General features: G+C 43.9%; 6 protein-coding genes and 10 non-coding genes across 17 annotated transcripts in view; 10 read left to right on the top strand and 6 right to left on the bottom strand.

Moving 5' to 3' along the window:
- Nucleotides 1-18348: 18348 nt before the first annotated feature.
- Nucleotides 18349-18421, top strand: TRNAV-AAC (transfer RNA valine (anticodon AAC)). Its single transcript has one exon. It is a non-coding gene; the product is annotated as a tRNA-Val (tRNA).
- A 1233-nt stretch (nucleotides 18422-19654) lies between these two features.
- Nucleotides 19655-19736, top strand: TRNAL-AAG (transfer RNA leucine (anticodon AAG)). The gene has a single exon. It is a non-coding gene; the product is annotated as a tRNA-Leu (tRNA).
- Nucleotides 19737-22134: 2398 nt separating this feature from the next.
- Nucleotides 22135-22206, bottom strand: TRNAG-UCC (transfer RNA glycine (anticodon UCC)). The gene has a single exon. It is a non-coding gene; the product is annotated as a tRNA-Gly (tRNA).
- Nucleotides 22207-23322: 1116 nt separating this feature from the next.
- TRNAE-UUC (transfer RNA glutamic acid (anticodon UUC)) lies at nucleotides 23323-23394 on the bottom strand. Its single transcript has one exon. It is a non-coding gene; the product is annotated as a tRNA-Glu (tRNA).
- A 485-nt stretch (nucleotides 23395-23879) lies between these two features.
- Nucleotides 23880-23965, bottom strand: TRNAY-GUA (transfer RNA tyrosine (anticodon GUA)). The gene is given in 2 exon segments: nucleotides 23880-23915; nucleotides 23929-23965. It is a non-coding gene; the product is annotated as a tRNA-Tyr (tRNA).
- Nucleotides 23966-24124: 159 nt separating this feature from the next.
- Nucleotides 24125-24196, bottom strand: TRNAG-UCC (transfer RNA glycine (anticodon UCC)). The gene has a single exon. It is a non-coding gene; the product is annotated as a tRNA-Gly (tRNA).
- A 1186-nt stretch (nucleotides 24197-25382) lies between these two features.
- On the top strand, nucleotides 25383-25464 carry TRNAL-UAG (transfer RNA leucine (anticodon UAG)). The gene has a single exon. It is a non-coding gene; the product is annotated as a tRNA-Leu (tRNA).
- Nucleotides 25465-28367: 2903 nt separating this feature from the next.
- On the top strand, nucleotides 28368-31491 carry LOC128484646 (whey acidic protein-like). 2 transcript variants are annotated; one of them, XM_053461116.1, is made up of 4 exons: nucleotides 28368-28478; nucleotides 29200-29373; nucleotides 30125-30275; nucleotides 31223-31491. In XM_053461116.1, exons 1-4 carry the CDS (start codon nucleotides 28403-28405, stop codon nucleotides 31242-31244), a joined length of 423 nt encoding a protein of 140 aa, XP_053317091.1. In that variant the 5' UTR covers nucleotides 28368-28402; the 3' UTR covers nucleotides 31245-31491. The 2 variants fall into 2 exon arrangements, with proteins under 2 accessions (XP_053317091.1, XP_053317092.1); XM_053461117.1 differs by lacking the exon at nucleotides 31223-31491 and adding an exon at nucleotides 30906-30941.
- A 6461-nt stretch (nucleotides 31492-37952) lies between these two features.
- LOC128484647 (extracellular calcium-sensing receptor-like) lies at nucleotides 37953-43702 on the top strand. The gene is made up of 6 exons (XM_053461118.1): nucleotides 37953-38177; nucleotides 38690-38981; nucleotides 39421-40257; nucleotides 40454-40678; nucleotides 41583-41706; nucleotides 42742-43702. Exons 1-6 carry the CDS (start codon nucleotides 37972-37974, stop codon nucleotides 43659-43661), a joined length of 2604 nt encoding a protein of 867 aa, XP_053317093.1. The 5' UTR covers nucleotides 37953-37971; the 3' UTR covers nucleotides 43662-43702.
- Nucleotides 43703-46482: 2780 nt separating this feature from the next.
- On the bottom strand, nucleotides 46483-46554 carry TRNAI-UAU (transfer RNA isoleucine (anticodon UAU)). Its single transcript has one exon. It is a non-coding gene; the product is annotated as a tRNA-Ile (tRNA).
- Nucleotides 46555-47048: 494 nt separating this feature from the next.
- On the top strand, nucleotides 47049-47122 carry TRNAN-GUU (transfer RNA asparagine (anticodon GUU)). Its single transcript has one exon. It is a non-coding gene; the product is annotated as a tRNA-Asn (tRNA).
- A 4634-nt stretch (nucleotides 47123-51756) lies between these two features.
- On the top strand, nucleotides 51757-69945 carry GCKR (glucokinase regulator). The gene is made up of 20 exons (XM_053461110.1): nucleotides 51757-51787; nucleotides 52303-52379; nucleotides 52922-53077; nucleotides 53392-53460; nucleotides 55055-55123; nucleotides 59827-59900; nucleotides 60181-60247; nucleotides 60485-60538; nucleotides 60655-60749; nucleotides 60829-60934; nucleotides 61278-61393; nucleotides 61676-61774; nucleotides 62306-62403; nucleotides 63108-63184; nucleotides 63653-63749; nucleotides 64271-64368; nucleotides 64647-64730; nucleotides 66620-66769; nucleotides 68288-68422; nucleotides 69354-69945. The coding sequence occupies exons 2-20, from the start codon at nucleotides 52320-52322 to the stop codon at nucleotides 69519-69521; spliced, it is 1872 nt and encodes a 623-aa protein (XP_053317085.1). The 5' UTR covers nucleotides 51757-51787; nucleotides 52303-52319; the 3' UTR covers nucleotides 69522-69945.
- Nucleotides 69946-75360: 5415 nt separating this feature from the next.
- LOC128484212 (tyrosine-protein kinase SRK3-like) lies at nucleotides 75361-89085 on the top strand. The gene is made up of 9 exons (XM_053460533.1): nucleotides 75361-75824; nucleotides 81304-81422; nucleotides 84263-84423; nucleotides 84907-85072; nucleotides 85596-85760; nucleotides 86776-86831; nucleotides 87612-87765; nucleotides 87949-88080; nucleotides 88471-89085. Exons 1-9 carry the CDS (start codon nucleotides 75361-75363, stop codon nucleotides 88668-88670), a joined length of 1617 nt encoding a protein of 538 aa, XP_053316508.1. The 3' UTR covers nucleotides 88671-89085.
- Nucleotides 89086-103582: 14497 nt separating this feature from the next.
- On the top strand, nucleotides 103583-118453 carry LOC128484211 (uncharacterized). Its single transcript, XM_053460531.1, has 8 exons — nucleotides 103583-103706; nucleotides 104388-104492; nucleotides 104851-104940; nucleotides 106335-106442; nucleotides 109429-109527; nucleotides 113182-113268; nucleotides 116255-116749; nucleotides 117775-118453. Exons 1-8 carry the CDS (start codon nucleotides 103583-103585, stop codon nucleotides 118419-118421), a joined length of 1755 nt encoding a protein of 584 aa, XP_053316506.1. The 3' UTR covers nucleotides 118422-118453.
- Nucleotides 106764-106845, bottom strand: TRNAL-AAG (transfer RNA leucine (anticodon AAG)). The gene has a single exon. It is a non-coding gene; the product is annotated as a tRNA-Leu (tRNA).
- Nucleotides 118454-119098: 645 nt separating the features above from the next.
- Nucleotides 119099-119925, top strand: part of LOC128484210 (zinc finger protein 583-like) — a 1363-nt gene continuing 536 nt past the window's right edge. Inside the window, exons 1-3 of the mRNA XM_053460530.1 lie at nucleotides 119099-119108; nucleotides 119375-119467; nucleotides 119924-119925. The exon at nucleotides 119924-119925 is cut by the window's right edge and continues 536 nt beyond it. Coding sequence (XP_053316505.1) covers nucleotides 119099-119108; nucleotides 119375-119467; nucleotides 119924-119925 — 105 coding nt within the window. The remainder of the gene's footprint in view (nucleotides 119109-119374; nucleotides 119468-119923) is intronic.

Raw genomic sequence — 119925 nt, 5'->3', positions numbered from 1 at the left:
TATAGTTTTGGGGTGCAAGGAAGAGAAGGATAAAGTTGATGAGTCAGCCCTGGCATGGTAAGTCAAACCAAGCCAGATGATGGTCTTGGCTCTTTAACCTGCACATGAGCAGAGTTGGACCTACCTGATAAAGGAAATGCAAAGTACAGTGTGGGAAATCACCATGTGCTAGGAGAGACCCTCACCATGTGCTAGGAGAGACCCTCACAACACATTCGATCCAAACAAGGTACATTTCTTCGCCACAAAGTGTCTTGTTTCGGGGCAAATCAAGCACAAGATTTGTTGCACCAAAGAAAAATGTCCTTTTGTTCAAAATCTGGACAACCTGGAGCTTCACTCGATTGGAATGGAACTGAATATTTTGGATGGGCTCTGAAAGATGCAGATGAAACGCTCAATCTTTCTAAAAGAGACAGCAACGGTGAAACTTTGCTTGGACATCTCCAATAAGATGTGGAATCTGATGCTAACTTTTTGGACGCTTGTGCTTCTGTTCTCTGAACCCCTAGCAAATGGTTCTTTTCCAGCTGAAGATGACATTTTAGGCTCAGCTCGGTCGGCTCATCCACCTCTCATTCTTCCTGTAAGACAGACCTTTGGCTCACTGATCTGTACAGATAAAATATCTCTATCTTACATACTGTATAAATATTAAGGTAAAATCACAAATCATTTTAGTAAATTGCCCCAAGAACAGCTTACCTTTTTCCTTTAGAAAATACATTTTTGGTTAAATCCAAATGACAGTGACAGTGATTTAACAGCACAAAGCAGGAATGTAAATGTTAATACACAATATGACAGACTCTGGAATATTTATATAAAGTCTTCTGAACGCCATTCACTTGAGGCTAATTCATAATTGGTGACCTCCCGAGATTAATTATCTTTGTAATGTCAGAGAAAGGCGTTTTGATCAGAACTTTTCTCTTTTACATTTTGTATTAAGTCGAATGGCCACGTAATGTAAAATGTCACCCACCACCCTAGAATTTACCTTAAATAACTACCCCCAATAAAAAAAAAAGCAAAAGGGGATATAGGTCCATCACCCCTTGAGAAAACAGAAAAAATGGTAGAAAGATGGAGTCTGCAGAGCTGTCATCATGGGAAGAGGCAGGGGGGCCTTGTCTTATTGGTTGCTAAGATTTCTGGTGGTGGCCCTGCTCTTACTGCTTCTCTAAGTGTTAGAGTGTAGCCCCACCCATGTCTGCAGCTATCCCCGCCCACATACATGGCTAGTTCCTCTCCCTCATTTGGAAAATCCTGACCATTGCTAAGCCACTCCCCCTGAGGAGGAAGAGCTCTGCTTAGCTGGAGCCTGGAAGTACCACCATCTTGACGTGCCAGCATCTTGTCACCTGACATCATTTTAGTTTATAACCTTCAAACCTACAACTTCCACAGTGCCCAGGGCGACCTACAACGTAAATGTACCCCTACCGGATGGTAATTTGCGATAATATGAAGTACTTTTTCTCACAGAATAATGATGAATCATGGAAGGCCAGTTTAGGGATTCTTTCACAGAGACCAAACGTTCCAAGAACCACATTTCTCAAAATCGAGACTAGCGGGAAATACCGTTTCAAAAGAAATACGAAACCTTAATGTAGTGACCACAACCCACAAGATTCTCACATTTTACCGAAAGCTACGACCATGTGCCGATTCATTCACGGGACGGACATTAAGGTGTCTCCCATCATAAAAGTTGAGAAAAAGGATGAAAACCGTTCAGTGCAGGAATGTATAAGAGTCTATCTGAGCCCGGATAGAGAAGTGATCGAATTATTCATTTAAGAATCCTGTTGTATTAAATTCACACATGTAAAGGCCTTAAAGGATCTGTCATTCCGCCTGCCATGGACAGAGGACAAGAAGTTGTGACATGAGAATAAAAGGTCTTCAATACGTCTCTTTTTGGTTCTCAAGGACTCAGATGCTGCCGGTACTCACGGCCGGCGCTACCTATAGGCAAAGTAGGCGCCCGCGACCCTCCGGCTCGTGGTCACTTGATGGGAGGCAGCCGCGCAGGCAGTGCAGGCTGCAGCCGCGAGCCACTATGGGGAGGAGTGGGAGCGAGTCAGCCAGTTAGGAGTGGATGGGTGTGACAAAATGGGAGGGGTTTGTTGGGGTGGAGTCATGGGGCGGCAAAATTATGTTTTGCCTAGGGCGGCAAAAATCCTTGCACCGTACTTAGTGGTTTTACCTGCTAACAGGCGTTTTAGAGATATTATATTTATTATGATTTACACAGAGCCGGTGTACTAAATAAAATAGAGATGGAAATACATTTGTGATGCTAAATATTGCGTTCCTTTACATCTAACTATATTTAAGAGTTAACTCCTTTATGACAAAGGCATTTTCACACTTGAGGACAACAGCATTTTGAACATTCGCGTGATTACACTCTTACCTGTTGAATTGAATTTGTCTTAGTGAGTTTGAGATATATAGCGACAAATAAGTCAGTCTTCAAGTTATAGAATGGGTCACAGAATGCTTTTGTTTCTTGAGGAACCATAATCGATAGTGCTGCACGTGGAGGAGATAGCCCAAAGAAGTGATAGCTTTCAGTGGAGCAATGTTTGTAAGACGTAGACTCCAGAGGTCACTTCTTCAGACGTTTAAAGTTAAAGAAGGAAACTAATATAACAGTATTGCTTTTTATTGGGAGAACTAGATCTAGATTTGGAAGGGAATGTACATTTTTATGTCCACATGCATATCTCCATTGATTTTTAATCTGCAATAAAGTAAGTTGATTTATGGTGGACACTAGTTATTAAACTAAGCTAAACAGTTATCATTGAACAGATAATTGTCAAAGCACTTAATACAGTTATTATTGTCACACCTATACAGGGGTATCTGATCACCGATTGACTTCAGCCGACCTACAGGACAACAATTTTTGATGGGTTTTTCTGAGTAGACTTTGGTGTAAACGAAGGCCCTGTTGTTATATCTGCTAAAGACATTTAGCCTCTTGGCAATATTAAAAGGTCCACCAGGCTTGGTACAGAATGCATTACATGGTGAGTAATACGTGTAGAATAAGACACATCCGGCGGCGGGTGGCTTGTTCAGTAGGTCTTCCACTGGTGAGACGTTAGACCCTTCAGGTGGATAAAGAAGACGATGTTCTGCGTGTTCTCGTTTGTTATCACCCAGGTCTCTGTACTTGGCCATTACCATCTGTGTCCCGCTGTATATAGTCTGGCTATTCATGGCATTCTGAACGGCGTTGATGTCTTCACCATTCAGAGCCGTGGATATATCTTCGTCAGTGAGCTGGGCGCATTGGGTTGACGTGAACTTGATCACATAGGCGTGCTGTCCACGAGTTCTGTATGTTGAGATAGAATTATGTAAAAAAAAAAAAAAAAAGTGGAAAAAAATAAAAAAGTTGAGCACAAAAATTCATCAAATGGTCTCCTATAACGTTGGTGAGCCAGAAATGAGGGAAAAAATCAACTATTTAATAAAAACACACAACACAACTCAGAATTATTCAAGCAGCAGCCATTACATACAAAGCAAAACTTTTAGTTCGAGCTAGAATATTCCTTGTTGTTCATAATACCAAATTGTTAGAATTAAAAAAGTGATGCCAACCATAAAATGTTTTGAAAGTTATGTCCAAATAATATGAAAGCAAAAATTAAATGAAATGTTTTTTGTTCATTCTTTTTGCTTTTATATTGTTTGTTGTAGCCCCAACTGTCTTTTTATATCTCTCTATAGACAATTTGATATGTGAAAATATGATAATGATAATTGTGACGGGAATCCGGCGCTCCGATTAGTCTCTGGCCGTTGTAGAGACTGGTCAGAGTAGCCTCTACAGTCCAAACCAGGAATCTTATAGGGGGATCTGAATCAAAAGTGAGTTTTTAGACTATCCACAGGCAGTTTCATGGGACTTACTTTTATTAGGGATAAAATAAGGTCTTTTAAATACAGAGAGATAATTAAACAATGGAAAGCGATTTAAAGTAGGGCTTGGAACACTTTAACCAGTAAACAAGGGAAGTTATACAAAGAACAACCAAAAAGAACAACCTTGGAGTGGGGATGAGGTGGCTCATGGGAGAATTTCATCCCCTCTCCAGGGAAGAGGGCGACCAATAGGAGAGGCACATATTATTCTATGGGGAATGGTGACCAATGGGAGAAGTGCCTACCTTAACTGTGTTATACAATGGAGATCAGAACAGGAAGCCTGGTTGAACCATTATTGAATGTGGCCACCCTGAGGGACCTCTTGCTCTGCTGAGCACACCACATCCACCAAGGCTCCTCTCCACGTCACAATAACATATTAAACAGCTGATCGAGGTCCAAACATAGGCCTTTACCAACCAAACCAGAACAAGTTATTCTTTGCCAGACCCCCGCCTATGGATAAACAACCATTATCAGAAATATGAATCATTGGGGTGAACACTGATAATGAGAGCTGAGAGGACAACTTTCAAGCTCATCATTGCCTCCGTGGAAACAGGAAAAGGTCTGCTTTTGATGATTGTTTTAAGTATGTTGCTTAGCTCTACTGGTAATGTACCCTTACCGAAATATTGTTTGGACTTGGTTGGTTGCCCTTTGTAGTTGGTTTGTTGTAAAGCCCGATACTGTCAGAGGGCCACAGATCAACAGCAAAAAGATGACTACCTTCTGCCCCTGTAATGACAAGATGTTTCATTTACGCAGTACTCAGAAAAGAACAAATCCACCAAAACACAATATTGTCCTTTCTTTTAGAAGTTTTCTAATAATATGTGTTTCAAATTTCTTTACCTAGAGGAAGGGTAAGAAAAGGCAAAGAGGTGAAACAGTGGTGAAAGGGTTGACAGCTTTGATGGCTACCTAGTGTCTTGGATTGTCCTTGAGAGGCCCGACCAGGCATGGAACCCTCGCAACTTTTAAAAAGTCTAGCAGGGTCTAATGCAAGGCTTCTCTCCCAATATATTAATGTCTTTTTCGGAAATGATCTCCACCTGCCAGCCTTATTCCTCCTCATTCTACTGCTTCCTTCCACCTACACAACCTTATTTAATCTTTGAGACCATTCCACTCATTGCTTTTTATAATTTGCTCCATAATATATTTGTGCTGCAAATGTCTTCTTGGAAAAAAAATCTTATTCAAGAAAGCAACATCGTTTATATATAAGAAGCTAATATCAGCTATGAATCCTAAACAAAAGATTCAGCATGCTGCGAGCATAAAGCAATAGACAAATTAATAAATACATTTTTATGGAAACTCACCTGAAACATCATAATGAATTTATCTGCAGTCTCTTCTCAAACCAGTGTGTGAAGAAGGTCCTAATCTCGGCAGTGGTATTTAAAGTGTGTTGCCCACAGCATTCCCGATAATATTGCTTGCACACTCCTCCATGTGATATGGACTTCCCCAGTGACTCAGAAGACAACTGACCCATCATCCTACGCAGATGCTGCATAATATTCCAGGAATTTTATTCTGAGGGTTAAACTTTGGCCATTCTACACGGATGAGTGCTCCATAAATTAATATATAGTTCATATATGTGTATATTTATTCCTGTTGGTTAGGCTACCTATGTTCTGTTGGCTGGCAGGCCCAACCAGTGTAGGCTTTCCATGCATTTCGGGTCAGGACTGCCCTAATGTGTCTGATCTGCTAATAGAGAGGTTTCCTCTGTAATTGTTCAAGTGAGAAAAACCCAGGGATGCCCCTCCTGGGGTATCTTCCTATAGGGCAGGCTATTTCAGCGCTGTCCGTTCTCGTTTGAGATGAGGCTCCTATGTTGTTTTTCTCGCCATACTGGGCAATACTCATTTTGGATCTCATGTACCAGAAAGATTAGACCATATGAATCTTATTACTCCAGTTAAAGTACGGGCCCTCTGTTTAGCTGATAAAGCAGTGAAGGATTGTGATGCGTTGACATGTTTTATGTGTTAGATGTCGTGGACATTTTTCAGATATTTACAAAACAGCCGCTGCAAACTCACATTTCTTTTACCAACTTATGTGTATTCACATTTTAAGGTGTCCCTGTTCCTAAAGGGATACAGCAGCCATCATATGCACTTTAATGTATGTGAAAGCTGAGAAGTCATTTTACATTTTCATGGTGTCACCCTGGCAAACCCATGGGGGGGGGACCTCATTGCCATGCAGGAGATGTGTTCTGCCAGAGCTGCAGATTCTACCTCAAGTAAGTCTTTATTTATTTAAAGTACAAATACTTTTGTGGCTTACAGCTCTCATCATCATTGTCATTCTAGCTGAGGGTTATGGGGTACAGAGTATTCCAAAAAAAGTAATTCCTTTGTTTTTTTTTTATAAAAATAAAAAATAATATTGTGTTGTAGCAGGAATCAGGCTTTTTAACAGCATGTTGGCAGCATGCTGGCACTTTAGCCCACCTGCCCAACACTGGTTACTATGGTAGCACACAGCCATGTTTGAAGCCCATGGAACAGCGCAGCTTAGGTGGAGTGGGCCTTGACAGAGCTAGGTGGTGTGCAAAAGGAGTGATTTAATTTAATTGGTTCAAAGTTGTTATGGGTGGGGTTATTATCAAGGTATATAAGTGGCAACCATTTTGTAAACGGTCACTTAACTGCTTTTCTAAATCCTGGTTGTCCCACCCTCCCTCCCTTAAACGGTGGGTTGTGGGGGTGACTACCCCGTTTGGTCACAGCGGCGGGGATAGTTGGGGATTATTGCCTAGTACGGTGGTTTTTTATGTTTTGGTTTAATAATTTGACTTGGTTCAAGTTATTGGTGTAGGTTTCGAGCTGGCCTGTGGCTCAGAACCTGGGGTGGTGTAGGGGTGTCTCGGTATGCCCCTGCATTGGTGGTTTGGTTAAATTGGTGGTGTAGGGGTGTCTCGGTATGCCCCTACATGGTTTATAATTTGGTTAAACGGTCTGGTAGGGGTGTCTTGGTATACCCCTATTGTGGTCGATCTGTTAATGGGTTAATGTGGAGGCACCTGGTATGTGTTGGTGCCATTGTTATACGGTTAATGTATTTGTTATGGGAGGTCATTGTCAGTGTTAATAAAAGGAAAACTGTTATTTATGTTCTAACCGGGGTGGCTTGGTTGACAATGACCTCTAAATATTGTATATATGTTAATAAAGCTGTGGAAAATATATTTTGCACCCAAATAAAGTGTCTGTGTCATTATTTGGGTATGGGGTACGGTCTTCCTGGGCACAATCTCAACTATGCGCTTGTCAAGGCTGCCTGCTCCATGGACTGATCGGTGAAAAGAACCATTTTGTTGTTTTTATATTTAGAGAAGCTGCAGATTGGTCTATCTTCTATTCAGAGGAAGCCAGCCTCTATGATGGAAGTCCTTAGCATGACTTCTATTGGAAGTCAAGGAGAAGTTGGCTGTCTCCCCTATACCACAGAAAGTGTTTCTTCGCAATTGCTTGCATATGTAGTTGGCTCCTGGAGACTGCTTTGCCCATAAAATGGGGTACCGTTGTTTGTTGAACATTGAATTTCATGTCATTGCTAAAATATCTGATGACCAATGCTGGACAGACACGTGTCCTACAGGGAGAACTGTTTTTAAGATTCTTTCTGCTCCTGAACCGGGTGACATTCTTTATAGAAACCTCAGTGTTATGGTTTCCCATAAATTCTTATCTAACCAGAAATTATCAGTCTTGAAGCGTATTTATAACCGTAAATGCTCAAAATACCGATTACTAACAGCTGGGAAGCACCACGAGTGAGATTAGCTCGGTAAATGTTCTTTGTTTCCAGTTATAGATATGATACAAATGCTTTTAACAGGCATGTGGTGGGGAACATTTTTTCTAAAAAGAATTTTTTGGTATAAAGTTCGAAAACAGGTCTTATCACCTTAGCAACCAATGGTATGTTTATGAATTTTTAAAAGTTTTCTGGCATAAGTTACTAAGGACACAATGTGTACCCATGTACATAACGTTACATATGGATACAGCAGAGATACAGCAGAGACATTACGCAAAATATACAATACTATTAACACAGACTATTACGGAGGGGGAAGAAGACCCTGTGCCAGGAAGCTTACAATCTATTAGTAGATTAAAGAGAATATATGCTGACTGAACACGGTAACCAATTGTGCTGAAGGGGAACTTTACATGTGATGCACCTGTGCTCCAGAGAGATTCATTTTTGTATGAACTTTATTTTTAAAGAAAGTTGCCTGTTTCGTGCATTCATAAAAATCAACGAAAATGAGGGTGATCTCCGACGAAACTGACGAAAACAAACTGCAAAAGTTCAGAAAATTTGTCAGGATTCGTCTGTTTGTAGCCACGTGTAGCTGCCATTACAAGCCGTTTTGGCGCTCGTTAATGAGGTAAAGTGGGAGGGGCTGCGTGTGGGAGGGTACATATCAATGACTGATAGGGAGACATAGCCAAAAAAAAATTGGGGATCTCATTGATTGTTATGGCTGTGATTGATGGGTCCAACAACCATTGGGGGGTTTTCCTTTCTTTCACTCTGACCAATCAGCATTTACAAGGGGCGGGGACAAGTATTAGATATATAAGTGAGTGAGACAGAGACTACTGTAGTGTATTGCAGGGACTGCAGCAGACATTTTCCCCTCTGTTCCTGAGTAGAATTTAGTTGATTAACGCAGTTGCCCATTTATGCTGCCAGCTTTCTATTATACCATTGATTATTCTTCATTGATAAATATTTGAATTTTGCATCCCTGTTCACTATAGACTACGTCTTGAAGATAAAAAATTGTACCACACTGGGCACCCAGTAACTAAGGCTCCTAGGATCATGTAGGTGAGCGTCAGCAGTAAGGTAGCCTACACAGAAAGTGTGAGCCGCAGTGAAGATAGTGTACAATGTGATGGGAGGTCAGGGAGAGCTGGCAAGTAGCCTTGATGATAGTGAGAATGTGTGTTTGTGTGTGTGTATGTATGTATGCATGTGACTTTTAAAACCTTGGCGAAGAAACTTGTCATGGGTCTGATGTAAAGCAGAGTTTGGGGCATATTTTGACTAAATAGCTCATTTTTGTGTCACAGCTTTACACGGTTCCATCTTAGCAGCACTTTCTCATACAGGGTATTGCCGTGCAACCGGCAGCACACACGCAGCGTTTAGTTTCTGTAGTGTAGCGGTCATCACATTTGCCTAACACGCAAAAGGTTTCTGCTTCGATACCATGCAGATACAATGTCTTGCGCAGGATTATCTTTCCCGTCCATGCTTCCATTGGCGGACTTGATTTCAGACAGAACCATTTCCTTGCGAGAGAATCCAGCCATGTCAGAAAGAAAACAACATGGAGTTCTAATCAGGTGTTGTGTGTTGGAAATCTGCGCTCCACAGGGCTAGTAGACAAGCAGTGACCTTTACCAGATATAGGGCTGTGTTTTATTTACCTGCTGAGCACAGGGAAGACCCTTTGATTGTGTAAAATCCGTTTTCCTGTCTTAACTCAAAGATGACTACTTCTTAGCGAGATTCTAAAACCTCAGCACTAGAGGACACAGATACTGACGCAGCTCCCTTGCGAGAGGTGAATTTGTCTGAAAGTGTAAAGGCTTGGCGTGGTTTTATGCTCCAGGAGAGATTGGTACATCTCTGGGCTACACATCACACTCTCTGTGAAACCGTTTTGACCTCTTAAGTCTTGCCGAATTTAAAACGTGAGGCGGTTGAGGGTTTCCAGCACCTTCACATGGAAGATACTGTACGACAGCTTGTGGATTGTGCACCTCAGTGGGACAATGGTTATGATGGCAGATTTCCACGCAAATATTTCCTGTTTGAAATTGGGGCTGAAACAGGTTTTTTCTTTCAAATTCTAAACTACACCCCCAATTCAATGAGAAAGTCCCATCAATTGGATCAATACATGTGCCTTGTGAGAGGATCCAGTCACCTTATGATTTAAAAAGGGGAAAAATAGTCTAATTATGCCTAAATTGTGAGATATTCTTGCTGTCATTCATTTGTAAAAAAAACTTTAATTTTCCAAGTTCCGAGTCTCATGGAAGGCCTGACAAGGCAGAGTTTTAGTTTCAGTTTGATTAGACAGCTCTTTTTTTTGTCATAACTTTATACAGTTCACTCACAGAGACACAGTGAACGTGAACCTTCAGCACATTGAGGTTATTGGTGGAGAACTGAGAGTCCAGCTGCAGCATGGCTTTTCTGAAGTGTAGATGATCAGCTCTTTGAATCAGCACAACCATGTTTTTATAGAGGGGGAAGGAACATATTAATGAGACAGAACTATGGATGAGAGATAGCCTCACAGAACAGGCAAAACTTGGAAGTGGAATACTATTTGGGTCAGAGAAGGATTTCTAGAGCATAGGAATTATTTGGGTGCCAGGAAGAGGATCATATGCGTACCTGGGAACCCTCTGGGTCACTGCAGAGAATCTCCGGGTCGCATGAGCGGTGTTGAGGCACACCCCACTCCTCGACTCTTGCCCTCTTACCATATACAATATTTATGCATTTGGGGCTAGCCCCATGCACGTGAATGGCGCTGCTGACTGATGCCAGCAGACCTGCCTCTGATGTCAGTAGACCTGCCGCCGATGTCAGTACACCTGCCAACTTGTATCCCGAAAAGGGAGGGCTCCTGGTAGCCGAAGCCTTGATGCTCCCCAGTTAGGATGATATGTGACAGAGAGAGATGAGTGGAAGCAGACCATGTGGAATTGAGTGCTGGAATGAGAAGAAGGAGAGAAAGAGGAGGAAGGAGGGAGGACTATGCTGGACAAAGACAGAAGTACGGGCCATGCTGGGAAAGGAATTATGACCACATAATAATTAAATATTCCTATCCACCCATTAACAATGTTCTCTGGAAGGCTACTTTTAACCCCTGGGATGCCAGCGACATCAATGGCTTTCCTATTTACTATGCACTCATAATGCTGTGCAGAACTTAGCAGCACTCTGAGGGTTCCAGCTATTTTCAGCTTTGTTCTTAAATATGAGGATATCAGGAAGGTTGACCATGATTTAGGAAATAAAGAGTTAAAAAAGTAAAGGCAGATAGGTCAAAAAGAAGAAAGTCAAAAGAGTAGGGGCAACGCGACAGACAGTAGGTTTAAAGGAGAAAGCAGAACGGGTTAAAATAAGAGTAGGTTTACTCCTTAGAGTCCATATGCTGATTAACAATGTTGGAACATCCTTTCAGTGCTTTTCCCACTAATGAATTTGGTGCCACCCCATCCATGGAATCAGGAATTGTCCGTCTTCTTTTTGTATGTAGCACCCTGTGTCCCCTCTCCCAAAACACAATTCATGAAGAATTAGTATTATTTAAGGATACACTTAATCTGGACACCTGCATTCAAGCAGAGATAGCAACCATAACATACTGATGGCAAAAGCTCCAATCATCACCGCACTGTAGAATATGAAGGAGTCAGTTCCAGACTCTGTGACCCCGAGAATCACGCCGTGCTTGGTGATTGCTTCAGTTCACTACACCTACGCAATGGAGGATAAACTACGTCCTATTGTCAAGACTGTCCCGACCAAAGAGGTAAAGTAGACAGATATAGGTTTGCTGATTTATACATTTGCAATTTCTTTAATAGTATATAATCATTATAGGACTTATGGCTCTCTGTCTTAAAGAAATGTTAATATATATCGAAGAACAAAACCTCACTGGCCTTGTCTTCTAAATTGCGTTTTCTCAGGATATTTAAAGCAGGTTTATAGAGTATTAAGAGTACCACAACACAACAGAAGACCTCTAACAGCAAGATTATCTCACTCACTAAAATATTGCATAGCTATGGAGGATAATAATTTATCTGAAAATCATATCCCACGTCTTTCCTTACAATTATTCTAATTATTGGTGATTTGTGTTTACAAACAGTGATTTCTTTCAGCTGTTATGGGATCAACGAACAGGCTTTTTTGGAGATTTCCATGGCTAATCGTTGCTTCTTAGGCTCAGGTTCACCATTAATCAGTAACCTGGAGAAGAAGAAAAAATATTATGTTATCTTGCAGTAGGGGGCCGAACATGTAAAGCAACATAACCTGAAACAATAGATACCAGTGCACCCCCTAGTGTTCAGGATGGGTAACACAAAGTGCGTCCAGGCCTGTTATGTTACTACGAAAAGGAGAGAGACGCCTTAGCCCAAGAGAAAATAAAGTTTTCAGTTGAAGTCGATACCTTTTATTGGGCTAAGAAAGGAAAATTACAAACCTCTGAGCTCCCAAAAGATGAAGAAGTTTTTTGGGGGTGGGGCAAAAAGAAAGACTTCTAGATTGTAAGCTCAATTGAGCAGGGCCCTCCTAACCTCGTTTCCTTAACTTGAATTATGTTTTTTCTACTTGTTATGTAGTGTTTACTAGACTTGGGCGCTGGCCAACTCTTTGTGTTCGTCTTCGTGGGGGAAAAAATCTTCTTATTCCGCGAATATTCACCCGTTCCTGTCTTTTGTTCGGGCGAATATTCGTGTGCATTCTACGTGTTTTTTTTAGAAGGGGTTAATACGGGGTTAACGCGGTACGGACTAAGCAGCAGCTTTGGCGCCAGGAGTTTAAATGTCCGTAGGTGCAACTCTATTGGTCGCCTGCAGGGGCCTCCTCTGCCATCAACCAATGAAGTACACCTGTACCAATAGAGTCCCTCGTACAGACTTTTAATATCCTGGCCAAGCAACTTGGCCGGCAGAGACCACTGGTCTCCCTGCTACAACCAATAGAGTCGCTTGTTCAGACCTTTAACTGTTATAGCAGGGAGACCAGCGGTCACTGCCGGCCAAGTTAACCCCTGATGGCGAGTCTATGGATTTCTGATCCCATTATCTCCGCAGCATCGCAGGGGTTAACGGGAGCAGAAATCCATAGGTTCGCCGTCAGGAGTTAAAAAGGCTGTGCGAGTGAGCCTATCGGTCGCCTGCAGGGTCCTCCTCTGGCATCAACCAATTGGTTGATGCCAGAGGAGGACCCTGCAGGCGACCAATAGAGTCGTTTGCACGAACCTACGGCGAACCTACGGATTTCCTCTTCTGTCAACCCCTGCGATGCTGCGGAGATAAGGTAGGCTAGATGGGGAAGGGACCGGGGAGATTAGTAGATGAAGATGCCGCTATCTTCGCTTCTTCATTTCTTCAGGACGAACATAAAAACGCACTCTTCGTCTTCGTTTTCATGTTCGCCCGAAGACAAATGCACAAGTCTAGTGTTTACCCATTATACAGTGCCGCAGAATATGACGGTGCCACCTAAAATAAATACGAATAATAATTGATTGAGAATCCGCTATAGCTTTACACCGTAAGTGTTTGAATGTCTTTTTGTTCTAATGCGTGATTATTAGAGAGGCAAAATATTGGCTCCACCCCCTTTTGTTTAGGTCCCACCCACGTTTCATAGTAATCGAGTGGATACGGCTGCAGTCCAATTTGAAATCCGTCGTTATTGCTAATGATCGCTCAAACATATAAAGCAGCTACAATTCCGAGCACCGGTCCTGGTTCACTTACTGCGTCGACGCACTTTCTTTCGCAGCCATAGTTGCAGCATTTTTGTTTCCCTTTGCAATCAGCGTCAGTGCTGCATTGAGGGGGAAGCCTCTGGGTACAGCCACCAAGTGTCAAAGCTATGGGGCAATTGGCATCTGCGCATGAAGAAACCCCAGTGTTAGCGGAATTGCGATCAACACGTGCTGTGTGCATATCGAGCCTAAATGTAGCTAATATCTGCTAATTTAGCAGAACCCAGTGGGGTTCTTGGGGGTCGTAGGTTTAAGGTGGTTATAGAAACTGCAACACTGCAATCATTTGATTTTCAGACCTCACCTCGAGAATTGGGGACAGCTCTGGAAACCTCATCTCCAGGTGGAGGGCAACTAAAATGGGCACTGGTTTGCAGAATAAAAATGATCAGGAAAGACTGGGGGAGAGAAGAGAGAAAGGGGATTGGAGAGAAAAGAGAGAGCGATGGGGAGAGAAGAGAGAGATGGGGGTGGGAAAAGAGAGAGGGGATGGGAGAGAAGAGAGGGAATGGGAGTGGAGAGAGGGAATGGGAGAGAAGAGAGAGAGGGGGGGAGAAGAAGGAGAGAGGATGGGAAAGAGAGAAAGATGGGGGGAGAAGAGAGAGAGAGAGAGAGAGAGGATGGGAGAGAGACATTTAAATACATAAAGGGGTTTAACAATGGGCAGGAGGGAATTTATTTCAAAGGAAGAGAAAAGTTACCAAAAGAGACCAGAATCTAACACTAAAGGGGTCAGAGACTGAGATGAAGTTGATAGAAGTTTCCGGCCCATCTAGTCGCCCGTTGGACAGTTGGTCATTTATATTAGATTGAGGAGCCCAACGCCTATCCCATGCATGTTCCCTTATTACATTTTAACACTTCTGCTGGGACGCTGTTCCATTTATCTACCGCCCACTAAGTAAAAGTGAAAAATATAATTTATGACAGTTTCCATATTATTATTTTTCGTAATTATAATCTGTATTCCACATCGCAGAATATTCATTCCCTGCATCGAATAATGTAGTTAGCGCATGCGATAAAGGCAGAGTTAGCACACACATGTGTATACTGATCATTTCTTTCTACCTGGATCATTTGGTTTGTTGTCGCCGGCCCCAAATCTCCAAGCACACACAGCAATCCCCAGAAGGAGAAGGCTTCTTGCGGCAGCCATTGGAATCCTTCAGATCGCGGGCGAGTGTCAGCGAGTGCCCCACACGCCGGACCTTATAACGCCAGCTGAAGGAGCGCCGGGGCGGAACGCTTCGTGCGTTATTCATATTAATCTCTCATATGCATGACACTGAAACAATGTCCCGACTCGTGACATCCGTTTAACCCCGTATGGAGCGGTGATCTGTGAATCACTGCCAATCCTTGCCCTTGCAAATAATGCCGGGAATTGATATGAAAGGAAGGGGTCAGACCGGTGTTAGGGGGGATTAAGCGTTATTTCTAGGCCTGGAAATAGATATTTTCTGTGAGTTGTAAAGCTGCACTTTAATGCATATGAAAGCTGTAAGGTCCCTTTAAACTTTCGTGGAGTCCCCCTTGCAAATGCATGGGGTGGTTCTGCATTCCTCCATATTCATTTGCCCGTCCCTTGCCCCCCAACTCTTTTTCGCATACAGGAGATGCGTTTGGCCTCTTTCTTGCCACAAAGCAAAACTCGTTCAGAGAGGATTTGAGGAACACAACACACACACATTATATATACCGTAAATATATTAGTCTTGTCATGTATTAATCATAACCGTATGCCTATCCCATATATATTTAACCCCCCTCACTTTATTAGCCTTCACTTCTTCTATTGGGAGGCTGTTTTCTATCCCCCCCCCCATCTTTCACCATCTGTAAAACTCCCTTCCAGCCTCTGACCCTCTAATGTTAGATTCCATCTCTTAGAAATAAACTTCCCTCCTGTCCTTTGCTGGATTATTTAATGCATTGAAATGTTTCCAGAACATCTTCTCTCTCTCTCACTTCTCTCGTCCAATGTCACTTTGTCTTTTCTGGCTAATGGCCAACCATTTACCATTTTGGTATCTGTTGATGAGGTTAAAATCACACCACAGAGTCCTTCCTCCAAATACAGATGGGAACCCCACAAGAGATCATGATGCACGAGCCAGCGGTACCCAAATCATTGGTCTACTGAAGCTTCAAGATTTGGCCCATGAGGGGTAGTCAGGATACAGTTTTTGGTGGTCTCAAAGATGCTTGGGGCTTGGTACGTATGAGGCGGTCTATTACTTAGTATATTATTAGTATATTACTAAGATCAAATAGAAGTCCCATCAGCCCAACTCTAGTATGACTGATTATCCCTTTGTTCTGCGGACTTTATTTGTATTTGATGCTTGGTGTACAATGGAGTCCTATTGAGGGCAGCCTGACCTGTGCTTTTGTAATTGTTAATGGAGTTAATTATTAATTCTACTCACAACTCTTCAGCAGAAGAACAATTACAGATATTTCAAAATGTTCCTTTTTGGTATTTTTTTATGATTTCAGTAAATACATGGAAACAAAATATCAGAATTTGGCCATCAACGTGGGCTCGATAGCCCTTCTCCGTTGTCAGATGCTTCGACTATTCCGTGGGTGCTGCCACTATAGTTTTATTATTTGCATTACACGTGGTCCTCTGTAACCAAAGGTGTCGGCGATGCAGGCCTACCATCCCATTTAGTTTGGGATTTGTCACAGACTCTTCAGATGTGTTGTTTACTTACAAGACTGGGGTCTGTTTATTGTGGACCTATGAGAAGCCGGTGGGTACAAAATTGAGCAAAATTAAACAAAAATCCTTCTGAGCACTTGATAAACATGTTTTAATTCTTATTCACTAAAGGGAGAGTTGGCTGTAGAGTTGGATAATTCAACGTTTAAGGAAATTTAACAGTAAATTTACCTGTAGCGACCAGTGTCAGGCAGCTGCTGCTAAGGCAAATAAAATCATGGGGTGCATCAAAAGGGGCATGGATGCCCACAGCAAGGAAATAATTCTACCATTGTACAAGTCACTAGTCAGACCACACATGGAATACTGTGTACAGTACTGGGCACCAGTGTACAAGAAAGATATAGTGGAGCTGGAGAGGGTTCAAAGACGGGCAACCAGAGTAATAAGGGGAATGGAAGGACTGCAGTACCCAGAAAGATTATCAGAATTAGGGTTATTTAGTTTGGAGAAAAGACGGCTTAGGGGGGACTTAATAACTATGTATAAATATATAAGGGGGCAGTACAGAGATCACTCCCAGGACTGTATCTATAACAAGGGGACATCCTCTACGGCTGGAGGAAAGAAGGTTTCTACACCAGCACAGACGGGGGTTCTTTACAGTAAGAGCGGTGAGACTATGGAACTCTCTGCCAGAGGAGGTGGTAATGGTAAACTCAATAAAAGAGTTCAAAAGGAGCCTGGACGTGTTTCTTGAAAGCAATAATATTCCAAGTTATGGATATTAGATTAATAGGGACAGAACGTTGATCCAGGGATTTATTCTGATTGCCATATTTGGAGTCGGGAAGGAATTTTCCCCCTGGTATGGGGCAATTGGCATCTGCTTCATAAGGGTTTTTTTTGCCTTCCTCTGGATCAACACGGTAGGGACACAATATGTATAGAGGTTGAACTTGATGGACTTTGGTCTTTTTTCAACCTTATGAACTATGTTACTATGTTACTCTTACACAGGGCCAGCCAACTGAAAACTCTCTCGTCAACTCTCCATTTAGTGAATAAATCCAAATGTATTCTTCGAAAGCTCAGGCGTCTCTCTGGCACCGAGATTTTATTAATTTATTATTAATTAACACCATAGATGGGGACATGGTACCGGATCAGACTATGTAATTGGGAGGTCTCTATAGGATATATAAGAGATGCATAGGATCATGGAGCTCTCAGGCGTTAATATAAAGTGTCTAGCTTTGTTTATTAACCCCTTAAGGACAATGGGCGGTCCCTAAACCCATTGAAAACAATGCATTTTGAGCCCGTACATGTACGGGCTTTGTCATTAAGGGGTTAAGATCCCGACGAAGTTCCCCGAGTAAATGAGTTTTTATGACACGGGTTATGCATTTGCCTTAGCACACCACTATTACAGCTCACGTAACATTTGTAACACAAATAGTATGTTATTGGTTATTTTTTATTATTAGTTTGAAATTTTATTCTTTACTCTGATGGTTTCTTCAAATAAAACAAAGAGGAAACGTTGTTTTTAAAAATTATATTATAGCATTCTTCCCAGGGTGCCTTCCTAGAGCATTTGGCACTTGGGGCAGATCCTGTCTTCTGTCAAATTCTATGTTTTGTAAAGACCGCAGGTAACAAATATAAACTTTTTCCAGCCCCCATAATTTAAATACTATGATGCCCCACCAAAAAAATAACTATGTATTGCGTGCAATGACACAGAACATAGAAACTGTATGCCTTATACAAATTCAGAAAAAAATGATTGTGTTGGAGACCCAAAATCTTCTCAATAATACCTAAACCTCTCAGAAATGTGAAGGTTGAAATTTGTATTTATTATAATTAAAAAAGAAAAAAAAAGGGGTCCTTGAGCTGGAATCAAACCAGCAACCTAAAGATGCCTGATTATATTTTACAACCCTCTGCTCTACCAGCGGAGATATTGAAGGCCATCTTGAAATGTTTAGCAGAATTTAGTTTTATGTGGAATATGGAATGTTTCATCAGATACTTTGGAAAGCTCACGGACCTTCAAGAAATGTTCAAAATTGTCATCTTCTGCCTTGGTAAGGTCTTCTGCTCTGGCCAGGCAAGCTTTCACATGTAGGTTTCTGTAGTGTAGTGGTTATCACGTTCGCCTAACACGCGAAAGGTCCCCGGTTCGAAACCGGGCAGAAACACTATTTTCATTTTATGAGAAGTTTTTTTTTTTCACTATTCCCACGTGAAATACAGAACCAACCAGCCAGACTGGGGATAACTAAGCAACACTCACAGTTTTAGGAATTCCACTCTTCCTCCAGCAATCATCAGAAATAATATTTGATGCCCTTTATGCCCATCCAATGCTGATCAGGTTTTACCATTCATTTTGGCCAGGGTGAAAACCAGGAATCCTAACCGCTAGACAATACGGAAAGTGATTTTAGAGGCTGCATCAACCACATGGGACACCATATGTGATGGAGCTGCCACACATCACTTTTCTGTTCACCTGATCAGATTGCCGCTTTGTGGTACAGGTGAGGTGTATGGACACCTAACAACACCTGTGCCCTGGAGCAATTGGCCTGTTTCTTATGGCTGAAAACTGAACTAACACTAAGCCCTAAAATAAAGTTAGGTTGCAGGGTCAAATAAAAAGCTCTGCTTTCATGTCCCCGCCTCTAACCACACCCCCTGGAAGACTATCCCTGTTTTTCACGTGTTGGGAGGTATACTTTGTATGAGACAGGCCTACATAACACCATTTTTTCCTCATTAAACAGTGTAAGTAAATTCGATGAAGTAAGACCTCTGCTGTCTAGTATGTTATTTTTTATTTCTTCAAATAAAACAAAGAGGAAACTTTGTTTAACTTGGAAAAATTATATTACAGCATTCTTCGCAGGGGCCTTCCTAGAGCATTTGGCACTTGGGCCGGATCCTGTCTTCTGTCAAATTCTATGTTAACACAAATATAAACTTTTTCCAACCCCCACAATTTAAATACTATGATGTCCCACCAAAAAATATCTATGTATTGCGTATAATGACACAGAACATAGAAACTGTATGCCTTATACAAATTCTGAAAAAAATGATTGTGATAAAAACCTAAAATCTTCTCAATAATGAGACAGGTGTCAGGAGCGATTATTATTCTGTATTTAATGAGGGGTATCGGCACACAGTCTGTAGGACATTTAACGTTACCTCTAAATTGTTCTAGTTTTGTCCACATCAAATCCATATTCATCATACGCATGACCCAAAATCTATTTGAGCTGCAGTATGGTTTATCCGGCTTGGATTATTGAGGAGAATATTTATGAAAATGTTTCTAAAATAAACCTTGTTACAGAGGTCATTGAACGTGCAACGGGCGCTGAGAAGGCACCTTCGATCCCAACAGCGCCACCCCTGCCATAACTGGTAGCGTGGCCGAGCGGTCTAAGGTGCTGGATTAAGGCTCCAGTCTCTTCGGAGGCGTGGGTTCAAATCCCACCGCTGCCAGAACTTTTTTTTTTCTCAATAAAATAGTGTAAGTAAATTCCTTTTAGATAAGTAAGACCTCTGCTGTCTAGTATGTTAGTGGTTATTATTTATAATTAGGGTTTACTCTGATGGTATTCAAATAAAACAATGAGGAAACTTTTTTAATTTGAATTAATGTATTATGCATTTCTTCTAAGCCTTGAAAAAAGAAACAGTCCAATATCAGTAACATTTTGCGGGACCCAGGAAATAGAGGCAATAAAGAACATCATGGCTATAGTGTGTAAGTAACATGGGGTTCACATACATGCAATATAGGTAAAAATTCTAATTAACTAAGTTTTACTTGGTAGTGGACCAAAAGTCAAAGCAAATCAGAAAAGATTTTCATACCCAAATTTGTCAAATGCAATATAAAGACAGAATATTCTGATACCCAGGAAAGACAAGACGTTTAGTCAAAAAGTTTAACAAAGGCCGAAGGGTCTGCTACATATAGCTGTTATTGTGGCATTTTATTACAAATTTGTTAACTTTAGCTGTATGTGGAACTTTACATGAATATATTTTTTTCAAAGGACAAATAACACATTACACATTACAAATGACATATACTGTATTTGCTCGATTATAAGACGAGGTTTTTTTCAGAGCAAATGCTCTGAAAAATACTCCTCGTCTTATAATCGAGGTAGTCTTCTTATCAGACCTCAAATAGCTGGAAAAAATGTCCGCTGGGGCCAGGCTGCTTACCGGTGTTTTGGACGTCAGCAGCGTCTCTTGTACTAGCCAGGAGAACAGGAACCCAGCAGTGTCGTCACATGACTCTGCCCCCCTCCTTCTTCCTCTGGGGGCAGGACAAGAGAAGTTGCAGAGGGAAGAAGCCAGGCCCCTGCAGAAGTCTGAGAGTGAGAGAGTTGCAGTTTAGGTAAGGGGGTGGGGGAGGGTTTATGAGCAAGTATGCATGATTAAGGGAATTAGTATTTAAATGTTTGTGAATGAGTGTGTGTGATAGCATGGATATGTAAGGGGGGGTGGTAGCTTGACATAGGGAGGCTGTAATCACACTCCTATCGTCCCCAGGTTCCAGCATGTACTGGCTGCCTGGACTTGATAGGAGTGTGATTGCTGTTAGAAATTATATATATATATACCTCCAGAAATGCCCTTTAAACCCCTATATGCCACTCTGCCCCATGATATGCCTTTTAACCCCCTAAATGCCACTCTGGCATATAGTAAAACTTTTTTCCTATAGGGTCGTCTTATATTCAGGCTTTTTCTTTTTTTCCTAAATTAATATTCAGATTTTGGGGGGTCGTGTTTTAATCGAGCAAATACGGTAAAACATATACACTATATGAAAGTATGTGAACGCCTTTGCGAATTATTGAGTTTAGGTATTGGAGTAATAACTTTGTATGCTTAACCACTAATTTGTCCCTGCTGGTCTCCATACTTCTCTGGGCCCAGTACACAAGGATTGGTTGCACCCCCTGAATATGGCCTTGATTATAGTCTATGGACATTTCCTTCAATCATTTTTTTTGTCATACCCTTTAGTAGGTCCCAAAAGATGGGGAGTTCTTTTAAAAAGGAAAATTAGGCCAGGATAAAAAAACAGGGGGGTTTAAGTTGAGGAAAGAGAAAGTTAAAAGGAAGAGAGAGTTAATAAAATGAGAAAGTCAGGAGGGGATAAAAAAAGAAGGATAGATAAATCCCAAACAGCCAAAGTTACTGAAATCAGTAACAGAACTGGGTCGACACAGCTGTCTGGCAGCCCATTTGTATCTAATTGAAAAGAATATCGGGACCTCATGCTCATTAATGCCTGTTTAGAGGTTCAGTTCCAAATATGAGCTGATAATGTAACCCACTTTGGAAATTTGCATTCATTTGAATAATGCCACATCCCGAGTACATGCATAACGTGTTCACAACTCCCCTTACAAAAAATTACTGCAGTTTTTCTGAAGTAATACTGCAGTTTTTTGGACATGAAAAAACTGCAATACTGCACTTTTACTGCAGTATTACTGCACATTTACTGCACTTTTTTTTTATATTGCAAACCTACAGTTGTAATTCAATGTACTGCAGCTTTATTGCATTTGTACTTCCGTACAAAAATAACTGCAGTACAGTGAAGTACAAATGCAGTAAAACTGCAGTAAATGTGCAGTAATACTGCAGTAAAAGTGCAGTATTGCAGTTTTTTTATGTCCAAAAAATAGCAGTATTACTTCAGAAAAACTGCAGTTATTTTTTCACGTAAGGGTCAGCTTTAAATGAATATACAAGTTCCTGCAGGAGTTGCGGGATACAATGTGTTACAAGCTACATCAAGTTGAAGGGTTAACATTGCAAACGGCTTGAAACTTACTGAATAGACTCGGATGTGTAAAAAAAAAAATGCTGCGTTGGCCGGGAATCGAACCCGGGTCAACTGCTTGGAAGGCAGCTATGCTCACCACTATACCACCAACGCTGGACAGAGAGATAGGCTTTAAACCAGAGATGGGAAGGTCTGCGAAAAAAAAACCCGAAAAAAAACCCCCAAAAAAACATGAGAAAAAAACCATTTTCCTCCCGTTTTTTTCCAAAGCCATTTTTTGTTTGTGGGAAATGATGTCATATCCCGGCGCTCAGACTCAGCAGCACCCAGAGGATGCTCACTCTCTATGGAGGTTGCGTAACGTTTTCTTTAATTTCATAAAAATGAACCCTGCTGATGATGTCCTGGGAAAGGCTGGGTTTTGAGACCCTTGAGTTTTAAGATAATGTGAGTTAGATCCAGTCTGATATACAACGAAGGTAAAAGAAGTGTGGAACCAGTTTTCACAGAGCCCGATAGATCTGCTACATGGGTGGTTTTAGGAGTTCTGCATATGTAGATGTTATTGTGTCATTTTGCAGCCTTTAGCAGAATTTATTTTTATGTGGAATATGGAATGTTTCATCAGAACATTTAGAAATCTGGCCGAATTTCAGGAAATGTTAAAAATTGTCATCTTCTGCCTTGGTCCGATCCTGTGCTCTGGCCTGGCTTCTTTCTGCACTTAAGCTTCTTTAGCGTAGCGGTTAGAGCGTTTGCCTCACGTGAGAAAGGTCCCCGGTTTGAAACTGGGTAGAAACGCTTCTTTTCATTATTCCCATTTAACATACAGAACCGATGACTTCATCACCAAAGAGGGCAATCTGCTCCTTGGTTTTGTACCAGAAGGCGGTGCTGTTGCCCTAGGTCTCCCAACCCTTGGTGCTATCTCCCAACCCTTTCTCTTTACCTCTCCCTGTTTGTCCACTTTTTCTTTACCGCTACCTTTTGTCACTTCCTCTCCCATTTTCTTTAATCTATCCTCCTTTTCTTTAATCTCTCCATTTTCATTATCTTTCCTCCTGTTGCATTTTATATAATCTCTCTTATCTATTTCTCCCCTTTCTGATGTTCCTTGACCAGCCCAAAGAGGTAAGGAATCTGGCCCAGTATTTTGAGGTGGATATTCAGGTAAGGTGAGCGCTTTAGATGTCGGGGAATATGATTAATGCTATTTGATTTGCCCAACTAGCAAACGGATAGCAACATGGGGTTCCAACAAAAACTAGCTTCCCATACCGGGAGTCGAACCCAGGCCGCCTGGGTGAAAACCAGGAATCCTAACCGCTAGACCATATGGGATACGTGTCTACACCCCTGCACACACCACATGGGATTGTGTATGTGACGGAGCATCCACAGATCCTATAGGAGGTGAACCTTTTTATTTTAAAATACAGTTGTAATGTCTGTCAGTCCGCGGCTGCAGTTGATGAGTTCCTGTTCCAATGATCTTTGTGATATGCGTCAGAGTTATATTTTCCCTGCAATCCCAGGTGATACACTACAGAGAGATTCCTCCTCCGTACCCGAGATAGGGCAGAACTCAAATTATAAAACCCCTCCCCACCTGGTGACCCTCTGTCATTGAAAACAGCATTCCTGATTGCCATTACCTCCACCAAGCGCATCACTGAACTATAGGCATTGTCTACGGCAGAGCCTTTTCTTTGGATCTTCCCAGATAAAGTGGTCCTTTTGCTGCCCACAGAATTCGCACCTAAAGTCCACTCTTCACTCTGTAGGACCATTTTTTTACCCATCTCACAAAAATAAAAAAAAAGCATTCCTTCGAGCCGGAATCGAACCAGCAACCTAAGGATGTCTGATCGCTTTCTACAGTCCTCCGCTCTACCAGCTGAGCTATCGAAGGTCGTGTTTCAAGGTACTGTCCATGCTGATTGTACCCGGAGCAGCCCCTCCCCCACCAACATGGTATGCATTGTGTTACAAGCTACATCAAGTGGAAGGGTTAACATTGCAAACGGCTTGAAACTTACTGAATAGACTCGGATGCGTAAGAAAAAAAAGTTGCGTTGGCCGGGAATCAAACCCGGGTCAACTGCTTGGAAGGCAGCTATGCTCACCACTATACCACCAACGCTGCATGGAAAGATAGGCTTTGATACTAGAGATGGGAAGGTCTGAAAAAAAAAAAACAGAAAAAAAAACATGAGAAAAAAAACATTTTCTTCCCGTTTTTTTCCAAAGCCATTTTTTGTTTGTGGGAAATGATGTCATATCCCGGCGCTCAGACTCAGCAGCACTCAGAGGATGCTCACTTTCTATGGAGGTTGCGTAACGTTTTCTTTAATTTCATAAAAATGAACCCTGCTGATGATGTCCTGGGAAAGGCTGGGTTTTGAGACCCTTGAGTTTTAAGATAATGTGAGTTAGATCCAGTCTGATATACAACGAAGGTAAAAGAAGTGTGGAACCAGTTTTCACAGAGCCAGATAGATCTGCTACATGGGTGGTTTTAGGAGTTCTGCATATGTAGATGTTATTGTGTCATTTTGCAGCCTTTAGCAGAATTTATTTTTATGTGGAATATGGAATGTTTCATCAGAACATTTAGAAATCTGGCCGAATTTCAGGAAATGTTAAAAATTGTCATCTTCTGCCTTGGTCAGATCCTGTGCTCTGGCCTGGCTTCTTTCTACACTTAAGCTTCTTTAGCGTAGCGGTTAGAGCGTTTGCCTCACGTGAGAAAGGTCCCCGGTTCGAAACTGGGTAGAAACGCTTCTTTTCATTATTCCCATTTAAAATACAGAGCCGATGACTTCATCAACAAAGAGGGCAATCTGCTCCTCAGTTTTGTACCAGAAGGTGGTGCTGTTGCCCTAGGTCTTGGCCTAATCAAGAAAATGGTGGTCAATCTACTGATGTCTTTCTTTCAGGTAAATGACTGGTGCTTCACATACTTTTTGCTTTGTTGCTTTAGTGTATTCCTTTGTTTTTCTTGTTTGTAATTTGGATTTTGAGATGATTTTTCCATGATATGTTTGAACCTGTGATTATATCCTTGATATGTTTGAACTATAATTTGTAGGATCAACCCACCATTTTTTTTCCCGTCTCACAAAAATGCAGCAGAAGAGCTGCTTTTCCCTGCTGATGTACTCATTCCCTTTCCCTTTTATGAATAAATTACTTTTTTACATCTCTGTCGTTTCCTGAGGTGGTCATTTTTGCGTGGCCTGCAAAAGCATTGCCGTGTAGGATTAGGCTCGGATTATTGGGGAAAATATTTACCCAAATGTTTCTGAAACAGAGACTTGCTCACTGCAGGTAGTGTGGCCGAGCGGTCTAAGGCGCTGGATTTAGGCTCCAGTCTCTCTGGAGGCGTGGGTTCGAATCCCACCGCTGCCAAAGCATTTTATCCTCAGTAAACAGTGTAATTCCTTTTATAAAAAGGAATACTTCTGCTGTCTAGTATGTTATTGGTTGTTATGAGTCTGACATTTTATTCTTTACTCTTATGGTTTATTCAGATAAAGCAATGGGAAATGTTTCTAACTTGAAAATATGTATTATAACTTCTTCTTAGTTTAAAAAAGAATCAGTACAATATCAGTAACACTTTGGGCTTCACAGACCTTCAGGAAATATTGAAATTGTCATCTTCTGCCCTGGTCAGGTCTTCTGCTCTGGTCTGGCAGTGGTAGGCGTTTTGGTTTCTGTAGTGTCGTGGATCTCTAGATTGTAAGCTCGTTTGATCAGGGCCTTCATTGCCTTTTGTCTCTGTAAGTTAAATTGTGATGTTACATGCTACTTGTTATGTCCTGTCTACCCATTGTACAGCGCTATGGATTTTGATGGCGCTATATAAAACATTAAATAATAATAATATCTCACACGTGAAAGGTCCTCTGGTCACACCGGACAGAAAGATATGTTTTCATTATTATCCACCTCTTGTTACCATAGGAAGGATGATAATCAATCTTTTAATGCTGTCTGATGATATAAAGCACAAACGGAGAATGTGATCGACAGTCTTGTAGGATAGAATATGTTTCATCCTAAACTTCCCAGAAATTACACATTTCCATCTCTTATAATTCAGAAAGAAGCTGTTGAAGGCTACAAGAGTGCATACGCACAAACATAATCAGACACAGACACACACATCCCTATGCACACATCACTTTTCCTTAGTAAATACTGCTTAGTATAGTAACTTCTGCTGTTCCTTTAGATAAATGAATTTTGCTCTCATGGTTTCATCAATTAAATCAATGTAGAATATTTTTACTTGTTAAGACTCAGAGCCGGCCTTAAGTGTTCTGGTGCCCTGTGCGGACTACTCCTCTGGCGCCCCCCATCCCAAAAAAGGAAAAAAATCTCCCCCCCTCTGCCTCTTCTCACTGCCTTCCCCCCTCTGCCCCTTCTCACTATCTACCCCCCCTGCCCCTTCTCACTGCCTCCCCCCGTCTGCCCCTTCTAACTATCTACCCCCTCTCCCTATTCTTACTTGCCTTGTTGAGTCCTGCGGTGGGAGCGGGAGGCGTCCGTCTTTCCGCTCTGCCGCGGTGCGCGCTTCACAGCTGAGCGCCAGAATAATTCCGGTGCTCAGCATGAAACGCCGGCACCGCGACGGAGTCACGGAGAGTGAGGGGCGCCGAGCGGTTGCTGAAAACTTCACGAGCAACCGCTCGGCGCCTCTGCCCGGTACTTCAATTAAAACACCGGGTTTTTTTTTTTTGTTTTAACTTTATTTAACATCCTCCATGTTAAATAAAGTTAAAAAGACTTTATTTAACATGGAGGATGTTAAATAAAGTAAAAAAAAGCCTTGATGTTTTAATTTAAGTTCCGGGCAGACGCCCCATTGCCTTGGCGCCCTGTGCGGCCGCACTGGTCACACACCCCTAAGGCCGGCCCTGTTAAGACTTCACTTTCTTAGTCTAACTAGTGAGTTTAACTTAGTTCTTATGTTTCTTAGTTTAACGCAAAGAAGCAGTACAATATCGGAAACATTTTGGGGTAACCAGGAGATTGAGGCACATGAGGAGCATCATGGCCATAGTAGGTCAATATCAAAGGGTTAACACACATTAAGTCTGTAAATCTTGCTAGACCTTTGTATTGATCAGGGAGGACAGTCACTTTCTGGAAAAGTGAGCTTTCAGAACAATCGTACTCCAAAAAAAAGCGCACATATTTATGAACCAATTTAAATTTAAAAATATATATATTTTTTTGTTTTGTTTTAGGCAAATCGAAATGTTGAGATGGAGAAACCCCATGATATCTATTTCCTTATAAGCGAAGCATTTACCAAACTGTCAACGTTAAACCTGTTAGACCTGATTCAGGGATTTCCCAGCTCTACATGCAGACAAAGCCCATGGCTGACATTCTATACCATTCTAACGCACACTAACACACTAACACCGACATTGACATTAAATGCTGAAATAGTACATTCGATTGTACCATTCATGATCTGAGGAATTTCACTCTTAGAACATAATTTAGGAGGCACAAATAAATACTGTAATTGGGAAAGACATTGTTTTCTTAAAAAACCGCAAGCTCCTTGTACGCTGTGGCATAGAGAGTTCATTTTCCATCTAAACGTCATGGATTCAGACGTTTCACCGGATCAGAAATGGTCTCATGAGGACTTGTGAGAGATCCATTGGACCATGGAACCTGGAAGTCAAAGATAATGAAGATTAAGTTCCTCTAGTGAAAAATGATGTTCTTCTAAAAGCATTTTTAGTGTAATACTTAGAAACTGGAAAATGTTCCATTATTTTATCAAGAGCACATACATGGGCATGGAACATTCCCCACTTGGGCGCTGCCTGGTTGTCTTAAGAGCATGAGAGATGTCGTCTTAGTCTTTGTTGGTGTCCACTATATTCATAAGATGCCATATTCCAGAGCTCACAGCCAGCTCCGAGAGCATTGCCCAGTGCGCCAAAGATCTCGACCATTGACAACATATCCAGTACCTGCTCCATAGTGTCATGGGGCTCCAGACGGCAGACCCACCACTTTTATCTTCTGTACATTCTGCATTCTTCATTATATAAACCTATTTACTATTACCAGAAGAATAACAAGAATTCACAACGAGCTCAGGGTGAGGATCAGTTTAGCCATTGGGCTTAAAAGGGCTGAAATGCTATCATACATATTTATTGCTTAAAAAGCATTTCTTTCCCCTGCAGGGCAGAAGATGAAGATCCGAACCAAGTTCCTCTGCAGTTACTTCACACCTTTTTTTAGCCTTTAGTGCTTCAATCAGCGTGAGGCTCGTAGACAGTCCGTCGGAGCTAAAAGCTTGGAGGAGAACATGATTTCAGTCCACGGATCCTTTGTTTTGGTCATCGTTATGAGCATTCTGGATTCAGATGCGATCACGATTGATGGTGAGTACCTGGGATGGAAAATACGTCAGCATCTCTCGATGTGGTTATAAGTATGTATGTTCTGGCAATAGGGTAATAGGGCAATAGGGTAGAGCACTCAAGAGACGTGATTTTTTATGTTATCTTTTATGTTAGAATCACAAAACTGTATTGTGCTAATTAACATCATTTTGAAGAAGCTACGTCCCTACTGTCTTAAAAACTCTACTTTGTCTTTCATTTCTTTTTCAGAATAGCTATTTAATAACTTAGTACATAACAACTTTGAACTTGTGCTGCCTGCCCTGACCTTTGTGCTGTCTCCTAACTTAGAATCTGTTCTGCTTGACCTGATATACTGTGCCGTCTCTAAACTCCGAACCTCTGCTGCCTGCCGCCACCTTCGTGCTGCCTTTTCACTTAGAATCGGTGCTGCCTGACCTGACCTGCTGTGCCGTCTCTAAACTCCGAACCTCTGCTGCCTGTCCTGACTTTTTGTAGTGCTGTCTTTTTTTTTAACCACATTAAAGCTAGATTTGTGACGTCTGTCCTACGGGTCCATATTATTGCTGTCACATTTTCACACATTATAAAGTATAAAATAACTACAGGAAAATGATGTCACAATGTTTTCAATTGACAATTGGGCAGGACAACGTTTGCTTTATTCTTAGGTATGGATCTAGAGCTGAGATTCACAACACTATTCTAAGGAATCCCAATTCTTTGCATTGTGTTGCAGAACCTGGCTATATTGTAGTTGATACAAGTCGCTGCCCACTGGATGTGGACTACCCCAGGTGCGGGATCGATCCTGTGAGCGGGGAATCAGAGTGCTGGACAAACAGAGATTGCAAGAGAAGGCAGAAATGCTGTTTCTCTGGATGTAGAAAACGGTGCCTTGTTCCGTTGAAAGGTATGGCCAAGGGTAGATCCCTTTGGGGGTCCACGGTTGACTATTTTATGATAAGCGTAATCAAAATAGGAGAAACTTCTGTTTATGATGAAAACAGAGAAACCATGAAAACGGGTGAAACAAATGCAGTCAGTTGGCAAATATTTGTAATCCAATGAAATAACGCCTTCTCAAAAAAAAATCAGGAAATAAGTTAGACGTTCCATGGTGAGGTCTATTCACTAAAATGCAAAAACTTGCGAGTTGGAAAAGAATGCATGTGTGCAGGTGCTTTTGGGCAAATTTAGTAAAGCCAACTCTCCTTAGCACCCCCCAAAATTCATAGCTTGTAGACATTGATCTGCAGGAGAACTGAGTATATGTGAGTGTGGGAGAGTTCATCAAAGCAGGCAACTCATACATTTATTGCCTTACATGTCACAATTGCGAGTTGGAATTAAGCGGCAGGTGAGCACAATTTGTGAGTTTCAGGCGAGGGTATGCAAGTTTAATGAAACTAAGCCCTTGTCTGCGCTCGCATACGCTTGCAAACAATGCACATTTCTGTGAATCTGCAGGTTATTTTGTGAATGTTAGCATTCGAGGACAATTTCTGGTCAGATACATGGATTGGCCCAAATTCATTTTCAGTTCGTCTCACTTTTCATGTGGTCCACTTGTTGAAATATATAATTCCATTTTCAAGTGTAATTCTAGATCATGCGTGTTTCATGAATGAACATTATAACCATATAGTCTCCTGCTTTCACAGCTAAAACCGGTTCCTGTCCTCCCTTTAATCTCTCACTGTGCAGCCATGAGAATTATTTGCCCCATGAGTGTAAAGACGATGAGCAGTGCCAGGGGTCAAGCAAATGCTGCAAGAGATGCAGATATGAGTGTACCACAATGATGGCTCTTAGGTGAGTAGGCATCTCTAGTTTATCCTGCACCTTAGCGAGAGGAACCCTTGAATACCCCCACAATGTCTGTTAAGTGATAGGGAAGCTCTAAATTCACCTCTGATGCTTGAATGGGTGATTCTCCCATGTGCCCCAACCATAACTAGTCACAGATGTTGCACCAATAGCATATTATAGCTTGCATGAAGCCAGCATGCTGGGGGTAAGGAGAAGGAACACAATGATGATGGGTTCTAAGGCATGGAATCCAATATTGGAATATCTTATTGATCACAACAGATGGTTCCATTGGGACATTGAATTCCTTAAATATCGAGAGTTTGTATCAAGCTATCTGTGTCATCAAGATAAAGCAGAAGTTTTACATTGGAGGGGGAGTACTTCTATGCAAAAAGAGAAGGAAAGGTGCAGAGTAGACTCCTTTCAGTGTAGCAAGAGGTATAGAGAGATAAAAAAGAGCACTAGTTTCATTTGCTTTGGTAACAAAACTCATTCACCATACAATAATATTATTATTAGTCAACCCCCCCTTACTAGTGTACATTGAGGAACATTGACCACTCAACCACAAGAAAACTCAAACTTCCATTTCCGTCATACCTCTAAACACAATAAAATGCTTTCTTTTAGGTCTAGGAAATAATCCCAATGCCATCCCCTAAAAAAGTGGAAGGAATCCTCATCACCTCTGGAGATTTCTTGCATCGTCGATATACCAACATTGATTTGTATCAAATCTGGATTTCCATCCTACTACCCCCTTTCTATTATGACTGTCAGCTCATTGTTGCCCCTGTAAACAATGAATTGTAAAGAGTTTACCCTATAGTATGTGACACTCAACCTTTCCTAATAGTAAAGCCATATAAAACATAGATAAATTCAATGTTATGCATTTTGTGAGCAGAAATCTGTTTATGAGATACCTAATGCTTTCATTTAAGCAGGTACTTTCCAGTGACATCATAATTCAATGATTGCCAGGAAGCCGTGGTTAATTCACGGACGTTTCACATACTTTTTTACTTTTTTTTCTCTAGTGTATTCTTTTGTATTCTTAGATTTTGAGGCTGTTATTTTCATGATATGTTAGTTACTTCTGAATCTGATTGGGAACTTGCTGTATAAATGAAGGAATGGCCCCCTGGTCAGTATATTGTGGAGCTATAGAATCTACAAAAAATATTCTATCAATAAAAGTTTATATTGTTTTAAATGCTCTCAACGTGTAATTTGTCTGGCTCGCCTCCTTTAAGTGATCAGGACTGGGCTGGGGATAACTAAAGCTGCCCTAAGGAGGAATTCCACCCTTCTTCTATCAGACATCAGAGTGGAACATTGAGCAGCACAGGCTCCATTTGTGGTGTATTCTGGCCTAGGCCGAGCAGAGCGCAGGTTCAGGGGAGCAATAACCCCTCAGCCACGTAAGAGCCAATTGCCCTACCGGGTGACCGGGTGCCTGTAGCGCCGCTACTCAATAGGTTGGTTAAAAGGAAGATCACTGATTTTCACAATCATCTCATTAACACTACGGAGAACTGTGCAGAGCCTACACAACCTGTATAGCTTACTTTAACCCGGCGCCACATGTTCATATAAGGCGGAACGCAGGGATATGACATCATATCCCAGCACTCAGAGGAAGGATGATGATGATGCGCGGGGAGGTGGTGACGCTGCCCTGAATTAAAGCTAGGGCAGCACCAAAGATGAATATGTCACTGAGCAAGAGCACCACGATTGGGCCTTACTCCGCGGTACTGAAGCATAGTATTTTCTTTAAAGAGCAAATTACACATATTACACATAAAACATATAAAAATATATGCCAAATATACATATTTACATTTTTATGGACTAAAAACATTTATTAGGTAAAAAAAAATGTTTAAAAATAAATATTGCATATTGAATAAAAGTCAAGTTTTACAGCACGATGGCAAGCAACCAGGCCTTTTACTTTTACTCGCAGAGAAGCTGCCAATCAGTAGAATTCTCTTTATTTCGGAGGAAGCCTCTAAACACGCGGCTTTCCCTTTTAGTGGAAGACTCCCGTGTTCAGTCAAACACACGAAACCTAAGGTGGGAAGACGAGGAGCAGCTGAACATAAAAGACACAGACCTTATTCTCGTATGGTGTAGAATGTTGGCCCTAAGCACAAATATTTACAGGCTCCTTATTCATAGAACTAGTGATGAAAAGACTATTTATACATAAAGAGTGCGTTATGTTTCATCAAAACATGCATTGGAGCCACAATCCTTCCACATCGGCTGAGGGGAGCTTTATGAGTAATGGGTAATTTATGAGTTGTACCGCACTGCAGAATGTGAGGTGTCATGAGCAGTGGCGCATCTGTCTTTGGTGGCGCCCCAAAGCCTGGGAAATGCCAACCGCCGCACCCTCCCCGTCCTGACTGCCAGGATATGATGTCATTTCCCAGTGGAGGTTAAGGAGGCCAGCGATAAGATAAAGGAGCCGGGAAGTCTCATCAGCTGTGGATAGATAACACAGTTTGCCTGGAAATGCACCACAGACGTAAGCAAGAGAGAGTTGCTTGTCTCTCCATCCCCCAGTGACTAATTCACACACCGGCACAATCCCACACAAACTATAACATATGCACATACAAACACACACATACACACTAACACACACATATACTTTAACACACACATATACTTTAACACACACACCTACACGCTTACACAGCTGCCCCCCACCTTCATTTCATCGACAGTCCCAACTCTCCCCGACTCAAAGACGCAAAGTGCCTTTTACCTCCATGGTATAAGTGGGTTGGCTGGGGATATCAAAGTAGGGGCACCAAAAGGGCAATCTGCCCCACTTAGTTTTGGGAAGGTTACTGTCACACCCCCCCCCCCGGAATTGTCACCCTAGTCAGCCTAGACAAAGAATAATAACACACATACTAAATGTAACACACTCACTCTCTCTCACACACTTAAACCAGATTCACTCACCAGCCTGTCCTTGGAGAGAGGTTCCTGATCCTGTAGCGTCCATTCCCTCCAGCATTCCCTATACCCCGACGGATCCAGGAAGTAGAGAATAGAACTTCCTGTGCCTCACTGCCCCTATCATATCCATGGGGATCCTGCTGGATCTACTATAATTCCCATGATTCTCATCCAGCCATAGTCTTATGATGAACTTCCTAATCTGAAGCCTAATGGGGCGATTAGGAAAGATATCAGACCTATTCAGTAAAATGACTTAGGAAATGTTATGATGTCATTGCTATGAGAGATGTCTTTTATTGTAAAAGCAATTTAAGCAAAAAAAAAAGTTTTTGAAATAGATTTTACTGTTGGCAAAAGAGAAACTAGGGATGGACCTCTGAAAATGGGGGTTTCGGCCTAAAAATGGGGGATTTCTAGAATGCCCGTGCTGGTGAAGGGCGTTGAAATCATTTGTGGAAGTAAGAATCTGATGGTAAGAAGAATGTTCTTGGAACACCGAGTACAGTGTGAGTACAGTGTGAGTACAGTGTGAGTACAGTGTGAGTACAGTGTGAGTACAGTCTGACCCCAGGGTGGCTCCTGTCCCACTCGTTTGGCAGGTCTGGGTCTTCTGTCTCTATGGCCCAGGGGGCTATTCAAGAACTATTACTACGTGGATGTATTTTAACCTCTTCTTCTCCAGAGGCATCTGTTTGTTAAAACTATTTTTTTATCACGGTGCGAGACAGGGAAGTTTATTTCATAAAAATAATATATTCAGATTCATGGCTTCTTTGAGCTGACGCCTGGGACCTTCTCCTGCAGGAATGGCTGAGGTATAATGTATAATTAAACCAGCAAGCCAGCCCTGTATAATGTATAGATAAATCAGCGATCCGGCCCCCTGTATAATGTATAGATAAATCAGTGACCGGCCTTGTATAATGTATAGATAAATCAGGGATCCGGGCCCCTGTATAATGTATAGATAAATCAGTGAGCCGGCCCCCTGTATAATGTATAGATAAATCAGTGACCGGCCCCTGTATAATGTATAGATAAATCAGCGATCCGGCCCCCTGTATAATGTATAGATAAATCAGTGACCGGCCCCTGTATAATGTAAAGATAAATCAGTGACCGGCCCCTGTATAATGTATAGATAAATCAGTGACCGGCCTTGTATAATGTATAGATAAATCAGTGACCGGCCCCTGTATAATGTATAGATAAATCAGTGACCGGCCCCCTGTATAATGTATAGATAAATCAGGGATCTGGGCCCCTGTATAATGTATAGATAAATCAGTGACCGGCCCCTGTATAATGTATAGATAAATCAGGGATCCGGGCCCCTGTATAATGTATAGATAAATCAGTGATCCTCTTCTGTAAAATTGAATAGAATGTAAAACTCCGGCACTGAAATCCATCTTGAGACTCCTGGACTCCCCCTGAATTGTTTGAGATTCTGTTTTATGTTTTATTAGATCTAAGTTTCAGCACCGAAGTGCACATCTTCCTAACTTCGCTCCACAAATCACCCCAGCTGGTCTTCTGTGTCTTCTAAGAAAATCGTAGGTGACCTGAAGAAATCCTGAAAGTTGTGGGGAATTGGGGGTCAACGAGAAGGTCCTGGACACAGTTTTTATTAAACAGAATAGAAAGGGGAGATTTTTTTCAGTAGTTAGTATGGCCTCCATTGGAGGACATTCATGGAAGACACATCACACCCTACCATCTCCCCATGCCCTGGCCAAACCTGCAGCACTTAAGGGTCCTAAACCTTGAGGACCATGGATGATTCATCGTGAACGCCTTCAAAATGTCCTTCAAAAATGTATCACAGTTATCTACAATATCACAATGTGATGTTCCATTCCTGCATGGTTAAAAATCAAAAACATATGTCACACAAGCGTGCATTTCCACTGTTCATCACATTTCTCCACCTTTTCCAGGTCCTCCAGAGACCCCCCTACTCCATGGAATTAGCCGGTGTGCAGATTCCGTTACTAACCACCAATTACAGTTTATTTCACAAGGCCTGGTGGGACGCAGACCCTATAATCAGGGGAGAACCCATCTGTAATTACCGAGCGTCTCATTATAACCGAACGCAGTTATTCATCCCCTGTCTTGGGTCTTCACGAGACTCAGAGGAATCCATAGGAGGAAAACGAAACGATTAATTGCAAGGTTACACCGTCCGCCGAGTGTCGGGGTCCCGTCTGCTCCCCAGCTGGGCCTGAGATAAAATTTCATATTTAACCACATGCATGTGTTCTTACATGTGCACACGCATGCAGCCGCCAACAGGACAGAGAAGATAAAAAAAACCTCATTCCACTTTATATATTTGTGCAAATTAAAGAAAAGTTCATTCTTAAGTTCTAACGTCTCAGAGATGAAATCCTTCCACAGGTAACACTCGAGAGACGCAACATTAAGGAAACTCGCGTTCATCTGGGTTCATGGAAGTCATCGTAGAATCGCTGACCGCTGGTGCCTTCCAACACTGAGGGTATAGCCAGGTAAGTACTACTTTATATACCGTACTAAGATATATATACTATCTGTTATCTATCTATTATCTATCCATCTGTTATCTATCTATCTATCTATTTGTTCATCTATTATATATCTATTACCCATCTATCTATCCATCTATATATCCATCCATCTATCTATCTATATATCCATCCATCTATCTATCTATATATCCATCCATCTATCTATCTATCTATCTATCTATGGACAGTATCTCACAAAAGTCAGTACACCCCTCACATTGTTGTAAATATTTTATTATATCTTGTCATGTGATAACACTGAAGAAATGACTCTCTGTTACAATGTAACGCAGCGAGTGTAGAGCCTGTATAACTTTACTGTCCCCTCAAATATAACTCAACACACGGCCATTAATGTCTAAACCTTGGCAACAAAAGTGAGTACACCCCTAAGTGGAAATGTCCAAATTGGGCCCAATTCGCCATTTCCCCTCCCATGGTCTCAGGTGTGAATGGGGAGCAGGTATATTAAATTTGGTGTCATCGCTCTCATGCTCTCTCATACTGGTCACTGGAAGTTCAACATGGCGCCTCATGGCAAAGAACTCTCTGAGGATCTGAAAAAAAGAATTGTTGCTCTACATAAAGATGGCCGAGGCTATAAGAAGATCACCAAGACCCTGAAACTGAGCTGCAGCACGGTGGGCAAGACCATCCAGCGGTCATATCCAGAGGTTGTCTTTGGGAAATAGACGAATGCGTGCTACCAGCATTGTTGCCGTGGTTGAAAGGGTTGGGGAGTCAGCCTGTCAGTGCTCAGACCATACGCTGCACACTGCATCAAATCTGCATCAAATCTGCATGGCTGTCGTCCCAGAAGGAAGCATCTTCTAAAGATGATGCACAAGAAAGCCCACAAATAGTTTGCTAAACACAAGCAGACTAAGGACGCGGATTACTGGAACCACGTCTTGTGAGGAGTGAAAAGACCAGTGTGTCTTGCCTACAGTCAAGCATGGTGGCGGGAATGTCATGGTCTGGACCGGCATGAGAGCACTGGGGAGCTACAGTTAATTGAGGGAACCATGAATGCCAACATGTACTGTGACATACTGAAGCAGAGCAAGAACCCCTCCCTTCGGGGACCGGCCGGGCCGCAGGACAGTATTCCAACATGATAACGACCTCAAACACACCACCAAGACGACCACTGCCTTGCTAAAGACGCTGAGGGTAACGGTGATGGATTGGCCAAGCATGTCTCCAGACCTAAACCCTATTGAGCATCTGTGGGGCATCCTCAAATGGAAGGTGGGGAGCGCAAGGCCTCTGACATCCACCAGCTCTGTGATGTCGTCATGGAGGAGTGGAAGAGGACTCCGGTGGCAACCTGTGAAGCTCTGGTGAACTCCATGCCCAAGAGGCAGTGCTGGAAAATAATGGTGGCCACACAAAATATTGACACTTTGGGCAAAATTTGGACATTTTGAGGGGACAGTAAAGTTACTCTGTTATACAGGCCGTACACTCACTACTTTACATTGTAGTAGAGATCATTTCTTCAGTGTTATCACATGAAAAGATATAATAAAATATTTACAACAATGTGAGGGGTGTACTGACTTTTGTGAGATACTGTCTCTCCTTTCAGGCTTATCTCCATCTATTTTTTTATTGTAAATGTTTCTCCTACTCTCTCTCACACAATTTTAACCAGGCCCAGAATGGCAATAGAAGGACTCGCCTGGCACTTTAAGGCCAGCAGCATCCTGATTGCATAAGGGCGCCCAATGGCTGTATATCCGTGGCATTTGCTTGGCGTCCCAGGTGGCCAGTCCGGCCCGCACCTTTACAATGTTTGTTATCTGTAGAAGATGCCATCAGCTTCATCATAAGAGCACAGAAGCAGAAATTGTATGTTTTGGCCTCAAATATGTGAACTCTATCATGGAGAATTGAATAAAAGTAATAGCCATTTTGTTGATGTTTATATTATTGTGCTGTTGCTGGGGTAACAAGCAAGAAATTTAGTCTCCAAACCAGAATTATTAACCCCGTGACCAGGCAACTTATTCTTTATTCCACAGAGGATGCTCTGTATAAGAAAGTGTTTATAGTTAAGCCTTTTTTATTCCATTCCTCTTCCAGTTCTTGGTCACACAATTTGCCCCGTTCTGTAAGACTATGCGCTGGTCTGTGATCTAGGACAGCTGGTCTCTATGAGAAGGATACTGCAGGTCCTGGTGCTGCTCTCCTGTCTGGGTGACGGACATCCAGTCCCAGGCTGCAGCCTCCAGGGATGGGAGAGTGAGTCCTTCACCCAACCTGGAGATTTGTTGATTGGAGGAGTCTTTGTGGTACACTCTGGATTTGTGAACCCGGAGCTGACGTTTCAGGAGCGCCCACGGCTTCTTTCGTGTGAGGGGTAAGTTGTGTTAATTATAAATTGGGGTTTTTTTAAAAAAAAAATTAACAAGGTTAAAATAGTTGTTGATCACTGGTGTTTGTGGGTAAGAAAAGTCAATCAACACTGATTGAGGCCAATGTCAGTCCCAGGGATCAGAAGATTTTATTTTTATGTAGTAAGCTCAATCCCTCTTCTATCTTACGCAGGCCAGGTGTCAGTATGACCTGCCACCACACTGCCGGTCAGTTGCACCCTACAGCCTGCCCCATGACATTTAGGGTAACTTGCCCCTAAACACAGGAGAGGACATAGTGGCAGCTGCCCTCACCACCGGTCTAAAGACAGATACCGCGAATGACTAGATGTGGTAGTGCCGGCCCTGCTTTTAGCATAGATAACTGGTAACCAACACATAAAGCTGCCAGTACAACCCGATAAAAAAAGTTGTTGTATGTCTCAGACATGTTGAGTGATATCTGGAAAGTTTATTTATTAATCAGCCCACAAACTCTTGGTGAAACTCGTTTCAGGTTCCATGTACGGTATTATAGGGACGTTCTTGGTCTGATGTTCGCGATAGATGAAATTAACAAGTCTCCGGACCTGCTGCCCAATATCACCCTGGGGTTCAGTCTTTTTGACTCGTGTATGTCTGAGCTCCGAGCCATCTGGGGGGCCCTGTCCATGGTGTCAGGGACTAGAAGCCCCGTCCCTCGATACAACTGCCACAGCCCTTCTCTTATGGTCGGTATTGTTGGGGAATTGGTATCCGCCTTATCGCTTCCAATCGCCCGAATTCTCAGCGTTCTCCATTTTCCACAGGTACTGCATTCTCCATTTTCACACAGAGGATTAATAACAATAAATAATAATTAATCCTCCTTTCACTGTCCCCTGGTGTTATTATAATATTATTATGCTATAATTCAATAACAACACCGACATAAATGTAATATACATATGTATTAACCAAACAAACTTGCCCGATATAAGAGATGAACCACCCAAAAAAGACCCCCAAAAAAGCCACCCTCATTCACACAAACCTATAAATATATTTTTATCTTCCACTTGTATATCAATTCTTCCATTTCCCATCCCATATAATAAAATCCCTTTCATATCGCATAATAACATAACTACGTTATCATACGTTTTGGCTGGAGACCCAGGCAACATTAAGACGATCTGCTCGGTTTCCCAGCGATTTTCTAAGCGAGTTTGAAGAAGTAAATGCTCATATTGAAATGTTTTCTTTTAGATAAGCCATGGAGCCACGCTGTCGGCTTTGAGCAACAAGAAGGTTTTTCCATCGTTCCTTCGCACTGTCCCCAGTAATATGTTTCAAAACATTGCCCTTACTCAACTCATCAGCCGCTTTGGTTGGATGTGGTTAGGGATGTTGGTTGTCGATAACGACGTCGGGGAGCAAGGAGGTCAAGTCATCCGAGCAGGGATAGAGAAAAGCGGGAGCTGTGTGGCATTTCTCGAGAAGATTCATTTGAGCTACTCCATGAGACAGATCCAGAGAGTGGTGGACGTCATCGAAGCAAGTTCTGTGAAGGTCATTGTCCTCCACAGCCCTGAAGTTCATGTTAAAGCTCTGCTGGACGCCTTATACGACAGAGAGGTGACTGGGAAGGTATTCATTTCTTCTGCTTCTTTTGGGATAACTCCTGGTTTATTCTCCAAAAAGGCTTGGAGTGTCTTGAACGGGACCATTGGGTTGATTCCTAAGACAGGAAAAATGCCAGGATTTGAAGAGTTCCTCTACAGGTTACATCCATTCGATTCCTCCAAATACCCTTTCATGGGGCTTTTCTGGGAGAAAGCTTTCAGCTGCCAATGGCCAACCGAGGGTAAAACGCAAGGATCGCCTATTCAAGTTACAGCGCAGGAGCTGTGTACAGGGAATGAAACACTTGGTGAAATGATGTCATCATTATTTGAGATCAATGACCTCAGCTACACATACCATGCCTACCTAGCTGTATATGCATATGCCCACTCAATGCATGCCCTACTCGAGTGTCAAACAGTGAGAGGACTCTTACAGAACAGGACGTGCGGGACGGTGAATTCAATACAACCATGGCAGGTAAAAAAAAATCTTTAGAAATAAATATCTGATAACGTAAAATATGAAAATGTTGTCTATTTCTATGTTAGAAAATGTAAGAATCCAAGGTACCCATTTACTCTATTTAGTTTGGGTCTAAAAAATGTGTTTTTGGCAAAAAGTAAGATGAAAATAATCAGCCCTAAAATATTTCTTCATTAATTTATTCACAAAGATCCTTCAGTACCTCAAGAAAACTCCTTTCCGAGCCAAGACGGGCGAAGTCTTTACATTTAATGCAGACGGGGACATCCCCGCATCGTACGACATTATGAACATTCAGATTCTGGACGATCATTTTAACCTGGTAAACGTCGGGAGATTCGACCCGGAAGCCAGGCAGGAGGACAAAATCACCATAAATCAAAGTGCGATCCTCTGGGGTGATCGGTTCTCACACGTGAGTCGTTACAGTGACAAACACAGGATTCTGATAAAAAATCATTCAGATCCATTTTGTTGGAAAACTAAAATTATTTTCCACTCTTCCATCTTTTCTTTTCTACTCTACTATCGTCTTTTTTCCCCTCCCTATTCCCCTTTCTTTCCCTCACCTTCTTTCAACCTTTAATTTTTCTCTCTCTCTCCTTTTTCTTTATCTCTCTCACTGACTTTCTTTCCATCTCCTTGTTACCTCTTAATTATTTCTCTTTCTTTTTTCACTTCCTCTTTCTTCTCTCTTTATTTTTTCATTTTCTCTCTCTTTCCTTTCTTTCCTCTCTTCTCTCCTATCTTTCTCTTTTCACCTGTTCCTTCTTTCCTCTCCCTCACTCTTTCTTCTCTTACTTTTTGCTCTTTCTTGACTCTCTTTCTTTGAACCTCTCTTTCCTCTTGACAGTATCACTCTTTTTTTCCCTCCATTCTCCCCCTTCGTTTTTTGGACACTTGGGATTTGTAATGCTGGTCGGGATGGGGATCGTGGTGAAATGTGTGCACTCTGATAGGACGTTACTTTAAGTTCCACCCAGAGTGATCAACATCTCCCTCAGGGGATAAGTCTCATACACGCCGTATATTAGGCACACGTCATCTTCTGAAGAGTTACTGCTGAAACAAAACCAAATTATTCCGACAAACTGGGATGTTTCAAAGAGAGGTCAACCATTTAAATTTCAATCAAACATAGAGATAAATGCTGACATGGAGGAATGGCTCAGTGAACTACTCTCATTCGCTACTCTCTCCGCAGTACTTGGTGCACCTCTGGTCACTGTGCTCTCTGCTACTCCAAAAGACAGCAGCTTTTCCACATATTTTATTCACATACGTCTATTTTGACCTAACGGGAACGCTTCTCCCTGCAGGTTCCGCTCTCTGCGTGCAGTAACAGCTGCCAGCCCGGGTACCGGAGGTCTGCTCGGCGGGGGGAACCTATCTGCTGCTTCGATTGCGTGCCATGCTCCACAGGTGAGATGGCCAACCAGTCAGGTACGTCCAGCCGCAATTCAACTCAATTCCACAGAAATGTAAATCAAAAGATACATTCCACAGGATTCAGCGTCTGAGATGAGTACTGAGTCATTGGTACCGGTTTGAAGGCAGGGGTGCCAGGAGGCGTAGGTCTCTGGACATAGTTGTCCGACTATGGCTTAAAGTAACAGATCGATTTATTTCAACCAAACATCCAGCGCAAATAACGGGTGTTGTCGAAGAACACTTTTGGATGTTGAAAAGAAAGAGAATAAGAAAAAGGGAATTATTTCAGGTTATGTGTGAATGCAGTAATTTACCAAAAAAATGTTGCAGCCCCCCCCCCCGCAAGACCTACAGTGGGGCCCTCAAGCTCCTTCTAAAACACAATTACATACTAACACACACACTATAACATACTCACACACAATAACATGCTAACATAATACACTTACACACACATTGTTACATACTAACGCTCACAGTAACATACTCACACACACTCAGTAACAAACAGTACTTACACACACGTACTCACACACAGACAGTAACATACTTACACATACCCATACACACTAGCATACTTACACACATAGTTATATAATTAGACTCACATACTCACGCACATTCAGATCTTTGCACACGTGCAGTAACACACTGTAACATCTACACACATACACACACAGTAACATCTCACAGACAGACACACACAAAGCAACATACTTACACACACGCACAGTAACATACTTAGACACGCACTCACACATCCTTCTACTTTTGCCCATTGGACAGTATCTTCTCTGCTCACTCAAGGTCCTTCCTTGCATGCAGTCTGAGTACTGAAAACTGTTGTCCCAGCGTTTAGACTCAGTCAGTGTGCTAGGACTAAGGAAGTGAAGCCCAGAGGTCCTACAGTATGCCCGGACCAGGATGCAGGAGAGGCTTGGCAATGCTGGAGCAACGTGGAGGCCTCCATTGGGCCAGCGTTTGAAATGTGGGAATATAGTCCAAATACTCATGCTAACCCTGAAATCCTGTCTCCTTTTCTTTCAGATTCATCCGAGTGCTATAAATGCCCTGACAATCAGTGGCCTAATGAGATGAGAGACAGCTGTGTACCAAAGGTAATAGAATTCCTCTCATACCAGGAGCCATTAGGCATTATATTGGTGACCATGGTGACCATCTTCTCATGCCTGACCTTCTGTATATTGTTTATCTTTATTAAACACCGGGAAACTCCAGTAATTAAAGCCACCAATAGGGAGCTGAGCTATGTCCTCCTGGTGTCTCTCATGTTCTGCTTCCTCTGTTGCCTACTGTTCATTGGTCGTCCATCCACTTTTTCATGTCTCCTGCGCCAAATCTGCTTCAGTATTGTGTTCTCCATCAGCATCTCCTCCGTTCTGGCTAAGACTATCATGGTGATACTTGCATTTAAAGCCACCAACCCAAACAGCCCCTTGAGGAAATGGTTAGGACCAAAGATACCCCGTAATGTGGTAGGACTTTGCTCTGTGATGCAGACTGGAATCTGCTCAGCTTGGCTTCTCGTGTCTCCTCCGTTTCCGAGGATGAACACAGAGTCTGTAAGCCATAAAATGATATTTGAATGTGATGAAGGACATAACCTCTTCTTTTACATGGCAATGGGGTTCATGGGCCTCCTAGCAATGGTCAGCTTCGTGGTCGCCTTCCTGGCGCGAAACCTGCCTGGTAACTTCAACGAGGCCAAGCTCATCACATTCAGCATGTTGGTCTTCAGCAGCGTCTGGGTGTCATTCATTCCTGCCTATCTGAGCACCAGGGGCAAATACACAGTGGCCGTGCAGATATTCGCCATCCTGGCATCCAGCGCAGGACTTCTGAGCTGTATCTTCATCCCCAAATGCTACATTTTACTGGCGAGACCAGAGAGGAATAACAGAGAAAAGTTCACGAGCAACAGAACGTCAAGACATATTGGACAATAGAGATCTTCCAATCTAGAAAGACATCTTGGCTACAGGCTCTACTGAGTCCAGTGACTTAATGCAGCTTTTAATCCCGACTCTCAATCTTTCTAAACAGTGGAAAATCGGACTATTTGCATGTTCCCTTGGTGAACTTAATATACATGCACCTTGTGTGTTTTTCCTTTCTATTAGACTTAAAGAAGTGGACTCTGCCTCTTGTGTTCTGTTGTATTGATTATATTGATGTAAATCGAATTGTACTTAGAAGGTCGTCATAATGTGTTTACTAACATATTACATATTCTTAACCACACATCAGTACACAGCCCTGCACATCCAATCGAATGCTGCTGCCAGACTCATCTTCCTCTCCCATCGCTTTACTAACCTCTCTCCCCCCTGTCCGTCTCTCCCCTCTGTCCGTCTCTCCCCTCTGTCCGTCTCTCCCCTCTGTCAGTCTCTCCCCTCTATCCGTCTCTCCCCTCTGTCCGTCTCTCCCCTCTATCCGTCTCTCCCCTCTGTCCGTCTCTCCCCTCTGTCAGTCTCTTCCCTCTATCCGTCTCTCCCCTCTGTCAGTCTCTCCCCTCTGTCATTCTCTTCACCGGCTGGCTGTGCGCTTCAGGATTCATTTCAAGATCCTTGCTCTTACTTTCAAGGCCCTTCTCAGCGGTTCCCCTCCCTACATCTCCTCACTCATCTCTAAATACCCTCCTAACCGGTCCCTCCACTCATCTCTAAATACCCTCCTAACCAGTCTCTCCTCACTCATCTCTAAACACACTCCTAACCGGTCTCTCCGCTCATCCAATGATCTCCTTCTATCCTCTCCTCTGATTTCTAGCTCTCATGCCCGCTTACAAGATTCCTCCAGAGCTGCCCGTATCCTCTGGATTGCTCTCCCCCGGTCTATCCGTCTCGCCCCCGGTCTATCCGTCTCTCCCCGGTCTGTCCGTCTCTCCCCCAGTCTGTCCGTCTCTCCCCCGGTCTATCCGTCTTTCCCCCGCCTTTATTCCTTCAAAAATCCCTCAAGACCCACTTCTTTAAGGACGCTTACAACATAGCACATTAACGCCCCCCATATTCCTTTAGCTCACCTTTCCTACTCCCTCCCCTGCAATACTCTTACTAGTGTGTCTGCTCCATCCCTAACAGCGGCACTTTTACCTATTGCGTAATACACCCTAACTCCCTCTAGATTGTAAGCTCCTGTGCGCAGGGCCCTCCTCACCTGTTGTCTCTGGTAGTCAATTTGTTACGTTATATACTACTTGTTATGTGCTGTCTACCCGATGTACAGCGCTACGGAATTTGATGGCGCTATATAAAACAATAAATAATAATGATGATAATAATAATAATATCAGCACCGATTGGGATGTTCGGATTTTATTATTTCAGAGTAGAATTTGATGGTCAGCTCCAGACTCTGTGACCCTGGGGAACAATCTCCCTGAGGTTGGGGTAAAAACACGTGACTCCACGTATCCCGGTGTGATACTTAGAGGTTCCTGGAGAGTGGGCTCAATATAGTTCTTCTATAGCCGGCGACCATCCCTGTGTGCCCAATGAAAAGGTACTGGCGATCCTGTATAGGATCTTTGGGAGTTACTCTGCTCTGATTACTTAGGTACTTCTTATAACAATCAATCTGCAGAAAGAAAAATAAGTAGCGAACATGCAATTCCCTAAATAAATATATAATTCACATCAATGCAATATAAACCTCTATTATTAATGACCGATGGGAAGCAAATAAGGTTTTCACAGTGCTATGTGCTCTGTTACCACTGGGTGGCACTATTGTGTCACTATCTGATCAGCATATATAATACAATATAACAAAATAATACTTTCTGAAATATATACATTCTATTAAGCAAGAATATTCAATCTTTATGTTACCTGACATCTAAGTAGCACGAACATTATTGTGTATTAAACCAGATCCTATATATATACCTATACATATGTATATATATACAAATATATATATATATATATACATATACACACATATACACACATATACACACATATACACACATATATGTACTGTATATACACACACATTATGTATAGTAGAAGTAACACATTGTAGATATAATTATTTAGCACAGTATGCTACATGAGCTGGATTTAATATAGTGGAGTCAGGTCCACAAACACTCAGCTTTTGGTGGCGGTGGGTTGTGCCTTTTGGCTGCCCCTTGAAGAAATTACTTGTACTTTGAGGGGAGTGTAACCAGAGAAGAAGAAGAAGATTGGGGTTTCACTGTGGCCGTATCACTTTCAATCACCATATGATACATTGCATATATATTCCTGCAACCTCTACCTGTCTCTGTGGCGCAATCGGTTAGCGCGTTTGGCTGTTAACCGAAAGGTTGGTGGTTCAAGCCCACCCAGGGACGAGGTTGGTATTTTTCTGAAAGACGGCATTCCCGTGTTTGCAATGCCAATGCCCTAAAGAATATATTGAAAGACTAAAATGTGAAATCTTTAAAGTTTTCCAACCTTAAGACAAATCTTCTTATTCCACTTGTGAGAAGCATGCCAATCCCTCCATAAAAAAACACAGGAAAAACTTCTTGGCATAGTGCCAATTTTGGAATGCTTAGATTATTATTATTAATTTTTTGTTTTTTAACTTAGGCCACGTCTACAATACTACATGTTGTTAATAATCCGGGCAGCCGTTACCAAAATAGTGGCTGGCAAGGGGAGAATGCCGTTTTCATACAATATCATAAATGACACAAGTTGTTAACCCTACGTGCCAATTAATCTTATGCAACGCCAGTTGTGCTTAAACAGAAAAGTGACATTATAAAAACAAAATTAGCAGAGGATGGTTTCGATCCATCGACCTCTGGGTTATAGGCCCAGCACGCTTCCGCTGCGCCACTCTGCTTTTCATATAGTGGTTTGTCCGAGGGGAGAATGCTGTTTTAATGCAATATCATCAATGACAGAAGTTATTAACCCTATGTAAAAACGACATCTAGCAGAGGATGGTTTCGATCCATCGACCTCTGGGTTATGGGCCCAGCACGCTTCCGCTGCGCCACTCTGTTTTTCGTGGCACTTTCTTCACAAATGATAAAACACATTAATTCCTGACTTTTTTTTCTCCAAATCTCTTCTTCAAGCTTCGAAAGGGCCAACTTTTTGCCACTTTCTTCCCAAATGATAAAAAACCATGAATATCTGACTTTTTTTTCCAAATCTCTTCTTCAAGATTCGTAAAGACAATTTAGGAGTACAAGTTCTCACCATCATGAAATAATTTATAAACAGTTGAGATACAACTGTCAATTCTTCTGCTATGGTCACTAAGCCCTCTGGAATGCTGAAGGTTTAAAGTCATAATCCTCACTGCTTCTCTGAAAACATTCACAAGTGGTTGTCTCTGTGGCGCAATCGGTTAGCGCGTTCGGCTGTTAACCGAAAGGTTGGTGGTTCAAGCCCACCCAGGGACGGCTTTACGTTTTTCCGCAAAAAATGTCTTCCCATGGGTATAATGTATATAACGGAATCAGCATATTCACACGTCGACGTTTAAAATCCTGCCAAAAATGGATTTCAGAAACGGAAAGAGATTGAACAAAGTACAGTAGGGAAGATTTCAAAGGATGAGAACAAGAGGCTTTAATCTAACACTAGAGGGTCAGAGGCTTAGATAGACTATAAGGTCAGTTTAACTTTACAGAGAGGGTGGTAGATAAGTGGAACAGCCTCCCAGCAGAAGTAGTAGAAGGTAATACAGTGCATGGGATAGGGATATGGCTCCTGAACCTAAGATTGTTAAATTTGCAATTCGTATGAATCTGAATACACAAGTTTACTATTAGAAATGAGACGGGAATCCTACCTGAACATGTTGATTCCTGGAGGTCTTTATTCATGTTTTGAATTCTACCCCTTTTTATAAAATATATATATATTTTTTTTCTGACTTGTTTTTGTCTTGCAGTAAATGGTAGGACAGTTTAATTAATATATTAATATATACATTGTCCGGGGTTGGGGGGTTGTTATCATGTCCCTCAATTTTTTTACTGAATTAGATATCTTTTCAACATAAGTTGTACTTTTTTACTACTCCGTAAAGATGAGGATATATTTATATATTTGTAAAATGTGTACTTTACACGAACATATTAATTTATGTACAATGTTTTTTTCTTCATTTTTAAAGTAATGGCCCCTGTTTTGGGCGACGTGATTGAACTATTATCTGGATGTTTTCATTTGATTTTTTATTTGTTTATATGCTTTAGTTTTTCTTCTAATGGTTAATGAAAACCCATGGCGATTTTCTGAATATCACGCCCCTGGCAGAAGAGGGAGAAAAGAAGGGGTTAATGGAGGAGAGATTTCGGCAATATACGAAGGGGGGGGGGAGTTCACGCCCCCGCCCTGTGTCTGGGGCCGAATTGCTGAGCTGTCAGGGATCAGACTTGTTTTGTTCACTGAACTCTTCGATGACGCTGTAGGAAAGGTCATTGCCTGATCAGCAGCCAAACGCAGGAGCAGCGCAGCCGGGGGGGGGGCGCGAGTGTGCAACACACTCAGTAATAGTGCAGCGGGAGCGTGTAACACTTTCATTTATAAACTGCTATTTCTATACACATTATTGGGGCTTTTAGGGCTGTAGAACCCTGCGATACCCTCATACCCTAGAAAAGAGGGGCATCAGGGGAGGAGAGAGGGGCAGCAGAGGTTTGGGCCCAGAGAGGGACTGGCCAAACTAAACAAAGGACATTTGGGAAGTATGCTCTCACTAATATTCTAGAGCCAATCACTCCATTCACTAATAGTGTGAACTCAACATTTCTACTCACTTATTGTCCATTCCAGATGCAGATCAGCGGACGGCTCCACCAATGCCCTTGCACAGAAAGCCAATCAAAGGAGCCCAGAAAGGATCCAGCCAACACCTGTCATCCTCCATTGAATTGGTAAAAAAAAAAAAAAAAAAGACAATCAAGTGCATTGTGAAGAAGCCTGAATAATGAAATCGGAGCAGTGTCCACTAACCCTCATACTCACCGGCGGCTCTTCCATGGGAAGCTTTCACTGACATTTCCAAAGATGAATGTGATAAGTTATTGTGAATTTTATTTATTTTTTATGGGCAATAAATGTAGGAAGGGCAGCTGTGACATTACGCTCACGTGCACGTTAGCAGGGATCGGTGTTTTTCCAGCATGCTGTTCAGCTGTTCTCACGGCAAATCAGGTGGCAGCATGCTGGTACTTTTATGTTTCTTTTTAACGTCATTGGTTGTTATGATGAACGCAGCCACGTCCGGCTGCCCGCTCCACAGACCAATGAAGGTTTTGGTTTTTTTTACTTTCTTTTACTCATTTCGAACCGAAGATTGGTCACACACTGATATGAGATATATATGAGATAGGTTGCTGGCACTCTAGGGGTTAACCTATGTATAAAGAATTAATTTTTCTTTAGTTACATAAAAAGGTCAAAAAAGAAATAAAAAGTCCTAGGTTAAAGCCCGGCCCCCAGCCACGCCTCTAACCACACCCTTAAATGGGAAGTATAACAATATTTGCTTCTCAGGCGCCCAAGAGGTTAATTTCCGCAGCTACCTGGAAAGACGTTACCTGTGCATGCGCAGCAACGTCTTAACGGGACTTTCCCAGCTGGCCAGGTTCATCTAAATCACTGACACAAAATACATATTTCTTAATATTAAACATTTACCTGCTTTTCAATTCTTTCTGAAATAATAAATACGTTTTGTCTTTTTCCGATGAATTCGTAATTTTTTTTTTTTTTTTTAGCCCTTTGTGTTCCTGGCTTTATGTGAAAAATGAAAAGCGCAGAGTATTTTTGCTGAGTCGGCAGTTTGCGGGCTCTGCCTGTGAGATTTGGGATAAAGGTAACTCCGGTTACGCCGGGCAAAGTACCCGTTCTGCTCGTTAACAAAAACACCCAGGGCCGGGCGCCACCTGTGGGGGTCCACACTGCAAATGAAGCTGGGGGTCTGCCGTGGGGCCCGGATAGATTCTAGCTGACCAGACTCCAGCTGGGGGTCCACACTGCAGCTGAGAGACCCCCTGAAACCGGGGGTCGGCTCTGGGGACTAGTTATATTCTAGCCGAGAGACCCCCTAAAGCCGGGGGTCCGCAGTGCAGCTGCTTTTTCTTGCAATCTATCTATACAAAGGTTCAACTTAATTAAAAAATCCAGCTGATGGAAAGAATGTAGCTTGACATAATGGTGTTTGCAATATACTGTATTGGCTCGGATATAGGCCGCCCCCGTATATAGGCCGCACCCTAAAAGTTTCTTTAAAAAAGCACCAAAAAAACATGCTGCCACTCTGTCCCCCCCCCAAGATATGCTGCCACTGTCCTCCCTCCCCGAGATACACTGTCCTCCCTCCCCGAGATATGCTACCACTGTCCTCCCTCCCCGAGATACACTGTCCTCCCTCCCCGAGATATACTACCACTGTCCTCCCTCCCCGAGATACGCTGCCACTGTCCTCCTCTGCCCCCCCCGACTTACCGGAGCAGACTCCCGGGTGTCTTGCGGGGCCGGCGGGGGACATCTACGCAATACAACTTCCGGTGCCGGAAGTTGTATACGCGTATTGCGTAGATGTCCCCCGCCGGCCCCGCAAGACACCCGGGAGTCTGCTCTGGTAAGTCCGGGGGGGCAGAGGTAAAACGCATCGTGCGGACGGTCCGCACGATGCGCTTAGACAACCTCACGTGCCGGCACCCCCCCTGTGGGAAGTGCTGGCAGGGGAGGCTGTCTGAGCGTATCGGGGAGTAGGATGCAGGTCCCCTGCACCGCTGCGGGGGATCTGTATCCTAACCCTGCTGCCTGCCCGGCACCCGGAACTGCATGTCCCGGGCGTCGGGCGCTAGACCCCGAATATAGGCCGCACCCCCACTTTAAAGACTTAATGTGGGGGAAAAAAGTGCGGCCTATATTCGAGCCAATACGGTATATATATTAAAAATCCATGTTATGTATATAGTATGGTAGCTGCCATCTTAACCCCCCCCATTAAGTTATCTCTCTCCGGTCATTAAGTTGCTGATTTCCATCGGTTGGTTTAGGCAGCCATATGGGAAGGAAGAGGATTGGATAATGCTAGTTTTGGCTACTTTAAAATGCATTGAAGACAAGTGGTCCCATTTAACCCGCTGAATTGCCATTTTACCCCATCCCTGAGGGCAGAGGATCTGAATATTCTCACAATCAAGCAGAGGACATGCGCAGCTCCCGGGGAAGTGTGCCGCTAATACGCATGAGCTGGCATTTCGGGATCTCTGCCCAGACCGGTCGTACGTCATCACAGCCTGAAAAACACAACTTCACGCCAAATCCAAGCAGCGAAGACAAAGGTGACCCGTCCGAGGGAACAAAGTCCCCCCCGCCAGAGTCCCGTACGGCCCGTTCCCTGCGCCCCACATCACAACAGGACTGGCAAAAACATGCATTTTGGGAAAGGATTCCACAGTCTTGTTTTATATCCCAAATGCCCCTGTGTGGTCATCTTGTGTAAATAAAATGCCCCAGTCTTTGGCTCAATGGGAAGATTCTCAGGGGTTTTACCCCGGTCCCAAGGTCTAGGGGTGAATGGGCAAATTCTCTGGGGTTTTTCCCCAGTCCCAAGGTCTAGGGGTGAATGTGTCCCAATTCGTGCTTTTCTCCCCTGCTATACACCTGCTTGAATACAGGTGACTACAGGTAATATTTTCTTTCTGACAAGTCATGGTTTCCACAAGGACCTTTATGAGAAACGATTTCATCGATCAGCCGGAACCTTTGTGGTACTTTGGGTTATGAAAGGGTTAATGTGACTGACCCACAGCAAAGTGTCCCCGGGATATATTTATCAGTGACGGTGTTACAGGTGAATCCAGTGCAGGTATGGAGGCTGTTTTTATGAACTGGGTGGTAGGGGAGGGGGCTTGTTTTTCCGAGTCCTGCAGCCAGGACGGCCTGACGGGGAGAGCTTGAAGTTTAACCAGGTAGATTAATCATTAAAGAGCTGATGTGATAACAATGAGACAAACAAGGGTTCCTGGGAGAAGTGGCTTAGTGAGAGAATCCCTGAGTGTCTGATGGTAAAAGGACGTTAAATCAACGAGGCAGCCAAAGTGAGTATTAGAATTCTGTAGAAATGTGAGTTGGTATTTGGGTGGGCCGGGTGGTGGACTTCCATAGCGGTAAGCCATAGGAGATGTTTCGTTTTGCATGTGAAGTGTCTAAGTACAGCCGATATCTTCGTCTGGTGAGTGAAAGACTCAATTTCTGTTAATGAGAAGACATGGCCGACTTTTGAACAGGATTTATGATGGTTCACAGCGGAAAACTCATTCTAGAACTGTTCTAAGGACACTTGGGCTGACAGGTGGACCTCCAGACAGATTAGACTTTTTGGTGGGCTTGGAGATAAAAGCAACTGCCGGAATATTAATCAACTTGATTCTTTTATGCGAGCTCGCAAAGGGCAGAGCCTTCTCCTCCAACCAGTAGTAGTCCCCAACGTTTGTTTTGTGAAAGTCGTATTGCGATTGTTACTTTTCGGCGCCCCTCTGTGGTAACGAAGCTCTATAAATAAATGCCATGTATGGTGATGGGTAGAGAATGACTACAGCCATTTTTTCAGCAGCTTGTAACGTTCCAACCATGAGAGGTACCAGGAGATACAAACACGTGATAGAAACTCCGGATCCTGGGAAATGGGAGGTAAATGTCCAACATAATCCACAAGCTTCTGTCAGTTGACCCAGGGTCTCGTCAAGAGTGATATTCCAACCCTAGAGGTGATGTTCTTGGTATCGTCCATAACGGACCTTGGTCAAAGAAACTTTGAATCTGCCGGCACATCAGCCCCTTTTGGCCCCTGTCTAATCTGCCCATTCTTTCTGCTGTAAAGACTCAAACCCTAATCAGGTCATGTATAATTCCCTCACTGTATTACCCTCTGCAACTTCTGCTGGAAGGATGTTCCACTTTTCCGCCAACTTCCAGCAGTCATAGTCAACAGCCAAACGTGGCTGAAACAAGGTCAGTTTGGACCATACCAAATACAAGGCACTTTTTACTCTCTTTGGGGTGGAGATCTGAGCCTGAGATCTATGAGTTGTATATCATCTAAAACTCATGTAGTAGACCCAACAAAACAGTAACCAAAATGGCTTGAGAAGATGATTTGAGAAAACACTTATGGAGTTTTATAGTCATGTTCGTGGCAGACTATGCGTTAAGTAACCCACGGTTTATTCCAGCTAGCTGGATATGAGGAAACTCTGCCCATTAGCGAGAAGTCTAACCCCATCACCCGGGAACTGGATAAAGCCGACCCCAACCAATTGGTCCAGCTCTTGAGAGACTGCGATGCGGAAATATTCCAGGAAGAAGATGAGACCATCATCAATTATCAGGTGAGGCATGGAGGTGTGGAGTTATGACCAGAAATGCTGGGTTTACTGCCGGAGGATCTTCTCAAACTAATCTAGTATATGTTTTGGGGCCTAGTAACTAAAAAACATAGACCTATCTACATGTCACTAAGGCTATTGACGCAGTCACTCATAGAAGACATTGATAAACTGCAAGCTTTGACTTTTGGACGGTCAAATAGTTGAATGGAGATTTGTTATTTCGCAGATTTCTCTGAAATGAACAATTTTAATGTGAAAATATTTATGCTAAACATCTCGGCGTGCAGTGACAAAGGCTTCGCTTGTCTTTTCAGAGGCTGTACAGTGAATCGGCCTTAAAGACGGTGGCAGACATTGCAAAGAGAGTGCAGGAAATATTAAAGGTGAGTTACGATGTCCGCCGTGATGTCATAGCCACTTCCACATCGGGGCAAAGATTTTTTTACATTTTGAACTAATCTTAAAAAAAAATACATTTTACATTACATTGTATTTATATATAGTGCTAACCAAGGGCGGAACCATAGGGGGTACAGCCGGTGCAAGGCATCAGGGTCCACTCCCCCCAAGGGACCCGCTGAGGAATATCATATGATCTCCCATCACTCGTATAATGGAGGTCTCTGCATTGCGAAGCCCCCTGTCTAGTGTGAGCCCCCCAACACCAGCACCTCAACCCCCCCCATGGCTTTTGCCTCACTAAGTCTGAGTGCCGGGATAGGACGCTATTTCCCAGTGCTCACATTTAGTGAGGAGCAAAAAGGAGGACCAAGAGAGAGCTGTCAGCAAAGGATGTGCGTATGTTAGTATGTGTGTGTGTGTGGAAGCATGTTAGCGTGTGTGTGAGTAAGTTAATGTGTGTGTAAGTGTGTATGTATGTTAGTGAGTGTGTATGTCTGTTTGTGTGTGTATGTTTGTGTGTTTATGTATATGATTGTGTGTGTGTGTGTGTAAGTATGTTAGTGTGTGCAGATTTATGTTTGTGCGTGTGTTTGAAGAGCATCTTACTGTGTGTATGTATTTTATTGTGTGCGTGGAAGTATGTTAGTGTGAGTGTGTTTGTGTAAGTATGTCAGTGTGTGTTTGTAAGCGTGAGATGTGTGTGTGGAAGCATGTTAGTGTGTGTGGAAGTACGTCAGTGTGCACAAGTGTGTTAGTGTGTTAGTGTGTTAGTGTGTTTGTGTGGATGTATGTTAAGGAATCTTACAGGCTGGGAATCGAACAAATGCGAAAATAACGATGAGGTGTAAAACAGGGGCGAGATTTAATGGGGAGGGTTAAAGCAACACAAGAGAGAGAGGAGTAGCTTAATGATGAGGAGAGATGTCAAGAAGGGAATAAAAAAGACAAAAGTGAGCAGCAAAGAAAACGTTTAATACAAAAAAAGTAAATTGGGAGAGGTAAAAAAAAGTGAAAAGTAAAGGAAAATACAAAAAAGATACAGGGAGACATCCAGGTGGAGGTTAATAAATACTCTCTGGGAGAGGGGTAACAGATGGGGAACGGGGTAATAGATGGGGAACGGGGTAACTGATGGGGAACGGGGTAACAGATGGGGAACGGGGTAAATGATGGGGAACGGGGTAACTGATGGGGAACGGGGTAACAGATGGGGAACGGGGTAACTGATGGGGAACGGGATAACAGATGGGGAACGGGGTAACAGATGGGGAATGGGGTAACAGATGGGGAACGGGGTAACAGATGGGGAACGGGGTAACAGATGGGGAACGGGGTAACAGATGGGGAACGGGGTAACAGATGGGGAACGGACTTCATGAGAACTGAACCCAAAAGAACTGAGTTTGGAAAATCTCTAATTCAGCTTTTACTCCAACATAGTTTTCAGTCGTCGGTCTCGTCTTAGATTCAGGAGCCGTATGTCTATCCCATGCATGCTTAATACCCTCACTGTATTACCCTCTACCACCTCTGCTGGGAGGCTGTTCCACTTATCTACCTCCCTCTCATTTTCAGAATCCTGAAGATGGTCTAATAGTCATCAGCGGATGTGGGACATCAGGGAGACTGGCTCTCCTCCTTGCGGTGAGCACCTTGACTTTCATCACTTTGTTATAAACCGACCACCAATTGGTGAGATAATAAGTCAATCATTGGATCGTGGAACGTTCTTCTGTAGAATCTTCATAATGGGCTATCTAAGAGTTAATATTTCAATAGGCAGCTCATTTGGAAAGCTCCCGGGTACGCATATACCACGCCGATAATCTCTTTACAATTATTATTTAATACATCCCCTAAATTCATCCAGAAGAACCAAAGGCATCGCTAAATCCGCTGATAAAGAGAACCAATCGGGAAACAAATAACTTCATTCACTTTAAGAACAACGAGGAATCCAAGAATATCAGTTAATAAATGATTAGTGATGATTTTTTTAATTAAAAGATTTCATAAAAAAAAATCCAAAAAACATCCAACAATTAATAACAGAAGCAGCAACAAAAGCACCCCCCCCAAAAGTCTTTTCTGTCTTTTTCTGCATTTTTTTTTAAAGCCTGGCCTATTTGATTTATATAACCATGACTGCTAGCCAAATGAATAGAAGAAAATTTAATAATTTTTTTTTTACCTAATTCAAGTATAATTCCATTTGACGATGTCAGCATTTATTACTTTGGAAAATTTCTAGGGAAAAACCTCAGAATGTGGAATTTGGGGACAGATAAGACGAGCCGCTTACCCGTTTAATAATTATTAACAATTATAAAGCTTTTCTATGAACTGTTGACACACGGAACAAAACACGCAAACTAAACGTGGTATTTGTGCAATGCTCCAAAAAACAAACAAAGTGTCCGTCCTGCTACTGATTGTGTAAATGCTGATTAAGCGACAGACATTACTATAAACAGTCCTCAGAGGACATGTTACCAAAACATTTTCCGGATTTTTCGAATTTAAAATGTACAAAGTTCTCTTAGAAGGGCCAGTAGTGATGGGAAGTCAGTGTGAATTATTTTTAGATCATACAGAGAAATGTATGTAGATCTAGCCCAACTTGGAGAAGACAAAAATGTCTGTAATACACCTAAGTCAAATCCTTGTTATTAGTTATGTTAGATGAACATTCACGATAGGGCGATTGTTCTTTGAGGAACATTCATGATGGGGTGATTGTTCCTTGAGGAACATTTATGATGGGGTGATCGTTTCTTGAGGAACATTCATGATGGGGTGATTGCTCTTTGAGGAACATTCATGATGGAGTGATCGTTTCTTGAGGAACATTCACGATAGGGCGATTGTTCTTTGAGGAACATTCATGATGGGGTGATTGTTCTTTGAGGAACATTCATGGTGGGGCGATTGCTCTTTGGGGAACATTCATGATGGGGTGATCATTTCTTGAGGAACATTCATGATGGGGTGATTGCTCTTTGAGGAAAATTCATGATGGAGTGATCGTTTCTTGAGGAACATTCATGATGGGGCTATTGTTCTTTGAGGAACATTCATGATGGGGTGATTGTTCCTTGAGGAAGATTCATGGTGGGGCGATTGCTCTTTGAGGAACATTCATGATGGGGTGATCGTTTCTTGAGGAACATTCATGATGGGGCGATTGCTCTTTGAAAAACATTCATGATGGAGTTATTGGTCCTTGAGGAACATTCATGATGGGGCGATTGTTCTGTGAAAAAAAATTCATGATGGGGTGATGGTTCTTTGTGGAACATTCATGATAGGGCGATTGTTCCTTGATGAACATTCAAGATGGGGTGATTGTTCCTTGAGGAACATTCATGATAGGGCGATTGTTATTTGAAGAACATTCAAGATGGGGTGATTGTTCCTTGAGGAACATTCATGATAGGGCAATTGTTATTTGAAGAACATTCCTCTTTTGTTAATATATTTTTTTTGTTTTTGTTTGTGATACCTCAAAAATAGTAAGAATGGTAGAACTTGTTGACATTTAAGACTAAGAAGATGCTTCGGGTGATATTTAACATAGAGAAAAGTTGGTTTACATCATATCCATGGGTAAAAAGTCTTGGCTCTGGAAAAGTTATGTCGGAGGAAGGATTGTACGTAAACTGTTCAGGTCAGGGGACGTGTTGTTTGGGTAATTTTGGGGTGTAACAACAGCCTTTAGTGTTGAATTAGGTGACAGTCTTGTTCATGGAAGGAAGATCCAGGGTTGGAAGAAGTTTTCTTTGGTGTATGGTTGAGTTCTGCCCAGGGGGTATTCAGTGTACAGGTCACCTTGTCAACGGATGAACTACATCTTTGTATAGATTCTCAGCCTTTGGGAATCTTTGGGCTTTTCCTAAGATGTCAGCCAAGACGTAGACCTCCTTGCTCACCATACCTAGAGGGTCACTGAGGTCTTTAGGTCTCCTTCAGGGCACGTGTGAGCTAAGATTTATGACTCTCTCTAGCGCGGACTCACTGAAGGATGAGCTGTGTTCGCCGCTCAGTTTTTTAACACACTATCAAAGGTCAAGGTCTAGCTTGGGCAAGGTTTGTCCGAGGTCTTGTTTAGTATTTAACATGGAAATCCTTGCTTGGGTAAAAGGAAACTTACGAGTCAAAGAAATACCCACTAGCCCCATGAACTCAAATCATACGCTGAATTATTGCAACATTTTAACTTATTGGCAGAAAACCTGCACAAAAATATATCCTACGTAGTCCTTTCTAACGCACTCTAGATGTGTCTAGAAATGGTGCTAATCCATGTATACATACGGTTAGAAGTATTATTATTAAACACTCATCTACAGACACCAGACGAGCCAGAAGGCTTGTTTTTTCCCTCAGAAATCTCATGGTGCTGCCACAACCACAAGGGATTCTGGGTAAGTGCATGCAAATAAGGCCAACAGTGATCTGGCTACTGCACCTCTTACCTGGGTTTTGTATAAAGTCTGTCCTGTGCAGCGGGGCGATTACTTTCACCGGATCCGCGTATAAAGGGGATATTGAGGCAAAGGGCGATCATTGTTGACCTTATTTGCATGCGCCTACCCAGAATCCAGTGTTTTAGTAATGAGTGTTTAATAATAATGCTTCTACTACCCCCTAAATTTTAAGAGAAAGGGTTTTCCATCACCTTTACTCACCATAACTTATGTGATTGGTATTTCTACATACAGTGAGGCATTGGGTGTATCGCCCCCTTGTGTAAACCCCCAGCGCTGTATACAGTAATATAACCCCCCAGCACTGTATACAGTAATATAACCCCCCAGCGCTGCATACAGTAATAACCCCTAGCGCTGTATACAGTAATATAACCCCCCAGTGCTGTATACAGTAATATAACCCCCCAGCACTATATACAGTAATATAACCCCCAGCGCTGTATACAGTAATATAACCCCCCAGCGCTGTATACAGTAATATAACCCCCAGCGCTGTATACAGTAATATAACCCCCAGCACTGTATACAGTAATATAACCCCCAGCGCTGTATACAGTAATATAACCCCCAGCGCTGTATACAGTAATATAACCCCCAGCGCTGTATACAGTAATATAACCCCCAGCGCTGTATACAGTAATATAAACCCCCAGCGCTGTATACAGTAATAAAGCCCCCAGCGCTGTATACAGTAATATAACCCCCAGCGCTGTATACAGTAATATAACCCCCAGCGCTATATACAGTAATATAACCCCCAGTGCTGTATACAGTAATATAACCCCCCAGCGCTGTATACAGTAATATACCCCAGCGCTGTATACAGTAATAACCCCTAGCGCTGTATACAGTAATATAACCCCCAGTGCTGTATACAGTAATATAACCCCCCAGCACTATATACAGTAATATAACCCCCAGCGCTGTATACATTAATATAACCCCCAGCGCTATATACAGTAATATAACCCCCAGTGCTGTATACAGTAATATAACCCCCCAGCACTGTATACAGTAATATACCCCAGCGCTGTATACAGTAATATAACCCCCAGCGCTGTATACAGTAATATAACCCCCAGCGCTGTATACAGTAATATAACCCCCAGCGCTGTATACAGTAATATAACCCCCCAGCGCTGTATACAGTAATATAACCCCCAGTGCTGTATACAGTAATATAACCCCCCCAGCGCTGTATACAGTAATATAACCCCCAGCGCTGTATACAGTAATATAACCCCCCAGCACTGTATACAGTAATATAACCCCCAGCGCTGTATACAGTAATATAACCCCCCCAGCGCTGTATACAGTAATATAACCCCCCAGCGCTGTATACAGTAATAAAGCCCCCAGTGCTGCATACAGTAATATAACCCCCAGCACTGTATACAGTAATATAACCCCCAGCGCTGTATACAGTAATATAACCCCCCAGCGCTGTATACAATATAACCCCCAGAGCTGTATACAGTAATATAACCCCAGCGCTGTATACAGTAATATAACCCCAGTGCTGTATACAGTAATATAACCTCCAGCGCTGTATACAGTAATATAACCCCCCCCCCGAGCTGTATACAGTAATGTCCGTTACTGCTTTATGGCGATGCCAATAAAGTCCGTTCCTCCGTAGACTTTCATTAGTCAGAGTGGCTGGGTGATTAAGACTGAGACATTCTATTGTTTCCCACAGGCAGTATGATAAGGAGTCGGGGTGTTTGTCTAGTAGATTGGGCTCAGAGTAACAGATGCTGAAAACATTATATTATGGCGCAAAAACAACATTTATTATATTATGGGGTTAATTTTTACTTATTACAGAAAATTAACTGAAAATAAATTATGTTTTAGAATTCGTTTAATCGGATGTTAAAAGGACTTCACAAGACGCCGTGTTACACTTACATCATTTCAGGAGGAGACAGGTAGGTGCCGATAAACTTACCTGCCCCCTGACCCAGTCCAGATCTGCCTTTATCAGTCATGGTGAAACATGGGGATGGATAATCACCAGAACGCTTAGAAGGGAGCCGGGGGTTGGAGTGCCCGGTAGGATTGGGGGCAGTTTGGTACACAGACCAGGGGTATTAATACTTGGGCAATTTGCTCATGCACAAGGTGTGTGTCTGGGATTTAGTACACTTGCAAAAATGTGGGTTTTTAGGATATCTTATAAGACCGCAATATTTCTTTTTCTTTCTGAAGATCGATTGTGACATCACAGGAGACACCCGAGGACAATCCCATAATGGGAGCAGAGGAACTAGAAAAGGTAATGTCTTATATGGGGAAATCTCCTCTTCCTACCTGTAGACACACGAGAAGCGATCGGCCCATGAAGTCTGGCCCATCGTACGCACAGGGGCCGTGCCGGGGCCGCCATATTTAAACCAATCTCCACGATCTACCATCTACAAATGTTTGCTCCACCGTGGGGTTCTTACTCACTTGAGTTTTCTATAGTCTCAGGTCGATGGTCACAAGCGTTTGACGTAAGTTTGTATTTCAGGTTTGTGAAGGGAAGAAGAAGGTGGTTTATATCGGAATATCCTGCGGCTTGTCCGTGAGTATTATATCATCTCTTAGGCTCCTCGCACATTTATTTAGCGATCCTCGCTTGGTCAAGCAGGCCATGGTCCATGGTCACCTGGAAGATTATAACGTTTTGTCCCCTCAAAGGCTCCGTTTATCGCTGGCCAGCTGGATTTCTGTATGAAGAACCTGGACGTGTTCCTGCCTGTCTTGGTGGGATTTAACCCTGTAAATATGGCCAGGTGGGTAGAGATCTACATTTGTTTCCAACAGCTAACTACAAGCCTTGCCCATTTTCTGACCATTTCATTGTCATCCTAGGAATGACAGCATTGAGCGATGGCAGTCAACGTTCCGGCAAGTGGCCGAAAGGATGCAGAGCCTACAGGATACCCAACGGGCCTTCATACTGAACCCAGCGATAGGTGTAAGTGAACCATTATATATGACTTATAGACACTTATAGCCTAGAGAGACACCAACCAGAGCCCACCGATGAGACCCATGAAGGCCAACTTGTCTTCAGTTGTTGGTTCCCCCGTGCAGAGGAAATTTGCCCTGTGTTTCCGTTCTGGGCTGCCCTTGTGGTGGGATCCGACTGATACGTCGATGGAAGAGAGCTAAGTCTTAAGGCGCTCCCGAGAGGGGACGCAGCATAGAGCGTTGTTTCTGTGTATACTTTGCTCATAAGGGAACCTTGTATTATTTATTGAATATATGTCTATACATTGTTCAGAGGTTAGGCACTGACCATGTCTCATTTGTCTCAGCCTGAGGCAATCTGTGGATCATCGCGCATGAAGGGTGGGAGTGCCACCAAAATCCTGTTGGAGACGCTCTTCCTGGTTGCCCATAAAGCAGATTCCAATGTGGCCGTGACGGAGAAGTAAGAGCCTCTATGTCATTTACAACACTTTAATGGTCTTGCCTTGTCCGAGTTTTACAAGGCCGTCTGAAGAAGGGACCTCTGATGTCCCAAAAGCTTAGGTATCCCCCATAGCCCATGTTTGGATTTAGAGTGACCTTATTGTATATCAGCTTTTTGTAAAGGCACGTGTGTAAAATGCTCACCATGCGCTCATTCTGGAAAGGAAGATCTGAGGTAACGAGTGGGCTCCCCCGCTACAAGCTCCGTTATTTAATACAGTGATATTCATGTTTATTTCAGGTGTTTGTTGGAAATTCTCAGGACGTACGAGAGAGCGCACAAGGTGACATATTCACAGAGCAAGAAGATAGCCGGGCTCATGAAACAATCCGCAACTAGGTTAGTGCAGTTAGGAGAAATGTCCAGCAGGTGTCAGCAGAGCTCCAATAACCACAAGTTCCCGCGATATTATCTATGCGTAAAGTTTATTATAAATAATGTAATAATAACCTTGGCTGGAAGGGCTGAGCCGACCCAGTGTAATGTCAACTGAGTTTAATATACATTATATAGGGCCTCCATAGTCATTGCTCAGGATTTGGAGGATTATTCCTCCCCGTTAAGTTATCTCTCCTTTGTTGGTAAGTTGCTGTTTATCACTGATTGGTTCAGGCAGCATTTTGTGAGGGTGGTGGGAGGAGAAAGGAGAGAACATCAGGACAGCAAATGGATTAGATAATGCTGGCCTAGCCATGGGGTTTACATTTAAAATAATCCCCCCCCCCCAAAAGTTAAACTGTTTTGCCAACAGCACAGGTAGCTGAAATACATGAAATTAGTTGTGGGTAAAGTCACAGTCGGACCGCCCCCAAATCAGTTGAATCCCCCTGTATTCTACTATAACCCCACTAACAGGAACTTTCTGTCCAGCCTACAGAAAAAAGGGCATTTGTACATCCTTGGCTGGGGAACCTTGGGGCTGATGGGAGTTATGGATGCCGTGGAGTGTGTCCCTTCCTTCCAAGCAGGTAGGGAATTCGATATTTTATTTTCACTGGCTTTCAGAGCTTTCAGAAACACATTCCCACCAACCCCATGTCACCCCTGATGCCCCCGAGATCTGATCAGCCTGGACCCTGAGCAGACCACACAGCAGCCATTGTGTCTGAACACAGGAAGTCTTTACTTTGACATCATGCCTCCATTTCAGATGTAATTCCAAGTTACATCATAGCAGAAGGGGGTTTTACATACTGCCTTCTTATTATTTTAGTTTTGCTTCCCCAAGTTTGCCTACCATATAAGGGGAGACTTTCATGCATATGATGGCTGTGTGGTCCCTTTTTTTTGTGGGGTCCCCCTTTATGATTATTAATTTTATTTTCAAAAAGAAATTCTGAATCTGATTACCTTCCCTGCACGTTACATGGTGATCATAAGGTAGGACACTGCAGCCTTTCTCTCAGACATTCAGACCATCTCAGAGCGACCAGCACTCACACCAAGCACTCTCCCATTGAATCTGCCAAATGATGGCCAGCGATGCTCGATATATATCAATACTGATATGATTATTAAAGGATGGCCTTCCGAGGGTACATGTTTATGGCCAATTGTGGAAATCCCACCAAAATATTAGCCCAGAATGCACAGTGTAGCATTTCCCGCAGAGTTTGATTTACCGTAATGATTGGAAAACTTCTTTAAACGGAGTCTTTTTTCATTGTGACAGATTGGAGAGATGTCCGCGGGTTTATTAATGGTGGCTATAACACCATGGAGAACAAGGAAGGGGATATCAGTTCTATGGTATGTTCTGATGGCACCTGAAGACATTCATGACACATCTGATGACTAGCTCAGATAGGGCTTATCGGAAGGTCCTTTTTCCATATCACATGATCATATCATAGGGGCCGCATTGTTTCCTCAGATCCAATTTGGGGCTTTAGCTGTGATCAGACACACAGGTACCCACTTTGTGATTATCATCTGCATGTCCCTCAGACAATTTCCACCAGCAGAACCTGATCATTCCTGGTTAATCCATAGAAAATTCCCAATATAAAGAAACAGAGGCTACTATCACATGAGATGCTGTACATCATGGTAGCCACTCGGTACTCACCAAAGTAGCAATGAAACAAGCACAGGGCCATTTGGCCCGAGGGGGTTCTACCAGTTTATCCACCTATGTCACAAAGTTTAAAGGTTCCATTGATGTAAACCCTTCAGTAGAGCTCAATGTTCTAGCCGTGTACTTTATTATGTTCTCAGGGTCCACAGTTTGCTATCTCCCATGAAGACTTTGTGAAGAACGTCCTCCCGTCGGTGACAGAAGCCGACACCGTCCTGTTTATATTCACCCTGGACGGTGAGTAAATCGCGTTAAGGGGCAGATGGGAGTCGCATATGGAGTGGTCGCTATTAGAATACAGCGCTGGGGGTTATATTAGAATAATTAGAATCTATTAGAATACCCGATGTACCCAGGCCTGTAAAACTCTATGGTATTGGAGGTCTACAACGATCATCAAAACTGGTGGTTCCCATGCAGATAACCCAACAGACTAAAATAAAGACTGAGGTGCACAACTATCTTTAGGCCTCACCCCATACTAGCAAGAAAAGATCATAAAACATCTTATCATTTAATCTGTAGGGTTCTGAGGTTTCAATAAATTCCTTTTCATTTCTTCCTCAAAATCAATGCTGTTAATTCTAGCTATTTTCACCAATTTATTATCACCCCAGGGAGCACTTCTGTTTTTAAAATGTTTAACGTTACGTTACATTAATTTATATAGCGCCAGCAGATTCCGTAGCGCTTTACATTTAGAGTCGGTAGGATAAATTTACGCAAACAATAACAAACTGTTGATTATTTCCAATCAGATGAGCTCAGCGAGGTAGAGAAGATGGCAACACAAGTGAAGGAGAAGACATCTAATGTCCATGCAATATCACACGCCACAGCGGGCCAGTACATGCCGGTAAGGCTCTACTCATCTGTGTGTGAGGGACTGACTATTAAGGTCTCATTAGGGTTAGCTGTGAGCTGAGCCGGGCTTGCCTGATGTAAGCAAAGCCCATTTAACCCCTTAATGACAAAGCCCGTACATGTACGGGTTCAAAATGCATTGTTTCCAATGGGTTTAGGGACCGCCCATTGTCCTTCAGGGGTTAAAGAAAGAAAACCAAAGCTCAGGTAATGATCCCTTTAACTACATTGTTCCGTTCATTCTTTCTTTCTACGTATTTTTTCCTTTAGAGTTCCACAAAGAAGATTATTCCAAATATTATTGGCATCACGTGGCCGATACTCTTTCTGGAGTACGAAGGAACTTTTATACAGGTAACGGAGACTTTTCACTCTTCCTGTGATGGGAATATTATCTATTAAGATAAAGACCAGGTGTATATTCCTTCCAATGGCTGAAGGAGGTCATCGGTCCTTCGACCTGAGATATCCAAAGGTTCCTTAATTATTAATGACTAGAAGTTGGGGAAAACTTTTAGCCGCATTCTAGCGACGGAGAAAAATATATTCGCCTCTTGGAGAATTTATAGACAAAAAGTATTCTCGCCAAGAGTTCCCGTGGTCAGTGAGGTCATGTCCTTCACGATGTGTGCATGTTGAAGGACGTAATATTTCAGGAAGTAGGCTTGTCTCGTGCACCTTTATGTCAGCGATCAGATATTTTGAGTTTCTGCACTATTTTTGAAACCATCCACAATGCCACAGAAGCATTTGTAAGAAATATAAGTTATGTTTTATTCATAACAATCCTCTCAGAGCCAAACAAAAGTTACAGTGGCCCCACTCCACGCTAACCACAGTAAGAAGAAGAAGAACAGGTTTTTAAAAAAATCCAGCTGTCTGAACTGAAACTGAGATTCTCGAAAGGTATCGACGTTGGGTTTCAATGTTCATACAGTCCACGTTGGCACAGAAATGGAGTCGAGCTCGGTGGAACTTTCAATCGATGTTCTTGGTTGTTTCATTCAGTCGATATTTTTACCTTTAATCGAATCGTTATTCTACTCTTTAAATACTTTTTAATACCACTACATCCTGGACTTGTGCACATGGACCATAAATGATTCGGAACCAATTTTTCATTTTGTTTTTGGGCCATTCATTTTTGGACAACTGCCTCTTCAGTTTGGCCAAAATTCAGAAGGTTATTTTATTTAGAAATGAAATTCGTTGTCACTCTCCCCACGCACTCTCACTCTTTGCCATGCTATGTCACGCTCTATCTCGCTCTCCCACTCTCTTTGAATGTCTCCCTATCTTCTCTGTGTCTCCACGGCTCGGCTTCTTGGTTTTCTGCTTCCTCTCTGCCTTATTTCTGTTCCTATTCTCCGTTTTTTTCAGTTGATCTCTTGCATTACCCTGGAGCACTTTCATATCAGGGTGGAGCCTTGGGATCAACCTCTTCTCTGATTGGAGGTTGTCCAAGTGATGTTTGAAACTCTCCACCATGATGCAGAAGTGCTCCAGTAGACCAGAATAATGCGGTTGTCAGAGACAGAGAAGTTCAGGCTCACTAGAGAGACATTGAAAGAGAGAATGTGAGACAGCGTGATGGACGGTGACAAAGAGTGAGTTGTTTTTATTGGCTTCTTTGAGGCCCTTCCTCATTTTCGGACACTCCTACCAATTAAAAAAAATTGCCAAATTTTGTTAAAATGCGTACAAATCCGAATGCACAAATCTACTACATACTCACCCTTACTGTGAGTCTGCCAAAAGATGAGTAAGCAGAGGATCGCGTTTATACGCTAAGTGCTAGATATTTGCTTCAACTAAGTATCTAAATGTCTCCATGAAAAGAGTAATCCAAACTTCTATGTAATTTGGTACGCAAGCTGTTGGCCGGACTGACATCATCAGGCGTCCGTTGGCCTTAAAGTGCCAGGGCCTCCTAACCATCGTCAGTCCGGCCCTGGCCACAAGTTACGTTGCTATCTATGAACAATCCTAAAACTTGAGTCTACATTGTAGATGGGTCATTGGATCAAGTGCACTTTTCAAACATCAGTGTCTTCACCTGAATTAAAGGCAACGTCTAGCGGCCAGGACCTTCTATACCTCCTGCCTGGGCTTGCCCATGTTTATGTCTGTATAACCCACTTTACTGACCTATAGTTTCCTCTGTTCCCTTATCAACGAACAAACCTCATACCAGATGCTTCTCCTGGGGAACTTTACACTCAATTATGTTTTATTATTTACAGAAATTTCAGAGGGAGCTGAGTACCAAGTGGATTTTGAACACTGTCACCAGTGGAGTTCATGTACTCAAAGGAAAGGTCTTCAGAAATTTTATGGTGGACTTCAAGATAAGCAACTCTAAACTCTTCCACAGGGCAATGTCTGTTCTCCAGGTAAGAGATTACGTTGCAATATCAAAAAAAGACTACATTCCATCGATTTCAACCTTTCCAGGATATTAACCCAAGGACAGTCAACGACACAGTGCATGGATACTGGGTCTGGAATCAACCAGGACCACAAATACCTTTCATGTTAAATCTCCAGCATTTACAGTCCCATATAGCTTAAAATGTGCAAATGCATTACTTTACATTTATCAACGTTGTGAGATAAAAAATAATGAAACACTGAAAAGACCAAGAATTGGCCATCTGGCATCGCATTTAAACTGCAACAACGCCAGGTTTTGACCCACGATGACTTGGGAGGTAGGCTTTAAGGGGTTGGCCTTCTATGCCCTAACTGAGCCTCTGGATACCCGATGTATCAAATCTAATTTCAAGTTTCCCATCATCTTAAGTGAAATCCCTTATAGTGTGATGCCTCACTATGGCCCCCAGGACAACTGGCACTCGGCCCCCAAATCTCAGCAAATGTTCTGGCATTGGGAGTCTTCACCCGGGAAAATACTCCTACTGCATACCAGTGACAGCAGCGACATCTTGGTTATTCTGTTGCTAGCACCGGTTATATGAATTAAACTTTGGCCAATAAAAACATTTTGCTGGCTCGGCAGAAGTGTCGGGAGGGAAGGCTGCTGTCTGGTAAATCATAAGCTGGGAGTAAAAGGAAACTCCGTCGGAAAATTCCGAGTACAAAGTACCGTATTGGCTCGATAATAGGCCGCACCCTAAGAGTTAGGTGCTTTTTTAAAGAAAAATACACATTCGTGGAATAGTAAAACAGCATTTTAACTAACACGCTGTATTTTAACATTTTTGGTATCTATTATGCAGTCAACATATGTTACATACAAACAGAAAAGCGATATGCCCCATTGCCCCCAGATATGCCTCCACTCTGCCCCCTCCAGATATGCCTCCACTCTGCCCCCTCCAGATATGCCTCCACTCTGCCCCCTCCAGATATGCTGCCACTCTGCCCCCTAGATATGCCCCCCCTTAGACTTACCAAAGCAGACTCCCGGGTGTCTAGCGGGGCTGGCGGGGGACATCTGCGCGATCCGCGTGGACAACTTCCAGTGCTGGCACTTCCGCCGTGGGAAGTCATGGCAAGGGATATTGTTAAAGCGCATCGAGCAGACGTGCCGGCAGCAGAGGTTGGTTACGCTCGCATCGCTGCTGCCAGTAAACGTCTGCGCGATGCACCTCCTGTGCCGGTACGGTATATGTTTCATGGAAGGGATACTGGAAGCTTCACACACCACTGAGATACAGGGAAACCGGAAGGAGGTAGGCAGGAGGTCACATGTGTCCCCCGGTGAATGCGGACAGAGATTAATTTCCTATAATGCCTGTTGCGCTGTTAACAGCTTCAGTATAAGAGCTCTTTATTGGTTGTTTGGCGTGGCCAATCCTGAGCACTCCGACTGTCCGGATCGGGGCTTTTAGGGCTGTAGTCAGACATAAGTTATTATCAACTGTTTTTTTTTTGTGTGCTTCTAACAGAGGCTAAGCGGCAGCTCCCAGCAGCGGTGCCGGGACGCACTACTCCAATCCATCTATGGAGAACAGACCCTGTCTGACCAGATAAAGAACAGCCCCATTTCCAAACACGTGGAGGAAGCCGCTTCCAAGGAAAAGGTGAGAGATAAACCCACGTCACAAGAGGGCCCCTGCAAGGGCTGGTCTAGGTGAATGAGGGGCCCCGTGCCAAACAGCACCTGTTTAACCTCAGTAGAAAACAGTGATGCCTAGGGGTCCTAAAACTATAGTGTCAGCCTTTTATAGGTCATAATATATAAAAATAGCTATTGGGTGCAAATGATTAATGATGGTGATATCACCATAATAACAGGGGGTATTTTGATTGCCCCAGTTTCAGCAGAATTGCACTTTATATATAACTGCTTTCATCTCGTTGCCCCGTCACATGGTTTAAATCACCGCCTCGCCCATCGCTTTACATGCGCCGTCCGCTGAAACAATGCAGGAAGAGAACAGGAAGCGGCTTCCAACTTCCTGTTATGGCTAAAATGGAGGATTTCACTGTAGTCTGCACTGAGGGGTCCTGGGAAATGGAGGAAAACGTGCTTTAAAAAACATATACATTATAAGTTTAAAAGTGACATTAAATAAAGCTAATAATAACACTAATAGATATCTTTTTATTATATCCTCCCTGTAGGATTGTGACGCAGAGCTTTTATACCCCGCGTTAATTCATCGTAATATAGAATTAGGGAAATGAGGCCATTAATTGATAAATTCTATGAATAGATACCAAAATATCTGACTATTGCAGCAAAATTTGAATCCATCCATGGCTGAGTGACAAGCAAATGTCGCAGCTGAAGCCGTGTGCCGCCATGTGGCAGCCGCAGCCAGGGTTACGAGTGGAGTACAGGCGGGACAAGGGGACATTTCGGGTGAAACGGAGCAGAAAATGGCCACCCACTGGCGGCCGTGAGGGACCAAAGCCCAATGGTTCGGACTCCACAAGATAATTTTTTTCTGTGTCTTCGATACTTCTGAGACATCAATAATGGGAACTCTTCTTTGGTGTCTCCTGCAGGTCCTTCCTACGGCCATCATTAGCCTCCTGCGTAACTGCACCATCTCAGAGTCCAAGGAGCGGCTGGACGCCTCACCATCCATAAGGGCCGCCATTGAATTGTCTCTCAACGTGCCGGGGAGGAAAAGGGGAGCAGAGAGTTCAGGGACGGAGGGACGCAGCCGATGAAAGTCATGTGACCTGTCAACAAACACCCCCCCCCAGTCCGCAGCCACCATTTCAGGGCAGGGGGTTCCCTGAACCATCTGAGCAGCGGGCGTTATGTGTTAAAATGTTATTAAAATGTTCGAATTTTACAGTAAAAATTCTCTGTCATACTCTTATCTCTAAAACGTGCTACTAACTTGGACCATGGTGCTTCCAACCTGTGAAATGTGGATAAAAAACCCCCAAAAATGGTGATTTTTGTCTTTTCTTATGTCCAAAACCCATTTTGACCCCATTATTCCATACACAGAGGCAAAAACAGAGTCTTTATACATAACCCCCGATATATTGACCGTCACTTCGAAACCCCCATCAACATCATTTTTATATAGTTTTACACCGAATTGTGCATATATTGTAATAAATATCATTTTTTGAATACAAATGTTTTGTGCGTTTGAATCTTTGTACTTTTCATGATTAAGGAGAAGTCCTGCAGCAGCTGGAGGGCCGCAGGTTGGACGCCCCTGCCTTATGTTGACGCTGTGACATAACTGTGGCCTGTTTAATAATTATTATTAATATTATTTTTTTTAAATGCCTCAAGAATTAGCACACTTTGAGTATCCTGCTGGTGCATCATGGGGCATGTGAGGTAACCAGGCATGGAAGTTGGATGGAAGCATTTTTTTTTCCTTAAAAGTTTCTATCGGAGTGGTAGTTTTACCAAGGAAAGCCTTCCTACAGAGGAGGTGGAGGATGCAGGAATAACCATTTTAAGTGGGCAGAAGAACGGTCCGTCAGATGGTCCATTCGGGTTATGACTTCTCCTCTGTACATCAAGGGCCGAACTGGCCAAAAATTAACACCAAGATAACATTTTTCATCTCTAAACAAGTTTGAAGAGTCTCCGAGGGCCGAGGCCACCATCCACGGTGGTGAAGATTGACTATCTAGGCCTTTCTGGACCTCTAGACCACGGCGTTCCATTCGCTCATTTCCACCCTGGATTTTTTTCACGCCGTTGAGTGCGAAAAAGGAGCTCGGCCGCATTCTCGAGTGACCTCATCCGCTGGAAGGTATTTCAAGAGTATTTGCAGAGCAACGTATGAAATACCTAAAGGTTTCTTTTAGCCATGGAGCGTGACCAACAGGTCTCTGGACACCTGGGGGTAAAGAAATGTTTCCCTTTTTGCCTCTGGCCCCACTCCTGCCTCCAGTCACAGCCGCCTAACAAAGGTAATTGGACGCCTGAAATGTTGAGGGCTGACCAAGAGAATGGAATGCGAGCGGGGACCAAAAAGAGCCAGCCGAGTCGGATTTGATGAACTATAATGTCCCGCTTGAAGCTGGACCAGTCCCGTTTGAAGAACTTGGACCATCCAGGTGGGGAATTGCCCGTCCCTGAACAGAATGGGGCAGCCAGTGGGACACGGTGTTACCAGCAGAGACAACGGCCCCCCTCTCCAGAAAGGCTAAGAGGGTATAACGACCTCAGACGATATGGATAACTGCCCCCCATAACCTCTTTCCTGTTCTTAGTGCCTTGGGGATGTGATCCATGTCTCATCTCCCTCACCTTCCACCATAGGGACTTTATAGTCCATGATCAACGTCATTTATTATAATAGTTAGGCCAGAATCTAACACTGGGGGCACAGAGGCTGAGATGGAATGGAAGGGAGTTTTAGTTTACTGAGAGGGTGGTAGATACGTGGAACAGCCTCCTGGCAGAAGTGGTAGAGGCTAAAACAGCGAGGGAATTTGAACGTGCATGCGATAGGCATGTTTTCTCCCCGTTGTACAATGAGGCAGAACTTGTCCAAATTTCATAAATAAATAATTTCTTAACAAAGTGCTCGATAAATGCATTTATTTGCTTTATCTGGGTTTAATTTACTCTGTGATAACAGATTTTTTTAATAATTGTACGTAGCGGCCATTATTGCCCCTCTTGAGAGTATCGCAGGGTTCTACGGCCCTAAAAGCCCTGATAATGTGTATAGAAACAGCAGGAAACGGCTTTATAAATGAAACAGGGAAATAAACCCCATTATTCTTCTAAATAACCCACCCAGTTACCCAAATACCCTGCGTTGGGGCACGAAGTCACTGAATACAGGAGGCTGTTAAAGGACCCTTGTTCCCCAGAACACTGCCTCCTAGCCAGCTGGCAGCAGGTCACATCGTTACACTCTACAGAAGTCATCAGGCCAGTTTGTTGAGTTCAGTTTGGGAGCCGCCATTAGAGCCAAACGCTGAGGAATCCAAATCGTTCACTTTATTCATAAAAAAAACTAGGATTCCTGCTTTCTTTACAGGATTTAAAGGAGAGTCCAAAATAATACCCCCCCCCTTAGCGCTTTATACACTAATACCCCCCCCCCCCCGGCGCTGTATACACTAATAAATAACCCCCCCGCGCTGTATACACTAATAACCCCCCCGGCGCTGTATACACTAATAACCCCCCCCCCGCGCGCGCTGTATACAGTAATTGTTACAGGGTCACCGTACCCAAGGCTGGGTCCCCTGTTTGAGGGCTGAGGAATCACCAGTCAGTCCCTCATACGGATCGCACTCAGCTATCCACAGATCATCCAGACCACCATTCACAGTAAACCAAGAAGAACTCTCTTTATTACCAACACACAGAACTTATATATTCAGTCTCTGGGCCGAATACACAATAAAACGTCTTATAAAATATTACTGGGTCACGGTATACGGAACCGGACACAAAAGTGCTCCATGACCCGGCTAAACTTCATATGACACATGAGCCAGCTAGCCTGGCCCTGTCACAGTAATATAACTCCCAGTGCTGTATACATGACAGATGTAGCTTCGACTCACGGGCCAGGCTCGGCTCATTTGCTCAATTAAATAAAACACCAACACACAAGATGGGTTTGAAAAGGCCACAGCCGTTTTATTTAACAGTCATTGTCCTGTAAAACCTGAAATAATAAACATAGATGCGTTAACAGAGACAATGACGTCACCAAAACCAACCTAGCTTGCCAAGTTATCCAGGTACCATACCACACACCAATTTTGGGAGGGGACATACCAGGATGCCCCAACCCGGACCTGAGGTTCCGAGCCCCACTCCTTGCAAGGAACCTCCCACCGGTTATGACCACCAATGATCATACCACCACATTAACCCCTTGGATACCTGGCAAGCTACCGCCCACGACTGTGACTAATGCAGCAACACCATACCACACACCAATTTGGGAGGGGACATACCAGGATGCCCCAAGCAGGACCCGAGGTTCCGAGCACCACTCCTTGCAAGGAACCTCCCACCGGTTATGACCACCAAGGATCATACCACCACATTAACCCCTTGGATACCTGGCAAGCTACCGCCCACAACTGTCACTAATGCAGCAACACTACTCCACAAACTCAACCACATAAGGGGAGGGAGGGTGGTACAAACACCACCAGGTAAGGTTAAACAAAATGGATCCTTACCCCTGTGATCACCAAACTTAAATATCCTCCGACCAAAACTCCTCCCCTAAAATCCACAATTCCTGCCTTAGCCTAGCCCTGCTCAGCACTCTGTCAGGGCCCACTCTAGTCCATTCTGGCCCCCGTGGGCTTCAGTAATATAACCCCCCCAGCGCTGTATACAGTAATATAACCCCCCAGCGCTGTATACACTAATAACCCCCAGCGCTGTATACACTAATAACCCCCCCCCCGGCGCTGTATACAGTAATAACCCCCCCTCCCCGCGTGCTGTATACAGTAATATAACCCCCAGTGCTGTATACAGTAATATAACCCCCAGCACTGTATACAGTAATAAAACCCCCAGCGCTGTATACAGTAATAAAACCCCCAGCGCTGTATACAGTGATATAACCCCCCAGCGCTGTATACAGTAATATAACCCCCAGCGCTGTATACACTAATATAACCCCCCAGCGCTGTATACAGTAATATAATCCCCAGCACTGTATACAGTAATAAAACCCCCAGCGCTGTATACAGTAATATAACCCCCCGGCGCTGTATACAGTAATATAACCCCCAGCGCTGTATACAGTAATATAACCCCCCCAGCGCTGTATACAGTGGGCCCCGGATACACAACAATAAAAGAAGGGGCCTCATGATCAGGCCTGGATCATGCTAGTGGGGCATGATCACCCTGTGGCCAGTTCCCTATAGGTCAGGGTCATGGTGGGGTGGGGTTAAGAGGTCCTTAAACAAGGACGTTTTTCTATGGTCCTCTACCTTTTTTTATAAAGCAGGAAGGAGAGGCAGAAAGAAGTTTTTTCCCTCCCACCCTCCCTGTGTTTTTTCTGCCGGTATTTGGTGTGGCGGGGAACTGAGGTTCCCGTCAGGTTGTTTATGGTTGGTTTATCCATGGTACGTGGTAAAATTGTCGAGGTTTTCATCCGAGGAATGGAATCCGTGGGTATTGGAAGTTCTGGTGGGCCTTTTTTCCACGGGCAGGGTCCCATGGGAAAGGGGGGGCCTTCGTGTTTACACCACGGGCTAGTGCGGTTTTACGGCTCGTGGTTGGTGTACGCGGCAACATGTTGGTGTGAGTTACCTGTGATGAGGTATCGATGTTATGTACTTAGTTGTCGCGCGGTCGGTGGTTGTAACCTCCTTGGTTTTAAAAGGGGTTAAATCTGGCGGTTTATACATTAAGATTGGAGGTTACACAAGTTTCAACAAATGTATGTTTTAAAGTTTAAATAAAGTTTTACGTGTCACAGTACTTACCATAAATAAAACTGTGGCCTTTCAAAATCCAATCGGTGTCTGTCCTTATTTATATTATTACACTTTTAACATGACCCACAAATGTATCTAGTGCCTTGATCAAGTAATATAACCCCCAGTGCTGTATACAGTAATATAACCCCCAGTGCTGTATACAGTAATATAACTACCCAGCGCTGTATACAGTAATATAACCCCCAGCGCTGTATACAGTAATATAACCCCCAGCGCTGTATACAGTAATATAACCCCCAGCGCTGTATACAGTAATATAACCCCCAGCGCTGTATACAGTAATAAAACCCCCAGCGCTGTATACAGTAATATAACCCCCAGCGCTGTATACAGTAATATAACCCCCAGTGCTGCATACAGTAATATAACCCCCCAGTGCTGTATACAGTAATATACCCCCAGCGCTGTATACAGTAATATAACCCCCAGTGCTGTATACAGTAATATAACCTCCAGCGCTGTATACAGTAATATAACTCCCCAGCGCTATATACAGTAATATAACCCCCAGTGCTGTATACAGTAATATAACCCCCAGCGCTGTATACAGTAATATAACCCCCAGCACTGTATACAGTAATATAACCCCCAGCACTGTATACAGTAATATACCCCCCAGCGCTGTATACAGTAATAGAACCCCCAGCGCTGTATACAGTAATATAACCCCCAGCGCTGTATACAGTAATATAACCCCCAGCACTGTATACAGTAATATAACCCCAGCTCTGTATACAGTAATATAACCCCCAGCACTGTATACAGTAATATAACCCCCAGCATGATATAGAGAGGCACTCTCTATATCATGTTGAACTTGATGGACTTAGGTCTTTTTTCAACCTTATGAACTATGTAACATAGTGTAATATAGAGAGGCACACCGTGTAATATAGAGACACGCTGTGTAATATAGAGGTACATCGTAGAGAGAGCGCTCTGTCTGTGCGGGGAATGAGGAAGCAGCGTTTGTCACTCTCACTGCCGCAGGTGACTCTCGCCTACTAAGAGCCTTTCCCTGCAGTCACTGTGAGACAGGTAATACTCAGCACTTCCTTCTCCAGAGACGCTCTGGAGCCCGGACGGCAGCATGTGGCTGGCACTGTGCAAGAAGCGCTGCTCCTGCTGCCCCTGCCCCTGCTGCCACGAGCCCAGTGACCCGAAAGGTGTGAACAACAGAGGTTTTCATGATACATCCGAGGTTCGGGAAGCTCCGGAAAAGCAAGAAGATCCCAAAGACCAGGAAACCCCAGAAAAACCTGCGAAAACAAAACGATTGCCTTCTGAGGTTCCCCGAGATCTGAAGGACGAACGGAACGAGGGGAGGTCATCAGCTAGCAGAAGACCCTCAGAGCCCAAGCGGTTTTCGCAGGTGTCCATATATCCCTACCGCGCTCGTTCTCCTGAGGACCTGACGGTGGAGAAGGGAGAATTGCTGCTAGTGATAGATCGCAGGGGAGACTGGCTGATCGCCAAGAAGTTGACCCAGAATGGAGAAGCGGGGTACATCCACAGGAGTTACCTGGCAGACGTCGGGAGTCTGGAGGCTGAAGAGTGAGTTCCCTGATTTTACTTTGTTTAAGATTTCCTGGGGTCCTAATCAGAGGACCCCCCCATCTCTGTAGCCTTTCAGGGACTACTGCCCCCCCCACACCGGCCGTGGTCGTCGGGCAGTAATAATCCAGAAAAGCCCTTGTTTCAAAGGAGCAGAAACGTTAGAACAAGAGACCCGAATCGAACGCCAGAGGGTCGGAGGCTGAGACCGAATGGAAGGAAGTTTTACTTTACTGAAAGGGTGGTAGATAAGTGGAGCAGCCTCCCAGCAGAAGTGGTAGAGCCTGAGAATAATTAGAGCTTTTGCAAACACTAATACTTTCCAAGCAATACAGAAATACAGATCAAGAGAAAGTTGTTTGGTTTTTTTTTAACTAAAATAAGATTTTTTTTGTGAAAAAGGTGATTGCGATGAGATTGTCCCATTTTATATTATCTGTACATGTTTTTAAGACCCCCTACAAGTGTACGCAGCGCTTTACATATAGATATAGGTATACAGTGCTGCGGAGGTATTGTCAATCTAGTAGGTTTGCGGACTTTAAATAATAAAGCAAATACATTATGATGGGAGGTCCTGACCCATGAAGCTTACAATCTAATTATAGAAATATATACACGCTCACACAGTATTTAACAGGTTGGAGACGCTACAGATGGTGCATAAGAACATTCTTCGGCGGTGATGTATTTACCCTGTGTGCAGCGGGGGGGGTGTATGACATCATATCTCAGCATTCCGTCTCTTAGAGGTGCGATGCGAATTTTAAAGCGGAGTATGGAGGGGGTGCTGAGCGTGGAGGAAACGGGCTGGGTAGGGAGAGCCGGGGGGGGGGGCAGGGCAGATCGGACCCTGGACATGCCGTCCTATACCATGGCCTAATAATGTCACTGTTCTAGAGTCTGTTCTAGAGTCAAGCAGATAATAGTGAAGTATTCTGGAGAGAATGAACCAAAGAAGCCATGTTGGCTTAGAGGATAAAAATGATCAGGAAAGACCCTCAAAGCTCGGGGGACATGACCCAAACATTTCAACTCATAGAGCAGGGGAATGTTTTAAAGCAGAAATGGCAGGACAAGAGGCCAGAGCCTACAAGCAGGGGGCCAGAGACTTACACGTGATGTGAGAATGTATTTCTTCACTGATTGGGTGGTAGATAAGTGGAACAGGTTTCCAGCAGAAACGGTAGATTTGGATCTGGTAAAGGAATGGAAGCCTGCATGGAGCAGGAAGCATTTCTGGGCCTTGTCTTCCAGAGGGGTTTTAATGGCAGCGGATGATAGTAACGTAGTCATTTCACTAACATCACAGAGACGGCAGCAGCTGCCTAACATACAACCAGAAACTTGGATCCGGTGTTTGGGGTCACTGTAGGTCCCAGAATAAAGCCTAGAGCTGATACAGGCATATTTTTACCCAAACGTCCCTGATACCCGTCATCATGGAAACCTTGACTTGTCATTATCTAAAGATAAACTTGATGGAGTCACCTGAATTCAAGCAGGGAGGTCAACCCTAACATACTGGGAGCAAAAGCCCCGACTGGGAGTCTTATATATGATCCTAGTGGGGAGAATAGGAAGGAGTCAGACTGTGTGACCACGAGTATCTGCCCCTTCACCCCGAGACTGGGGCAAAAACCCTGAGAGTTCTCGGGTGTGGATATTATTTTGTTAACAAGGATATAGAAAAGCAGGAAGGGTCGTCCCCCCCCCCCCCACCACGGGCGCCGGCTCCGGGGAGGAAATAACCTTGGAGTATATACTGAGTGGAATTTGCAACCTGAGGGCAAATCCAGCACTTGTGTTTATCGCAGGCGGCGGGGGAAGTAACGGCGGGTTACGTAACGGCACCGCTCCCAGATACGGGTGGGGGGGCTTTCTATTCTATCTTTTCTAGGAGGTCAGAATGTTTGCTGGGTATGAGGGTATCACAGGGTTCTACAGCCCTAAAAGCCCCAATTCTATTATCCTTTAAATTAAATTGTGGATATTTTTTTTTTTTAATAGTTATATTGATAGCTATCAATAAGCATACCTGGGAACATCTGGGCCCCGGCTACCCGGAGCCTGCCCTTGCGCGCTGCCACAGCCAGGACTGCCCACTGACGCCAGACAGCGGCCCACTGACGCCGGTGGGCATTCCCGCTGATTTAAAGGGGAAATGGGTGGGGAGTGGGGCTTGTCAATTCGGGTGTTGACCCGGTGTATTTCCCAGAGTTCTCTGGGTCAAACCTGGAGAGTTTGCAGGTATGTCGATAGGTCACAAAGTTACGTATAAAGCTCCACTTAAGTAAAAAGGGGTCACTCGTGGTTATTCCACCATCTTTCCGGATTTCATAGCCAATAGTCCCAATCAATTCCAGGAGTTCGCCAAACCCTGGAAGCAGGCCCGGACTGGCCATAGGGCACACCGGGCATTTGCCCGGTGGGCCGGGCCACGGCAGGGCCGCATTGACTTAGGGGCTGATGGAGCTGCAGCTCCAGGCCCCTACCCTACCTACGGCCGCATTAACGCAGGGCATAAGGGGCACCTGCCCCTTAAGCCCGCCGCAACTGCGACCGGGTCCGCCACTCTAAGGGGCCGGGAAGTCCCCACCAAGGCCGGCCTTACGGGTCTGCGGCCGCACAGGGTTTAAATTAAAACATCAGGGTTTTTTTTTTACTTTATTTAACATCCTCCATGTTAAATAAAGTTTTTTTAACTTTATTTAACATGGAGGATGTTAAATAAAGTTGAAAAAAAACCCCGATGTTTTAATTAAAACCCTGTGCGGCCGCAGACCCCTAAGGCCGGCCCTGGTGGGGGCTTCCCGGCCCCTTAGAGCAGGACCGGCCTTTGGGGTGTGCGACCGCACAGGGCGGTCCGCACCTGGAGGGGTGCCGGGTGCCGCAAGTTGGCACCCCCTGATGAGCGGCACCCGGCACCCCTCCAGAGACGGACAGTAATGTCCGCCGCTGGAGGAGCAGGCTCGCAAGGGAGTGGTATCGGAGGTCTTTAACAGACCTCCGGTTCCCTTGAGTGATTTTAAGCCGGGTTCAACCCGGCTTAAAATCACTCAAGGGAGCCGGAGGTCTGTTAAAGACCTCCGATACCGCTCCCTTGTGATCTGCGCGGCAACAGCTGCTGTGCGCCGGGGTTTGTTGTCAGATCCCGGCGCACAACACTGAAGCCGCGCCCACCGCCGTCCGTGCCCTCTGACCCGGAAGAAGACAGAGAAGACAGAAGAACTGAAGAAGAGGAGGAAAAGGAGCTGTAAGGAGAAAAGAGGAAAGGTAGGAAAATATTCAGTGAGAGTGGATTGGTATATATATGTGTGGATTTGTATATGTGTGGATTGGTATATATGTGTGGATTGGTGTATGTGTGGATTGGTATATATGTGTTGATTGGTATATATGTGTGGATTGGTATATATGTGTGAATTGGTATATATGTGTGAATTGGTATATATGTGTGGATTAGTATATGTGTGTGAATTGGTATGTGTGTGGATTGGTATATGTGTGTGGATTGGTATATGTGTGTGGATTGGTATATGTGTGTGGATTGGTATATGTGTGTGGATTGGTATACGTGTGGATTGGTATACGTGTGGATTGGTATATATGTGTGGATTGGTATATATGTGTGGATTGGTATATATGTGTGTGGATTGGTAAGTGTGTGAGAGTGATGGGTGTTATGCTGTACCATTTACAATGTCTTTTTCATGATCTAATTATGCTCTAAAAGTACATCATAACTCCCATCACTCTATACTGTTCCATACAGTGGCAGAGCTGGGAGGCAGAGGCCTTGCACCCCCACCCCAGGACTCCTGAAAGGTAAGTGAACTTCAAAGAGGGAGAGGGTAGATAGTTAGGAGGGGGTAGATAGGGAGAAGGGAGTGAGACAGGGGAAAGGGGGTAGATAGGGAGAAGGGAGTGAGAAGGGGTAGATAGGGCAATCATACTCCTATCATGCCAAGTCTGCGAGTACATCCTGGAATCTGGGTATGCCTGGGCATGATAGGAATGTGAATGCTGTTAACAATCATATATATATACATATAATATTGTTTTTTAATTGTTTTGTCCTATTTTGGTGTGTTACTTACTTTAAATAAAAGTGTTAGATTTTTTTATGGTGTGGGGAGGTCATATTCGGTTTCGGACAGGTAAATGCTGCATTTTCGGTTTCAGTCCAGAATTCGTTTCGGTGCATCCCTACTACTAAGCCAGACAATGAAGTGGTAGGCCTACACCACATCAATGTTTGGCGTAGTATATAGTGATTGGGGTTATGCTGCACTATTGTCAATGTCTGGCTCAATGTATAGTGATAGGGATTACGCTGTACCACTGTCAATGTGTGCCTCAGTATATAGTGATAGGTGTTATGCTGTACCACCGTCAATTTCTGCCTCAGTATATAGTGATAAGTATTATGCTGTACCACCGTCAATGTCTGCCTCAGTATATAATGATAACAGTGAGAAGAGGCAGAGGTGGTAGATAGTGATACAGGGGGATAGATAGTGAGAAAGGGGAGTTTTGTTACAAGTTTTTATTCCTTTCTTTTTTTGGGATGGGGGGGCACCAGAAGAGTAGTCCGCACAGGGCGCCAGAACACCTAAGGCCGGCTCTGCCTTAGAGTGGTGGACCCGGTTGCAGTTGCGGCAGGCTTAAGGGGCTCTGCGTTAATGCGGCCATATAGGCCCAGTCAGTCCGGTCCTGACTGGGCCTATTTTAAGGTAGGAGCCTGGAGCTGCAGCTCCATCAGCCCCTAAGTCAATCCTGCCCTGCCACAGGCGCGGTCGCAGTTGCTGCTTGCTCTGGCAACAAGGTAAGTAGGGTGAGGGAGGGGGCTGCAGTGAGAAGGGGCAGAGGGGGGCTAGGTAGTGAGAAAGGGGGAGAGGGGATAGATAGAGGCGGTACATATTGAGAAGTGGGGAAGGGGGTTACATAGTGAAAAGGGGGAACATAGTGAGAAGGGTCAGATAAGATGATGAGAGGGGGTAGTGTGAATGCGTATGAGAATGAATGAATAAATGTGTGGATGAATTGTGTGAATGCGTATGACAATTAATGAATTCATGTGAGGATGAATTGCTTGAATGATTTGTGAGACTGCATTAATGAATGTGTTAATGATTTGTGTGAATGATTAAATGCAAAGATGGTACATGAAGGGTGGGCTTTAACAATAAATAAATAAATAAATAAATAAATAAATAAATATGGGCTGCTCAGGCTTAAATGCCCGGGCCTATTTTTTGTCCCAGTCCGGGCCTTGCTGGAAGACACGATAAGTTAAAGGAAACCTTAAGCCGTCCGGGTCTCGCAAGCTCTCTCCAGTTTCGCAGAGAATTCCCGAAATGAAACTGAATTAGCGATGGGAATCTGTACCGTGTCCGCAAGGGGCCACCACGAGACGCGCGTCTTCAGTTTCATCCGCTCCCCTTCTAATAGCCGAACCCTGTTTGTCTCTCTCCAGCTGGTATTTTGGACCATTGAAGAGGATGGATGCAAAGAGGTATCTTCTGCAGAACGAGAACCAGACGGGGTCATTCCTGGTGTGGAAGAATGAAGATCTGGACTGTTATTATCTCTCCGGTACGGTGAGCGCCAGAAACGTATTGGTCACGAGTGAGCCCGCCATACTGTGAGAGAGTCTATCGCGCAGCTCGAGAGCGGTCACATTGCCTTGATGAATATTAGTGCATTTTAGAGATTCAAGTCTCCTACCATAGAGGTCAGTCTCACAGGAAGGGGCCAGATTAACCAAGGAGCACGTTGAGTAGTTGTCCCAGGGTGGTAGGGGCCCCTGAGCCCCCATCCCATGGTAGACTTGCTTTATTTGTAGTATCTGAGCTGCCCCTCTGCTACCATAACCCACGCGGCCTGCGAGCTCCGGGGTAACGTGAGGGGGCGCCAGACCCCAGCAAAGAGGAGCCGCTCTACAGCAGGTATGGAGACTACCGGACTAGTGATGTCCGGATCATGAACGAATCGTTCATTTGATCCGGTTCTTTTTAGTGATCCGGATGAGTCGGTTCACTAGACTAAACGATTCGTTTGTAGCGGTTCAGTCTGTGAATCATGCAGCTGTAACCTGATCCTAGAGCTGTGAGTCATCTGCAGAGCACTCAGACACAGACTCTGGGGTCAGGTTACAGCTCATTAATTCACACAGGAACGATGACTCATAGAGTCAGAGAGTCGTTCAAAGAGTCGAATGATCCGAAGAGTCGAATGATCCGAAGAGTCGAATGATTCGAATCTTACAGGGATCCGGATCTTACAAGGATCCGAATCTTACAGAGATTCGAATCATTCAGAGAATATTACTGATACCATACTTTTATAAATAAATACATTAATAATGTTCACACTGCCCCCAGGATTTAGATTCCCCTGAATTTGCCCCCCTTTACCTATAAGTGCACCTACAGTTAACTTTATTAAATTAATTAAATTAACCCTCAGTCATCAGCATAAAATTAACCCTTATACCCCATCAACCATAACTGCCCCTGAAATTAACCGTAAAGATCCCATTAACCATAACGGCCCCTGAAATTAACCCTAAAGACCCCATTAACCATAACGGCCCCTGAAATTAACCCTAAATACTCCATTACCCATAACTGCCCCTAAATTAATTGCATGTACTCCAGATAAATTACCTAATAAATTGGTATGGTTGATGGGGTCTTTAGTGTTAATTTGGGGGCAGTTATGCTTAATGGGGTGTTTAGGGATAATTTAGGGGCAGTTATGCTTAATGAGGTGTTTAGGGTTAATTTGGGGGCAGTTATGCTTAATGGGTCTTTAGTGTTAATTTAGGGGCAGTTATGCTTAACGGGGTGTTTAGGGTTAATTTAGGGGCAGTTATGCTTAATGGGGTGTTTAGGGTTAATTTTAGGGGCAGTTATGGTTAATGGGGTGTTAAGGGTTAATTTTAGGGGCAGTCATGGTTGATGGGGTGTTTAGGGTTAATTTAATGGTGAGGGTTAATTTAATTAATTTAATAAAGTTAGCTTAAGGTGCAGTTGCAGGTAAAGGGGATTGTAAATCCTGGGGGCAGTGATTATTAATGTATTATTTATAACAGTATGGTGATATTCTCTGAATGATTAGAATGCCAATGAAGGCAGAGAGTCGTTCAAAGATCCGGATCTTACAATGATCCGGATCTTACAATGATCCGGATCTTACAGTGATCCGGATCACTGTAAGATTCGGATCCCTGTAAGATCCGAATCTTTGAACGACTCTCTGCCTTCATTGACATCACTGGAGGCAGGGGGGAGGATTCATAATGAAAGGGGCGGGGCCAATCGTTAGTGTGCCTGCACGGAGTTACTGGAAAACAGTAACTCCGTGCAGACACACTGAGTGATCCGAAGATCCGGATCATGAATCGGATCATTTCAGTGAACGAATCGAAATGATCCGATTCACTTTAATGATCCGAACTTCCCATCACTATACCGGACTAATCCCGCCAGAGCGGCTCCCCCGCCTCCATCTGTGCCCAGGTAGGAGGAGTGGGAGGGGTTTAGGGCACAAAGTGTGCTCTGATTGGCTGATCTGCCTCCTTCTACTTTCCATGCTTTACTGTCCTCCCTTTCCTTTCCTTCCTATTTCCTGAAGAAATGCCGATAAATCTGCTACAAAATCATTTTTGAAAGTAATATAGTTGGCCATGGGATTAGAGAAATGTGACAAATATGCCGCCTCCAAAGTATTACAGAAATCCAGCAGCACATCGGGATTAGCTGCATCTGATTTAAGAGTTGAGGGTGTAGTTCCACGTAGGGAGCCTCTTAATAAATCCCCATAAGGGCCGCATCATGTAGAGAGAAGTAAAAGAAAGCTGTCAATTTGTTTTTCTCTTTAATGCTCCTTTTCTCTTAAAAACTGTGTTTAAAAGTGTATTCCAATACTACAGTTGCCTAGAAAAAGAGTCCTGTCATTCCTCCAAAGCCCTCCCCTATTTATTACATCACAGCAGTGTGACCGTCTACAGCCACTCCCACCTGCCATGTCATGCTACTGAATGTGGAACAGCAAAGCTTTACAGATCCACATTTACATGGTGATGGCGAGTGAGTGTGGCTGAGTGAGGTGTTCTGTGTGATAGGTGTAATAAGAGCGAGGTGCTCTGTGTGATAGGCATTACGCCTATAATGGTAACGGCCCTTCTGTGATGGACAGGCCGAGCAGTGAAGGCAGACAGGACTCAGAGGCTCCATTAAAAAGTTTTCAACAAGAAAATACAGCAAAATTGTTATTTTATTTTACAAATGTTAAAATTAGGTTATTCTAGATATATTCCATATTAGTACATACTGGTAATAATATAAAAATCAGAGAAAGATGGAATAAATCTATGTGGAGCAGCACCTTCAATGCTTCAGAATAACAGAAATGTTATTTTGCTTTGGCAGTCCGAGTAGACGCGGTGGTGAGACATTATAGAATACGTCAAAACTCGGTGTCCTTCTACCTGGTGGAAAGAGCTTCGTTTAGGACTCTATCAAGGCTCGTTGAATATTATAGTGTGGCGAGCGATGGACTGTGCGCCAGGCTGGAAAATCCATGCGTCAAGGTAGACAGACTATAAAAACACACAATTAATATGTAATGATATGTAATATCTTCTACAGTCTTCACTTCTAACTAAAATTAAAAATAAGAACATAAATATAAAAAAGGTGAGTTCCCTGAACTTCTAAAATGTCCACCTGGGGTGAAACCGCCAAAATTAGTCTAATAATAGACACCATCAATTCATGATCTGGGTTTTAGGATTCTTGAACCTATACTACTCAAATATAATAGATGTTGTCCCCAAGGGCAAGACTAGCTACCTTCCCAATGGCATTTATTTTTTAGGGGTAGAATAAGCTCTACTGTCTAGATCGGGGGGGTCTTCCAGCTTGGAGCACACTAGATAAAATGTAAAAAAGATTTAAATGGTGTAATGTGCTTCCCAAAAGTCACCTACCAACCGTTAAAATATTACATTTACTATTCTGTACTATAAACATCATCTACGAATCTCACTAAACTTCTGTTTTTTTCCTGGAAGCTGGATCTCCCCTCATTGACCACTTTGTCCCACACCACAGTGGATAACCTGGAAATCCCACCTACCGCCGTAACGAAGATCAGTCAATTGGGCAGAGGGAGTACTGGTTGTGTGTGGCTGGGGCTGTGGAATGAAACCACTAAGGTGGCTATCAAGGAATTTAAAGGTGACTAAAAAAACCATACTTATAATAACATTACTCTTTCCCCTCAAGGAATAATAATAATGGTAATAATGTTATGCTGAGAAATATCTATGGCTGAATGTGTCGGAGGTCAAAGAGCTGGAGAAACATCCTTCATTGACCCCCGTTTGTGTTTCTAAGACGTTTGGAGCCATGTGTGTACAGGTGTTCACAAAAAGAGGCAAAAATGAGATCATAGGGTATGAGTCCAAGGTATAATTTACACCACAAGCGTTCCCCAGCCTTTGGGGAGGTAAGTCCCATCTCTTGTCCTACTCGGTGGACAAGAAGGACCAGTTACTTCTATGATTTTACATTGAAAATATCAAAGTGCTAGTGCATATGTTGCCTAATGATGTTAGCAAAGGGAAGGTATGACAGGGTATCATTCTACTCTCAGTCTACTACGGGGACTGTAGTTGCGCTAGCATTTTCCTTCTCCCATATCATGTGAGGATAAAAGGTTTGTGCCATTGTGAATGTTACGTGATGTGTCCTTCTCCAGTGACCCCGGAATTGTTGCAACGTTCATTATATGGAGAGGCCGAGACCATGTGGAAGCTGAATCACAGGAGGCTCTTGAAGCTATATGCAGTGTGTCTGCAGTCCAAACCGGTGTTCATTGTGATGGAGTATATGAAAAATGGGACTTTGAGGACATTTCTAAGAGGTAGGCAATGCTCCTTACAGGGGCTTTGTATGTGCCAACCTACATTATATGACCAAAGTATTTGGACATCTGACCATCACTGACCCAACTACATGAGCATGTTAAGATTTCCCATTCCAAAATCATGAGCATTAACATGGAGCCACCCCCATAACAGCTTCCACTCTCCTGGGAAGGCTTTCCGCAAGATTTTGGGGAGTTTCTGTGGGATTTTTGCGCGTTCATCCAGTAGAGCGTTTGTGAGGTCAGACACTGATGTTGGACGTGACGCCCGGCTCTCAATTTCCGTTCCAGTTCATCCCAAAGGTGTTCGATGGGGTTGAGGTCAGGGCTCTGTGCGGCCGGTCAAGTTCTTCCACACCAAACTCATGCAAACCATGTCTTTATAGACCTTGCTTTGTGTGCCGGGACACAGTGGTACTGGAACAGGAAAGGGTCTTTCCCAAACTGGGAAGCATACAATTGTCTAAAATATCTTTATATGCCGAGCATTAACATTACCCTTCACAGGAAGGGGAAAAAAGCATGAAAAACAGCCCCCCGACCATTATCCCTCCTCCACCAAACTCTATAATAGGCTCTAGACTTTTGCCCAATCCGTGCATTTGCACAAATCTCCGAAAACGAGGAGGCACCCAAACTAAGCAAACAAAGTGAAATGTTAAATTTTGACTAGGGCTCACCCATTCAACTGTTTTGGTGTCATTACAGCCCGCTCGATACCCTTTCAGGTGGGGAAGTGGGAAGAAAACTGTGTGGAGGAGGGTGCAGTCTTATTGGTTATGGTTGCGAAGGTTCCAAGATCTTTAGGGGAGTTTTCCTACCTGAATTGTTAGCGTAATGTAACAAGATTTAGAGGAAATGTGAGCAAAGTCTGGAGAAGGTGTACACAAACTGGATTTGGGTACGTCTCTAAATGTTCAAGCACAAATCGGGAATATTTGGGACTACCTGACCCTTTGGTTTTCGTTTTCAATGCCTCTTCATGAATGTTTAAACCTGATCTCTCTTTCAGCGCATCAAAAAGAAAGAGATTTGGACTTGCATCAGTTAATAGATTTTGCCGTTCAGGTCAGTATGTTAACCGCGCGCCATAATACAGTAACCCCGTTCCTACTACGTCGAGTAAAGCATCATGAAGACCACCGCTTTCTACTGGGATGAAGTCAATGTGAGAGTAAAGAGAAGATGCCACGGGTTATATTATTTGATATCATTCTGGTAGTAAGTTTTATGGAGTTTCCATCAGCCACATCTGGCCAGATGTGCCACCAAATAATGGCGTGGGGCTCAATTATTCATCACCCTCCTTTATGAGACTTCAGTTTGACCTGCCACCTAGTTTGTCTGATAATGAATCTTCTTTTTGAGCAGTTACTGTGTGGATTAATCGTTTGGGGTTGCAAAATCAACCGAGCTCGAATTTACCCGCATCAGCCCATGAGAAATGAAGGATAATTATCACGAGTGGAAAATAGGAGATCGGAAAATTTCTGAAACTATTGGAACCTTTCTTAGCTGATTATTTTGTTATTCTCAGGATTTATATCCTGCGTTCCTGGGGTCGCCCATCTGTGAATGTGTCACACCAATAAAGATGCCAAATGGCTATTGGGCAAAGTGGGTGGGAGCCAGGTGGAGGTGGGTTAGAAATTGGATGGAACCAGTTGGGACTTGGTTGGAGCCAAAATACCATGGTAGTGTCTCATCATTCTCAAACATGGTTGTCATCTTTGGACCATCTTCATGTGTCCTTCAGGACGATGTGTCCTGAAACGATAAGAACAATGTGTTTTATCAGATAAACGTGTAACACTCCTATCCGGCTCACTTCACTTTGTACTCCCTCAGATAGCCGAGGGCATGAAGTACATGGAGCAGCAGGGCTGTGTGCACCGAGACCTTCGCACTGAGAATGTCTTGCTGTCCGCCATGATGTCCTGTAAGATCGGAGACTTTGGCCTGGCTCGTTTCATGGACAGCTCGTACATCACCATGTCTGCAGGTGAACCTTGTTACATTTCTTATTGGGGATGGGGCAAAATAACTCTGATGGATCTAATAATATACCACCGTGTTTCCTTCATACGTGATTACTGGGGTAAAACTATATGTCCCATTTAAAATAATTAATGCCACAGCGTCCATAATTCCATGGTCTATAACGAGCCATTTGCTGTCTTAACAGACTCCAAAATCCCTATTAAGTGGATGGCGCCAGAGGTCTTCCACATGTCTAAGTATTCCAGCAAATCGGACGTGTGGTCCTTTGGAGTCCTGTTGGTTGAAATTATGACCTATGGGAAGATTCCTTTTCCAGGTGGGTGACCAGAAAAAAAGGCAAAAATATAAAGCACATTGCCCTCAAATATTCTAACTTGGGCCACCATATTCTATACGCATGCCTTGTAAAAGATGGTAAAAGGCATAATCGGTCCATGAATTCTGGGTCATTGCCACCACAATCATATGTTACTGAGAGGTGGACGTGGCGGATGGTTTCTTTGGCATGCTGGTTGAGATCGTTAGGAGGTAATGATGGTAAGGATGCGCTAATTGCATGGTTTGAGTACAGAATGAGTCTAGTTAACAGTAACCGGTTACGTGGTTTTAGTAAGGGACGAGTTCATCCTTCATTATCATTGGTGGTAACATTTCTTGTAAAGGCTTTTGACCGTACACACTAACCGTCTCCACGTATTGCTCCCAGATAAAACAAACCTGGATTATGTACAAATCATAACATCTGGAAAATCTCCTCCGCCTCCCGAAGACTGCCCCGAAGATATAGCCAACTTAATGAAAACGTGCTGGATCCAAGAGCTGGCTCTGAGGCCTTCATTCTCGAAGATCGAAAGCTACGTTATGGACTTACTGAAACCCAGTTTTGGCGAAGATACCATGGAGTGACATGCCGAGCGTGGCTTGGCTTCACGGTATTCCACCCAAGTCACCATCTAACTGCGTTTGTTGGGTGCCAAAAGTCATCAGCAGCATGGAGCCCCCTACTCAACTCCTTTGAGTAATGTTAAATAAGAAAACATGGAGAATCTAATCTTTTAGGGTGGTCGTTTAACAAAAGACGTGATTAGGGATCATGGCCCGGGCTGACATCACATCCGTTTCAGGAAGCAGGAAGGGACCTATAGGCACTGCTAGTGGGTGGCTCAAACACAACTGCCCCTTTTGCCCCATACAAACTAAGGCCCTGTCATATTTGCTCATGAAACAAGAGGATATTCGTAAATAAAATTCTGATGTTTGTCCATCACGGACCCGGAAGGCCGCTCACTTTCTTCACAAAACGGGCTTTTTTATTTCCGTGCCCATACAGTATCACTCATTTTATCAAACAATCACAGGACGTACACAAACGGATGGTTCTGAATCGCAGACTGGCGGTGTGTGTCATTCTCACTTGTACAGGGGGACCCCACAGAGTTCCTTCGCTCTGGCCAGAGGTCCATCTATTGCAGGACCCTGGAATGTAAGGTGAGTATCGAGCGAGTGAACAACGAATCTCAACATTAAAATCATACCGGCGCATGAAGTCGCCTGAAAAGGCTCGGTAAAACCCCAAATCACTTTGACCAAGTGAAATGTTATAAACCTGCGTATAAAAGAGCTGAAAACGGCTGAAAACGGTCCAAAAGCATTAATATGATCACTGCTTGATTCAACTAAAAATCATACCCCAACAATACTGGTATATTATTAATGCACCGATATGTCCCAGTGCCAATATATATATATATATAATATTCATAAAAACAATATAATTTGGAGATAATTTAAGGACAAATAATCTACGTAACGCATCTAATACCTAAACAAGGTAAGGCCGTAGAACATGTCTTAACAAAAGTGAGCAGAATTAGTTCAGCATATAAAAAAAGAATAATATTAATGGCGGAAGACTCTATACTGGTGTCAAAATATGTAACATGTGCCTTATTTACTGAAACAAATGCACAATTATGTTATGTATTAATAAAGGAAATGTTCAAAGGATTTGTGTCTAGTCTTGATATTCCTGTTGGGTCAAGCTATTTAACCCCTCGAGTGCTGGGGTGGAGCAGCCAATTGAACGACCTAATTATAAAAATACAAACATTTTCTTAATTATTTCCACGAGTGTCAAACCCAATAGTAAAAGTAACACTTAGGTTTGGTTTTTACATACATGTAGTTTGCGCGCGCACACACAGCTCATGTAGGTGACGCAACAAATAGCAGAGTTGGCACAAATAAAGAGTTAACATGGAGCGTTCTCAGCCAAAACTCCTCACAACATGCCCTGCGACAACCATTATCCACCAATGAGACGAAAGGAAGGTTAATCACAGCAGTTGGCTTAATTCCCAGACTCATTTTGCGAACTCTGCCACCTGTATAGTGACTTCTAAGTGACCAACTAATGAGTTGGCAGAGTTCCCAGAATGAGACTGGGAACTTTGCCAACTCAAAGTAGAAACGCGTATCTATCTTGAAGTCTATGATTCACAAAAGTAGAAACAGAGTGCCATCACGGATTGGGGGTTAAACCTTGCTGCAGTTTATTTTTGTTTCACTGGGCATGCGCTGTACGTTTTTGTCTTATGCTGCATGGTGTCTGCATTTACCTTAGCCAGGTACAGCAGAGGTTAGATGAAAATCTTGATGCGTCTGAAATGTACGAGTAAAAATATCTCCATTTTAGTCATCATTCAATCTGCGCACCTCATTGAACGGCTCTCAGGGCAGGGTTTTTCCTGGTTTGGGCCATTGGATTGTTTACTACGCTGTTTTTACCATCATTGTTGCAAATTTCAATTCCGGCAGGTCACCGAATCGACCCCATTAATTTTTGCTGATTTATTTAAATCTACAGAACCAGCCCACAGTGAGGTACTTTAAGAAGAAAAAGGTTTAATTTAAGTTTGCAAATAAATCTATTAACATTCTCACATTTTTATGGGATCTAATACATCAATATATATACATCTACATATAAAACTGATAGTGTTCTGGAGTTCTAGTTTTTAGGTCAAGTTATATATCTGATCAATACTTTAAAATAAACCAGAGGAGAGCCTAAGGGGACGTTCAATGGATTTTCTTCCTGTGTTTCTTTGTCAAGGTACGTGCAGACGGGTGACCCCCCGACTGAGACAGGGGACCAAATCCAGTTGGAGAAAGATCTGGAATAAAAGTAGGTGTTTTTCTTGAAGGACGTACGCACAAAGAGGAAGGAAGTTGTGAAGAAGGAATGTACTTTGCGGACTGAGAGGGAGGAAGGTAGGTGGCTTCAGGTTGACAGGAAGGGATATAAGTAGCAGAAATCTGCGAAGAAGGCTCAGAGTGAGGAGAACTCTCAGAATAATGGATATAGGTGGCTGGAGGGTGGGGAGCGGTTATGTAAGTTGTATACAGGGAGGATTCTGTGCTTGTAGCTATGGGGAATGGAATGAACATGGAAGGGAAGGGCACTGGGTAATTCCCTGAGAGTGCCGAGTCTTGACTTTTGGTCTTCACCGAATCTGTAGAAGTCTCCGCCATATGTTGATAGTGCAAACTGGCCATCTGGACAAGGTTATGGTTCAAATAATCAAGACGGGTAATGATCTCCTTCTGCTGCATCACCAGCTTCTCCAAGAGCTGCAGCTCCTGACATTTATCTGCCACAAACAAGCAAGAGATCGGGAAATCTTACCCATCTCACAATCCCCGCAGAAATAACAAATAATCATCCCAATGTCAATAATGCATATAATCGGACTCTTAATCTTAACATTCTAAATTGTGTACACTCCTCAACTGCAAACATAAACCATAATCCCATATAAAATAAAAAAAGTTAAATGTCTATAATTCTCATTCATGAATACAATATTTATATTCGCACTGGCAGCATGCAGCTATGCATTTCCACTCAGGAGATCTAATCTCTCTTTTTCAACCCACCCGTCAGAAGGAGGTATAAACGCTCTTTTTATGACGTATAAAATATCCAGAGTCGGGATTTAGACTGGCTCATCTATCACTTAAGTAAAAAAGGGATTTAAGGTTTTATAATCGACTTGACTTCCATCAGCTTACACTAAATGCCCCCCTTCCAGACCTGATCTGACGGGCTTCTTCGTATTGTAGTTAGAGACCAACTGAAAGGAAGTCTCACTACCATCACACTGAAACGTCTTCACTACACTGCATTGTTATGCGGAGGGTAGTGTTTCGCCGTGCTTGCCTGCCTTGTGTAAACACTGGCTTACATAGATTCATTTTCTCTTATCTCCTTTTTTCCTTCACTAAGCTAACCGCTTGACTACCCTCCGGTGGGAATTACACCCTTAGAATAAGAATGGGAAGACATCAACAACCCCAAAAGCCCTCCCGGTACCGGCAGAAGACTCGGTGTCGGATTTCGTCTCAGGGACGTGATGAAGAATCACAGGCTTTATATCTTCATCCTCCAAAATGTGTTGCTCTAAACCTACGAAGAGGATAGAGGGGGAAAGCGATCATAGAGAATGTCAGGGAGTCATGAAATACCTATGCGGTAAAAGAGTTAAGAAAAATAGAATCCTTTATTAAAGGCAAGTCTTTAAATTCTAGCTTTCTTTTATTCAATTTAAATATCGTCATTTCTACTTTTATTAGAGGGTTTTTTTGCTCACTATACATTTTTTTTTACTCCACAAAATGTACAATATTCACATTTTCCAGGGGGAAAAAAGCACAATATTATTAGAATCTGAATTTTTCACAAGTAAATTATCTTGACTTATAACCGAGCTGAAATACACATCATAATAAATTTTTTAGGCCCTACTTTCAATGTTTGTTTTGTTATTTTTTTTAATCTAGGCCTGAATTAAAAATTCTGCGCGGGGGATGGCTTTCTCCAGTCTCACACACATCGTCGGCATACACAGGGTTAAGGCTTTCTGACGCGTCGACCGTGAGATGGTGCTTGGCGCGTCTCTCACTTACTGACTCGGGGGCCGATGAACGGGAATTCTTCCGATATCTTAGAAAAGAGAGCGCCTTCCTCTGGAGCACAAGAGATGGCAGAATGAAAATAAAAAATGGAGTCTGGTGTATTAATAAAGGCAAATCAAATTCCAAGCGCGTTCTTTGCAGTGAAACCGACTTATTAAAGGGAGAGTAATGCCTTCGTCGTCAGTTATGTGATATTTTGGGTGGCTTTCCCGGCTCCAACACCACATTGAGCTGATTCTTAGCGGCAGTGCTAATGAAGTCCGTTCCTCCATAGGCTTCCATTATCCCGGCGGAGTGATTAAGACTGAGATATTCTTTTATATGATACGGTGTCAGAGTGTTTGTCTAGTAGATTGGGCTACGATAGCACAGCTGGAATGGTTTTTATTTGTTTAACTGTACTTAAATCATCCAGTCTGCTCTACAATCAGTCATTACGTGGCCTAATGACCGATTGTGTACGTCTGTTTCATCTATTCTGCAGGAATCGTCCAAACTTTCCCTTAAATACCGTATTGGCTCCATTATAGGCCGCACCAGGTTATAGGCCGCACCCTAAAACTTAGGTGCTTTCTTAAAGAAAAATTTAGATTTTTTTTTTAAAAAAAAATACACATTCGTGGAATAGTGAAACAGCATTCTAACTAACACGCTGTATTGGAACATTTTTGGTATCTATTATGCAGTCAACATATGTTACATACAAACAGAAAACCAAATGTTAATGCACTCCCCCCGTGGAAGGCGCTGGCGGGGGAGGCTGTCTCAGCGCATCGCGTAGACGTCCACGGCTGCCGGAGAGTAGGATGCAGGTCCCCTGTAGCGCTGCGGGGGGATCTGCATGGGCGATACGAATTGTGCATTCCTGAGCTAAACCTCGATTATAGGCTGCACCCCCACTTTAAAGACTTAAAGTGGGGGGGGTAGTGCGGCCTATATTCGGGCAAATACGGTATATCATTTTACGATCACTACTTAACCTGCACCTCCCACCCGAGGTGGTAGATGGGTAAAATGCAGTGAGGGTATTAAACATGTATGGGATAGACATACGGCTTCCGAATCTAAGACGAGACCAACGACTGATTAAGGTTTGAGTCTTTACAGACGAGGGCCAGGTGGGGCCGCTCTGCCACCAGGTTCTAAGCATTATTTTGTTATAGAGCTCACGGCTAAACTTATCAGCAGTATGACTTTAAACCACCGTCTCGAATGAACATACCAAAGGTTTCATTACCGTGGCTGAAGCTGCCAAACGAATTGTAGACGTCTGTCCTGCGAGATGCTGTCTGGAGACGTGTCTTCCGACCTTCAAAGAACATAATAGCAAACGGCAGGATCCTTAACTGTATTTTCAAGTTGACTCAATACACATTCGGTCAAACATTGTTTCTCAGAAAACACTTTTATAAGATGCTTTGAGCAGGACTATTGTTAGAAGGTGTTTACCCAATTTACGTTGCTACTACATTACAATACGATGGTGCTCTATATATATATATATATATTAAAAAAATACTAAAAATAGTAAATGATAAAATGATATTCATGTTCCGCGCTACGCAATATTACCCAGTTACACCACGCTGAACCTAGTCTCCAGGAGGAAATCCCCCCCCTTAGCACATGCAATAAATCTGGATTCCTGATCCGTAGTAACAGGAGAACATCAGACGGTAAGATCTTAATGCAACTATTTAACTATGCAATATATATTTAAAAATATATATTCAACTAACAAAAGACCTCTGCGTTCCCGACAGGGCTTCGATAATTCATAGGTAGAGAAGTTCTAGGACAAAAGGACGCTGTTTAAAACTAGAAGATGGACTTACTGTGCAGCATGTGCTGATCACGAAATACCGGCCGTCCAGCCTTCTGCCACATTTTTAGCATTATGTTGTAGTTGGGAGGTCGCTTTTCCGAGTGGCACCCGTAAAGAAGCTTGTGTTCGTTTTCTAGGTGGAAAGCTCTTCTCAGGGCTTTCCACTTTGCGCGACACTGCTGCCACGTACGTCGAAAGCCATACCTCACCATCTCCTGCGCGATCGGTTCCCATTCAACTGCGTTGGCATGACGGGAGGACATGAGAATGTCTAGATCGCATGAATCCTGCACTACTTTGTAGAGAACTTTTAACTCCTCTGGGAGCCATAACTCACCACGGGGCATTGTCTACGACAGAAGCAGAGTATAAAGTCCATAAGTGGGCAAAGAAAGTACATTTAACAAGAACAAATTTGATATAATAGCAAAAAAAAACTTAATATCACCTCCACTGAAATTTCACATATATTCGTCCAAGGTCTCTGTACATATGTAAACTGGATTAGGGACATTTTAGCCCTTTGTTCCCCCCCAAGAGGTATGTGGCATATTACTGTAAGAAATTAAGGGTGCCTTTAAAAATGTGACATTACATTGAATACATAAACATATGTTTTGAGAAGATTTGGGTGTCTGGTTTTACAATGGAAAGTCACGACAAAATGTTTGGAATCAAAGGCCCCAACAGAGATGGGAGACTCTGCAGGGGGTCAGACGCCTGAAGCAGAAGATGCTATATTTTCACATAAATGTGAACCATTTACCGGGAGGTACAACTAGCTAGGAGCTGCAAGAGTCAGTCTAAGGAAAGAGCACAGCGAACAGAAGTGTTCTGGGTCAGGAGACTATGAACGAAGCTGCGCATGATGGTTAAGGGAAAAACTCAGTAAATAAGAGGTTCATATTCTGTCACAATAGTGCTAAGGTTTGCACATACTGGAAAACCTCAGTGAGTAGCCTCTGTCTTTCTGTCTTCCTAAACTTCAAGCCTAACATCGAGGATTTTTGACTAGTGACAACATACCCACGGAATCCCTGAAACAGAACGGGTTTTTCCAGTATTAGTCTGTGCTCGCTTAACGCTGCCACTTCAACGTCAATACTGGTTTTATTCATATTGAAATTCAAATCTGACACTTCGCACTTATGTCAACTTTAAAAGCCACTGGTTTTCCCCAAACTTTACCGGATTTAATATCTCATGTTAGGATGTTTCGCTGAAGTCAGTAGGCAGTTGACATTAAAAGGCACACACCATTGTTGTAGGGGAGGTGGGTGGAGAGTGGGGCGAGCTTCCCGCAACCCAGAGTTTCCCTGTAGTGACCCGGAGAAGCAGCGCCTCACCCAGAGTCTCGAGGCAGAACAGATATGTACACTTATTGGCCACTTTATTAGGTACTATCTTGCTAGTACCAGGTTCTGGAAACATTGCTCAGAGATTGTGGTCCATATGGACATGATGGCATCACACAGTTGCTGCAGATTTGTCGGCTGCACATCCATGATGCGAATCTCTCGTTCCACTACATCCCAAATGTGCTCTATTGGATTGAGATCTGGTGACTAGAGGCCATTGGAGTTCAGTGAACTCATTGCCATGTTCAAGAACCAGGCAGCATTTTTCCAGTCTTCCACTGTCCAATTTTGGTGTGCCTGTGGAAATTGCAGCCTGTTTCCTGTTCTTAGCTGACAGGAGTGGCGCCAGGGGTGGTCTTCTGCTGCTGTAGCTTCAAGGTTCGACGTGTTGTGCGTTCAAAGATGGGATTCTGCATACCTTGGTTGTAACAAGCGATTATTTGAGTTACTGTTGCCTTTCTGTCATCTCAAACCAGTCTGCCCATTCTCCTCTGACACCAACAACGCATTTTTGTCCACACTTCTGCTCACTGGATATTTTCTCTTTTTGGGACCATTCTGTGTAAACTCTAGATCATTATGTGTGAAAATCCCAGTAGGTCAGCAGTTTCTGAAATACTCAGACCAGCTTCATCTGGCACCAACAACCATGCCACGTTCAAAGTCGCTTAAATCCCCTTTCATCCCCATGCTGATGCTCGATTTGAACTTCAGCAAGTTGTCTTGACCACATCCATAAATGCATTGCTATGTGATTGGCTAATTAGCTATTTGTGTTAACAAGCAATCGAACAGGTGTACCTAATGAAGTGGCCAATGAGTGTATATCACATGAGGTAAGGTACCTACCTCCACCCTACTTCTAGCAACACCCTCAAAAAATAATAAATGTGTACTGTCTTGGGACTACTTATTGCTACTGTATAGCAGAGTCACGCAGCAGAAGTGTGCTAAGTCCATAACTCAGAGGACATTAATGTCAAAAACTTTCCTTAGCTACAGGACAGCAGCATGACCAAGTTGGTTCTTAACTGATTAGTCTGCACCAGTTAAGAGACAGGAGGAGAGGAAAGATAAAGACCAAGCAAAGCATAGAAACCTCAGCTATCCACTATCAGTGAACAATGTCCCGTTCAAAAAACAGCTGAGATGGTTCTGGGTGCTGGTGCATATGTAAGTGCGTTAGCATGTGTGTTTTAGTGCGAGTGTGCGTAAACGTGGGTGCTGGTGCATGTGAGTTAACGTGCGTTTTAGTGCGAGTGTGCATAAACGTAGGTGCGTACGTAAGTGCATTAGCATGTGTTTTAATGCGAGCGTGTGTAAATGCTGGTGCATATCTAAGTGCGTTAGCATGTGTGTTTTAGTGCGAGCGTGCGTAAGGGTGGGTGTGAAGTTACACGGGGGGGGGCACTTGGCTTTACCTGCCCTCAGTGCCAGAAGGTGCTGACCCTCCCCTGAATTTATGGCACAAAAAGTCACAGTAATGCATATAGAATCAGCGGGGAATACATTTATAACCCGACACGGTATATAAACTACATTATACTTAAAAAAAACAAAGTTACATGTATAGGTCTGACAACATCTCAAAGTCACATCACCATAGCAACGGGGTACTCGGGATAACTGACTCCTTTTAATGGTGACGGACGGGACTTAACAACCTGCGCATGCACAGGACTTCTTCCTACAGCATTTCCCAATATCTTTCTAGCTGCCCATGAAGAAGCAGATGAGATAACACACAATGGCTGCACTCAATAACCAATTAAGGCATTGCCCCTAAACTTGGTAAAAAAACTAAACAATAAGTAATGTCATGAATGCCACTTCCCCTCTTGCCCCCAATGTAGGTAAACAAGCAGAGTGCCCTGCTAGGGCTACAGAGGAGGGGGGGGCGCAGAGGCAAACCCAGCTAACTGCCCCCTAACGGGACACCCCGCCGACACAGCCTGCTGCACTGAAATCCCCTCAGGTTTTGGCGCCAATTACCTAGGTATCCGCTTTTTTATTATTTCCTCAGTAGCTGCCTCCGTGACATCACTGGCCCCAGCTTCACCAGCCAATCACGAGCGGAGTCTCGTGCGGACCGTGAACCTGCGGGTGGGCGGGTATTACACGGGTTGCTCGCGGCCGCTGGTTGACGCTGACGTGCGTTGCGCATGCGCCGTGGCTGTGTCATGGCGGCGCCCATGGTCTCTATAGGGAGCTGCGGAGCGCTGGGATCGCCCCGGCTTGGTGTTTATAATCCTTCCTGAAACCTGCCGTATAGGTAGGACCCGAGCCTGCACGGGGCAATAGGGTGATCGGGCCTGGGAGACGAAACAGTAACAACTACCTACATCTCAAACATGGCATGCAGTCCTTTCATAAGCTGCCTGTTTATTATAATTACATTTAACTAAATAAACCTGAAGTGATGAGATTGTAACCAATTTAACTAACCCGCAAACATTATTGTTAACAACAGAATCCGACCTGCACAGAGGTGACTAAAACCATCTAAACTAACCCAACTACAACCACCTATAACTACCCCAACTACAACCACCTATAACTACCCCAACTACAACCACCTATAACTACCCCAACTACAACCACCTATAACTACCCCAACTACATCCACCTATAACTACCCCAACTACATCCATCTATAACTACCCCAACTACATCCACCTATAACTAACCCAACTACAACCACCTATAACTACCCCAACTACATCCACCTATAACTACCCCAACTACATCCACCTATAACTACCCCAACTACATCCACCTATAACTACCCCAACTACATCCATCTATAACTACCCCAACTACATCCACCTATAACTAACCCAACTACAACCACCTATAACTACCCCAACTACAACCACCTATAACTACCCCAACTACAACCACCTATAACTAACCCAACTACATCCACCTATAACTACCCCAACTACATCCATCTATAACTACCCCAACTACATCCACCTATAACTAACCCAACTACAACCACTTATAACTACCCCAACTACATCCACCTATAACTACCCCAACTACATCCATCTATAACTAACCCAACTACATCCACCTATAACTAACCCAACTACATCCACCTATAACTACCCCAACTACAACCATCTATAACTACCCCAACTACAACCACCTATAACTACCCCAACTACATCCACCTATAACTACCCCAACTACATCCACCTATAACTACCCCAACTACATCCATCTATAACTACCCCAACTACAACCACCTATAACTACCCCAACTACATCCACCTATAACTAACCCAACTACAACCACTTATAACTACCCCAACTACAACCATCTATAACTACCCCAACTACAACCATCTATAACTAACCCAACTACAACCACTTATAACTACCCCAACTACAACCACCTATAACTAACCCAACTACATCCACCTATAACTACCCCAACTACATCCACTTATAACTAACCCAACTACATCCATCTATAACTACCCCAACTACATCCACCTATAACTACCCCAACTACAACCACCTATAACTACCCCAACTACATCCACCTATAACTAACCCAACTACATCCACCTATAACTACCCCAACTACATCCATCTATAACTAACCCAACTACATCCACCTATAACTACCCCAACTACAACCACCTATAACTACCCCAACTACATCCACCTATAACTACCCCAACTACATCCACCTATAACTACCCCAACTACATCCATCTATAACTACCCCAACTACATCCATCTATAACTACCCCAACTACATCCATCTATAACTAACCCAACTACAACTATCCGTAACTACCCCAACTACATCCACCTATAACAACCCCAACTACATCCACCTATAACTAACCCAACTACATCCATCTATAACTACCCCAACTACATCCACCTATAACTAACCCAACTACAACTATCCGTAACTACCTCAACTACATCCACCTATAACTAACCCAACTACATCCATCTATAACTACCCCAATTACAACCACCTATAACTACCCCAACTACAACCACCTATAACTACCCCAACTGCAACCACCTATAACTAACCCTACTACATCCACCTCTAACTACCCCAACTACAACCACCTATAACTACCCCAACTACAACCACCTATAACTAATCCAACCTCGACCACCTTTAACTAACCCACCTTTAACTAAACCCAACTACAACCACCTATAACTAACCCTACTACATCCACTTATAACTACCAGTAACTCAACTACAACCACCAATAACTAACCCAACTGACCACCTACAACTACCCCAACTGAAACCACCTATAACTAACCCAACTACATCCACCTATAACTAACCCAACTACAACCACCAATAACTAACCCAACCTCGACCACCTACAACCACCCCAACTGAAACCACCTATAACTACCCCAACTACATCCACCTATAACTACCCCAACTACATCCACCTATAACTAACCCGACCTCGACCACCTATAACTAACCCAACTACATCCACCTATAACTAACCCAACTACAAACAACTATAACTACCCCAACTACAACCACCTATAACTAACCCAACTACATCCATCTATAACTACCCCAACTACAACCACCTATAACTAACCCAACTACATCCACCTATAACTAACCCAACTACAAACAACTATAACTACCCCAACTACAACCACCTATAACTAACCCAACTACATCCACCTATAACTACCCCAACTACATCCACCTATAACTAACCCGACCTCGACCACCTATAACTAACCCAACTACATCCACCTATAACTAACCCAACTACAACCACCTATAACTAACCCAACTACAACCACCTATAACTACTCCAACTACATCCACCTATAACTACCCCAACTACATCCATCTATAACTACCCCAACTACAACCACCTATAACTACCCCAACAGAAACCACCTATAACTACCCCAACTACATCCACCTATAACTACCCCAACTACATCCATCTATAACTAACCCAACTACATCCACCTATAACTAACCCAACAGAAACCACCTGTAACTACCCAAACTACAACCACCTATAACTACCCCAACTACAACCATCTATAACTACCCCAACTACATCCATCTATAACTACCCCAATACATCCACTTATAACTAACCCAACCAGCACAGAGTTGACTACAGCCACTTACAACTAACTCAGTGTAGAGGGGAGATTATTACAGACGATAACTAACCCAGTCTCTGGGGTGGGGGTTATCACACATTATAACTAACCCGTAAGGAGATGTAACCCGCACTTTATATCATTTTTCTCGGGATGTAATCAGAATAATCTCAGATAAATTCCCCTTTAATACCCGCCGCCCCGCCGCCGCCGCAGAGGAGACCAGAGATCTCCAGCGGTGGGGACAACTTCGTTCTCGGGTCCCTCGGCAGCGATCCCGGCAGACGAGTCTACGGTTCTGGAGATATCTGGAAAGACTTCATGGCTCCCTGACAGCCGCTTTTTCTCACCCAAAAGTAGCCAGTCGCTCGTGTGGAGCGCGGCCGAGTCCTGGGCATTAAACAGCCCAGATAATGAAAAGGCGTTAAAACAGCAGACACCTGATTTCAATATCCAGTATCAGGAAGGATAAAGCAGGGAGCGCAGAACGGGGGGGGAGAAGGTGCTTCGTGGGATGATTCCTTCCTCCGCCCTTCTCTCTCCAGCCAGTTGGAAATCGGCACAGGAGGCTCAGTCTTTATTATATGCCTCCGCCCGAGGCCAATCCGGGTGTTCCTCTTCTCCTATTGGGTGCCTGTGCTGCCACTCCCATCACTCCTCCCATGTCCTGCCTCCACTCTGTGACCAGTTCTCCTTAGCATGACTTTGGAGGCCCTACTCTCACCCCTGCCGCCTCACTGAGTGAGCGTTGGATCTTATATCGTAAAAGTGAGCCCGTTTGTACCGTGCTGTGGCCTATGTTGCTGCTATAAATGAATAAATAAATAAATATTGCGGGTTAAGCCTATTGGGAAATTGATGGTTCCTATCCGCTTTTCTATTGGCTGTTTACTTCCTTATCGTTCGTCTCCTCGAATCTTAGACCCCTCCTCAGATCTGAAGGATTAAAGGGCCAATTAGCTGCGAGCATCTCTTTAAATCTAATGTGAGGGGCCGAGGGGGGCCACATCTGTGTTGATGTCGATGTCTGTTAACCCACGCCTGCTCTTTCCCGGCAGACTGAAGAGGAGTTTAGGCTGTTTCTCCTTTCTCCAACGAACAGAGCGCGTTACAGACATGTCATCCCCCACAGATCAGGTAAACTCAACGAACTACCACCAAGGCCGGGGCGCGGAGCGGGGCGTCTGCGCTTTACAGATGGCCTTTTATGGTATAAATCCACGGAAGGCGCTGCCCCCCCCCACTTACTTACTCCATTTCCGGCCCTTTTAGGTGTCGGTGGCGTTCCACGACGTGGCCGCCTGCTTCTCGGCAGAAGAATGGGGTTTGATGGAGGACTGGCAGAAGGAGATGTACGAGAACGTCATGCGCGAGATCCACGCGGCTCTCCTGGCCATGGGTAAGGCGCGTTCCGTAGCATAACCCTTATAAAGTATTGGGGAGGGGTAAGAAAGGTGCCCATAACCCATGTGACTCTGTCTAACCCTCAATTACCTTCACGGTGATGATATCCTCGGACTCAACGCTGGCTCTTATTTATTTTTTTCTTCTCATTTTTGGAACATTTTGACCCGTTTTGCAGCTGTTTATATATTTAAGAAGAAAATTGTCAGACTCGGCATCTCATATATTTCTGTTTAACCGCGACCCAAATCCGCAGCACAGCGGGAGTCCTCCGTAGAGTTTTGTTGATGCCATTGAGTTAGGAAGCCGTGTCTGCCGGCGATAGCGGCCAACACCCCTGTGATAAAGTATAAGTCACATAGAGGTAGTTTCTCGGCGCGATGATTAAATAGGCCTCTTACTACAGTTACGGCAAACTCTCCGAGCTCCGGTAAATGAAATCCCCGGTCTCTCTAGCTTTAAATTCGAATTAAGTGAATTAAATGGAATATTTGGGAGCCGATAAAAGGAATGTTGGCCGTATCTTGCTTTTGTCTCCTCCAGGTTTTGAGATCCTGAACCCGGACGTCCTGCTAAGGGTTAACGAGGGGAAGGATGTCTGCGCAAGCATTTGTGATTCGGACGGACCTATAACGGGCTCAGGTATATATATATCATGGGAATCGGCGTGTAGGTAACTCTTTTCCCTCCGCACACCCGGCAAGAACAACCCCCCCATTCCTTCAATCACATAAGAGGAATGGGGGGAGCGGCTGTCCCTGCGGCTGCGCGGCTTCAGTAACCTGAAGAGGAGAGAAGAATGCAGACAGAGAAGTGGAGGCATGGAAGGGGTTCTCAGAAACGGTAACTAAAGATTGAGGATAAAACAACGAATTTCAAAAGAAAATTCAGACTTTTCTTTTTCGTTTCTGTTAAAATGGAAGGAATACAAAATGAAGGAACGGGCAAACAGCTTTGCTTACCTTGGCATTTCTGGAAGCAGCATTGGGCTCTTTCTTTATACGCTGTATGTAATAAATGTATATTTTTATTCCGCTGTTTTAGTTTTAGTGAGAAGGGTCCAGTCACACACTCAGTAGGAATGTGTTTCTGGAAATCAAGCCGCTATCGACAGAATGGGCATTCAAGGGAGAGTTAAGGTGTATCGAGGGAGCGTTAAGGTGTATCGAGGGAGCGTTAAGGTGTATCGAGGGAGAGTTAAGGTGTATCGAGGGAGAGTTAAGGTGTATCGAGGGGCAGGTGAGGCCAGGAGGATGCATTCCACTCAGTGTTCTAGATCAGGTGAAGCATATATTGTAGCGATACGGAACACGGCAGCTGGAAGCCATGGTTAATCGGAGAGGTGTCTTCCCCGGAGCGTCTGCCTCCTGATTCCTGAAAGTCACCAGCCTCTTGTGATCGATCCGCCCTCCTATACCTGGCATGGAAGATGTGCTGTAGATCGTTATGATGTCATTTTGTGACATGGAGGTCCTGTAAATACCCGCAGTGCCTGGATAACAGGTGCATTCCGTGTAGTTGACTCGTTCACTACGGGAGTTCAGTTGGGTTGCTGCGATTCGCGACATTTCTTTGGATCTTCGCGTACCCGCTATTACCCGCTGTTACCTTCACTGCGACTGCAGCTGCCTCCAGCCCCGCGTGCTCTGCTGGCGTACGGATGATTGTCAGATTATAATAATTAAGAGCTCAATTATCTACGCTGACTGTATGACCAACGCCACCCACAGTCTCCGCTCTAAACCTTCCTTGGTCTTAAGAGACCCTGTGTGGGGTAAACAGGAAAGGCCGTCATCCCTAGGTTTAAGCCTAGCCTAAAAGTTTATAGTAAATGGACGCACGCATCGCGCCTCATCCACCGCATGTTTATCTTCAGTCACATGGCTGTGTTCACGTTGTGTTCTGTCCCGTTCACTGCAGCCGGTCCAGCTGTGGATCCTGACCGTCTCGTCAGCGTGAAGCCAGAGCCAGGCTCCGAAGCAAACGCGTGCAGAAGGAGAGGAAGCCGAGCGACAGCACCCGCCGGTGAGCCGCGATCAGCGCTTGGACCGGACATCGTGGACTAAAGATCCCTACTGTCAGAAAATGTGACATATGACATGCGGTGCAGCGTGGGAGCCGTGGCTTCAGACGCCCAGCTAATGTCTGATGGCTTAGTTACCCTCACTGCTGCAGAACTTAGACATCCCTAGATTTAGATTCCAGCGACTGTACCGTGTTTATGAATGGAGTACAGCACCGAGCATCTCCATATCGTTAACAGACTCCCCTACTGACTGCGAACGTAGGTCTGGCACGAAACACAATAGACCTTCGCACGCAGGGCTTGTTCATGGCCGCTGGTAGCTCGATGCATTAAACCAGGCGCTCTTATGTCTTTCAGCAGGCAGCCCCGACATCTTGCTGAGGATAAAGCGGGAAGAGAGGCTGTCGCTGAGTGAAGTCTCTGAAAGCAGCTCCTGCCACAGCCCTGGTGAGTGACCCGCGTCCTGCGTCCTAAATCATTCGGCCCGTCAGCATGACGCGTAACTCCTGTATTAACAGCACGTGATGCCGAGCCGCAGCAACGTAAGCCGACGTACATTTCGACCCGCATAGAAAGCCGTCCGGGCACAGAAAAAAAAGATAAAATAATAAACGAGCAACGTAAGTTCTAAGACAGTCTTGTAAAAAGCGGAAGTGCAATAAGTAAAGTACGGCGGCCACGGAAGACCAAACATCACAGCTCGTGACATACAAAAAATGCAAAACCGCAGCAGACTTCCAGAATGGCGTTATGTCGTTTGCAGGGAGGCAGACCCTTTCATGCGCGATGGCTGGACGGTCAGGGATGCCACCCTCCAACCGCTTCCCCCGCAGGCTGAGCCCTTGGGTTGGAGCGGCCATCGGACTTGCAGATGATATATCTGGCCTCTCAGCTCAGACAGTAGAGCAAAGCGAGACAGGCCAGGTTCGGGAATAGAGAGATACGGGAATGACGAGACACCACGAAAACCACACAAGGGCAATGGAGATAAGAGGGACAGTCCTTTTATAGGACTGGGAACGAGCGCCGGCTGAAGTAATGGCAGATATGAGAACTCCGTGCGGCCAGAGTCCAGCCGGAAGCTCTACCGCAGATAAAGGGGCACGATCTGCTTCGCACGCACGCGATCTGCTTCGCACGCGGGTCGCAGGCGCATGAATGATACATTTCACTTGGTTCTAAAGCAAAAGCGTAGTCCGGAACGGGGTCCTTACGCATTATACGTAGTCCCATAATTACAATAACACAGTCTTCTAATACTTACATATAAAAAATATACAAAAATAGAGGAGCGCACAACCGGAAAAGCATAAAAGGCATAAAAATTCAGATTCCCGGGTTGCTGCTGGAATAACAATGGATCAGAACACAAGGCAAGACTTCAGCGCATGCCCAGCAAATACCATCTAAACGCCTGTCTGCTGCATTAAATATCGGGGATTCCGTCACACTGGCCAAATATTCCTTCGCCCTCCCCCACTACATTGAAATACTCCAAGTTTGGGTATCATGTAATAAAATGAATATTAACTGGATGCTGATCCATGATATCACCATTTTTTCTGTGCCCTGATGACGACTCTGAGTGGCTGGAAACGAGTGTCGCTGTATTGCACCGCTGTATTGCGCCGCTGTATCGCGCCGCTGTATTATCGCACCGCTGTATTATCACACCGCTGTATTATCGCACCACTGTATTATCGCGCCGCTGTATTATTGCACCGCTGTATTATCGGCCGGCTCATTCCTTTTGCTATAATGGTGGCCATGCTGCCGATTGTACGTGGAATGGCTACTCGAGACCCGGTGCCCTCCATCCATAACCAGCTTTTTGTCCGCAGGAGAACCCGTCATAACTTCAGTCTTCTCATTACAAACGGAAAAGACAAAGGACGTGCGGGGCATGCATCACGGAAACCGGCCAAAGGCTCAGGCCACCCAGCGGCAGAGTAAGTGCCGAGGCATCTCATACTCCCCCTGGGGGTGGGGCTGACATTTGCCCCCATAATACACAGCTGTTTGTGCATCATGCCATATGCAAAAGGAGTTACATAGAACTGGACGTGGAATAAGAACCATTCGGCCGTCTAATCTGCCGTCTGTCCCGACTCCTAATCAGTCCTTCATCTTTTCATAGATTCAGGAGCCAAATGCCAATGTTTAAATTCCCCCCCGCTGAATTAACCTCTACCGCATCTACTGTGAGACTGTTCCACTTATCTACCACCCTCTCAGAAAAGTAAAACTTCCTTACACTTAAAAAAAAGATCTGGCAGCGGTGGGATTCGAACCCACGCCTCCGAAGAGACTGGAGCCTTAATCCAGCGCCTTAGACCGCTCGGCCACGCTACCTGTGATGGTTTAGTAAAACAAGTTTTTATATATTTTTTTTTACCGTACCAGCACTCACCCTCATTCTTTGGATGTTGTTCATAAACACTGCCTGACCTGATGCAATGCCTTCTGGGTATTGTAGTTTTCTGAGTCAAGCCTTGTAGAGGGTACAAACGATGCAGTCTTTGGCGTCCAAAACCCCTCCGCTCAATAACCGCTCCTCTGTTTAACTTATTCACATGTATTGTATATATATATATATATATCTATACACATTGTCTCCATTTCCCATGATCCCCCAGTGCACATTACATTGAAATCCTACCGTCAGCCCGAGCATGTAAAGGGTCACCAAGATGGCGGCCGACACATAGAGCACAACAGTGATTGGAGGGGATCGAGGTATTATTATCAGTAAGGGTTTCTTTTTTCCTCTCCATATGTGTTGGAAACCGGCGTAATCAGAAACGCTTGCACAAATGGGACAAAAAATAATAATAATAATAAATGAAAAATACATATATATGCACTCGCAAGAAGATAAATGAAGTAAAATAAATAAATAAAAATATTCTACTAACGTCCTCAACGCGTAACGGTCTAAAATCTGCCCAGAATAGGGGCCCAAACCTTTAACCTGTTTACGGACGCACAAAAGGGAGAGAGATTTTTTTCTTACCATCCTGTGGTTCCGCCACGTCTGGAATAACAACCCCTTTAATCCAAAACTGGTGCTCGGGAAAAGGTACATCGACGATATCCTCAGCGCGTGGAAAGGAATTTCAGTCAATTTGTTACATATATTAACGTAACTTAATTTGGAATTTACGTCCAACATACAAGAAGACAATATAAATATTTTTTGGACCTTAATTTATTTATTATATATTATTTATTATCAGATTCACTCAAAGAACTTCCCCAAACCCACTGCCGCAGATGGCTTTATCGAGTACACCGCGCTGGCGATGAACAATGAGAATAAAGAAATTGTGGAAAAGGAAGAGGATTTTTAAATGACAGACTCTAGAAAAACTTAAAAATAAGTTTAGAGAAAAACACAACCCAGAAACAATTCTAAAAAGTGAAAGCAATGCAAAGAGGAGATTTATAAAAAATGATAAAAAAAAAAAAAAGATTTTGGTTTTACTTTTTGTACAAAATAATAATAATTTAAAAAAGATCTATCCTAAAAAAACAAAAATGAGGATGTAGCGGGAGAATTCATTCGGGATAAACCACTCGTGTGAATTAATAGGGGGGATAATTAAGTCTTTTTTCTTTAGAAATCAGAAACGTGGCAGCTCATTAAAAAAAATAAAGTAGTTTGGCTCGGCAGGGAATGTTAATTATTTTTTATTTTGCTTCATGGTGTAATCTCTTTTTTTGCAGTTTAGAAGCAGCTGTGTTAGAATCGTCAGTAGAGGCTCCAATGGGGAATGCTGGTTGTAATAATAAACCGGGTAATTAAACGGGGAAGGGGGAGCAATTATGTACAGGTAGCAGGACCCTGGGGAACGAACGCAGGGATCTTCCAGGCCGGTAATTTGTCTCCGATTCCCCTGCCGTATCTGAGCTCGGGCTGGTTACCCTCGGGTGGATAGACAAACATAGAGGAGGAATATTAATGCAGAGTTAGGGCCGCCGGGGCCTCTCTCTCCGCCGGGGACAAAACATTTCTATTGTGGAGACGGGAGACCCAGGAGAAAAGTGGTTGGGAATTGAAAGTTTGCAAAGTTCTTACTGAAGCCGCAATGATTTCTTCAACACGAATCAAACAAGCGAAATAACAATTACAGGTTGATTATAATGATGGTTTTATTCCGTAATTAGTACCTTCACTTTACAACCATATTCCTAAACGTATCATCTTTCTTACAGAGATTCCATAAATATCTTTGGTAACTATGTGAATCTGGAAAAAATAATGAAACATTTATGGTAATTTAAACCACTAAAGCGTTTGAAACTCACTGCACCTAGAAACACAGAACCCGCCGGCAGATCGGCCCCATCCGGCCCCCGTCTAGTCACGTTCACGTTTCAGTATAACTTGCGATGTACGGCGGCCCCATGGATTAGATAGGAAAGCCAGGACCACGAACGTCGTTGGAGAAGCCCGGCTGGAGGCCCCCAGATGTCCAATAAATTCCCCAAATAATAAACAAACTTAGTTTCCGGAAGCTTTCAGTTCAGACAAAATTTGCTGACTTTTTTTTTTTATTCGGAAACGTTTGTTGTTTTTTTCTCACTCTCTTCCACTCTCGCTCGCTCTGTCCCGATCTCCTCCAGCAAGCGCTTTCGCGTCTCCGCTGACCCCTGTCTCTCTCAGGAGGGAGAAGAGGTCGTCTCCATGGTGGTGAACGGAGGCCTCGTGCTCTGAAGAGCGCTGAAGACGAGAGAAGAGTGGAGACACGGAAGTGGTTGTGGGAAGAGGTGGGGACCGAGTGAGGAAACAACAACAAATTCCAAACGAAAATTCCAAATATTCTCCTTCGGTTTTATTTTTTTTATTGAGGCTCCGTCCTCGTTTCCCGACATTCCTACAAATTAACAAATTTCACAATTTTTTTTACGTCTGTCTGGTACTTGTCTTTGCAGAACAATTCCTGTCCCTGCCAGATATAAAGAAGCAGCCGGATTATGTCAAGCTGTCTGAGGGGGACTCGGCCCCAGGCAGGACCGCAGTCACTCCCCGAGGTAAGGAAGATCCACGTACTGACTACAACACGCAGTCTGCCCGTGCCGTAAACCTGAACTCCCGCTCTCTGTAGTTTCAGTTACAAAGAACAATAGAGGCGAAACCTAGAATTAGATTCAAGAGCCATACGCCTACCCGGTGCATGGATAAATTCCCCGACTATATTAACCTCTACTGATTCAGCTGGAAGGCTGTTCCGCTTGTGTACCACCCTCGTTGAGTTGTGAAGCCTCCGTGTGTCGTATCAGTTTTGTTGCCGCGTGTATCCGTTACAGTATTATGTTACCGTCAGCACACGCGTCCCACCTCAAAGGGTCACCTTCACGGTTTGGTTCATTAATCCTGCCTGTAGTTTGCGATTGTATTGCTCGATGATCAGCGTAATTCACGTAGAGGTACTTTACAGTTTGCTACACGGTGTCACGGCTGACAACTCTTAACGGTAATCCATTTTGTCTCCTGAAGTTTGTCTCCTGGTCTCCTCACAATGACTACGTGAACCAATCAGCAACAAGCAGCAACTTTACAATAAGAATAGATAACAAGGTGTTAAGATGGCTGCCCCCGTGGTGTAGACATAACATATACGTGTATATCTTATACACAGTGCTCGGGATTGGTGGTGCCTTCTACTTCTTCTTGGGATTTCAACGAATCCCGTTAATTAGACAGAAATGCTCATTCGCTCACCGGGTGCGTGGCGGTTACCTCTAAACGCGTCAGATTCAGTAGCGCCCCCCTCTGGCCATCCATGGACCCCAAGCCCAATCCGTGCCGGAGCTCCCGCGACTCCCTTTCCCTCCGTTGGAGATCACCAGCCGTGAGATTTCAACATCAGTGAGGAAGAACTGGTCTGGTGGACAGCGCCACGGGAAACCGCGAGAATCCATTTGGCAAGGAGGCTGGCAGAGTGGTTCAACTGGCCGCGCGCGACAATCAGCAATGAATGCTTTGGTTATGGACGATGAGAAAAGGCACCAGAGCGGCGGTTAGCGCTGAACGGAGAGAAGCCGAGAGGCAGAGAAGATGAAACCCGCCGAAGGAAGAGGAGGCTGGTAAATTCCCTTTTTTATCAGATTTTATCCGTTGTAGAAATAGAAATAGTGTCACGAGTCTGAAAGGATCCACGTGGGAAGCGGATTCCCCTGTGTAGCTTTAGTTGAAGGTTTTGATGACATCATATATAATTCCTAGTTGATAAAGTCTGCGCATGAGTTATTTTCCCTTTTAAAGGGTTAATTTAAAGCTCCATGTGCTGCACTTTGTAGCCATAAATTCCATTTCTCGATCAGTCCTATCGCCCTCTTTCTTTTTATGGCTCTCTGAATGAGCGCCTCCTCTCGCGGGCTGTCGGGGCGTTATCCACGTTTCTGTTCTATGCAGTTATTTAGCTACCCATCGCTCCATCGTTCTCATCTTCGTTAATATCCCATCGCGCCCATCACGCAAAACATCTACCCGTACAGCCTTTGGGTAGATTTCTGTCCAGTTTAGATACTCGTGTGCTCACTTGAGTCCGTGTTCTTCTTCTTCTTCTCTATTTGTAGGCATCACGATTGTGTCTTGAGAATCCATCCTACTTTCCTGAGCTTCTCCATCAGGAGGAATCCATTGAGTGTTGGTCTTAAGACCGAGCCACCCGTTCAGGACCGAGCCACCTCGTTCCACTGGAGCTCCGGTTCAGGCCAAGCAGAAGATCGAAGGAACGAACCAAAGTTTGGCCAGCCGAGTGACAGCCGCGCGGCCGAGTCTTTCCAATAACCTTGAGGAGTCCTCGAGAAGAACGTGGTCTTATTGTCACTTGGCTTTAGATGGATATTATATTGTGAAGAATAATTTTATTATATTAAATAAAATAATAAGCATATGAAAAGGGTTTTAACCCGTGCGTCCATGTCATTTGTCAGCTGTTACATTTATACACCGGTCGAAAGCCTTGCCATCCACCTGGAGAGACGTTACATAGGAGAGTCAGCAAGGTGTCCGTAGGGCCCCCAATGGCGCTCTCCAAAGGCCGCTGGAGGAGAAGGGCCGGTTGGGGAGATCACGGATCTCCCTCTAACTGGCCCAAAATAAATGGAGAGTGCGAGGTCTGACCTCTGTTACAATTGCCCCCTGAGATGTGTGCCGGCGACGGATGGTGGCCCCCGGGATATTATATCGTATGCTGTCGAGGGCCCTGTGAGTAATGTGGGGTATCGAGAGGTCTGTGCAAACTATCCTCGCGCTCCCACCACAGGACAGAAGAGGAGAGGGAGAAAGTTTAGAGACGGGGAGGGATAGTGGAATAGAAGAGAGACAGTCCTTCGCAGAGTCCAGCAACTGTGAAAATGTCCGCCACGGACAATGTCTGTGCCTATCCCTGGCTATAAATGTAAGCAATAATATGACCGTCGGCCCACCGTGGCCTCATTTATTGCCGCTTGACGGACCTGTAGCTCGCGTTGCCGTTTTCATGCACGCGTTTTCACACCTGTATAAAGCTATTGTATCCACGAGCCTGATGGGCGTCCATTTCATGTTTAGGGCAGCTGAGGGAAGGCACGTTTCTTCCCCTATACAGTACCTCCCAAGCGCCTCTGTTTAATTTGGCCAGTCCCTCATTGAGTCCCTGAATCCCTGTGCTCCTCTTTTCCTCCCTTGATGGAGAGCTCAGAATGTTTGCTTAGTATAAAGGTATCACAGGCCTTGAAATCCACAAGACCCCTAGCGATTTTTTTATCAGCCCCCCCCTCAAAATAAGTGTTGTCTTATAAAATGAGAGGTATTCAGTCCCGCTTTGGCATGAAATATGCGAGTAACCGCTTCAGATAAAGCAAATCCTACATGTGAACGTCCAGTGCACCAAAAACCATGGAGACTATATGAGCAACCATCTTAACTTCCTGCTTTGCCCATGGCTGTGATTATTCCTCCCCATTGAGTTATTTCTACCTATTGTAAAGACACTGATTATTGCTGATTGGCTGACAGAGGAGAAGGGCGAGAACTTCGCTGAGGGGCCTCTCCCACCAGAAAATGACTTGCAAATCTCTAGCGTGTGAGTCAAGTCATCATCATCATTTTATTTCTTGCATAAAAACCACCCCGGAAACTTATGGGGAGCTTTTTTTCAGTTTGTGCGGAAATGGGTGAAGAAATAACACCTGGTATCACAGAAAAAAACACCAAAAAAGGTATCATGGAATTATCTCAAAAGAGAAACAGTATGGCGGACATTCGGTTAGTAACCGGGATTTACCACCAAAATACGTAGAATTTATAAAAAGAATTTATAAAAAGAATATCATTTAAATAGAATCTATAAATAATACACTAAATTGTTCAGACTTTGAAGCAGCGATGAATGTTTTGACCCTTGGTCAGCTGTTCCCGCTTTGTTTGGGTGCTCTACAGGTCGGATCTTCTGCAGGTGGGATCCATTATAAATTCTCTTGGACCAGTAGGACCAGTATGGCACCAAAACTGGTCTACTCCAGTTCCATGGTCCGCTGAGTTTCACCATCAGCAGCCAGTTCTATCCCCCCCCCCCAGCTCTTGTCCAACCAGCTTAATATCTGCGTTATTCACCATGTATGGATACCTGACGAAGCTTATCTGCTTATCCTCTATAGTAGAAACATCGAGACATTGTGTTATCCTTGTCTTTGCAGAACAGTTCGCGTCTCAACCGATTAAACAAGAGCAGCCGGATTATGTCACGGTGTCTGCAGGAGATTCAGTTCCCGGGGCCCTCCGAGGTAAGGCAGATTCCCGTACTGACTACATGCGCAGTCCATTTATGCGGTGTTTAGAGCCAAATCTGAACCCCCAGTCTGCTGACATAATGCTTCATGTTGCGCTGGGTGAGTCTGATGATCAAGACCAACGCCAGGGATTGTATGGAAGGAGCAGGTGAGCCCGGACCCATCCGACTACATGGCTAACGGGGTTAACGTGCCTCCTGGTTTATATGCGGTCGCCTTTCCTGGCAGTTTTACTTATTGTGTTCTGGTCACTATAATGAGGTTCTGCACTTCTATAACATAATCATTTAGGTTTAAAAAAGACCGAAGTCCATCACGACCGTCAACCATCTGCCGATCCTTCCTGCTTTTGATTAAAAAAAATGCAAAAAACCCCCCAATTAAGCTGTTTTTTTAGGGATTGAGACGTTCTAAAATATTAATGTTTTTTTCTGTCATTTATACTCCTGTATGTTCTGCTTTTAACCCTTCTGAAGACATCCGGTGTATCTGATAGACCCCCCCTCTCTCGGCGGTGGATTCCGTACCTTTACTGCCCTTACTGTAAAGAACCCCTTCCTTTGTTGTCTATGAAATCTTCGCTCTTCCCGTCTCAGAGGACGACCTCTCGTTCTTTCTACATTTCTGTTAATGAACTGGGGAGTTATTTATATCGGCCCCGCACATATTTATACATCGTTATATTATCCCCACTAAGATACCGTTTTTCTAGCACATATAACAACTTTTTTAGTCTCTCTTCATAACTAAGATCATCCAATCCCCTTCAAGAATTTTGTAGCCCTCCTTTGCTCAAAAATAAAAAAACTATTGCTTTGTTTTATTTTAAAATTTTATTTTTGGGGGAAATCCTTGCCATTACAGTGACTGGGATCTCCCATTTAATGAAACCATATTGCGCCGTGTAATGCAAATAATATAATAAAAATGTAAAAATGTAATCATTGTGGTGATATAATAAAAAGAATACAGTTCCAGGGAGCAGTATATTCCCCGTCTCTCCCACTGGTGTCGCTGAATGCTTACAGAGGTGTTTGAATTCATATCCCACTCGCAGAATGCGCCTCCTACTACTATCTCATGCAATATCGTGTGACGTTCCTGCCTGACACCATGGCTTCGTTAGATCATTTTCACTGCAATGACAAGGAGGTCCCCCCAAAAATGATACATTTAAAAAAATAAAACCCTGCGGTGCTAGATTAGATAAATGGCGGAGGAAGCCGGTGCACCAGGGATCCGTTAGTGATCACTGTGATCAGGGACGTGACTAGAAACCACAAGGCCCCAGTGTGAAAATTGCCTTGGGGCCCCCTGACTTCACCAAGCAACATGTCCCACAATGCCAACTTTGCCCCCAAACAGCTTTTCAGTTCCCCCAAACAGCTTGCCTGTGCCATCGTTGTCCCCAAACTGTTTGCCATTGCCCATAACATCTTGTCTGTGCCTTGAAACAGCTTGGCTGTACCCCTTCTTACACCACTTACCTGCAGGGGTGGTGTGTCTCTCATCCTCCGTGCTTTGGGAAGACTGATTCAGCATGCAGGAAGTGGATATGATGTCACTTCCTGCACGCTGGATCAGTCGGGTGTTCTCTACACTCTCTCTGCTGCTAGTTGCGGGTATTACCCTCACCTAGCGGCTTAAGCGAGGTGGACATGTAGTTGCAGGGGGCGCCCGGGCGTCCTAGAGCGGTCGGGCCCGGTCACCATTGCGATGCCTGCGCCTCTCGTTGTGTGAAGGACGTCATTGGTAACTTCTTTATTTGAGGTTTTTGTTTTGTTTGTAGAACGTGCTTCTGTAACAGTGGCTTTTCATTTAGCGCCTTTAAAAGGGGCTTCTGGTTTTACCATTCAGTTTGCAAAATGTCTAACCTACAGGTAAGGTGCCGAAAGTATCAGTTATTACAGGAGCAGGTTCCAGCGAGGCTGGTAATGGCGCCCGGGACGAACATTGTAACGAGACACGAACCATCCCGCATGAACGTTAGTAAATAGATCCCGCTGGTGTCCATGCTCTGGGCTCTGAATCGGCAGCTTAGTGAATCGACAGTGTGTCACAATCCTCTAGGTCTCTTGGTAATTTGGGAATTTATCTGACGGTTGGTGTCGGAGGGATGACGTCAGGCAGCACCATAATGCACATGGAAAAAAAAGTCTTTAAAAAAAAACATTTTGCAAAATGGACAAAAGTATTGGGACACCTGACCATTACACCAAGCTTTGCAGATATAACGGCTTCCGCTCTTCTGGGAAGGTTTTCCACAAGATTTTGGGGAGTTTCTGTGGGAATTTTTGCCCAGTCATCCAGTAGAGCGTTTGTGAGGTCAGGCGCTGATGTTGGACGAGACGCCCGGCTCGCAATCTCTGTTCCAGTTCATCCCAAAAGTGTTCAATGAGGTTGAGGTCAGGGCTCTGTACGGTGTGCTGAAGGGGACATTTTGGATAATTTCTGCTTCCAACTTTGTGGGAACCGTTTGGGGAAGACCCTTTTCTATTCCAGCATGACTGTGCCCGAGCGCACAAAGCAAGCACCATAAAGACATGGTTGGATGAGAACTCCATGGGGTGGAGAACTTGACCGACCGCACATCGGACACCTTTGGGATGAGCTGGGACAGATATTGCGAGTCGGGCGTCTCGTCCAACATCAGTGCCGACCTCACAAACGCTCTACTGGATGAACGGGCAAAAATCCCCAAAATCTTGTGGAAATCCTTCCCAGAAGAGCGGAAGCTGCTTTAGCTGCAAAGAGGGGACCGACAATGTGATGTCATCAAAGTCCCTGCTGGTGTAATGGTCAGGTGTCCCAATACTTTTGTCCATAAAGTGTATGTCTGATAACACTGGATTACACAACTTCTACTATTTGCCTTTTGAGAAGAGAATATTACTTTGTAGACCTTAGAAATGTAAGCGGTCAAGATGGCGCCCATGTCTAAACTTTACTTTGTTCTGTGCCAAAATGCCAGATACAGCAGAGACCCCCACACAAGACAGTGACACAGACGCACCTCCTCCATCCCCCGGGAACCTTGCACCTAACTCTCACGATATACCCGCCACTTCGCCCCCTTCCCTCGGAGCTCACCGCGTTCGGAAGTACACAAATAGAGAACTCGATGTCCTCGTGCACATGGTGATGGAAAATTACCCAAAATTGTTTGGCAAGGAGGCTGCTAAAACCCCCAATGTTGTCAAGGAAGCCATCTGGCAAGCCGTAGCGGATGAGATAACGGCTCTAGGGGTGGACATCCGCACGCCGGAGAAAGTCAAGAAGCGTTGGTTGTCTGCCAAGCGTACGATGAAAAAGAAGGTCGGCGAGGCAGCGCAGCACATCGCCGAGACTGGGCGCCGGCCCCCCGCGTACCTGAGGCTGACACCGCATGAGCAGAGACTGAGGGACTTCTTCATGCCAGACTTCAGAGAGAACATCCAATGGAGCAGAAATGAGGTGGACCCGCCGGAGGAAGATGGTAAATAACTTATGATGCTTAAATCCATACATATGGCACAAAGAGGACATTTACCGTAGAGGTTGTTAACTTTAGTTAGTCTGCCTTTCCATCATTTCTTTATCCCTTACCCAGTAATGTCCGCTGTCCCATTTCCATCTCCGATGGACCATACCAAGCTGAACACGGGGGCCTAAGGCCGCGATTAAAGAATTATTTCTGGGCGTTCCGAAGCGCTAGGAATGGTTGTAGTGTTTCTGCTGCTACATTTAGTTATAAAAGATCGCATTTAGCAAAATAGGTGGAACAGCACCTTTAAACGGGGTGAAACGTTCTACAGACGAAAGGACGGGGCGTATGCTGTGCTGAGATCAACGAAGACCATGTTGGTAAGCCAGTTCCATTACCCGAGAGAAGATCCGATCCCTGTCCAGATATTGGCTTTTACTTTCTTACATAGTAACATAGTAACATAGTAACATAGTTCATAAGGTTGAAAAAAGACCAAAGTCCATCAAGTTCAACCTATATACATATTGTGTCCCTACCGTGTTGATCCAGAGGAAGGCAAAAAACCCTTATGAAGCAGATGCCAATTGCCCCATACCAGGGGGAAAATTCCTTCCCGACTCCAAATATGGCAATCAGAATAAATCCCTGGATCAACGTTCTGTCCCTATTAATTTACTATCCATAACTTGTGATATTATTGCTTTCAAGAAACACGTCCAGGCTCCTTTTAAACTCTTTTATTGAGTTTACCATTACCACTTCCTCTGGCAGAGAGTTCCATAGTCTCACCGCTCTTACTGTAAAGAACCCTGGTAACCCTGTTACTGGTAACATTTTATTATAAGTTTATTATGTCAACATTTAACTTGAGCTTAGGGGCTAAATACTTATCCAGTAGATGAGGATCCTTCTTGTTATATCAAACATTATATGGTAAGGGGCGTTCTGTACGCCATGAGGCAGATTTTTATCTAAATTATATATCTGCGCTCCCTGACATTCTACCAAGTGTATGTTTTTCATTCCTTTTTTAGGTCCCCCAGAGGGTACATCCAGTGAATTCTCCACCGGCGTTCCTGTTTCTCCTCTGCGCGAGGAAGAAGAGCCCGAAGCCAGCGAGGAACTGTCTGAAGAGCCAACAGCCACTTCCCCCGGACCTCAGGTGTATCAACCCGACCAGGTCAATGAAAACGGACCAAAGGCCTACCAGCCGAGTGACAACCACATCACGGAGTCTCCCAGGAGATACACGAAAGACTCGAGCCACCAGAGAGAGAGACCCTGCTCACCAAACTCTCCGGAGCTGCTCATGCAAATGCACGAGACACATTTATCTTCTATTAACGTAACGCTTTGCAGGCAGTCGAGGACACTTCATGACATCTCTTCCCGTCAGCGCAAGTCAAATGTTTTAATGCAGGAGCAGAATGCCATCTTGTCCAAGATCGCCCACACCCTGAACGTTCTGCAGATCCAGCAGGCGGATGGACTGACGGCCTTGGGAGACATCTTTCAGAAGGGGATGGAATCCATGAAGCTGGCATCTGGACCTCCACGGGAGGGCAGTAAGAGAACTGTGGATGCATCCAGCCTCCAGGGGGCACTAAGGAGGCCAACGCTGCCCTGCCCTAGACCCAGTGACGATCAGATTTCAGTGCCCCCCAAAAGGAAAATTACCTAGAGCAGTCCCAGAGTCGTGTGTATATATATATATATATTCTATATATTCTACTACATTGTTTTACTGAAAATATAATAAAATGGATATCGATAATAAACTTTTCAAATGGCTCGTTGACGCATTGTTTATGCAGGCACCGCCTTTTCTGGGGTCACTTGCTATAACCGCACAATGAATGTTCGTGGAATTTGGTCGAAGTGGTTTTATGATGTCAGGGTGATTGCATCATATAGAACATTACAGCTAAGAGAGCGAAAACCCTGCTAAGACCCCACAGGGTGGTGGTCCAGACACAGGGTGCGGATAGAAGTCTTATTAGTTACCCTGACCTTAAGGGACTGGCCGGAGGGCTTTTGTACCACCCTACTCCGCTATTGGCCAGGACACACTTGGCTGCCCCACCAATAGGTAGTTATTCCACCCCTACGTATTTTCTTCTTACCAATTGTATACACTTTTGGCGTGTCTGAGCGTTCGCTGTCTGTATAGTAAAGGGGGCATTGCATCTTGGGGACTCCCAGAGACTATTTCAGCATCCCAGGGTTAAGCTGTTTATGAATAATGGCCAGATTCTTTTCTGGAATGTGGTTGGGTATCTCCTCCAGATGCCCATAATATCCTTGGATTAGGATGTTTCCCAATCCACCCAATTTGGATTGAGTTTACATTTACAGACTATGTCCTTTGGTATATTTCTGCAGCTCCTTGTCTTTGTACGTTCCCCATAATACCCCCTTTGGGGCCCTTCTTGTACTTTCCACCTGAGATGCTTTTTAAGATGTTAGAAAGGAGACTGGATGTGTCCATAATCACATTTCATTACCTACCTGTCTTTGCCCCGCCATAAAAGAGAGAATTTGGAAAGCCGGAGCGTGGTTGATGTAGGAGCTTTTCGTCTTTTCTTTCCTAGTCATACGCATGATACTAAACGTTTATTTTATCCTGTTTTCCAGACGACAATCCAACTGTAAAACCCATCAACACTGACAAAACGTGGCTAAACCATCCGTCTGAAGAAAGAGAGGCCCAAGAACGAACCATCCAAGGTGAGGGACAAGTCTTCACCCGATCTCTGTATCATTAGGCCGGTCCAGTATCTCCCTTATCGTTGGATTATACCATTTGTAAAAGAAGGGGTGACCGCATCACCAAAGCAGAAAACAATAAGTCACTTATGACAAAATGTGGCGCCACCGTTCCATCCTAAACCGAAAAGGATCTTCTGGACGGTAACGTCAATCAAGTTCCGGAAAGCACTTCCTATGGAGGTGGGAACCACAAGAATTGCGGAGGCTTTTGAGGGACAGACGAGATGAGCTGAACGGCTCTTATCTGCTATCAAATTCCGTTCTAAAGGTTGCACAACAATGGTGCTTAATCTTGGTAATAATGGTAGTTATTCTTCGTACGGTTACTACAGAGATTATATTTGAATAATTTGTCATTTATTTTGAAGGAGTAAATCTTATGATGAGTTGAAATGTCTCATCTGTTTTTTGCAGAT

This window comes from Spea bombifrons, chromosome 3 (assembly GCF_027358695.1).
Source record: "Spea bombifrons isolate aSpeBom1 chromosome 3, aSpeBom1.2.pri, whole genome shotgun sequence".
In the NCBI taxonomy this organism is placed as follows: domain Eukaryota; kingdom Metazoa; phylum Chordata; class Amphibia; order Anura; family Pelobatidae; genus Spea; species Spea bombifrons.
The sequence above is the reverse complement of the archived record's forward strand: the minus strand, read 5'-3'. Positions and strand labels throughout refer to the sequence as shown.

What these genes read in the sequence shown, in the direction of transcription:
- LOC128484646 (XM_053461116.1), top strand. Translation starts at nt 28,403, where the DNA reads ATGATTTCAGTCCACGGATCCTTTGTTTTGGTCATCGTTATGAGCATT. An exon ending in GTGCCTTGTTCCGTTGAAAG is followed by an intron (nt 29,374 to 30,124) that starts GTATGGCCAAGG and finishes CTGCTTTCACAG; the next exon opens with CTAAAACCGGTTCCTGTCCT. An exon ending in ACCACAATGATGGCTCTTAG is followed by an intron (nt 30,276 to 31,222) that starts GTGAGTAGGCAT and finishes TCATTTAAGCAG; the next exon opens with GTACTTTCCAGTGACATCAT.
- LOC128484647 (XM_053461118.1), top strand. Translation starts at nt 37,972, where the DNA reads ATGAGAAGGATACTGCAGGTCCTGGTGCTGCTCTCCTGTCTGGGTGAC. An exon ending in GGGGTGATCGGTTCTCACAC is followed by an intron (nt 40,679 to 41,582) that starts GTGAGTCGTTAC and finishes TTCTCCCTGCAG; the next exon opens with GTTCCGCTCTCTGCGTGCAG. An exon ending in TGAGATGGCCAACCAGTCAG is followed by an intron (nt 41,707 to 42,741) that starts GTACGTCCAGCC and finishes CTTTTCTTTCAG; the next exon opens with ATTCATCCGAGTGCTATAAA.
- GCKR (XM_053461110.1), top strand. Translation starts at nt 52,320, where the DNA reads ATGAGAGGTACCAGGAGATACAAACACGTGATAGAAACTCCGGATCCT. An exon ending in AATGTGGCCGTGACGGAGAA is followed by an intron (nt 61,394 to 61,675) that starts GTAAGAGCCTCT and finishes TGTTTATTTCAG; the next exon opens with GTGTTTGTTGGAAATTCTCA. An exon ending in AAGCCGCTTCCAAGGAAAAG is followed by an intron (nt 68,423 to 69,353) that starts GTGAGAGATAAA and finishes TGTCTCCTGCAG; the next exon opens with GTCCTTCCTACGGCCATCAT.
- LOC128484212 (XM_053460533.1), top strand. Translation starts at nt 75,361, where the DNA reads ATGTGGCTGGCACTGTGCAAGAAGCGCTGCTCCTGCTGCCCCTGCCCC. An exon ending in GGACTGTTATTATCTCTCCG is followed by an intron (nt 81,423 to 84,262) that starts GTACGGTGAGCG and finishes TTGCTTTGGCAG; the next exon opens with TCCGAGTAGACGCGGTGGTG. An exon ending in TGGAAAATCCATGCGTCAAG is followed by an intron (nt 84,424 to 84,906) that starts GTAGACAGACTA and finishes TTTTCCTGGAAG; the next exon opens with CTGGATCTCCCCTCATTGAC.
- LOC128484211 (XM_053460531.1), top strand. Translation starts at nt 103,583, where the DNA reads ATGGGCATTCAAGGGAGAGTTAAGGTGTATCGAGGGAGCGTTAAGGTG. An exon ending in TAAGGTGTATCGAGGGGCAG is followed by an intron (nt 103,707 to 104,387) that starts GTGAGGCCAGGA and finishes CGTTCACTGCAG; the next exon opens with CCGGTCCAGCTGTGGATCCT. An exon ending in TCAGGCCACCCAGCGGCAGA is followed by an intron (nt 106,443 to 109,428) that starts GTAAGTGCCGAG and finishes TTGTCTTTGCAG; the next exon opens with AACAATTCCTGTCCCTGCCA.